Genomic DNA, 144,179 nt, shown 5'->3' with positions numbered 1-144,179 from the left:
CAAGGGACTTTGTAAGGACTTCAACACTTCACACAGGTCTTCCCAGAGACATAACTTGGGTTTTGCCCTCCATGGCTTCCCAACTTCAGCAGACTTTAAACTGAAGCCTCCTGGCCCGGTCAGGTTCGTACTGCAACCTGAACGCTGCTGACCTGGAGCTGGAGGTGCAGCAGGGATGCAAGGGCTTGAATTACAGCAATCCATCAGCTGCTAATCCACTCTGCCAGCCCCACCGCTCCGTGCTGCTAGCAGTCATGCACGGAGACCCAGGGTGGGTTTGCAGCACGTTTGCCCCTACTCTGGCAGGTTTGCAGGGTTCCAGCAGCAGAGGAGAGCCCCAAGCACTGGGAGGCTAAATACAGCCCCCCAAGCTGGAACAGCCCAGAACAACAGGAGAGGGAGGGAGACATCCGTAACGACTCTCCTTGGCCTTTGGGACGGATGTCAGGATTTGTTCTGTCTCTTTCTATCAAAGTAGCAGAAGTCGAGGGACCAGGACCTCAGGAACAGGCAAACCAGCTGAGGTCACATTTGAGATTCGTATTTAATCATGAAAGTGCCTAGGAAAAACCCATTTGCTGTGGTGAGCAACCTCTGCCTCCAGTACTTTTGACTGATATCCATGCCAGATCTTTAAAGAGCGGGGAGAGGGGAGTGGGATTGGATGCCAGGTGTGTGTGAAAATTTCATGGCCTCACATGGGCCCTCCAAAGCAGCCATGACCGCTTGCATCCCACAGCAGCTGATTGTGTAAGGGTGGAGGCTGTCCCATCTGCAGCAGCCTCCCTTTGCAGCAGCAGTGCCACGCTTAGCAGCTTCTGGGCTGCACACAGCCAGGCAATGCAGAGGGGACAACTGAGCCAGGTACCAGCTTCATACCCAGTGCTCTCCTCTGCTGCGTCTTCCAAGTTATGCTGCCAGCTTCATCCTTTCAAATGGCTTTCTTTTACCTCTAATGTCTTTGTTCAGGTCTGTTTGATCTTCTGGTTTTTTTCTTTCTTTTTGTTGCTCTTCCACGCAATCTGATCCCATCTCTCAGATGAGCACAGCCAAAATAATACCAATACATCAAAATAATAACATCTGATTCCAGGGGCTCTCACAGAGCCAAAGCACTGAGAGGAGGCTAACGGGTTTATTGATCACAGTAGAGTGACAGCTCTCTCTAGCTCAGGATTTAGCTCCTAGATGGACTTTAATGTGTAATTTGGTTTTTGTCACTGGCAACAGCAATGTGTAAATATTCTGCAGTTAATGATACGTGGCTGTTCCTAGTTGGATTAATGAGGAAAAAAAAAATTGCCTTCTTGCCTTCTAAAGCCTCATGACTGATCCTAATGCCCTGTCCTTTTTCTATCAATCAAGGCTGATTGGCAAAGCTTTTTAATTCAAGTCTCTAAGCAGGATGATCAGCATTTACTTAGCTAGTGTTGATTTCCACTTGACCAGGCTGCTCTGGAGTAAGGTATCGTCTTATAGTGCAAACCCTCTTACAAGGGATAAAGAAACTGAGACTGCCTCGATCCTCCTGGTTACCTGCTCAGAACTAATGATCATCCCGAGCAGTTCTTGGTGTGGGTCATGGGATGGGGCTGGCCCCAGCTGTGGGAACTGGCTTGTGGCTGCGCAGCCCTGTGCCCCCCGATCTCTGGCCCTTGCCCCCAGACACTGTGCATGGCCTGGGCACGAGTCCCAGCCTGCTGCAATATAAACCAGACCTGGCACTGGGAGAGCACAGCCTGTGGCACATCTCCCCTGGCTATTTTTAGCTGCTTTTCCAGAGAAATAGGGATTATGCAGCCTGCTCCCGAGTGTGAGGGGGTGCAGCTACTGCCCACCCCCCAGCACCTCCATGCTCGATGGAGCTGCTTCAGGAGGGGATGAACAGTGCTGTTGGAGAGAGCAAGCCCACAGAGCGGAGACATGAGCATGAGAGACAGACCCCAAGCTCTGCTACTTGCTGGTCACTTACCCAGGGCTGCATGGTAGTGAGAAAGAGGAGATTGAAGTATGCAATGCAACCAGTTTAATGTTAACCAAAGTGACTCATTTTTACATTCAAAGTTGTTTTGTTGTAAAATTTTGTTTCTGAAGATCGGAGAGGATCCTGGTGATCAGAGCTGAGTGTGGCGGTTTGGCTTTGCAGGGCTGGTGCTTGCAGGTCTGGTTTTACCTCACTGGCTTCATAAAGCACATCCAGAAGGTGCATATAGCAGTGCAGAATTAACACAGAGCATTTACTCTTGATGCGAAATGGAGACCATTTTATTTCCTGAGGTTCTATATTTAGATCTTTTATGTGGAATAAGAATTTTGGGGTTTCTTTTTCTTTTTTTTTTTTTCAAGAAGAAACCCTGTGCTGAGCCCCTGGAAGCAGATGGGTCTGGAAGGAGAGTCTGGAGCCAGGCAGGACCACTCTGCACTCTTTGAGGGATGTAGGACACACCTCCAGCCAAGACTCCCATGGCACAAGGATGCCCTCCATGCTTAGAAGAGCCCGACGAGGCTGTAGGGGCAGTAGTCCGGTCTCATGCAACATGCCTTACCAGTAGAGCCACCCTCCACCTTCTGCTCTATCTTCCATCCCACAAGCTGTTCAAAACAAAAGGAAGTGCTCACCTGTAGGAAAGCAATTGAATGCAGCTTGGGTCATTTCACAGCTCCTCTTGTTTGCCAGCAAAGCAGAACATGTTCTGCTTGTCACACCAGGCTGGGCTGTAGGGATGAGAGAGGGAAGTTAACAGGAGGCATCTGTGCAGGTTAGGAACTAACTATTTAACCAGTTTGGGGCCGGATGGGTCATTCTGGAGCACAGAGGTGTGTGCCTGCCCCTTCACACCACCTGGAGATGGTAGATCTCATGCAGCAGCATCTGATATGGAGCACCTCAATGGTATTCCAGGTCATTAAAGTGTTGCAGTGCTCAGCCCACCCACCAGCCATTTGCTTGCGGATCACAGATGCTCTAGATCAAATTAATTCTTCCAATATTTCTGTAGTTTTCAACATTTGTACATGTAACACCAACAAGTAAAAAAGTGTCAGTGAAGAACCAGGACTTCAGGAACTTTGTTGCAGCACAAAAGTCAGGATCCCTCTTTCCCCTCTTTGATCCATCTATTTACACTCTGCCTTGGGATCTGTGTTTGAGCACTGACTTTTTGAATGTGCTCACCTCCTCCTTACCAATTAAAATATTTAGCTGTTTCTCTTTGAAGTCCCAGTGTATTCACATCTTCACTAAAAACGTCATGTATTTCAGCTCATAATACTGTCTTAGCCTACAATACCTTGGCATTCATCTTTAAAGAAATTTAAATGCTGAACAATAAAAATATTAGACAATTCTTCTAAGCCTGTGTGTACACTGATATTCCTATTAGGCTAGAAAACAGATTATTAAGCACAGAAAGACTATTGCACTAATGCCCCTTATAAAACCAGCCTGAGTTTGAGTACTCAGAAAGCTGCTTATCTGTTCCTTTGGACTAAGAGGACTCAAATGCCTTTCAATTATTAAAAGGGATGAATTATGTCTCGATCTAAACTTGGAAGCCAGAGGAGCCACAGACCTCTCTGAGACCTCTGAAGCAAGTAAACGTCTTTAGATCCAAGCTCAGATTTTCAGAAAGAGCATGTGACTTCAGGACCTCTCATTTGTTTGTTTGTTTTCAATCAAACTTATTTCCAAGTGATTTGCATGAGCACTCTTTCAAGTGCTTCAAGAAAGCTCCAGCCTCAAGGACTGCGCCATCCTAGGTGATAACAAATAGATGTTCAGGGAGGGACTGGGTGCCCCGTCCTGGGCGTGCAGGTTGGTCTGATGCCACCTAACAGCCTTTTATAAGCCTAATGGGGCACTGTAATCCTGAGAAGTCTCTGCATCAAAGGCAATCATCTCACTGGTAAGCTGCTAAAGCTTTGTAAATGGAGTATTTCTTTGTCGAACAGCAGCCCTGGGTAAAAGCCAAGGTCCTGAAGGTTAAAGGACGATAGGGAAATACAGCAGACCTACAAGGCTACCGGATATATTTTCTATTTGCAGATTTACGTGTCTGTCCTGGTGTGTGTTTCTTCTCATGCGTACAGCGTGAGCGCTGTATTTGACACTTTAAATCAAGGAACAAAGGACTAAGACAGTAGAGGGGACTAAATTGAATTGAATTAATTTGTTTATCCTGCAGATCAACATCTGCTCAGACCTATTTCTTTCAACTCTGAAGTTGTCGTAACGGAATACTTTGCCTTCTGCTCAGTCTAATTATAGACACACAAGCCAAAAACTTTTAATTTTACTCGTAGCCATCAGTGGGATCTTTGCTCCTGCACTGAGAGCGGGCAGAGTTAAACCAAGCTGTGTTTTAATGGCGTTTTTTCAGGAAGGTGTTTTTCCCAGTAAGTTGTGGGCTAGTACCCATCTAAGGGGATGTCTACTGAGTTCATTGTCTAGCTGCTTTTCAGCACCGATGAAAATCATCAGAGAACACAGGATGCCAAAGGATCAGGTCCACTAAAGCAGGGATGGGAGGAAAGTGCTTGGGAGCACAGAGCTCTGTTATTGTCACCCTGCAGTGCCTGAGGTGACTCGTGCCACAGCACAAATGAAGCAACTCACACCCCCCAGGGCTGCAGAAAGGATCATAACTCCATACATATCCACCATGAAAGCCTTTCCTCCATGCTCATGTGGAAGTACAGCTCCTGCAGGATGGAGGTGCCAGGCTGGGGCAAACACGGAGCTGGTGGCTCCACTGAGCCCAGCACAGACGTGCTTTCAGGTTCAGTGGCATAAGGCCAGGGAGCCTGAGCCTCACTGTCCTCATACCTTCAGCTATGACAGGTATATGACCTTAGTAATCAAAGTCATATACAGATGACCTTGATTGAACAGAGATAGAGGTTTCTGTTCATCTCAAATTCTATCCTTCTCCTGCCATCCCCATGAGAGGTGCAGGTGTCCCACACTGTAATGATAAAGGACTATGGCTTAATCCTTTCAAATTTCAGTAATTTTCTTGGACATATGAGGTATCCCCAATTCAATAGGTCTTCAAAAGCACAGAGAAATCTTCAGCTGCTTACTGTCCTGATGGAAATGACATGGCTTTATTTGTAGCCTCGGGGCCAAACTAGGTTGGATACAAATAAATACAGCTCCATTGTTGTCAGAGAAGTGTCTATATTGACTTACACTGCACAGGAAGATAGCATGACTTTTCTTTGCCTTGATTGTTTTGGCACAGCTTGTGAAGCAACGTGTCTGGCTTACAAGGAACTAACTGTCAACACCAAACTTCAGATCTGCTATTGAAGAAAAGGAGCACTGGCAGGGTTTCCAAGACTTCTGACCACAAACCTGACAGGAAAAAAGACATGGGGATGGAAACGTGCAGAGGAATTGCTCTTCCCTTCCTCCAGAGACACACCTGCCTCTGCCCAGAACCTTTTTCTGATCAGGAAAGTGTCTGCAGCATCTGGTGGCAGCAGCATCTGACTGCAAGTCCCTGCCCTGTGGCTCGTTGAGATGTTGTCTGCCTGCCTTATTGCCCTACTGCTGCTTCTGCTGCTTATCAGCAGCCCTGGCTGGAGGCTACCCCAGTACAATGCTTGGCCATTATTTCCTCTGCAGAGTTGCACAGCTAGGTGAGACAAGAAGCTATTCCCAGCATTTGACATTTGCAGCTGTAGGTTGCAAACTAATTAACTCCCCTATCTAAAGTCATCTTCAGCACACCAACAAGGTCTTCTTTAAGCAAGGCTCGTTTAAAAAAGAGCATCTTGGTAGCAGTACTGGGCCTCATACATGTAGAGTTTTTCAGAGAAGCTCAGGGAGATTAAGAGGTTTTTGCCCCTACGTCAGAGTCTTCAGATTTGAGTGCTTTTATCTCCATTAGAAATATGCCCTGGAAAACACAGCTGTTGAAAGCAGTCCCTGTGCATGGGCTGTATTGGCATACACACAGGAGGGGTCAGGATGAACGATTGTTTAACTTCCTTCCATGGACCTACAGCACCTTCCTTACCTGATGTCTCTGGATCCTCCATCAGAGTGGTTGCCTCAAACATCCCATGGATCTCCCCCTGGATATGACATATTGGACCAGAACTTATGACAAAAATTTAGTATTGTCATATAAGTGTAAAGCCATTATAAAAATAAATAAATAAATCAATCCAAAAAACCCTCTACCAACAACCAAACAAACCCATCAAATCAAACAAACAAACAAACAAACAGCTCCTCTGAAAATCAGCCCACCCATTCCCACTAGATAGTTCAGTTGCAAGTTTATCCTCCAGAATCCCTGGAGAAGCAAAATTCCCTCAGTGATGGCAAATGAAGGAGTGGTCCAGATGTTCCCTGTAAAATGGGGAATAAACAGCTGGAGGGAAGTTAGCGCTGTGGTTAGCTATTGAGATGCTGCCTTGCAAATGGGCACAAGAGATCCAGGTCTAAGGGACATGGTAACCATCCTTGTTCCTCCAAACACTGGAAAACATCTACATTTCTCTGAGTGGTGCCTGGCTGGTCTTTTCAGTTGGATTTCGTTTTTTAACAAACCAGGAAAAAGGGTATGAACTAGAGCCGGAATGTGCCTGGTGAAACCCTGTCCTGCGCAAGTCAGTCCACTGGTTTTGATAGGGCCAGTATTTGACTCTGCCAGCTGCCCTGTGTCTGTAAGCCTGTATAAGGAGTATGGCAGTGGCTGGATGCAACTGCTGTGTCCCAGACATCTGCAGGACCTTCTCTGCAAGTAGCACAGGCTTCTTCCGGCTGAAAGGCTTGGAAAATGAAGGTAACACTTTAGCAATATCCTTTCCTAGAGACCAAGCAGGAATTTGGAGCACTCAAATAGTCCATCCTCAAAGAATCTTTTCCAGGTCTGACCTCAGTCCTTGTGCATGCTGAGACAGGACTATGTAAATTTGTAATCACTGCTGTGGACATGATTTAAGACCCTATAATATGTATCTCACTATCACATCACAGTGCTTTGAATTGAGGAGCTCAGAGTATTGTATTTTCATGCATATAGCTTGCATCTCAGATAACTCACTGTAAAAGAGCTGTCCTTTGCAAACCAGTATTTAGCTGATCTGCATCCTCAGATAACCCAAGGGTCATCTCAGAGTATCAGTTATGTATGTGAAAACATGGCTATAGAGTGGCAAGCAACCATCCGCTCTTTCCTCTAAGCCTTCACCATCCGTTCTGCTCCCACCTCCTTCCCACAAGAAGACAGGTTTCCTGCTGTCCCCATCGCCCTCCCCATGTGCAGCAGATGTGACAACAGACCCAAGGGCATCTCATTCTGTTCACACCTACCCTCTGGTTCAGTTTTGTTTCTACATGCAACTGCTGGTGCTGTCACCAAGCATGGCCTACTCCAAGGGACACTCAGTACAGTGGCAGCCTGCAGCTGTGGAAATACGGGGAAAGTCACAAGTTTGGCTCTAAAACTGTGCTGAAAAACAATATAACTAATTCTGTCTCTATTGCATGTGTTGCCCTGTCAGAGGTAGCTCTATCCAGATGATCTTTCTGCATCTTGTTTTCTTAATTCCCAACTCAGAGGGCAAACTCTAAAGCCTTCCTGATGCAAATTTCCACTCCAGCCTACAGAAGCTTGGCAGCAGAGCTGAGCCTTTACAGGGATGCTTGCTGCAGCCAAGAGCCTAAAATTAGACTTTTAATGCCACAGCCAGCACCCAAGAGGTGACCTGATTTTCAGAAGTGGGGAAATTTCAAAGCCTGATCCATGGATGGTGTGATACTCCACAGAAGCGGCTGAGTTTGCAGCTGAATCAGCTGCTTAAACCCTGTTTTGTACCATTTGGGCAGGTCTGCAACATGGAAGGACACCATGCACGTAAAACCCAACTGCCCTCTCATTAGGGGACTTACCTGCAGAGGTGTTTAATCTGTGGCAAATTTATTAGCCCACCTTGCCTCCCCCATGCTCTTCTCACTGGCAAAAATGTCTGATCATCCCTTTCAGGTTCTGCAGTTGAACAACGTTGCACATGTATTTATTCAGCTGATAATGGCATAATGTGCTTGCAAACCTCAGCTCACAGGCACAGAAATTTGCCAGGCTATGGGGTTTATTTAAAAGCATAAATATATTTCATGGTTTCCGAATGAGCCAAAGAAATATCTAGCCTCCCAGCCAGCAGCAGCAGTGCTGCTGGGTGTACACAAAGCCAGTCAGCTTCGGCAAGACAGTGACACATAAAACCATTTTTATAACAAAACCTGTGAGTGTATCAACCCCTTTGCACATGCTGCACCTTGGGGCCTGTGTTTGGTTTTGACCAAGGTCATCAAATGAATTATATCCTCATTGCAGGGTTTGTTAAAAAGGTCTTTGAAAGCAGATGGGATTGTGAAACACTCTTTTACTACACCTAATGCATTGCAAATAAGAGTGAAAAAACTGACAGCAGGCTGGAATGTCGAGAAAATTGCTTTGATAAACTAAAGTGTTTAAAATAAACTTTAATGTTATTGATTTTAACCCATGTCGGGAAGCTGAAGCAAGAAGCATTCTTTCTAGAGTAAATGAGTTCAGCGTCAAGTTTCTGTAAAATTGAGAAAAACAACAACACGGGGAGCAATAATTAATCTGTGAAAAGCTAGAGATGTGCAAGCCATCTCAGATGAAAATAAACACACCCCGTGATCACAACAAATTGTCTACTAAAGCTGTGAAACAAGAAATCAGCACTCACTGGAGCAATGCCCACAGGGAGCTGCTAAGTCACTGAGCCCCATCTCTTCCCAAGCTTGGGGACATGAGGGCTGTCTTTGCACCACTACAGACTGGGACAAACAACAGTGACAATCTCCTATAGGAAGATGTCCCCAGAGTTATCAAAATACATAGAATCATAGGGCATCTCAAGTTGGAAAGGATTCATAAGGATCATGGGGGAGGGAGCAGGACCCATAAGCATCATAAAGACCCATAAGCATCATAAAGACCCATGAGCATCATAAGTTGGACTCCTTGCTCCTCACAGGACTACCTAACAATAAACCATACAACTAAAAGCATTGTCCAGGTGCTCCTTGAACTCTGATAGGCTTGGTGCTGTGACCACTGTCCTGGGAAACCGGTCCCAGTGACTGAGCGCCTTCTCAGTGAAGAACCTTTTCCTGATGTCTAACCTGAACTTCCCCTGATGCAGCTTCATCCCATTCCCTTGTGTTTATCACTTCCATTTCTCCTGTCCATAGAGCCAGCGGAGTGTTTGGAGCCCAAGGAACCAGGCAGTGCCCTCCCATACCTCTTCCAGGAGAGGTTTCTGCTACAGGGAAGTGGCAATACACAGAGCAGCTGCTCCACCAATATGCATCTGATGGATGTGCCACACTGGCATGGACTAGTATGCTTGGAGGGTCAGGCCCATCACACACCAGTCCTGCCAAAGAGCCTGGAGGGGTAGCCAGCTCCATTACTGGGCGTTGGGATATCCCCCGTGCCAGCTGCCTGTGTCCTTGGGATCATCTCTCCTGCCCCAGAGGAGGCAGGAAATGGAAGCTGCCAGGGCTTCTCCAGATTGCTGTTTGTTATCGAAGCAGCTGGTCACTTGCCTTCAGCGATGAGAGCAGAACATATTATTCTCTCCAAGCTTTTCTGCTCCTCCTCCTTCCTCTGATCCCAGCCCCCCTTTCTGGCTCTGCAGGTCCCATTTCTGCTCAGGGATTGTGTGGGGTCTGTCCATCTCTGTTCAGTGGTAGTCCAAACAAGAAGACACAACCTTTAAACATCCAAAGTAACTCTATCAACAGCCCCAAAGAGCTGGGAAATGCTGTCTCCTGCCCAGGCCATGTCACAGAGCTGGGCTGGGACTTGGGGTCTTTGAACTGACCCCAGATTTGAGGCTTTAATGCCCCATCCTGCTCCATGTCCAAATCTGCTTGCACTGAGCTGAGCAGAGGGTCAGATTTGTCCAGGCTGCTTGCTTGCTTCTTTTTCCTGGAAATCTCCCAGCCAGCTGCTGCCGTGGCCTTGTCTTGTTAGGCTCACAAGGTCTGATAGGATCACAGCCTGAGATAGTACAACCGCAGGCCAAAATGACTGGTGTCATCTGCTCCTCACTTGTAGGAATAATAACCCAAAGACCCAATGGTGACAGGCCTGTAGGGTCCCCCTTTGGGATCCTTTTGTCCACAGCACCTTAGCACCTTTCTCTGCAGAGAGGATGTAGCTGATACATCTTCTGGGTCCTCCCCTTTCAAAAAAGCACAAAATAACACTGGATTTGTCTGTAGGCTGGTAGATACTATTATGTAAAACAGCTGCTTAACCCCTGAGGGCTCTCCTTTTGGCTCAGAGTCTCAGGATGTGGAAGCCAGATAAAAACAAAATCTCCTCATGAAATATCTCTGCTGGACTGGGGACCCATGATAGGAGTGTAGGGCCCCCAGCCCCAGCCCCAGCTTGCCACGGGCAGCACAGTGGTGTCATCCCATTTCGTGACTTGATCTGTCTCCGCCGTAACCCACTCCACTTTCCAATGGCAGCTGAGGCTTTGGTGCTTTGCTTTTTGCACATACCAACACAACCCCTCTGGGTATTAAGTCCTACCTCAGGTACAAGTCTTTAAATATGTATATCAATATGCACTATTTCTGAAAGCCTACTGGAATGTGCAAAACTCCTGTTGTTGAATTAGAGATATTTGAGGGGCAAATAATAATAATGATGATACTATGTCTCAAATGGACTGTTTAGGATAATGACTGTTCCTTGGGTGGTCACTGCAGGCAGGGCCCCACTTGACAATGTCCCCCAACCTGCCCTATCCCAGCGTTTGCTGGAAGCCATGGGACTGCCTACATTAGGAACCAAGGAGCCAACTGTGGGCCACAAACAGCAGAGCATGGCATAAATAAAGAGGGTGTGATTTAGCCCTGCAGATGTATTTTTAGACTTTCTATTTTGGACTACTCATCTCTAGCATAACATCTGTTGGATCATTTTATAGCTATGATATTGTTTACTGGTGACCGGCTGACACTGACACTGCAGGGATTGGGTAATAGTATTTTTTTCTGCGTAGCTGTAGATACATGTTTTCTGGAAGCAGTGGGGACAGGTAAAAGACCTGTATTTAAACATGACAGCAAAGGGAATAAATTCTTAAAACAGTAATTTTCTTGCTACTTGTAGTATCATCTAGTCTGTAAAAGACAAAAGAAGCAAGCTGTAGGCTAATGCTTGCTATTCAGAGATTACCTTGAATTTGACCCTTCTGCTCAATTTACTCTGTAGAAGCTGCTGAAATGGTCATGTCCGAATGCCACAGAGTCAATTAATCTGGGCTTTGCGGTTGCAACTCTGTCCAGGGACTCCATGGTTTCTGCACTGTCAGTTCGTGTGAGAGCCTTATCTGCAGGGCACATCAGACAAAGGAGTGAGGGGGCTTTAAATGATAAAATTGTGGTTTATTCCAACAAAAAAGGAGGTAGAGGGAGAGGCATAGAGGACAGGTAGTTTCCATAAGAGGAGAATCAATCCAGGCAGAATTTCCAGCAAGGCACATTTAGATGCAGTGCGTAATGGAGATTACATTGATTTTCCTCCATTTACTGTAAGGTAACTGTGAGTGAAACTGTAATAGGAAACTTAGAAATGCTCTTCACAGAAGCTATATTTAGGCAGACACACTGACATGATACCACTGAATAAAATAAACATGCAGGAGACAACGAGTCCTGAGAGACTTTCAGCTCCATCCGCATTACATGCAGCAAGGCGAGTGGATTCTCAAGCCGTCTATGTGACCTTTACAGTAGAAACATATAGAAAGCCAGCAGACTGCTGGGCCACAATCTGTGTAAGCTGGGGGCATCTCACTTGAACATGAGGGTTTTGCCCTTCCCAGCTAAAACAAAATGCCTGCTAGATGGCCAGAGCATGGCTCCTTGGGCTGCTGTTCCCTTTTATATAACAGGATGATTTATGGCTTGTTGTCAACAAGAAAAGAGCAACAACTTGTTTGCTGTGCAGGCTGGAGGAGATGAGTTTTCTCAGAAGTCTGGGTGTTCTCTGGAATTAGGGGGCAGCTGCTTCTTTAAAGCCTCTGGCATTGTCTCCTTCATGAAATTAAGCCATACACAAGGTCCAGCTGCCTGGTCTCAGTGATGCCGCACAGTGTACACAAGGGCCTGATTTTCCATGGGGCATCCAAAGCTTTACCCAGTTGCCTGTGCTGAATTCCCTATTGCTCCTTTCTCACTGGCAAAGGGCACCTTTCCCCAAAAGGGCAGCTCCTAAAGTCCCAGGGAAAGCGAGCAGCCCTGTGCTCTGAGGCTTTGCTGGATTTTAGGTCCTGCTAGGGTCTTTCCAGAGCAGCCATAGAGAAGTCACTTAGCTCCCCTGTAAGTGGGAGCAATGATGCTTTCCCTCCTCAGTCTGCACGTGATGCACACTATGTAAATATTTAGTATTTGAGCCAACTAATGCTTGCCGGAGTGGCACAAGTGAATATCAGATCTGCAAACATTACGTCCAGGAATGCAGCAGAGAACACTGTTTATTTTTATGAGCTAAGTAAGTGCACACCTTCTCCCTTTTGCTGCAAAGGCTGCTCTGTAATGGGAGGGAAAAGTATGAATGTCTGAATCCTGCCTCAAATCTCACCTTATTCCTTCTTGCACAGCATCCACATTGAAGTTAGCCTCACAGGCATTAAGGATGAGATGTGAAATGACCTTCCCACTACGCTGGAAGACCTCAGGGTGCCACCACCACCACCACCACCACTACACAATAGCACGGGAAAACAGGAAGTTTCGGCAGGTAGCAGTGAAATTCACTGCTGAGGCTCTGAAGAAATGGGTGTCAAGGCCAAATACACTCAGATAAGAAAGCAAAGTCTGAGGATGCTGTGGGGCACGCAAGGTCTGCAAAGGAGGCGCAGGGAGCTACGCCAGCTGGTATTTGCCATGATCCATGCTTGAGGATACCTCCTCAGCAGCTGGGGAATAAAGATAATCCATACAGGCAGAGGGTATATTTCAGCCCAAGAAGGTGACCCATGTAATCTACTCTTTGTTATCAAGCAAGCCCATTGTTTCCCATCTTCTGGTTTATAACAAGTGCCAAAATGATGGATTCATTTGTGGGAATAAGCCACGTGAAATCAAGCCTTTGTTTTCACATAGCTGGGTTAAGTCACTTCTCTGTGCATTAAAGCAGGTTTTATCTATCTGCCCACCAGAAAATAAATTCACAACTCTTAACCCAGATTGATTGCTAGGTTGGGGGGTGGGTTGCATGAGTAATGCCTTGTTCCATTTCATGCACACATTTAATGTTTGGTTACATTAATCACACAAAACTGATTGCTAGGCCATTTCTTCTGCCAGGCAGAGGCAGAACTCCCTTGCTCCGTGGTTACAGACTGCAGAACACAGTGCTGAAGCCACAAGCTAAGATAAATATGTTGCATAGATATTTCAAACATTTGCAATGGCTCGAAATCCAACTCTTTCCAGGATGAGTTTCTGTATGAGTTTCACTTGTTACAGACAAGTGTCTGTAAGGCATCTCTAAGGCTTTTACCGTGTGCACGCTCCATCTTTCGGATGACTCCTGTGGTAAACCAGCACATCTACTGTAAAAATCTGCTGCACGACAATTAGATGTGTTTGCTGGTGCCACTCATCCTCGTTATATTTAGCAACATGAGCACCAGGTGGGCCAGCGAGGGCTGACCCGCTGCAAGTGAGACCATGGGTGATCTCACTCCCCTGCAGCTCGATGGTGTGAGAGGGGAGGAGGAGGTGTCAGCAGAGGCCAAGGCGAACAAAGGATATATGTCACTTTTCAGTTATTCTGCTGTCTTCTTTATTGTTTGGTGTAGGTCACAGGGAGGCCACTGGCCAAGGCAGAGACATCTCTGACACCTCATTGGAGAATGCTTCTCTGCAGCATCAGTAGCTTGATCCAAGTGGTATCTGCTCAATAGGAGCCCATATGCACCAGTGCAGTTGGAACCGGCGGCATCTTTAAGCAGGAGAAAGAGCACAGTCCAACGGTTGCACCTCCAAGAAACGGTGTGATGGGGCACAATGCTGGGGGAGGGAATGGAAGCCTGGAGAAGGGTGAAACATGCGTAAGGAGTTGTGGACACAACACAAGCCGTCGAGTGCCATCTGCTGCTATCTGGAGATCATGTTAGCTCTGCGAAGGGCACGACACTTAGGGGTCTGCCTAATATGGAAGAAAAAGCAGGAATGAGCTCAGTGGTGCTGCATCTGATCTCCCAGGCTATGGGCAAGCAAGGAAGGGGTCTGGAAATTGTATAGATCCACCAGCTGGCTCAGCACAGCCCTGATGCAGAGTGCAGCCCTGCCCCTGCGCTGGGGAGAAAAGACTTTCCTGGTGATGTTTTTCTTGCCACCAAATGTTAATAACGTGGTGTGAGGTCCTTGCAGTCAAGCAACTGCTGCCCTTTGTCTTCCCACCGCAGAGCTCTCTAGGGTGATGTTTTTTGCTGCTGTGGCTGGTTTTCATGGCCCTCACTGACACCATGCCGGGCCTACAGTAGCAGAGAGGCCAGAGCAAGGCTGGCAAATGACTCACAGGATCAACGGAGCAGCTGTGGCTCCCAAAATAGTTGGGTTGTGCCATTTCAGTCCCAGTAGACCAAATCCAGCATCTATGTGGAGGAAGATTTTTGAGCAACGTTTGCTGCTTGCACAGCACTTCCTTGTCTTCTCCAGATGGTTGGAGCTGCTGCACCAGGATGTGACCTGTGGGCCACCAAGGGAGCTTCACTGCAAAGAGGGTGTGTGACACATGGTTGCCTGTTCTCCCCTCCCATAGCTCACAGCACCCCAATTCATGCCTTAGTCATGACAGAAACCCTCCCCTTGCCCACGCCTGACTCAAGGAAACTCAACCCTTTCCCTTGACTTCCTCCTTGACCTCTCCCTAAATGCAAAGTGAGGTCCAGCTCTGGTGTCTGTGCCTTGTCTCAGTGCAAGGTGAGCTGTACACACAGAGCTGAGGCTCCTGAGTTACTTTACTCTCAGACAACGCAAGATCTGCAACTTTCAAACAAGTGCTTCAATGACTATTTCATTACAGCATCATGTGAGTTCGGCCCCTCCTGTCATTCCTTCAGGAAAGACTGACTCGGTTAGGAGGGCAGGTTCATTTGTCAGTGGTGTAACAGCTGCAGTTAAACACGGTTCTCCTCCCTACCGTGCAGCTGACCAACTTGTTCACAGGCCTACCCTGATTGTCTGGCAGCAATACCATTACCCAGTCCATGCAGCACTCAGCACTGAAAACAGTGATTTCTTTAGAAATATGGATGCATCACAGAAATGAAGAGACAGTTTCTGGGTGGAAAATGCTTTGTTTTCTGTTGCCAGACTCCCCATGAGAACTGCAAACCAAACCCCTTTCTTTTACGAGAGGTAAAAGAAACAATACAAATTGCTGTTTTTCCACCTAGGAGGGGTTTTGGCTGTTGTGAGCACAGTGCCATTTCTGGGACCCCCCTGGCAGCAGGAAAGCTTTGGGCAGAACCAGTGCTGTGGATGGGGGATGCCAGGGTGCTCGGTACGGAGGCAGGGGTGGAGAAGGCGGCACGTGCCGTGTCTGCCAGCAACACCTGCTTGCGTGTGAGTCAGCCGCGGGGCAGGAGGCTCTTGAGAGAGCATAAGAAGGAAAGCAGATATTTAAGAAATTAGTCACAAACATTATGGCTCAATCAAGAGCTGCTGGAGGCTGCTCCGGCCACCTGGGCTCAGACGAGGGGTGAGGGGTCTCGCTCAAGAGCATGGCTGGCTCTCAACGTTCTTGTGCCTCTCCACACCTAGTCCCTTGCCAGTGCCAGGGAAATCCTCCTGCCACGTACCTGCCTCTGTGGCATCTCTGTAAGCCAGCCCAGGACACTGATCCACCTGGAAAATAGCAGGGAAGGAGAAAAAAAAATAAATCACAGAACCACAGAATCATTGGGGTTGGAAGGGACCACTGGAGATACACTAGTCCAACACCCACCCTGCCAAGGCAGGGCCACCTACAGCAGGTTACACATGAACATATCCAGGTGGGGTTTGAATGTCTCCAGAGACTGGCAGCCTGTTACAGTGCTCTGCCACTCTCAATGTAAAGAAGTTCTTCCTCATGTTGAGATGAAATTTCTTGTGTTTTCGTTTACGGACATTGCTCCTCGTCCTGTCTATGGGCACCACTGGAAAGAGTCTGGCACCATTCTCCTGGCATCTAACAAACAAGAAGATTTTCCCCACAGCCAGATCTCTGCTGCTGTCTTCACCAGACCCTGGTACCCTCCTGCAAGCATGGTTAAGAGGATGAAGCAGGGCAAAAGCAAGTTGCTGGAAGGGAGGAGTGGGAAGGGTTGGTTTGTCTGCAATTCAATGTGTCTGGGCTAATGATCCAGAGATGGGTCACTGGCCTGGGCCGGTGCATCCGTACCATGTGTCACACCACCCTGTACCACAGCAGTACTTGGGCCACCGCTCTGAGCCGTGCAGGCATTGCTTTCAGGCCTTCAAAGTCTCCAAAGGAGACAATGCAGCAGTGGCTTCCCCTTTCTCACACTGCCTGATGCTCCTCTAGTTGTTGTTTGTCGTAACAGCAGGTCATATATCTATTTATTACAACAACCTGGGTATCGCTACAGTGCAAACCAAGGGAACAGAGGGATGAGATGCTGAAAATATTTGCATCTTAATGCAGTTCACACTTAGAAACTGATTAGGTCTTCACTGCAAAATGGACATTGAAGGTAAACCAAGTGTATCTCCCAAACAGGAGAATAAGGATTACTGCATGAACAAAGAAAATACAGACTGTATCATATAAGCATAAGAATTCAGAGATTGAAACTTCTTTGCATTAATAGCTGTCAATTTAATTTCAAGTACTGACGGAAATATATCCTACTAAGAGATAGGAAGAGAGGACACACTGCTATTAGTAAATTTAGTTGAAACATTTCTGCTGAGACATTTTTGCTAGCAGAAACAGTAATTTTTACATTAAGAAGCATTTCTCTTTCCATAAAAGAAACCCAAGTTTTCCTGAAGAAAGCCAAATGCTTCAATGCAGCTAAAACTTCATTGTGTCAGAAAATACGTTAGTTGGAAAAGGGAAGGAAGAGATAAGGAGAGGATTTTCCTAGTCCACTGTAGCCATTAGCAACTTTGCTGCTTTGATATCTTGATTTCATGACCTCTAATAAAAAACTTAAGCTACAGACAGGGAAAAGTCCCAGCACAATGAAGTTATTTTTTTTTCCATCTCTACAAAATGCTTCAATAAATGTTTAGCACAAGACAAGAAGTTCTGATAAGAGATATTGCCAATAAATTCCCAGCTGTATTAGGGTGTAAACATAAAAGACAAGAAAAAAAAAGGTAATGATTTATGTTAAGAGCATTCAGGATGGAAAAAGCAGTTGCTATAAACAAAACCAGAGGTTTGAATTAGATCTTTAGTTTGGTTAGCCCACCTACTTCAGTCCGGCTCAGGAACTGAAGGCAGAGTCTGGTTTTTTCAGTGTATTTCTACCATTTGCATATCAGGTCTATGAAAATGTGTTATCAAACTCAAATTGTTACTTTTCATCTGTTGCCTGAATGTGAACCCTTTGCACAAAGAAGTAAGACTACATGGCCACATTTCCCTTTCAGTAAAACGAATGAGAGCAAGGAGGGAATAAAAGCCACCAGCAAACCCCACTCCTTCTGTTTAAAATTATAGATGTAAGCAAAGAGCCCAGGGAGCAGCCCATATTAGGCAAAGTGCAAGCTTTTCTTGTAAAAAGTTTGAAGAATTGGAAGTCTGCTGTCCCCACTTCCAGTCATCAGTGCACTTGTGTACTGCAAATGAAAACGAGAGAAGATGCAAGGATACTACAGTGAAAGGAAGGGCTTTAAACTCCTCAGTGTAGGGACTGAGGGGTGGATGGTGTGATGAGATGTGCACAGAGGGAAATCATGGGGTCACCCTGTCTTTGGCTTGATACTCACAGCCAAGCTGGGGTGAGCATCACTGCTGCAGTCTCTCCACAACCAAGAGGGGACCTTTTGGCCACTCTCCTTGGGAGAAAGGACAGCTGCAGGGAGATCCGCATCCTGGGGTTTTATCCACATTGCCCACTTCTGGGATTGAGGTAGTGGTGATGAGCCATGCTCAGTCCCACAGCTGATGGTGCTTTGCTTGAGAACACAGCAAAGAGCATACCACGCTCCCAAAGCACCATCAGACAGATTATGTGCACCTACAATGCAATACTCTGCCTGTGATGACAAAACCAGTGCTTGTTTTACCTCTGAGATCCTCACTGTATGTGACAGTGCTGGGTAATCTAGCTAGGACATCACAAGTAATCAAACCTGTTCGAAGCATGATGTAACACTATACCTGGGTCAGGATCCCAGGTATGATTTTTGCCAGCTCTGTAGCTGAAACTGTGCTTTCTGGTATCTGGTCTCTATCAAGCTTCAGGGATCAGATTGGTTTATGAACCTGCTTATATTAAGAACAAACAATTTATCACTGCAGATTTTCCGTGGAGTTGCCCTGCTGTTGTTCTGGTTTCACAGCCACCTGCCCCCAAGAGCTTGAACCATGACCCATGGCTTCTGGGAGCTGTGCAGCCTGTGGTGACCCTGTGGATACCTCTCCCTCCTTCTAACCCTAAAGCACACCTCAAATCTGGCATTTTCAACCTTTCTTTTTATTATTCCTGTAATTCTTTCTGCAAAGAGTCTTCAATCACAAACATTGCCTGAAGGGTGCTGGTGGATAACTTGAGCGAGAATGGTACATTACCCTTTACACACAGTTTTTTTCAGTGTGTGCTGTGGATTTTGGGTTGGTTACACCACGATCAGTAAGGTGTGTTTTTCTCCAGATAGACTCCGCATACCATACAGTATGTTTAAAATTGCTGCATCGACAAATCAAAGTAAACAGCCTTCTCTCCTCTGTGAGATGATGAAAAACATAAATTATGTAGTCTTTAAACAAATGGTAAAGAGTTTCCTTATTAGGCTTCAGGGTCCTGTGTGTGTATATGCCCATTGTAAAATCCTTGTCATTCCTGGGTCTGTAGGTCTGTATAATGTTCTTCACAGGTTCAGTTGAGTGGTCAGCATACCGTGCTTGGGCTGGGGGATTTGACATAGACACACACACATCATGCATATATATATATTTATAAACTACAGGGAAAAAGTTAAAATCTCTGCTGCTTCTTTGCAGAAATTCTCTTGGTGGTGAAAGCTTGCCTTGCTTTCAGGGTATTTCCTCTTCCATTTCCCTTCCATAGCACTTTCTCCATTTCTTGGTTTGTATAGAAATGTCCTCTACATTTAACCTCTTGCTTCACCAAGTAAGATGCAGGCTGGGGACATAACCTTGTTCTTCCCAGCCAGGTAAGCTCTAGTCAACCTCCATATCCCCCAGATGATGGTCCCAGTCACATCCTCACCCACCGCCCTTCCCTGCCCACCACCTTCTCCTGGCCACAGCCATCAAAGCACCTGAAAACCAGGTAAGACCTTGGTTCAAAACTGAAAGAAGACACTGAAAACACTGAATAAAAATGTATCGGCAGCTTTGCTCAGTCTCTCCATGGCAAGCTGGGCTGTGGCAGACATCTGATCTGGGTGAGCTTCCTGGGGGCAGTGCTTGGATAGGGCCACGAGCTGCTGTGCTCACTGCCCCATGGGCAGGGGACCAACCTGCAGGAAATGGCTCCTTTGAAACAGGACATTGCTGTGACCATCAGCTACCCCAGAGTGCCTGTGAGTATGAGAATCACGGCACCGGCCTTCCCTGCATAAATAATTTTGCTTAAACAAATAGCATCTAGTTCATTGTACCTGTTATGGGACATATCTTGAATAAGGCAAATACTGAGGTTATCAGAGAGATATGTCTTATCTAAGGCAAATGGCAATCTTTAGGGGGGTCATCACTGTTGACTGAATAAACATGATCCTGATGGGCTGCCTGGCATGTACTTATCCATAGATATGCCTCACTTCTTCTGAGTAGCCTTCGAGAGCAAGAGTCCTGGTCTCGTGCCCAACTTCTATGTCCCATGCAATTACCTGTTATCTCAAAGCAAATACACAACCAACGAGGAGAACCAACAAGAACTTTGCAAAATGGGGTGCTGAACCACAGCTAGGCCTCCAAGGATTGGAGCAACACAAATAAGGAGTGTGTGTAGCCAAACGTACTCACTATCTCACCATTTCGGCAATTCTCTATCTCCTTTCTACAGCAGCTTTTCACCCCACCAGCTTGCTGTGTCTCATTAGAGATGTAACTCACATTAAAAGTAGAAAACCTTTCAAGTTACTCTGAGTCAATGAACAACCATCCCAGGACCAAGCCATGAAACTGCAATCGCTGACTGATCTTTTTCTTCCTTCTTATTTCTCATGGACTGATAAGGAACTGTTAATATCTTTGAAACTACAAATGGAACTGGAAAACCAAGTACTGCACTGGTAAACCAGCTGGATTAAGGATGTCTTTAACTACATCATAGAACCATAGAATAGTTAGGGTTGGAAAGGACCTTAAGATCATCCAGTTCCAACCCCCCTGCCATGGGCAGGGACACCCCACACTAAACCACGCCACCCAAGGCCTCATCCAACCTGGCCTTGAACACCACCAAGGATGGAGCATTCACAACCTCCCTGGGCAACCCATTCCAGTGCCTCACCACCCTCACAGTAAAGAATTTCTTCCTTAGATCCAATCTAAACTTCCCCTGTTTAAGTTTGAACCTGTTACCCCTTGTCCTATCACTACGGTCCCTGATGAATAGTCCATCCCCAGCATCCTTGTAGGCCCCCTTCAGATACTGGAAGACTGCTATGAGGTCTCCATGCAGCCTTCTCTTCTCCAGGCTGAACAGCCCCAACTTTCTCAGCCTGTCTCCATACGGGAGGTGCTCCAGTGCCCTGATCATCCTCGTGGCCCTCCTCTGGACTTGTTCCAACAGTTCCATGTCCTTTTTATGTTGAGGACACCAGAACTGCACACAATACTCCAAGTGAGGTCTCACGAGAGCAGAGTAGAGGGGCAGGATCACCTCCTTCATCACCTCAATCTTCTTGCCCCATTGCTAACAATTGCTCTTTGCAGTAGCTGAGCAGTTTGCTAGCACTGAGGAGTCCACCAGCATGATTCCTTGAGAGAGCTGGTGGCATTGTCTCTTTCTGAAAGCTGGAAAAATGAGAAACCAGGATATTAAGGTCAAAATTGTCAATTTTCTTATTACTAGGAGTGCTCAGCTTGAGATTTTTCTGAATGTTCTGTGTTTTATAGCATCAAGCAGACTTTGTGGTTTGAACATAGTGTTTGTACTAGCTGTGAGCACTCGGACATCTGGAAATCTGAAGTAAAGTACTAATCCAGTGCTTGTGCCCTTACATGCCTACTGAAGCACAGCCAAGTCAATGGATATCTCCTACATCTCCCCTCTCTTCCCTTCTCCACTGCATACATACATGCGTGCTCAGCAGACCCATGAAGGGATAGGAGAGACAAAAGAGCAAATAATTGTTGATGTCCAGGGACTTCACCCTGGCTCTCCACGGGGAAGGCTCTTGGGTGTTATAAAGCATGGTGGCAATATATCGCAGTAAAGTAGGTGGATGTCTCATACAGCACACATAGAAAATGAGGAATACACTAAAAAATTGCATGTGAGCAATTTGTGAAACTTGCAGGACGGGAGGTGCAGGCGAAGACAGTTTCTCCAGCCTGGTGTTCAAACACCCTCCTTAGACCATCTCTTCTCTCTCTTCTAACTCACCACCTGCTTTCTTCAGCAGACAAGAAAAAAGCTCCTCTAGAGCCCTGTGTGCTCCCACTGGAGCCCCCAGCCCTTCCTGGAACACCAAGATTGAGGGGATGGAGGGAAGTGGCATGCCGCACCAAGGGAAAGTGTCTCACACCTTGTCTTACAATCAACCAAGTCTCCAGCTGGCTAGATTTGCCTGAAGTCCAGGAGCAAAAGAGAAGGAAATCACCTCTGTCACTGCCATTGAGTGGATTTGCCTTGCACCCTGCTTGGCTGCCCATCCCCAACCTGTGGGAGAAACCCTGGAGCACAAGGGATGTGGGCACCAGGCAGTTCACCATGCCATAGGAATATTGGCCGTGTGGGAGATGTCCCAGCTGTGTGCACTGAATAAAGCCTTGACCAGATGGTACAGGGTCTTGACTGAAACCAGTCTCTGAGTTGAATTAGGGGAACCATTTTCATTTAAATAGGCATTTTCTAAGGTGATGAGCAATTTGAAGGTGATTTTTGGCTTTGATGTCTTAGCACCCACTGCAGTTAGCTTCTTTAAATCACTGCTTTTTAAACCCCCTGGGGTAAGACTATCCACAATTTTTTACCTGCTTTCATCACTATCAGTTTTTCATAGTGCCACATAATTTTTATCTGATTACTCTTGTCCTGCCTGATGAGAATCCCCTGGAGTTTCAGCCCTTGCATCCTCACCCTTGACTTTGAAGCAGCAAGGGTCATAATCTAAAAAAGAGGGAGGAAAAAAGGCATCATGCAAGGAAAGCTAGAGATAAGCATTTAAAAATATGCCATTTTACCTGGGTTGAGATTTTCTGACATCAGTAATTCAGTGCAGTTTAACATAACATTAGGGACCTACCTCATGTTTCATTTACCTCACTGAAAAGCCAGAACAAACCCATTCTATTTAAAAGCTATTGGAGGCCACCAGTAGGCGTATGAAATCTAGGCAAATTTACATGATGTAGGAGTCCCCAGCTTTTCAGCCACAGTGTAGCTATTAAGTGAACGATCAGCGGTTCATTATATTAATGTTGGCATGCAGTACAAGGTAGCAGATGACTGGGTAACACATTTCAAATGATTGCTGTGAAGCAGATTTAGCTCCTGCTTTTGTTGAAGGCTGCTCACCATTATCTCCTGTGGAGATCGTTTCAGGCATCAGCTGCGGAGGGTCATGTACTGAAATGCTCCACCCCTATAGATCGATAGGTGTAGATAGAGCTGGAGCAGGAGGTCTATGATCCGCACACCTATGCCCAGTAGGACCAGCCTGGGAGCTGCAAAAAGCAGCCACTACATGCATCAGTACAGCACTGCTTCAAAGCCCCATTGCGGCATCTCCTAACCAGGGTGGAAAGCACTGCTCATCCCCACACTCCCAGGACAGTTCATGATGGGGCAGGACAAATAAATAGATGCTGTTTATATCTCCACTTCCTCCCTCTAAATGTCAAAAGGATTACGTGGTATAGTTTGCTTTCGTATGCAGTGTTTGTGAAGTGCATCCCACGTTTCCTGCTCAGTTTTGCCCATGTATACACTGATTGTGTGGATACTGCCTTATCTTTATTCCAGCTAAGCTTTTTTATCTGGACTCTGCTGTTTATTGCTTAATACATCCCCATATAGTCATTTGGCAGCTGAACACATGCCTTGTGAAAGGAAGGAAAGAAGTAGAAGGGCACTTACAGTAGATTTAGAGACTTATTACAGTAACCAGCACTTTGTGCCAGACACTATACAGATAAAGCATTGAATAGAATTTCAAAATCTACCAAAATCCAGAGATTTTAGGCTGATTTTTCTGTTATTTCTCTACCACACATTACTGGCTCAGAATACCATTTTTCAATGTACAGACCCATACCAATACTACCTTTCCACATGGGTAAAAGAAAGACTCTGAGCACAAGCACACAAGTCTCCAGCAGAGATTTGCAGCTCTGCGCCTCCAAACAGCTCCCCAGCAGTGGTAGTGGCTGGACAAAGGACTCCCCTGAGCACTCAGGGAGGAGGAGAGGTGTCCATGACCCAGCAGTCTGCCATGGAGGAGAACTGCTAATGGCGTTTCTTATCTCTTGGCAAAAGCTGCTGGTGATCACAATTTCCATTTCTACCCATTCCCACCTCCCATTAGACCAATTTGTCTCCTGCAGCAAAGTAGAAGAATAAAATACTTGTGACACTGGTACACGCAGTCACCTCAGTGGCCAGCATAGCCAGACATGCAATGCAACTCATTTAAAAAGTCAGTGTCATGATTTAGAGGCATTATGGCTTTTTCTTTGTTTTTTCCTCATCCCTCTCTCTTCATCCCACTGGGTTTCTGCCACCGGAACTTCTGGCTTCATTTCTGGCTTCCCCCACAGGCAGAAACACCCACAGTGACCAGCTCTGCCTACTGTGCTGCTCAGCCTGAGCCGATACCTGCACAGCTCCTGGAGCAAGAACATGCCTGTCAGGAACTGATGGTCAGGTCACAAAGCTGCCTCCACATCCACGGAAGGACTTCAAAATAGCTTAAGTGTTGCTGCGCCGAGTATCCAGGTCCAGAAACATGGCTTACAATCCCAAAGCAGACACATGGTCTCTCCAAACTGTTTTCTGACTAGGAGTTTCTTGCAGGCGGCAGGGCTGCATTGCTTACACTGCAGATCCATGTCCAGGTTGCTTGATTCTGAAGTCAGTTGCACCAGGTTGCATCAGATCAGGAAGCCTCTAGGGTCACTCTTTACAGTGACACTGTTGTCACTTCTACTGCACTGGGTGAACACCAGCTATGGATCTGGCCATGTACTGTGTTTTATCTCCCGAAAGCTGGATGCAAAAGACAGCTCTCCTGGTGCACCAGCACTGCTCCTTGCTTTCTTTTCCCCAGAAGGAGAGCAGGCAGCCAGGGATTGGGCCCCTGGGATGATCGATGCTGCAGAGCTGGGATTGGAGCCCCTCAAACAGCAGCAGTGCTTGGACGAAGCAGCTTCATTCTGTCTGCAGTGAAGACAGCTTATTTGTAAATCCGGATTTCAGCAGGTCTAAAAAATCCCAAAGTAAAGATATCCTGTGATTTAAATGGGACATATCTTACTTAAACATTCATTTGGGAAAAAGTTAAGCTCTTAATCCTCCCTTCTTGAGCCAGAAGGGAAGGCTCAGTCCCCACTGTTTTCCTCCAATTGTATAGCACACTCTGAAAAATCATTAGACCCTTAGTGAAGTTTAGATACAATGGTAATGGGAACATCACAAACTCCTTAGAAAAATAAATTTGCTTTGACTGTTGTAAGTTAATTGGGAATTTATTTTCCTTAAAGCTCTTAGCCCCACCTTTTCAGTGTCTGGGTTGGTTTGAATGGGATTCAGAGAGAGGTCCAACATTCAACCTGGGCTTTGAATAGGATCCCACAAAGCATTTGCTTCGTTCAGACCCCGAATGTGATGGCGAGTGCCCAACAAGTGAGTCAGTGAGGTTCTGTAAATCTGTTTATCAGACAGCAACAATCATTCGTGGAAATGTCTTTTGTAGCAACAGAAGAGTCTATTTAATGGTAGCACTGACTAATGTAAATGAGGATTAATTAATATTTTCCTGCAGTGATGTTGGCACTGATAGCGCCTTATTCATGTAATTTAATTTCTATTGACAGGCTGCTAATGGAAATGGAGAGCGATGGGTGTCTCTTCCATCAGGCACGCTCTGCCACAAAAATAATTCTCCGAACTGGCAGTTGGACTCATTCATTGCTGGAAACGTGAGGCAGTAAAAAAGGACAAGTCAGAAATGGGAAACAAAGGGACTTATTGTCTGATTTGTGGCAATCGGATAAATCTGGGGGTTCAGGTCTGGTTTGGGCTCAGCTATCCCTAAAGCCCAGTTTCAAGTCAGCCCCAAATCATGGTTGTGAAGCTTCACAGTGGGAAAGGGCGTATTTAAAGTGAGCATGGGCATGTGCAGGCCATCCCATAGCTCAGGGTCTGGGGAAAGAAAGGCTCAGATCTTGACCTCCCCCTCACTCGCTGCTCAGCACTGCAGCCAGGATAGGAAAGGTACAGCAAGGTCAGTGTGCACCAACTTGGGTCCTCCCCTCCCCACAAAGGAATGCTACATGTACAGATGCAGAGCAGTCCCTACCTCGAACAGGTCCCCCGGAAAGCCGCTGGTGTTATTCCAAAGCAGTAACCAGAACTGACTGCTGATGTTCAGGGTTAGTTTGAGTCCAGCAAAAGACTCAGGTTGGTACCCCTATCTGAACCGAGATGTTTTCTTCTGTGTTCCACTCCACACTGCTTCCAGCTGCTTTCCCTAATGTTTTGAAGTGGAATTAGGGAACTGCAGTTCATCAGAAATCATGGAATTAAGAAAGCAGAAATAATCTAGTGGGAAAAAAAACCAAACCCCACAAGATGTTCCCTCTTACCTAGCTAGTTCATGTTCAAAATCCACATACAAATATTTTTTCTCTGCTTAAAGTAATTAATTTTGCACATTGCTTACTTCCTGAGCAAAGATACACTTTCTAAGTGTCCTTTTCTCCATGGGAATTCATGGTAAACTTCCAAGGAACAATGATTTTATCCTGTGCCGAGGAAGCCTCACACAAGGCTGACTGAAAAGTCCTCCAGGTGAGTGGGGAATTACCACCCCATCACAGCCTGACACATGCCATCACCTCTCTCCTTGCAGAACTGAACGGCAGGAAACCATCTTTCAACATCTCTGTAACTTCAAGCCCCACCAAATGTCTGAATTAAGAAATTTTACCTGTTAAAGGTCTTTCATAGGATCACCCTGAAATACTCAAGGCTGTGTTTTGGGTCATACTCCCACTCGTATGACAGTCAGTAGGAAAATACTTTGCAATGTGAAATGTGTCTGGTCATAAAAAGTGGGAAGGCTGTAACAAGAGCAACATACCAATCTGCCAGGACCACCTAACTAAAGCACAGCAGCACCTCTCTGAGAGGCAGGAGCAGCCAAAGCAAGAGCCCCCTGGCCTATAGCTGCCCCACAGTCCTGCTTGTCCCCACATGTAAAGGCCTGCAGCTCTCCTTCTAATCTGATCGCCCATGCACATGCTTATCATTAGCATTTGCTTAATCCCCATACCTTCACTGAACTCCATCCTTGTCCTTTCAAAGGCAGAGCAATAACCTCTGCCCTGCAGGTATGCTGCTGCTATCTACATTCTCTAACTGAACAAGAGGCTCTAAATTGATGCTTCTGCCGTGCTCTGCCCTGCTCTGCAGCAAGAACTGCAGCACCTTGGAAAATGAAATCTTTGTCATCTAAAGTCAAGCACCAAGAACAGAGGATTCTGAAGTCATGAAGGGCTGTGATGTCCAAATGAACTCCAATGTACACAAGGTGTGGGTCTGGGTGAGATCAGCTCTGCTCAGGGCTGCACCCTCGGTGGTGGCAGCAAAGCTCTTGTGGCCCAGCTTACACAAAACTTCCCAAGATCCTGGTAGCTGAAATCATTGCTGCAGTTCCATACATTCACATGAGGAGCCAAACTCATTAGAAGTCCCCCAGAAAAGCACTCGCTCCTGGCTGGGGTACGGCAGCGTTCTCCATCCCTCTTCCCACTGGTGCTGAAACAAAAATAACTGAGGCTCTTGTTAGCCAGGAGGTGAGGAGTGGAAACAACTCATCAGCTTCATGCTCAGGGCACCCCTAAGGAATGCATTCTGCATTTAAAATTAAACGGGCTGAAAGAGTTGGGGTAGCAGGGGCAAGATTGCAGGGCTTTCCTCTTCCTGCCATTAAGCAAGGCCAGGCTTGTATGGAGATACAATGTCCCCCATCAGACAAGCTCACATGGTCAGAAAAAAACAGGCAGGTTTTCTCATCTAAAAGCCCATCTTTGAGTTTGAAAGAGAAGCAGCAGTCCCAGACTAGGGATACATGAGCACAATTTATCAAGTTTAATTTTGCTAATTACTTAAGTGAAAAGGAGGGTTAGAACCTGCACAGGGGAGAGGGCTATTAGCAAAGATCTGGAAAAAATTAATTGCTGCCTAAGGAAGGCAGAGAGGTTAGTTCAAGGTAAGGCCAGAGGGAAAGTGTTAATAAAAGCCTGTAGAGCCCTTGCTTTTTGCAGTCAGCAGAGCTATGGAGGCTGGTTTCCAGGCTCACCTTTGTCACAGAGGTATTCCTCCCCTTGCCCTGCCTTCCTGCAAGCACCTGCCTGCACAAAGTCCTGATCATCCCACCTGTGACTGGGTAGCTATTGTGCTCCCCTAAAAGGTGAAGGAGACGGGGCTTGGACCTGTCCCTCTCACAGAAATGCTCTAATTAGGAAAGCGACTCTAGCTCACCTCTATTCCCCCACCTGCCTTCAGCCCCTTTTTATGGGGATGCAGATGGGGGTTACACAGGTTGGCTTCTCTTTCTTTTTTCAGCATCTGACAGCAGCACACTGTGCCTGCTCCCTGGATCAGGCCCCTGATTGCCAACAACATGCCAGTGGTGTTCAGGCAGCAGGTAGACAGGGGCAAGTAGGAATTCCTACCCAGACCACAGGCTTGTAGAGAACATGTGGGACAGTGGGCAACATATCTGGGTGGTAGACAGAAACTGCAGCTGTGTGTTACAGTATGTTTGATGCTCAATGCTCCCAGTTTGTGCCCTGGCCATGCCTGCACCTGTCCCTTCTCTGGGGGTTTGGCTGTGCTGGGGACTCGCTAGCCGATTTTACAGGGCTGCCCCAAGGCTTTGCTGCCAGCGTGTATGCACGGGCAGTTTGCACTCAGAGCGCAGCACCCATGGGACACCACAGCAAGGAGAGCTTGTGCAGAGACTGAGAATTGACTTGTTCCTGCCCGAGCAGTGGTGGGTGCCTGGCAGCACCCTTGTGTAGATCTGGAAAGTCCATCACACTGACAGGCACTGCCAAGGAGGTTGGGCAGCTCTGGGGTGGGCAGGAGAAGTTTGACCATGGCTGCTTCCTCCTATTTTTATCATCTATATCCTTTGCTGAATGTAGCTTACAACAGCCCTGCACCAAGTTGTGGCCCACTGGAAGCATGGGGTTGCACAGAGGCTGGCAAATGCTGCACTGCTGGAGCTGAAACAGTTGCACAGGTGATGGGAGGTGTTTTGTGGAAATCACTTTTGCACTGATACGGGATTCTGTATTTCGGACATCGACATACATCTTAAATACCGCCTGCACACCTTTGATCCCCGATTGGCTGAGTGCTGAGCTTCTATCTGCAAGATTCCTTCTTTTCTGCTGGGGTACCAATAATTTTGGTTTCCTTTTTCCCCATGCATTTGCTGCTTGCTAAGTGTGTGACCTCTGTGAACACGGTCACTTAGACCCTCTGTCCAGTACATGTGACAAGCAGGATTCACTTTCTACTGGATCCATCAAGACTACCTAGCAGTGTGTGACAAGCATGCTTGATGATCTTCCAATAATAATACCATATCACCCTACATCTTCAACACTCCTACCCTACCCAGGCTTTCTCTGTTTCATTTGCAGAATTACCTGTTTTACACATGAAGATCCCAGTGGCAGCCCAGCATTGTTCAGCTCACAGTGTTTCACCATTACTCTCACAGCCTGAGAAGTAAACAAACAGCCTATTTAATGAGTACCAAATTCTGTCAATGCAGGTAGTTGCTATGGTGAGAATTCCCAGTGCGGTGCTGCAGCCCTTGGTCACTCCAAGAAGACAAATGTGTGCGTTTCGGATCACAACACTCTGTTTACTGAGGTAGGTCTGAAACACACCGGAGGGCAGGGGTGGAGGTTGCTGGAGCAGGGAGCCTGCTAAGGAAACTGCCAGAAACAAACACTTGCAGATGGGAAGATTTAGGAATAATCAGAAAACCAGCTCAGATCAGCAGCGCCAGATTCAGCACTGGCTGAGAGCTGTTTAGTTTCTGTTGCATTGATATTTTCAGGGCAACTCTGAGCGTGCAAGGATCCAGAGTACAAAATCCCTCAGCACAGCAGCCAGCAAAGGCACCACCAAGCAGCTGCAGATGGAGAAGTATCTGCTCCTTCAGCCCTCGGGGAATCCTGTAGGGAAGAGATGAGCAGGCTGATAGCACCTTGCTTGATCTGCCTGCTGCATCCTCGTGAGGAAGATTGCAGGCTCCAGGGCTGTCAAACCCTCAGCTTTCACTTGGTTTGACAACAAACTCACTTCACTTATATGGTTACATTTAAAGAAATTAAGAGGAGGAAAAAAACAAAGCTGTTGGAGCAAGTAATGTCCACAGATGCTTCCTAGAAGTAGAATGTTATTCTGTGATCTGGCACCAACATTTTAGCAGCCTATAAAAGGTAAAGTTGGTACTACAGCCAGCCATTTGTACTGTACAAATAAGAACTGTGAATATATTCTGGAAGTAATGTCAAACAGGACCAGATGGGAAATGAGCAGCATTCATTCTAATTTAACAAAGACAGCTAACCCAGAATATGCATTAACATGCAGTATTTTTCATCTGCCTCCATTCAGAACAGATTCTCAGTATCATTTCCAAGCAAAGGAAATTGAAGGAATACTTACTCCTTGGTGAATTACTGTTCTCTCATAATTGGAGAAGTTTGGCATCCAAAGCTAGGTGTAATATGTTTTGCCTGGAAATGTATGCAAGGACACAATACACCCACAAACCCCTGCGTGTGGGCACGCAGCCAGCTCTGTGTGTTTTGGTCCATGCTGGATGGATCCAGGGTTTCGGAGGCCCTGGGCACGCTGCTGGCCTGCGGAGACCGATTTCATAGGGCACAGCAGCAAGGGGAGGCTGCGCCAGCCCTACAGTGGGTCTGACACAGGAGCTGAGGGGGCTCTCACTCCACGTGGGACTCAGTTTGCACATTAAAGTAAGAACAGGTCTGATTCCCTGTTTCCTTGCATACATACATCATGTCTTGCGTGTGACATGCTTTGGACACACAGTTTGAGGCCGCTACCAAATTCTAGATGTACATTTTAAAATGCAAACTCATTTTTGGCTTTCCAGGACCGCATTGAGTAAGGTGAGCCTGTTTGAATGGAGGGATCACAGGGTACAATGAACTGAAATTTCTACATCTCTTTAGTAGAACCTTTGATCCTATTTTTAATCAAAGCACCATTTCCATTACCCATCTTCCATTTTCTTAAATATTTAGAAATAATTAGCTACAGAAAACAAGCCACATTTAGAACATTTTTTTCATCATGAATTCAGTATTTTTACTCAAAACTGTTCATCACTGGAACCACTCTCAACTTCCAAGCTCCTTCTTGTAATATGTCCTTTTTTGAAGTCCATAACTTCCGCAGTTCCCACAAACCTCCCATACCTCCACATTACAAAACCAAAGTTTTCTAACATTCTGCTCAGTGGACTTCTGCATTTAAAGCATACCATTTATGTAGGACAGCGGTGCAACTTCAGCACACAGTTAAGGAACCGACATCAGCTCCATTCCAGAGCACTTTTCCTTTGTCTGGAAAGAGAGACAGACACAGCCTGTGCTGGGTCCTGCAGCTTTTTCTCTGCCCATCAGCCGTGTTTTCTCAGGCAGGCCCTGGGCCAAATCCTGTGTGGTTAGTGGCCCTTCCTGAACTGAGCATGGGGAGCCCTGCTGCAGAGCCTCTCATTTAGTAACAGCAAATGGAGTGAAAGCCTGAAAACCATTTGAGGTCAGACCGGATCACCATCAACTTTCCATCTGACCTTGAAAACCTGATCAAAATGCACAGCTCTGACTGTGAGTTGACACTGTACACAAAATGCTTTTTGGTTTAATGGATTGAACTGAAGCATTTGGTTTAATGGATCTCTTCATTCCCTTAGCTTTTCTTCACAGAATCACATTTGGAGCAGCTACATGTAAATTCTGACCAGTGATCTGCACCTGCAGGGCACAAATCCTTTCTCTCTCAATACCTATAATACATCCAGTTGGTGTGTGAAGAAGCCGCTTTCAGAAGCAGAACGGGATGTCCAGGTAAAGGCTATGCTCTAGATCCCAGGGACAGATGTGCTGGCCTGGCTCAGTGGAGACGCGGTACATCGGAGACAGACAAACTCTGGAAGCAGATGCAAGTTAAGGTCTGCAGCCAGCACCAGATCTTTCCCAGCAGACTCACCCAAATCCTGGCTCCCTCCAGCTCTGGGATTCTGCCCGATGGATGCCTGCACCACTTCCTAAGGGATCACTGCACTAACACATATGTGCTGTGTAATTCGCCATGAATAAGATACAGCAGAGCCTGCTGAAAGCAGTGTCAGCCTGTTTCACTACCTGCTTTGTCACTGCTTCATGTGCTAAGCAAGTGCAAAACTGGCTATCAGTGAGAAGCGAGGTACACACTTTGAGGCTTGCTTGTTCATGGCTTTGACAGTTTATAGAGCAATACTGAACATTGTGAAACTGCTGCTGTGTGAGCATGCTAAGATCATCATGGCCAGAAACAAAAATGCAGGCTGAAAAAAATCTTAACCTGCAGTTATGTGCTGTACAATGCACCAAATCCTCTATGCCCCACAAGTTTTTTCCCCCCATGCTTTCAGCCTCTGCAAAGCTAAGGTGCAGGTTGTATCCTATTCATTAGGGCTGGAGTAATGAATCACAATGGCTCCTGAAATCACTATCCTTGCTGGCTCGGGCAAAGAAAGCAGCATGTATCTTTATAGGCAAGAAAGGGAGAAGAGAAATTATTAGTCTTTCTCTAAAATCCTCCCTCACTCCTCCTCTACTGGAACACACACACTTTTTAAAAGGCTTTTAAATAATCTCATGTCCCTTAACAAAATTACAGCAGCAGTTTCCTCCTTCAATAGCACTCTTCTTCTTAGTAATCTTGTTTTAGCTACAGGTTTTGATGGAGAGTGCTGGTAGATGAATCATCTGTTGCCCCTCTTGGTTATTTTGCCTGCCTCCAGGAAGAAGGGATTCTGTTTCAGAACAAGGTCTCTTGTTCAGAAGAGGAAGCTCTCATTTATGTCTGCTTTTAACTAGGAGTGATAAAAAAATTATTTGAATGTTTAATCAGGGCATAAACAGATGAATTGTGAATGTGACTGATCCAGCACAATGGATGGCATGGTCCTAGCTCTGAGCCACTTGTCTCAAATTAATTGAGCTGTCTTCTGCAAGCTAGAGGCCTGGTCCTGCACATCACCTTCTTAGAGAAAATGCTGGAAGGCATGGGCTGAAATAAAAGTCAAAGCCCGACTGAGATCTGAGTGTTAATGAAGACAAGGGCACAAGTATTTTAGTTCAAGAGCTATGATGTGAATGATCACTCCTCTGACAATCTCAGCTATACGGAATCTCAGAGACAATGTTTTTGAAAGAGATCTGATTTTATTTATCAAAATATAAGGTGCTGGAGGTGCCAGTGAGGGAAGAGAGATTGCAGGAACATGCACATTAGATCAAATTATGCATCAAGCAGCAATTCAAATCAATGTAAATATGTAGGAAAAAAAATCAAATCTCTAGCAATGTTGTAGCTATTGGTCTTTTTTTTTTCTTCCCCCCCCCCCCTTTTTTTTTTTTCTTTTTTAAGATCTGTGTCACTGTGTAAGTGCATCACCAGACCTTTTTGCTGGAAGAGCTTCTCTTGCACATCTTCATTACTTAGGCTGGACTAGCATGAGGCTCACACTAGGACATCACCAGCGTGGTGTTCAGCAGTGACATGTACTGCATTTCCTTAGGTCTGACTGCTTTACTTCTAAGCATGTTGTGTTAGAGTAGTCCTTATGTGACAGAGAACCCTAATAAAAAGCACTTCCTTCCCCTCCAGCATTGGGTTGTTTTTCTAGGTGACCATAAATGTGGATAGTATCAGCTGAGGATGCTGCTGTGTAAGAGCCTAGTATGTAACATGAGTAATGTGTGAACCCTACTCCACTGATGACAAGTAGTATGCTTTCAAATAAAGAAGATTGAATTATAGCTTGAAACACCATATTTTCTGTCATCTTCCATACTCTCCACCTTACTCATGCTTAAGTTTAACAAGCTGTGAGCTGGTCAAGGCCAACCACATGGCTAATGTGGTGAAAAAAATGTCTTTGTATGAAGATAATGTACCGTTATACCTGTGTACATATGTTTGATACCTCAATACATTACCTCTTAACAATTAATTGCATAGACAGATGTCTGCTTTCCTCCTGCTCATCAAATATGTCACAAATGTCACAGATGTGGATACTTTACTTCATTTTCCTGAATTCTGCTGCCTCCTCTTAGCAGGACCACAGTACCTCCTGGTCAACAACAGCTCCTGCTCCGTTAAGTGGTCCAGATACATGAGGGGGATGTCAGGCCTCCTTCCTCTGACAGCAGATTATCCAAGATGTCAATGTCTTGGTCTGAATCTAGATTAGGTTTCGATTAGAATAACTTCTAATTGCATCTTGGATAATTTCCCTGTGACTTTCCCATGGGAATTAGAGATCTGGCATGTTGGCAGTTGGCTAGAAACAACATATCCAGAGTGAGCTTTCTTAGCATTGGTCAGACCAGTTCATGTATAAAAGGAGGAAAGGAAAATTCCTTCCATGAATAAAGCACTAGCTATTTTGGTGATGAGTGGCATCAGCTACTTATAACTCTTTTCCTGGAAGCGAATGCATGGCTGTGCAGGTGGTATCACCAGGAAAGATTTGACTTGCTTGAACCTGGATATTCCAAGTAAAAGAACTGGTGGTCAGAGCTGGCATTCAACTCACAAGACAGGAAGAACATCTCTGAGCCCTGACCTGCTGAATTAATGCAACCAGCATCCTCAAGGACTGTTTTCAAAATTGAACAGGTAAATACAAGCAGCAAGTACTTGGGCAGAGCCATTATAAACTAGAGGAAACACCTTACTCATAAGAAAATCATTGGAGTGATGCTGAAGAACCTGATGAAGTAATGCGAACAGCATAAGAAATAAATAAGAAGAGATTAAAACATTGATACAGAATCAAAATGAGATCTAATTTGACTCTAAGCAAAAAGAAAGAACTGCTTATAACATTCAAGAGGAATGCAGCTTGGGTGAGAATGACCATGAAACAACAGGGTTCACAAGTCACAGGAAAGGAAAGAAGGAGAACAGCAAAATAAATACAATAGACTTCCAGAAACCATATTTCAAAAACCTCATAGAACTGTTAATCATGAGAAACAAGGCTCAGAGAAAATAGAACTCAGCAAAGATTGCAGCACCTAAAAGAAACAATGGTAAGGACATCAATTCAAACAATCCCAGCACAGAAGGGAAAGCAATGGTTGTAAGGGAAAATTTGCTTAAATCATGACCACTTCATTGACCTCTAACACAAGAAATAGCATGTTAAGAAAATGTAAAACAAATTCACTTGCATGTGAATGTAAATGCACAGGCTGAAGACATAGGGACCAAACAAGAAAAGTCAAGATGCAAAAAGAAATAGAACCAACAGGTGGTATTTCAAGAAAAAATATGTTATCATTGACATGAAGGCTGTGGAAGAACTACCCAACAGGGAAGGAAAACTGGTAATTCATGATGTGAAGACAGTGAAAGTATTTGCCTTTTTAACTTGAGCTTGCAGTCAAAAGACCACTCGCACCCAAATGGTTAACACAATTTGTGCCAAGGATGGCAGAGAAAGATCTGTCTAGAAAGAAGAATAACTGAAGAATGTTTCCTGTGTTATATATTATGCGCTTAGACCGCTTGTTAAAGCAATCTCACTGCTGTTAGCTGCAATCTGGGACCCCACTGAGAACCAGCAAGGTGTCAGAAGACTGGAGAAGGGACACATAATGGCAGCAATGCAGTAACATACATTATCTGATGGCTAACCACTAGAACAGGTTATCACAGCAAAGAAATTCCTATCTGGGGATGTTTTTAAGAAAAGGACAGATACCCATCTGTTACACAAGAAACAGGCACTGTTTGTCTTTCCTTGTGTAATGGGATAATCTAGATAATCTTTGGATAGCCCCCAACCTTATTTTCTGTGATTCAAACACCAGGTACAGGGTTTTTTTGAGGCTGACTGTGAAAAACCTGAAGAGCAAAGGTTGGTTTTGAATAGTGGATACAGCATGATTCAGTCAGTTTTGAGAAGGCTTCTCAGATGAGTTGTCTTCTGAACATCCACAAAGAAGGTAAACTGCTATGAAAGCAAGAACTTCACCTTAAGGGAGTGGATTTAGTCTCTGAAGTCAGATCAGCTGAGCTGCTTTTATAATTAACCACCACCAAGTGACCAGTTAACACATCCACCCTCACCCCAAGTGTTAACGTTTTAGGCAGGGCTTTGAAACATTGGAGGTGATCAGCTGGGAGGAACTCTCAAAGAATGCATTCAGTACACCTCCTTCATTTTATTAATACTGCTGGCCTGTATAAACTGGCTTTTTGGGCCAGACTCAGCATATGTTTCTGCTGGCAGACCACCAGGCCCCAGAAGCAGAAAACATGCCAGGCAGCAAAGCTGAAATTATAAGAAACCACTTTATTTCTGCTCTGGAGCCCACAGAGACCAGTGCCAGCTCAGAAATGGGCAACCGGTGAAATAGAAAAGGGTGGTGCCAATATCTCATCTCCTTTCCTGGCACCACTTCCACCAAGCATAACTTTACTTTCCTAGTAGTAGTGGGGAAAGAAAACAAATATCAGCATTACCTTATGCCTTTTTCACTTGATGTTCTATTTGGGCTGTACTAGCAGCTCAATCTTAAAAGAAATGACTCACAGACCTTATATTGGAAGATATTTTAAAACACCACATTTGCAGTTCAAGCCTGCTTTGCCTCCATGAAGAGCATACACATGTATGTACACACTGAAAACATTACATGAGCTATACAAATTCAACAGGACTCTTCAGTCAAGGGAGAAGACAGGTCTCTAACCCTGCCAAGTCTACAGCAAAGCTCAAAATACCTTGCTCCAGCCAAACTCCACAAAGAAGAGAGAAAGAAAAATCTTTCTCCTCTGGTTGCCCTCTTGCTCTCTTCCTGAGCAGTCTTCTCCATTCATATTCTTAGTCCCAGCCCACAAGGCTTCTCATGGAGGAGGAAAGAGAGAAATTAATTCTTCACAGCTGGTTCTGTCCTGCAATGCCTTGCTTTAAGGACAGACAGCTGTAGCCTTTCTGGCCAGAAAGGGAGGGTTAACTCCTACCCTGCCAATTTTCAGATGGACAACATCCAAAAGGATCTTCTTGCCTTTCACCTTCCCAAGCAGACACATTCTGGCCTGGGTAAATTATATATATGCCCATATCCATACACATACTGACAAATGACATCCCCATACCTCTGCCGCCTCTAAGGCATATGGTTAAACCTTGCTCTTTCCTAGCTGCTGTGATCCTCTGGGAATATTTTATGCAAATGATTTAATGCAAAGGATTTGCATACAGGCATAAACTCTAGCATAAGCACACAGCCAGAGCACAAAAGCAAAAATCCTGGCCCAGAGGGCTGGGAATGAGGAGGTGCAGCATGCCGGCACTCCACCCTGCCTGAGACTAGCGGTGAACACATCCCTTCCCTGCCAGAGAGACTGATGTTCTTCGGTCACATCCCTTGTGCAGGATGAGTAACTGCTGACTGCAAGCTCAAACCCTGGTTAAGTCAAACATGAATTTTCTCGGCCCTATTTCCACCACTCTTTCATGCACAGCCCTGATTTCCACTTAGTACCATCAGCAGGGATTGCTGGAGAAAGTAGAAGCAGCTGGAGGATGGGAGAGAGTAGCAATGGGAGGATATTTGTGGAGTTTTAATCTAGATCTTCACAACCCTTATTTTGGTGGGGAATGAAAGAATAGCACCTGAAAGCTTGTGTTTGGCATAATGAATTTAATATCAACTTCCCCTGAGCAGCAGGCAGGTACCCGCCTGCACAGGATTGTATGGATGGCCCTGTGACTGAATGCGAATAAACATGGACCCTTCTTTGAGGAAGGTGAGGGGAGGATGAACCTACAGAATGGCAGGAAGAGTCCTGGGCTCACCCAATGGTGAAAGGATGGCTGCCAGTATGGGGAGCAGGCAGATGCAGGACCGGCAGGAAAGGCAGCAGGTTGTATGACAGCAAGCTGGGCTGCAGGTGTGGGTGAAAGAGGAGACACATTACACTTGGCAGCCAGGACTTCAAGCAGACCTTGGAGAGCACAGCTGATTGGGAACAAGTTACAGGCCAGCCACCTCCTGCGTGCTTGCTCAAAGCGGGGAAGCCCTGTCCTGCGGCAGGGGTCCAGAGCCTGGGAAATGCTGAAGGGCAAGGGGAAAAATCCTGCCACTGCTCTCCTGGACACACAGGATGGCCTGTTGGAAGTGACCAAGGCACCATGCCAAGGGCTGTGCAGGACCTTTTGCTTTTCATTCTACCTAAGTTCATTTCCCTTAAAGGGTTGGTGGTAGGCAGCCCTAAATGGGAAGGCAGGGACCATGCTGGAGGCTGAACTGTTCCTCCTTGGGAGTGGTCCTGCAGAGGCAGTTTGATCAAGGCTGTCCAAGATGCGAGGGATGGCTCCTTTTAGCCTCGCTCAGCATTTAGCTCCAGATCTGGCCACCAGGCTTTTCTAGAAAGCTCAGAGTTCATAAGTTAAGAAATACTTTTCCTGCGTTTCCTGAAAACCATCTCTGTCTGTGCATAACTCAAATGAAACAACTTTCCATACCTAAAGGAGAATAGAATGAAAGTCCATGACGCTTGAGAAATAATAACCACAGTGAGAGAACTAAGGAGTTCAGGCTGAAAATGGGGCTGCAGCACCGAGAGGAATAAAATGAGTACTTTCCTGAGCAGAGAAAATGCCTGGTTCACCTCCCCTTTCTGCTCCTGTGAAGTCAGGTTACAGCAAGAAAAGGTATCTTAAAATGGCACCAGAGTTTCTGAATACTGTAGAATGTTTACCAAGGTGAAACCAAAGCACAAAACCAAGATGGAGTGTGCTCAAGGTAACAAAGAAATTCTGTGATACAGCAGGTAACCGAGCTTGGCTTTGTAGAGACTGAGCATATGCTGTAACTACTGGATCATCTTTCTTTGGTATTACATTTGCTTAGCTTTGTGATAAAAATATATCTTCCACAGGGATATTGACCGCATAATGCTGAAGGTAGATTATGAGGTTTTGTTTGTTTATGATGCTACATGCAAACAAAATACCTGTCTTGCAAAATATTTTGGCTGCCATCCACTGCAAAATAATCACACAGAAAGCTTGTCTAAGAAACTCCTTCTCTTCACCACCAGAAAAAGTAATTTAAAACTAAAGAGCATTTGTCTGTCCATTTGGAAGCCAGCAAGCCATGCAGCTGGGCAAGAAGATGGGCCCAGCAGAGTTTCTGATTAGCAAAACATAGCAACTTTAAAGTAACACCTCAAACCAAGGTAACAGCCCTTCCTCAGCTCCCCCTCCTTTCCCTTTGCTGCCTTCAAAAAGGTGGTTATACCAGAGGTTATCTTAACCAAAAAAATGCTTGAATGCAGCTATGTTGGGAGGCACAGTTTCAAAGACAGGACACATAAAATAATTAAAAGCAATATTCACTGCTCCACTTCAGAGAGCTCCTGTTTGAGCTCAGGAGGGATGAGAGGGAAAATAAGAGATGCTTCCCAGAGAGCAAGTAAGGTGAATCGGAACAGCAGAGGGGTAGGATCAGGACAGTGGGGAGATAGGAAACTGGAGCAGAATGTGGTAAGTGGGAAACAAGGGTGGGGACGGAGAAGCAGGTCTGTAGGTGGGAAGAAGGAAAGCAAAAGGAGCGGGGCGGACAAGAGGATTTTGGAGAGCGGCTAGCCAGCTGGCACACATATAGCAGCTGCTGCTGTGTCAGCCTAGGAGAGTAGCTGCAGCTGCACGCTGGCCATGAATAGCGGAGGAGCAGCGTGCCGGCTGGCTGCTGGAGAGATGGGAGGCAGCCGGGGCGCTGAAAAGGCAGGGGGAGACTCTGTGAAAGGTTTTCTGCACGGGGGAACATGACAGCCCTTTGATTTCTGAGCTGTTTGTTCTCCAATTGTCCACTTTGGTGAGTGATCAGCACTAAAGAGTTAAATGGGGAGGGGGATGGGGAAAGAAACATAAGGAAAACTTAGGTCCTAAATGCGGATCTGGGCTTTGATAGTGTATCCGTAGCATGTCTGTATGTATAGCTTTCATAGTTGTCATCAGGGATCAAAATCACATGGTGCTTAAACTAAAGGAGAAATCTCTGTTCTGTTACTCTCATACTTGCTTGAGCCACCACTGGAGAAGGACATCATCCCACTACTTGGCCATCTGCTCTCTGTGCTGCATATGTCACTGAGAGCACTCTATAAGCAATCCTGGGTGAACTACATGGTTGTGGGTTCACGCACCCTTTGTGCTTCTATATGAGCGTGGGTACATGCACCCCATATACTCTTCCACAGCCATGTGTGCATGCACCATGTATGCTCCTCCACAGCTGTTTGTGCATGCACCCCACACTCCTCGGTGGTGCTGTGGGTGCTTGGGCTCCTTGCGTTCCTCCACAGCTACGGGTGCACCCACCCCATACACTCCTCCACAGCTGTGGGGGCATGCACCATGCATGCTCTTCCACTGCAGTGAATGATCCCATGCCACATTCTCTTCCACAGCTACATTTGCATGTACCATGCTCCTGCATGGCTGCCGGCACTCCCAACCATCACAATCCTGCATGACTGGGAGAGCATCCTACTCTGCCACAGCTGTGGGTGATCCCACCCTGTGCACTGCTACACAGCTGTGGGTGCATGAACGATGCTGGGGCACTCCTACCCCAAGCACTTCTTGGCTGATGTGTTTGCACCACATGTGCTCTTCTATGCTTGTGCGTGCAATACACCCTGCACAGCTCCATCAGTGTGGGTGCACATACCGTGTGCTCCACCTCGGCCAGGGCGCTCCTCCGCAGTCACGGGTGCTTCTCTAACACTGTGGGTGTGAGCATTTTGCGCGCTCCTCCGCGGCGGTGGCGCGTTCACACCACCCCGCACACCACCTACATGGGGGTGCGCGCACCCCACTTGTGCTCATCCACGCCCAGCGGGCGTTCCCCCATTCCCCCCTCCCGCCTGGGGCTGACGGACTCCCCACTACCAGCGGAGTGGGGCAAGATAGGGGGGCGCCGTTGTTACTCGCCGCCTTTAAGAGCCGCGGCGGGAGCGGCGCTGGCCCCACCCGCCGGTCGCGGGGCCGGGCCGTCCCCCTCATTAATATGAAGGCAGCGGCAGCGGCGGCGAATGGGTAATGAAGCTGTCACTCTGGCACCTACTTGTTGGGTGTCTGCGGAGCTGAGGCGCACAGAGAGCGAGCAGAGCCCGCGGGAGGGGAGCGGTGGCGGAGCGCTCCGGGCGGCCCCGCCGGCAGCCCATGCCCTGCGCCCCCCGGCGCGCTGCGGGCGGCTCCCTCGCCGCCCATGCCGCGAGCGGCCGCTGGTCCGTGGCCGGTGGGCTCGGCGGGCTCCTCTGAGGCGGCGGCGCGGAGCAGCAGGCATGCGGGGCGCCGGCCAGCAGAACCGGGCCCCCTGCGCCGCTGCGCTCGGCCTGGCGCTGCTCCTCGGCTCCTGCGTGCAGGTAGGGGGGCGCGGGGGGCTCCGCTCCCGGCTGCGGGTGGCGTGTCTACCTCCGCTCCGCTCCCTTTCCACCTTGCGCATGTCCTATGTATGCGTGATATTTTTGTTTTATAAAGATGTGCCGCCGTCGCGGGGTTAAACCCCCAGCCGGCGAAAGTTGCGGGGGCCGCAGACTCGCCGCAGCCTCGCGCTCCTGGCGCTGCCCGCCCCGGCCGCGGTAGTAACGAGGCTCTCTCCCCTTTGATTTTTATTTTTAGGTGTCCCGGTCTACGGGCTATTTCGAGCTGCAGCTTAACTCGGTGCGGAATGTAAACGGCGAGTTGTTCAATGGGGAATGCTGCGATGGCATGAGAAGCCCCCAGAACCTGGACTGCGCCCGGGACGAGTGCGACACTTACGTGAAAGTCTGTCTCAAGGAATATCAGGCCAAGATCACACCGGTCGGACCCTGCAACTACGGATTCGGATCTACCCCCGTTCTCGGTGGAAATATTTTCTATTTGAACAACAACAAGTACTCCTATCAAGGCAGAACCCCCGAGACGGGCAGGATTGTTATTCCCTTTCAGTTTGCGTGGCCGGTAGGTTGTTGATGATCGCACTCTTGTTACCGACCCTGTTTAGTGTCCCATACATCCCCCACCACCCCCACCTGGCGTGGGTTCCTCGGCGCTGCCCGCTCTCCCGTTAGGAAACCGGGTGAGCCGCCGGTGCGCTGCCTTGAGCGGGTCCGGCCGCTTCCCGGGGCTGCGGGGCACGGCCGGCGGTATGGGGGGATCTGCAGCCCTCGCCCCGCGGAGGGGCGCTGGGGCCGCGGCGGCGGGGCTTTGCTGGAGACGGCCCAGGGGTGCTGGGGAGCTGCTGCGGGCTGGCCGCATGGCGGGCTCCCTCGCGGGCGGCAGGTGCGTCTCGCGGGGGCTTGTGCGCCAGAAATTACGGAAAATTAACGTTTTCTAGGGAAAACACCGCGGGGAACCGTCCCGGGAGCAGAGGCGCGGCTGCGGCGCTCTGCGCGGCCCCCGGCAGGGGGCGCTGCCGGGCGGCGCAGGTGGGGGCGCGGGGCGCGTGCCGCGGCTCGCGAAGGGCGCGAGCTGCCGCTCCTCCCGGGGCGCGGGCGGGGCCGGGCTGCTGGCGCTGGGGGCGGAGGGGGCGGGGGCCCGGCGCGTGCCCTGCGCAGCGACCCCCCTTCCCCCGCAGCCTGCGCACGCTGCCCTCTCCGAGCGGCCGGGCCCCGCTCCGCTCCTGTCACAGTCCGTGCCTCTGCGGCCGTGCTGCTGTCCCGTCCCCCGGGGTACCGGGGGTGTCTGTGGCTCAGCCCCGTGCGCCGCCTGCCCGAGGGCGCGCACCCGCAGGGGCTGCGGGCCTAGGCTTGTCCCGGCCCTTGGAGGACGGAGCGCTTCCTCCTGCCTTTCGGGGACGCGGGGTGCGGAGAGGGGCTGGGCAGGAGGAAGGGCCGGGCTTCCTGCCCGGCTGCAGGCAGGTAGGGTCCTGCAGCGAGGTTCACAGCTGCTGGGTGCTGCCCTTCCAAGTGGGCCACGGGGTGGAAGCTGGCAAGCTGGGAGGTGCCGAGGCATGGGGATGGTGCAGCGCTGTCGCTCCGGGGGGAGATGAGTATCGGAAGCCCCGGTACCCTGCGGGTCGCGTTTGGTACTTGGTGACCGATGTGGAATGGCCCTTGCCCTCCTCTCGAGACATGTAACTTTTCGGATCTTTGTTACTTTGAAAATTGCTGCTGCTCACTTGTATTTCGTGCTAAAGGAAACTAGTCTGCATATATTGCTTAACTTTCTGTGCTACCAAGGGCCCTCCAACCTGATGCTCGTGCACCTCAAGAACTGATTGCTATTTGCAATAAAAGGTTTTGCTGGAGTTAGATAGTTAAATAATACAACCAATAAATTTCTCTGCACAGAGATGCTTACATTCTGGTTGCCAGGTTGGGGTGTTCTGATTGCCTTTGTTTTGTCTTGTGGCCTCATGAACTTAGGTTTCTGTTAATGGGTATAGTCAATACCGTAAACCCAGGGTATTTAGAACTCCACTCACAAGTTGTAAGATCAAAGGGAATATTACGATTCTTTCTCATCTTTATTGACCATTTAATGCAGACTTGATGAAATCATAAACTCTTCAGTAGGAGGTTTTGGTAACATTAGCACCTCAAAATTTATATGTTATCTACATGAGGAAGTAAAGGTAACTTAACTCCCGCTTTTATTTTGCCAGTTCTAGTACTGCTACTTGAAACTAGAGGAGAGTTTGATAACCTGTGCAATGCAGGTCCTGAAGCTCAACCTCCTTCGGCTTTTCTCTGTTGAACTAAACACATTCTTACCTTGCAGCTGCCGGATATTGTTGTTCTATGCTCATCCAGTCCTAAGAAAGGTCTGTTTGACCTACCTCTTGCAGGTAAATTGCCACAGTGTCTCTAGCATACAGTGCCCCATCTACTGCTGTTTCTTGTATTGTTGCCTGCAGTGTTTTAAAGGACTTGGTATTTAGTCAGTCTTTTCACTGTTTGGTTTTAGGGTTTGTGTTTTTGTTTTGGTTTTTTTTTTTTTTTTTTTTTTTTTTTTTTTTTGTGTAGCTATTACAAAGCAGCCTGTAAGTTATTTAAACAGTGCCACTGCAGTTCAGTGGGTGGCTAGCTGATTTTTGGAAGGTTTACTGAATACGCTCCCTGCCCACCCTTGATTCTAAAAATAAGCTGTGGAGTAGTTGTACTTTTAAAAACAGTCCCTGTACTGCAGGCTACAGATGCGCTTATGGAAAGATATTCTCCTTTATGTTGTGGTTACACCTTGAACTCTGCATCCTGGGGGATGTGGCATCTTTGTCACAACTGTAGATAAGCCATACAGACTCTGCAAGGAGAGACTCAATTGTAATGCTAGTCTAACACAAGTGGTTTTTTTTTTAAAGTAGATTTTGTTCCTGGGTTGAGTTTCAACTCCCTGGGGTGATCTCAAAATTGTTCTCAAATAATATTCTCTCTCTACTCATGTTTGCAAAGAAACAACAATAATATGGGCATAATCTTTCCTTATAATGCTTTTTTTTGCTATGCAACTGTAATGAAATTAATGTTCCATTATTGAATATGCTGGGAAGGAACAAAACTAAACAGAATCAGAAATTATGCTCTTCACTTGTGAAACACATTTGCCTTGGTACCAGCAGTGAGCAAAGGGACTTATTTCAGTAGTTGTATATTGGATTTTTAAGACTGAGAAATCCAACCCTAATGAAAGCCAGCACTGGTGTATGCAGACTTCTTATTGAATAGCATCTGAATGATAAATCCCTCATGTATGGAGGCAAATGTATAAATTGCTTGGGGGAGGCTTTCTTTATCTGTTTGATAATAGTGCAGTGTCCTGAGCTAGCAGTAGCTGTAAGGAAAGTAGTATCTTGAAAGGTGGAGTCTTTGCCTTGGTTTTGTTATACTGATTTCTTTTTGTGGTTTTTTGTTTTGTTTTGTTTTATTTCATATGGTAAATTTTTTCTCTAAAGTTTGGACAAGTTGCTTCTGTAAAGCTGTAGTACCAGAGCTTAGTGACTTCTACTTCTTGATACAGTGTCAGTTATCTAGTTTATTCCTATTTCCTGTCTCTTTTTAATATCATTAGTCTGATCTCTGATTTGCAAGAGGAGCTTGGGATATTGCCAAAAAGTTCTTAAAATTGCTACCTTGGGATACATCATCCACAGAAATCTGGCAGTGGGAGAGGCTGAGGAACAGCTAGAACAATACAGCTGTCTTCTTCACACATCTACCTCACATTTTTTTCTCTGCCTCCTGCTGTAAAACTTGAAGCTTAATGCTCGTTTGAGACTGTTAACAAATAAATGATGCAATTAAAATTTATGTGGAACTTTAAAACAAAGGAAGACAAAAGAATTCAAGTAGCTCTGAAGGATTGATTCTGGTCACCCACACAGTTTAGGTTTGTTAGTCTTCAGCATTTGTTTTTGGTTTGTTTTTTTTTTTTTTTTTCTTTTTGATGTAGCTGTTTGCTTAGAGACTGAAGCTTCAGAAGTACCTTGCACAGCAATATTAATTACAATTAGGTTATTGCAGAGTTTTAGATTTGGATTTAATTGAAAGTTGCTTCTGAAGATGATGTTTTAAAGTTATAGGCATTCTGCAGGATGGGTTATGAGGAACCATTTTTCATACTCCTTTGCTAGATGCCATGAAATGGAGTTGTGTGTGTGGTTTTTACCTCCACCCTGTTCCTTCCCTCGGGGAATTCACAGCTTTTCCAGCACTATAAATATTGGTATGGCATCCATTACTTCAGTTAATTAGTCATATAGAGGAATTGTTCTGACTAGTTGTGGATGTTGAAATCATGTATTACGGTATGCATCACTGTATCCCTTCAGCCCCTCTTTTTCTGGGATTCTAGTGTGACAGGCAGGGCAGTGTCCATATGGGGGGCAGTATGCACTGAACTCTACAGGTGAAGTTCCGAATTCAGGGCCTTGGTGATAAGTAGCAGAAAGAAGCAGTTTCACTTCTTTTTCCTTGATACTTAGCTAGGACCTGTCTGAAGAAGGGGTAGTGGAGGTTCAGGCAGTCCTTGTAATTTGCTTGAGTAAAGGGTGCTTTCCCCACTAGAATGTGAGCACTAATTTATTATTTCTGTAATCACTGATCTTACATTTTTCCTACTCCAGATGTGATTGTAGCACTTCTCTTCAAGCTTCTGAAGTACTATTAACTTTTGGGTAGATAAAAATGTGTGAAAGTATATAAATGTAACACCCAGGTTCTGTGTGAGTTTCATCCACATGCAGTCCACATGTCTCATCCAAATGCCTGGAAGGGTTCAGTCTTGATCTGAAACACACACAGGAGTGTGAACCGTCAAATATGTGTAAAGCTGTTGAGAGGATAACTTGGCTGCAGCAGTAAATGTTGAATTTCTTAGAAAGCAGCCCCTCCTATGCCAGAACCTGAGCAGGAATACTTGACCTTATAGCTTTTATTACTTAATGAATACAGTGTTTTGCTTGTCACTTTCAGATGTCTGCTTCAGTATAAGATTCTGTATCAAGCTCAGTTCTTCTAATTTGAAAAGCAAAGGTGGTCAGGCCCTGGAAGGCATCTAGCCTTGAAGTGTGTTATCTGGGATCCATAGTGCTGGTAGGGAACTAGATAACCTGAGTGTAGGAAATACTCTTCTCTATTTTTGTCTGGCTGGTAGATCCACAGTTGGTCTACCTTCTGTCTTAACACAGCCGGCGCTACTCTGATCAGGATCTTGTAATGAAAATATCCTGGATTAGGTTACTGTGTGCTCCCTGACAGAGTAAACATGCATCCTGTCAGCTTGAATGACAACCCTTCGTAGCAGATATGCTTAAATTAGGCAGGTTAAAGTTTGGCCATTTAGCACTGAAAAAAGCACTTGTACACAGCTGTACCTGAGGAGCAGTAGAGGTATACTTTTCTCATGAAGAAGATCAGGATTTCAGAAATGAAGCAATCTCGAGTGAAACACAGCAAGCTTTACCTCTAAATAGTTATTTGCCCCATTGAAACTTCCTTTTGAAAAATAAAGTATGTGCAAATGCACAGTCCCAAGCAGCACCTGAGGGCAGGGAATAAGAAGTGAGAGCAAGACCTTGAGCAAAAATTCACCTGGTATAGTGATGGGTTAGTGTGCATGCATCACACCTGTTAGAAGAGGAAGTCAGCATGGAGAAAAATGTAGTTCATCAATATATGGCTAGCAACTACAAAGTTTAATGTCTGACTTGTCAGCAGCCTAACTTTTTTCCCCCAGGTGGAAGCCTCTGCTGATAGCACAAAGCTTCCTTTTTAATACTTCAACAGTTTTTTGTTGTTTGTTCTTCCCTGAACTTGCTGCTTGCTTGCTTGCTGACTGCCTGATGGGCTTGTCCATAGACTCGGGCTCTGTGGAACTGCCATGCTTAAACACCTATGGTTCTTGAGCTTGTAAAACATTCCCCTGCCTGTTGCTTTCATGGACAGGTACATTGTGGGTTAGAAAACATGGATTCATGCTTCCTCAGTCCTGGGGCAGTAGGTAAGGCAATTGAATGCTTTTACCTGCTCAGTACTGTGTTTGCCCTAAAAACTTTTTTGGTCATAAATGAAAGGTGGAGGTTGGGGGACTGGTTTATTATAAAAATGGTATCTCTTTAGTTTCAAGTGACACAGATGCAAAGAGTAGCTTTCAGGTTTTGTTGTGCTCTGTCTTAAAGTAAGGTAATTGGGTGATGTTTTAGGGGCTGACTTCAGTGATGCTGGGTAGTGGCAACTCTAGTTGATTTCAATAGCAGCTGCAGGTGTCACCTCTAAAAAAGAATCAAGGCCTTAATGGTGGGCACTTCAGAACCACACTTTGAAAAAGGGATTTATTATTGGCATGCTGTGTGTGCCAGCAACTATTTGCAGCTTGCTCAAAATAGGAAGCCTAAAGGCTTATGTTTCATGTAACTATAGAAAATCTATCTTCTAATTTTAAGCAGAAATGTTATTTGCACTCCTAATCTTTTGTTTGTGGATGTCACTAAATCTGGAATTTCTTATGTCTTTGAAATTAATATGCCTCAGAGGACAGTATTCTGCTAACTATTTAAGCTTTTATACCTTTTAAGGTTTTTTTGAATGTCACAGAGATGTTCAGATAGTAAAGAACAGTTCTATTTATACTCCTTGAAAGCTTCCTTAAGTAAACACTTGCTTATTTATTGGAAACACTGAGGCTGAACTCAGAACTTGCAGACAAGCTATCTTACCTCCCAGACACTGACAGTGGTATGCTTATACACCTCTTGTCAACTTTCTAATCTTTATTCCAGAAAGTACTCCAGCCAGCCTATCTGTGAAATGCTACACTCTTAGCCATGCAGCTGGTGTGGGCATTAAATCTTTGACTGAAAATGGAATAGGTATTAGTCAGGATTACTCTTACACTAGAGGATGTGAGCTGCAGAAGAGGGTGAGGTAGAAATAGAGCATGTTCAATTCACTGCAGTGGGATGGAGGCTTTGTAACACTGTCTTTGGGTTGTTTGAAGATGTTTCAAACACTATTTTATATTTAAAAAAAAAAAAAAAAGGTCTGCATATGCGAGGTCTGCTAAAGACATGACTACTTACAGCTTTAATCTTAAACAATCAGGTTTATCTTTAACATAGGCAGTTGGAGTAAAACCATAATTGGTTGTGTTTATATCAGGCTTGTGATGTTTGTCCTAATTGGGCTCTCTTCCCACTGTATTGTAGGCTTTCTGAGTGATCTTCTGAAGTTCAGGGGAATCTGTTGCTGCAGATGTTGAGAAGCTTTGTGTTGTAAAAGGTGCCTTCTGTGTTTGATGCTAATGCCTGTATACCTTGCATGAGTACAGCTCACTTTGAGTTACTACTAGAGTTCGCTGTCTGTCAGCACAAAACCTGCAAAAAATTAAGCTTCTGTCAAACAATAAATGATGTGAAATAAGTTTTCTGTATGTAAAAAATGCAAAAAATGGTGTAGTGCATTTTTTAACCTGCTTGTTAGTCAGTTTTTATAAAGTCTGTCTTGTGTAGGGAGGATTGTATTTGAGACAGGTGTGCATGGTAAATGATAATTTAATTATTTTTTTTTTTAAACTTTTAAAATTACTTTTGTTTGTGTTGTCCCTGTAGGCCCATGGCTGTCTGGCCCCTGTTTTGAGAAATGCCATCAAGTCATTACCTGTATGTGAGATGACTGGAATTCATCCTTTTTGTGCAGTCTATCTTCTCTTGTTTTTCCTGTAGGTGTTACTTTGTGCAAGTGTTGGCTCTGAAAAACATGCTATGAACATCCTTTAGAAACTACTGTTAAGTTTTTAAAGCAGCTATGATTGCACTGTATACTTAGTCATCTGCAGAAGCTTTAAATTACTGTGTGCCTGAAAGCTTCTTTCCCTCCTGTTCTGAAAACAAGACCAGTGTTTTGTCAACTCTGTGTGGGTCCTGTTTGCATTGCTTGCTCTAGTTCAGAGCTGCTCAGCCTACTGAAAAGACTAAAAAGGGGGCTAACTTTCTTGCTAATGAGCCAATTTACTTTCTTTGGTCCTCTCCAATTCTAGCTGCTAGTAAACCTCTGATCTGGAACAAGCTTGGGAATACACTTTGGAGAAAGAGAGGCTGCTTAAAGGAGTGAGGGATAAGGGTATACTGGCATTGCTTCTGACTCCTTAAAGCTTAGCCAGATGCTTACCCAAAGGATAGTCACTACTGGTTTTTGACAGTAACTCCACCATTCTCTTCTTCTTCAGCTCTCTGATCTACTTTTGATGGGCCTTTTGCTAGAAACCTGCTCTGGCTTCTGGCTGCTGGGTGTCTAAAACTAGTCAGTCTTCGGCCAGAGGTAACTGCTGGCAGTACTGTACCATAACCAGTTGGTGAGTTTTGAACTGCATGTTCAGCTGGCATGTGAGCAAGAGGCAGGCATGTAGCCTGACCACTGCCCCCAGGGTTGGAGAGTGAGCCAGTAGGGATGTCTAAGACCATCTGTGCTACGTCATGATGGGCACCTGCTGAACTTCTGCCTCCCATGGGGTGGTGGGACCCTATCAGAGCTGTGGTCTTCACCTGCTGTATATACCCAGGGAGACTGGGAGGGTGGGAGGTGCAGAGAGCTGTATGATGGCTCTTGTGTAGGTGATCTTGAGTCAGGGAGAAGTGGCCATCCCTGATTTAACCAGAGACTTGTGGTCCCTTTGCTTTTTCTGTATTAGGAAAATTATAAAATCTAATCTTTAAGACTGCTGTCTTAAGTGGAGACTGTCCACTGGTACTCCATTGATGTTACAAATGAGCAGTGATGCTGGACTAGGGCTGAACCAATGAGTTTATTTTTCAATTACTCAATGCTTTTGGCTTTTTTTTCTGGTCTGATGGCCAAAGCTTTGTTCAGATACTTTATTTTAGAAAACCAATGTGAGCAACGTTGTAGACAGATTTCAGCATGACCTAAGATTTAAATACCACCTAGCTCCAAGATAAATGCTTGCTATTTACCTGAATGTGTCTACTGCTGCTTTGATATTAAGCATTTTTCTTGTAATGATATTTGGAGATCTTTTTTAAGAGTTGAGCTATAGCTTATGCTCATTTATTAAACTTTATTCCCAAGGCTATTTATTTTATAGTTGTAGTTAGCCTTTATTTTGTATAAAAAGCATGAAAATTAAAGGTTTATTTTATTAATTGCTGCTTCAGATAATAAAGTGTAAAAAGAATATTTGACATGGAGATCTGATAGCAAGTGCTAAGAGGAGCTCTCAGCTGAAATGCATAGTAAGCATGGATTTTTATTTTGGTTGAAATGACAGTCTATATAACAGAATGCTATAGTAGATGGAAGGTGCAAGGCATTTCAAGGCTAAATGACAATCTTAGTCTTACTTGGTTAGACCTTGCAGAGGTTGCTAAGAAACAGCCTAATAGTCCTTGAGTAACCAATTATATGCCCCTTGGACAGACGCACAGGTGCTCATTCTCTGAAGTTGTTTTTTTCCTTTTTTTAAATCTGTGATAAGACTGGAATATTAGTATATAAACTGCACTCTGTTTACATCCTGCTTCAGGCTTGAAAGTCCTGAATATATATTTCTTGTTCTCAGCAGGGTGGGTTCTCATGGGTTTTGTTCAGTATGTTACGATTTGATTATTTTAATAATAACTTAATATATTTATATATATTAATAAATATATAATAATAAAAATAATTTATATTTATATTTATAATTTATATTTAATAATAACTTAAATTTTTCTTGCAATGCCTCTTCTATTTCCAGACAGCCCATTAGGTATGTAGTCTCTCCACTGCTTCCTAATACTCTGAATGTACCAGGTTAAGTAACTTTATCTAACATTTGAATTGGATAAATGTTACCTTTCTGGACATTCAGTAAGTGATGTTAATATTGATGCAGTATACAACAGGTGGTAGAAAAATGCTAGTTTGAGGTAGAGCTAACTTTCCTTACTCCTTCTGAAGCAGTTCTGTACATGCAGCTTGTAGTGAAATATTGTATGTGCTGGCAGTGAACCTAAAACATCAAATTCTTTAAGTCTTCCTTACCCCTCCCTCCTTCCCTCCCCCCCCCAAATAAATATATTTCTATTTATAGCACTGTAAAGTTGAAATGTCTACCTTAAAACACAGTCTACATTTTTAATGTTAAAGGTCCAGGATTCCAGCTGGAGAACTTAAATTTTAATTAGGGAGCTTATTCATACTTGGAAGGCTTGACCGAAATGTGCTTTAAGCAGTAAGTTGAGAAATAATGTAAATAGCTTAATTATTGATCTACTCCAATTGAAACTGAAGTAGAAGGTTTTTTAGGGTGTGCAATTTTTGGTACCATTCGCTGTTCTTCCTATTGATTGAGGACAATTTTAATAGCACTGGTCTGATAACCTATGCTACTGCTTAATAGATTTTAGTGGTAGTTCCATTCTCTTACACCAGGTACAGTTTTTTGAGTGCTTTTGATAGTTCCAAGTCTCTTATGTTACAATAACATGATTTTTGTTACCTCACGTGGAGGTTTTACTGTAACTGGCTGCATGTAATTAGCAAAGTCTAGAAGTCAGACCATGTTTACTTGGACTACTAAGAACAGGTATAGCCATCTGCTGCCCTGCACCAATGACTAGATTTTGTACACAATAGTGAACTGATAGCACCTCCTGTGTTGGTTAAAAACTGTTTAAACCATATGTTTATAAATAGGCACAAAATGTTTTAGTGTTGTGTTTGGCTGTTGGAAAACTTTGTAGAACAAAGTATTGTTTCCATGATTCATACACACAGACCAGTACTTTTCTTCTATCAGAAAGTGACAAAGGGAAGGAAGTAGAGAAACTGAAACATTTAGACTTGCAAGCATACTTACGATGTTGTCTGTCAAATATTTAGTGCTCCTGCAGTGCCTTCTGATGTTTGCTGTTAAGCTGTGTTAGCTTTGGGATTGTATGGTTTACAGTTTGTAGTTGCTACATATCTCTTCTTGCTGTTCAAGAGGCAGAGGGAAAGTGGTTTCTCAAACCCAACTGATAGCAATTCTTGAGAGGTTAATTTCCAGAATTCAAATCCCTTTTGGATAACTCTGCATGACCTGGACTTAAACTGTGGACTGTCAGAATGTAATTGTCACAGGGCTTGGACAGAAGAACAAACTGGTGTGTATCAACAGCTCTTCTCAATCTGTTCATATCTACTCCCAGACCACCACAAATGTAAGGTAAATGAAATAAGCTTTAGCTGGCAGGAAAAGAGAGTCTTGACTTGTGGCAGCTTGCTATTAGTGATAATTTGTTTGTTCCTAAGCTTTTAGGATGGATTTTCAAGATCTGGTAGTCTGTGAAACTTCAGCTTGCCAAGGAATCTGGAGAAGACAGAGCAGTGAGAGTTGGTGGCAAATCAAGTACTGATGAAACTGAAGTATTCACTAGAACATATTCTTGAGTTATGAGCCTGGTTTTGGACTAGCAAAATTAGTCTCCAGGTTATTTTAATGTTGGCATATTTTATATGGCTTTATTCTTTTTTCCATTAATGCTCATCCTTATGAGGAAAGCTGTAGCATTGGTTCCCACCAAAGGAGTAACGAGGGGTCAAGGATGAAATTAACTTGAAGATTTGCTGAGATAATATCCCTTTCATAGCTTTCAGATCCATGTCAATGGGAGGAGAAGAGAAAAAATAGAGAAATGCTCTTACTCGCTTGGAGTAAAATTTACAGGGCAAGCACCTGCCTTCAGAGGGTGTTACATGTACTCTGCTATACTTGTTACAAAGGTTTCCTTCCAAAGGCATGCCAGTCTCTGAATTTTGTCTGATTTGTAGCAATACAAAGCTATGTCAGATCCCCTCCAGTTTGTTAATCTGAAAGACATGATTTGATATTAAAATTCTGATGCCATTTTGTTATGGTGATTGATTTCAAGCCTTGGTTGTCACATATTCAAATGGGTACCATGTAATTGTAGTGTACATATGCTGTTGTATGCCGTGTTTATTTGCTGCTGTAAGTAGTTCACTTTTAAGTAGTTAATAGTTGGTGCTGCAAACATGGGATAGAGAATTACTGTAGCCATGAGGTATTTTCAGGAGATTCAGTCCTGCTGTTGGAATATGATACAAGCATTTGTTTTTGAGAACATACATATGAATTTAGATTTTTCACAACTAAACTCTGGTACTACAGCATATATTTAAGTGTTCATATTTGTGTGCAGAATCCCTGTTTAATCCTTTATTTAAGGATTAAGTTCCTTGTGTGTGTTGATCTACATTAAAGAACTACACTGTGTTTTACAGTGGTGACTTTTTTTTTTTCTTCTCAACTTATTCCTGTAAATTCATGAAGAACAGCAAGACACACATATAGCTTTGGTTGTGTCTGCAGTGTCCTGGTCCAGATTGCTGAGCAGGGTGTCAGGGAAGATGAGCAGGTGTCTGTGAAAATGAAATAAGGTGTTTTCTTTGTTTATTACTCTGCCAGTCTCTTTAGCATGTGCAGAAATTCAGAACTGAGCTGGTGTTCAGTTTGGAGCCAAAGTGAAGGACAGCTTGAGTGCATTATACCCTTTCTCTGGACTAATGCTACTTGTTACTAGCTGTGAGGAAATCTGCAAGATGTTTGAAAAGCCTCTTTTGAAAATGTGAAATTCAGATTGACTGAAACTGCTGTGCAACTCATGTAGCAGTAAAACCTAGACATTTGTGTTCTTTTACAGTGAAAACACCTATGATGATATCTGTGCTCAGAGCTAATGCCCTTGGAGAAAAAGACTGCATCTTGTTTGGAGCTATAGGAGTGTTTAATCAGTCAGCTGTTGCTATCACTGTGGGCCAGCAAAGTCTTTGCTTCACCTGTTTTCTGTCAAGTGGGACTGATGCTGCCAGCTAGCTCTAGAGTTGACTCAGTTAGGTAGGACTGATGGGAGAGTTGAAGAGGATTTAGAAAAACAGTGCCCTAATCTCTGTGTTCCCTTAGGAATAGAGACTGAGTATGGGCCTCTCCTCTTCCCAGGGCAAGACTTCTAAGCTCATTAGCTTGAATTGATTTTGAGGGCATTTGCTTTTTCAAAAGCAAAAGGGAAGATTGCAGTGCTATCACATCTAACGTTATTTAGAAGGGTTAAGATTACAACAGTAGTCTGTTCCCAGGAACTTTGCATACATAGAACTTGGGGGCTTTTTTTTTTTTTTTTTTTTATTTCCTGTATTTGCCTACCTTTTTGATATGCATATTCCCAATACAAAGGAGAGTGCATGCAGGTGTTCTGGGTTTAGAACAGTAATTAAAGTATGTTATTACATAGTTAGTTAAATTCCCTCTTGACTTCAAGTTGAAATTATAATGATGCCTAGCTTGAAGTGCTCAGAGGACACTAATATCCGTGACACATGGAGTGTGGAGGGGAGGGGAAGAGCAGTATTAATTACCAGTTCATCTTTGAATTCTAAATATTAGCATAAAACAAGTCTTGCACTAACTCTTAATGGGTCTTCATGGTTGTTACATATACTTCAAAAGAGACAATCTAGCTACACTTTCATTAATGCAGCAAGAAAGTATATGTATAACGGACTTAATTTATCTTGGATTTCTTCCAAGTCTTAGGAAAATAGTAGGATGTGGATGCTTGGTTAATATCAGGTTTGTCTGAAACAGTTCAAAGGTGGTAGCCAGGCTGAAAGCTTCTGCTTAAATCTAATAAAATGATGTTAAGATAGTACCCAACTGTCTATCTGGTGGTGTACACATATTGTTCTAAAAAGCTTTTTTCTCTGTTCTCTAACTTCATCAATACTTTCTTCTGTTCTTTGGATTAACTAAGTGGATTTCTGGAGAACTCCAGCTGTGGAGCGGACTATCTTAACAGTTATGAAAACATGAAAGTATCTTAAGAGGTAAATAGCTTGTTTTATTTTCTTCTGTGTAATGATCAGGCAAAATTACTATTGCAGCTTATCCTGTGACCCTCCATCCAAACCAGTGGGTTTTTTGGGTTTTGGGGGTTTTTTGTCCACTTTTTTGGTTATGTGTTTTTTTTTTTTTTTTGTCCACTAAAATTGGATATTAGCAGAGGAACATCTGCTGGAATTGGTACTCTTTTGTGTATAGCTTCCAATTTCGTCTCAATTTCTAATTTAAATTAAAAATCAACACCTTGTGTTCTTCCTGAGTAGGATGGGAGGGTAGGCTGCTATTAAGATTCTATAAGGTTTGCAGAGTTGATACTGATGCAGTTGTGATTAATTTAATTGTCCTTCCTACTGCTTCTGCTTTAGAACTGTCAAAAGAGAAACAAAACCTGGGAAGGTTACTCTAGGCTCTCATGTTTGAGAGACAGGTACAACACAAACTGTGGCATTTACTCAGGTAAATGAGTAAGACATCTTCTTCGTATGCTATGGTTGTAGTATACCATACCAAATTCTATTGTTTTAGTAGCTGTTATATTTAAAATAGTTTTGGTAATTGGCTGGCTTTTCTACTATGTAATTTCTTCTAAGGTATAGAAGGAAAGCTTGCTGATGCTATTTTATGTCCTAGTTTGCTTTTGAGAAAAACTCATTGAAACAAACACAATAACACCTATATTAAAGGATATTTAAAGATCAGTTAGCTTCTAATCAGATTGTTTGAAAGTTTCAAGTGTATGGATGTGTTAGGTAAATTAACTAGCAGAGAGGAGCTGTGGCAGTAGGAAGGATAACTAGTGCTGCTTCTGAGCACTGGTATTTGCTGGTTGTATTAGTCTTTCATGTTCTGTGCTCATCATTATCTCTGATCAACTGTTTGAAACAAAGCTAAGTGATGAGCAGAGTGGTTTAAGTCTCTTTCCAGGCAGCTTTTACTTTGGGTACATATCATCCTTCTCAGTAGTGTTAGTTATTCCACAGTGGTCATTATGAACAAAGCATTGCAGCGCTCAGGCAGATGTGGAAGAGCTGGGAGTTGGGAGAAGCTGTCCTTTTTGAGGCCTGTTTTCCACATGCCTAAAGCTTTTGGGGAGGACACTAGGCCTTTGTCCAACAAATGTAAGAATCTCCTCCAAGAGACAAGTAAAATCTGCTGTGCTGTTTGCAGATTAAAATGTGTGTGGAGGGATGGATTTCCTTAACATAGCAGAAAAACAGCTTTACTGAGTTATTGAGTTGGTACTGAGTTTCTGCAAGTCTTTTCTAATGATTTTAGAGACCTGAAGGAGAAGGTCTTCTGTAGGTACTAAGCTAAAGGCATTTTTTTCTCCTACTGGACAGTGTCCAAAAGTTCAAATCAGAGAAGTTTACCTAAAATAGGTTTACTTCAGTAGCTATGACTCTAGAAGGCCTGTGATGTCTTTATTCCTGCTTCCCAATCTTTATTCATTTTGATTCAATGTTTGGTTTCCTGAGGTCACTGAGGATTCAGATCTCAACTCAAATCCTGAATCTGTGTTGTCTGAAGCCCAGGCTGAGCCTATAGCACTGGCAGGTACATAGCTATTGCAGCAGATGCAAAGGGGCCAAGCGGGTATACCTTTCTGAGAGTACTTTAGGTATCTGTGCAGTGTATTTAGGAGCATTTTTTAGAAATCTAGGCTATTAATCTGGTTTGCTCTGAAGAGACTGGATCTTCTTATAATTTGTTTGGTATCTTGAGTAAAGACAAGGATTCTTTACAACATTTGAAGGCAGGTTTGACAGATAGCAGTGTTGCATTTGAGGTATTTCAGTCAAGTTGGGGTTAATTCTGCAGTAAATCTGTGACTTTTGTCACTTTATATTCCTTTCCAGCTTCAAAGTTCTAACATTTCTTTCTTATTAGCTGGTATTTACAGACTGTCACAGATGCTTTTGACTTCACAGCTTTTTCGCCAGTCATACTAACCTGATCTTCACCCTTTCTATTCTATTCTTTCCCTAATTCCCTCTGGAGAACATAAGTGGTGTTTTGAAAGCTGTTGGTTTGTTGTTTGATTTTAGGGTTTTTTCCTTTTTAGACAGGTGGGCTCTTGAGTGACTAAGAGGTCCAGCTTTTAATGAGAGAGCTATTTCTTGCTTGCTCTACAGCTAGTGTCTGTCTGGAACTGTGACATTTGGCTCAGCAACGTAGTGCAGAATCACTTTCTTGGTGAAGAAAGAGTAACTAGGACTAGCACCAGCCATGTTAAACAGAAAACACAGTAGGATTTGACTGCCGTAAATAAGATAGCTGAAATTTGGAGATGATTTGCCTAGTTATTTCAGTTGCCTTTCTTTGTAAACCTCAGTTGTGTTTCCCCCAAGACAAATACTGGTTTTCTTACAGTAAAACCAGCGTTTTTATCACAAATGTACTGACAGATTTTAGTGTTGAAAAAATGCTATAAAATCAGTAAGCTTAGTATTTCACTTGGCACTTATCAATCTTCAGCTAGTTAATAAATGATAAATGCTTGCTGTATTTGTGCATTTCTCTTGTCTTTGCTTGGATGACAGTATGTTCTGCTTTGTGTCACCTGACTTAATCACTCTTAAAAGACAGTCTGGATTGCCTTTTCCTCAGGGGAGCTTTCAGAAGCTTATAGTCCTCTGTCCCTTTATTCCAAATACTAAGATCTCCCTGTTAATATCGCTAGCTCAGCTTGCCTTTTTTTGAATAGCATTTGTTGCATCTACTGACTGCAACAGGTACTTGGCTTGCTATGAGTCTATCGCATACATGGTTTGGTTTTTTTATTTTTTTTTTTTTGCAATTATTTTATTATGACATCAGTATTGCAGAAAGGAGAACCTTGATTGGATTTTTCAGTTATGACTTCTGTCACAGCTTTCAAAGAGGAGTTCTGAGTCCATAATTATAAATCTAATTTAGAACTGTGTTTTGTTTCTCCTGGCTTCCCTTTTTCCTGTAAAGTTCCTTGGTCATAATTTTGATTACCTTGGGATAGATACTAATGTCTCAGGTAGGCATGCAGGATTCCACAGTGTAACTTGCTGGTTTGGGTTTTTTACTACTCTTGTTTTAATGTCAGAAAAAGTGGAATAATTGCTTCAGAACAGCACCCATGCTGAAAGCAGACTTCAGGGAACATAATGTTCATGGAAGGCTAAGGGCAAGAATATGGAAAATTTCTTTTCTTCCAAGCTTTGTTTCAACCTGGGAATTTCATGAACTAGTTTTGATTTGTTTCTCTGAAGTATTTTTGTCCCAGTCTGCCCTTGGATCCAAAAAGCTACTAAAACCACTTCAGCCTTAGGCAACCTGTGTAACACTGCCAAGCTTTGTATGAACTGCTGTCTTCTCTTATTTCTGTTCTTTTGACATGGCTCCTGTTGGCTTAGTTTGATGCCCTTCAGTTCTTGTCAAGAACAAGAAAACAGGTGATCTATTTCTAACCATTGCTATAGCCTTTTGTAGCACTGTAGGCTTCTATCACATACATCTGCTGCCTGGCTTTCAGGCTGAGGAGTTTTGACCAACTTTTTCATTCCTTCCATGGAGATGATTTGATTCTTTGTTCCTTCTTGTTGCTTTTCTCTTGACCTTTGATTTCTAACATCTCCTCCTCTTGAGCAGTGTTATTCATACCATCTCTTGAGAGAGGGAGGGGAACCACTCTGCTTCGCTCCATCTTCAGTTACAGAATCATACAGTGGCATAACACTGAATGTAGTCTTCTTTGATTCTCTAGTCTCCTGTTCTAGCCAGGGTGCACTTTCCAAATGACTTCTGAATATTAAGCAGTCAAGGCATGGATGAGGGTGGAAGCAGATCTCATACTGGATCTGATCAAAGAATTTGTGTTGAGCTTTTGGCTTTTGTGGGTTGAAGGAGTATCTGTTTATAGAATTGACAGGTCACAAGATGTATTTTTTTGAAGTTTTGCTAATCAGTACAAATTTGCACAGAAGAACAAAGTCACAGGTTTTAACACAGGGTTCTGTGGGGCTCTCTGAAAACCATTTTACATTCAGCAAGGTCAGAAGTTCAAATCACAAGATTTGAAATATTGTACTGCTGTTCTGGCAACTGGTACATAGGATTCTTTAAAAGATACCAATTATTTCTCTCTTTCCATGGTAAGATGAAACTGTATATGTTATTCTAAGAACTAGTTTAAAGGCCTCCTAGAATGCCACTTTTCTAGTCACTAGAATAAAATTGTAGTTACTGATCATTCAGCTAAGATTATATTGTTTACTTGTTTAATAAGCATTATGCTTGCTCATTCAGTGGGGAAAAAAAAAATCATATGTTGTTGTTGATATATTGATTATTTTTAGAAACCGATACTTTTGTTGAAACCTGTGGCACAGGAGGTCCCTAGAGATGGCAGAAACAGAAGACATTTGCAGTAAAATAGAAGTGTTTCAACAAAACTGGTAAATGTGGTAGCTGACAGCATGGATTGGTATTAAACATAATATTTTTCTTGTTTATTGCTGGAAAATCATAGCAAAGGCAAGTTATGACTGGAGTGCTTGTACCTGAGTAGCTAAGATTTCATTGATGGTGGTTGTTGTTTAGTTCTGAAAGTATAAGGAAAATGATTTGGAAGTCAATCCTGTGCTGTTTGCTCAAATTGAAGTGACCACAGTTGACAGTTTGGACTTCAGAGTTGGAGCTTAATCTTCTTGAGTGCAGCAGAAATGTGTATATGCTGGGGTCGGGGAAGGAGGGATGAAGTAGGGTGGAGATGAATAGCAGATAGTTATAAAAAGCAGAGGCAGGAATTGCTTCTATTTCATAGGACTAGCACTGCTGCTATGTGTGTAATGGTAAAAGGCCCTGCTTTAGAATAGGGATGGGCTCTTCAAGAACCTGGAGTGTCCTGTGAGCTGAGAGTAGCTAGCAGAACAGCTTTTCTTCAGATGAACTCCAGACATGACTACTGCCTGGTCATATTTCCTGCAGCTCTTCTAAGAAAGAAGCTACTGACTTGCTTCTGGCACTGTGAAAACTCGGTGAGATGTGTGCTTCCTCTTTACTCAGGGACACTGCTGCTCTGTCTGTGGCAGCTGTCTGACAGAGGGTACTGCAAAAGGTCAGGGCCAGTACTTAGGTACTGGGAACAAATACCCTAAGACTTGTCACAAGGTTGAATTGGCTGAGATTTCCTTTGGGTTTGTGCTAGGATATGAGAAGCTTGTGGAGTCTTTCTTCCCGTGGTTTAGCTTCTCCCATAGATGGATTTCCAGAGGGCTTTCTCTTTGCTTTGTGTGTGGTCTGAGGTGACTGTTTTAATATGCTCCCTTGAGGAGCTCTAGTCAGTCATGGCATTTTGGCCTTCTGTGAGCTACCTGAAAATGGGTCATTGTTTCTTACAGGCATTAGCTAAAGCTAATATGTGACTTCAGATGATTTTTTAGAATGCTACAGGTAAAATGTTTATTGTCCTGTGGTATGTCAAGACCCCCTCATATGGGAAACTCTCGTTGCAGTGTGCCATTGTAGCAGGATCGGAGTATCTTCAAGCCTTCACTTGAAGATCTTTTTACAGATAGATATATACATATATATATATATATATAGTCTGTTAAGGTAGAGGTATGTCATGGTCTAGTAGCTTGATCACCTTGGAGAGAAGCATGTTATGGTCCTGTTTCACAAAGCAGTAAGCACTGCCAATTTGATGTTGACAAACCCCTTTGAGTTCCTCCTTGAAGTTGTTTTATCTTTTAGATGCATGCAGCTGGTTGATGGTAGGATTCTTCTACCTAGTTGCTGGGTAATTTTCTTTAACTGAAGGTGAGTATCTGCCTGGGTGTTAATTTTGACTTATTCACCTGTTGTTTTTATTTGTACTCCTTTTGCAATGAAATGAGTCTTAATAGTCTAGACATCTAGGTTTCCCCCTGCCACCCCCATATGTGTGCACACATACACACCCTTCCAGTTTTGACTTAACTTGGTTTGGGGGAGGAGTGGAATGAAGTGTTCAAATTCATGTAGGTGGAGATACCAGCTTGTTGGCTGTTAACCATGGCAAAAAGTAGCCCCCTCTCCTCCTGGTTTTGCAGACTTCCTAAAGATTATCAGGTGGGGCTAATTTATGAGGAGTCAGCCTCACACAACAGTAGGGCTCCAAAGTTTGTAAACATCATCCTGCTTTTGTGACAGGCCCAAGAGGAGTATAACTGCAGTAATTACTCTCAAATAGAAAGCTTCAACTTGCTCAACTGCTTTCTGCTATCTGCTGCTGCTGTTTGCAGTACTCTGCCCTGGCCTTCCACAGCACTCCTAGCAAAATGGGGCTGTTTAGCCATGCTTTCCAAAGTGAAGGCTTTTGTTTAGGACTTGCTATGCCAGTGGTGCTTAGTTCTCAAATGAAAAATGAGGGTTTAGATGATAGGCATCTTTATGATTTGGTGTGGTGGAGTGGCCTCTGAGTTCAGCAGATGGGTTCTTGCATGTGAATGTGGCCCTCAGGTTTCAAAAAACAGCCCTCCTTCCTCCACTCCCCTTAAATGGGGAACATTTATTCCTTCAGTAAAAGTCTCCATTATGGTTTTATAACATCTGCTTCTAAAAGACTGACCTGCAGGCTTGTTCCATCTGTCTGCTATGAAAGCATCTGTGTTGATGATGAGTTCTGGACCTTCTTAGAATCTTTCTTCATGTCTTCTGTACTCCGTTTGCACCTCTGAGTTAGTTAGTCATGAGGAAGTTGTAAGAACTTGCTGCAGTGCTCCTGGGGAAGGAAGTGGAATATGCTTGCCTTGAAGTCAGCTTTTTCCATGGGAAGCAGGCTGCCTGGGGGAGGGGAGAAGTGCTGAAAAAAGGTGGGGGGAAGCCCCCAGACCTGTGCTTGCCTCACAAGGAAACCAAGTATGAGAGTTGACTGTGCTGATCAAGACTTAATGGACTTAGTTGCAAAGAATATTGTTGATTACTTATTCCAGAAGTTACAAAAAACCTAGGCTAGTAATAAGAATAGTGATACAGTGACCTGGTTTTTGACCTGGTTTTACAGTAGGAATGTTCAAAACCACATGTTGCCTATACTTGATTGAGGTTTGAAAGGAAATTATATTGACTGGTGATGAAACCCTGTGTTTACTGTGTGACTGTGGAACAGGAAGAGAAGGTGGGCTCTGGATTTGTTTAGGAGCCACACTTTATTTCATAGCTGATTCCTGATTTCTTTTGAGGTTTTTCTTTGTAGGAACTCTCATCAGTCTTTTTCTTCAGATGAAACTGATAATTCTTTGTCTGTTAGAGTGAAAGTATTTTAATACACAATAGCATGTTATTGATGCAGAAAATTCAAGCTTCGTTTTTTTGCATTTTTCAAACTTGGAGTTGGAGAATTTAAATTCTATACCAGACTGAAAGGGCTGTCTGCAGATTGATCATCTTTCTTGGGATGAAAAATCTGACATGTCCGGTTGGCAAAAAAAAAAAAATCCCACCTTTTGAATACTGGTTTGCAAATACTAAGGTAATAGTTCATGAAAAGACAATGCCAAACCAATACTGCAGGTCTTGTTTCCCCCCTCCCCAGAAAGAAGGTCGCTGGGATAGCATGGGGAGTGTTTTGTTTAGTGTAAACAGTGGAATAATGCTTTGAAGTTGCTTTTGTCAACACCAATCCTGAGGGGGGAAAAACAAAAAAAACCCAAAACAACAGAAGCAGCATAACCAGGATAAACAGGCTTAATTTGTATCTTTCCAAACTACTTGGCATATCTCTTTAGTTAACTCCTGCCGAATGGTTCTTTCATAAAGCTGTACTCTTCTGCAGAAGTGTGCTGATGCTCTTCTGACTGGTAGCCTTTGATGTCCTCTGGGTTTTTTTTTTATTTGATGAGCACAAATGTTATTGTGTTTAATTCTTTCTGGAAGATAAATCTACTGACTTTGGTGGCTAGGATCATAGAATCATAGAATAGTTAGGGTTGGAAAGGACCTTAAGATGATCTAGTTCCAACCCCCCTGCCATGGGCAGGGACACCCCACACTAAACCATGTCACCCAAGGCCTCATCCAACCTGGCTTTGAACACTGCCAAGGATGGAGCATTCACAACCTCCCTGGGCAACCCATTCCAGTGCCTCACCACCCTCTCAGTAAAGAATTTCTTCCTTATATCCAATCTAAACTTCCCCTGTTTAAGTTTGAACCCATTACCCCTTGTCCTGTCACTACAGTCCCTAATGAAGAGTCCATCCCCAGCATCCTTGTAGGCCCCCTTCAGATACTGGAAGGTTGCTATGAGGTCTCCACGCAGCCTTCTCTTCTCCAGGCTGAACAGCCCCAACTTTCCCAGCCTGTCTCCATACGGGATCAAGTGTGTTTTCAGTGCTGTATGTTCACCCTTATCCCCTCCCACTCCAGTCTGTGGCATGGTCACTTTTCAAATGTTTTCTAAATATTTTGTTAGTTACTAGATGCTTCTTCACAAAGCTTTTTTGATATATGAGAGTAGACTGGAATGTGCGTGTCTTGCTGTTGTGAGGTGCTAGTCATATCACCCTGTAGCAAGAGTTCTGTGCAAGTTAGAAAAGAAGTGAGTGTAGTTGTGTGTGTGCATTATTCATAAAAGGCTCATGAATTTGGAGCATTCTCAGGATACTTGGTAGAAAACTATAGAATTTTCTGTTAGCTTTATGCAGGAATTTAGACACACAGCTGTATCAGTAGTCTCCGTGGAGAACTTTGTACTTTAAATAGTTTTTAAGCTAGCCTGTTCTTATTAAAGACACATCAAAGAGCTAATACACCACTGGATGATGTGACGGGTTTAAAGATTTTGCAGTATGAGCAGACCTTATATTCTGGACAAGAGCTAAATTCATGTGAGTTCTGACATTGTTTATTGTAAGTACAATTGAAGAAAGATGTTGTCTGGTGTAAGTATCTGTGCTACAGGAGAGTTACTTGCAGCTGGTGCAGAGGGTGTGCTGGGTAGTCTGTGTTAGAATTCTATACAGATATGGCTAACGCAAGACAACGGTAGAGCTTTTATAAAATGAGTGTCCATTATGTAAGCTAAAAATATTCTTCAGAATTTATATTCATTAGTGTTATTCAGCCTATAGCTCTTAGGTTATTGGACAAGGTGATTGTATGGGTGAGTATATGCATATTATAGTTTCCACTAATAAATGTTTTTGGTAGTCAAACATGTTTCTGATAGTGGAGCAATAATTGGAAAGCTCTCAGTGCAGTGTACCATGAACATGTTCAGCAACATGGATGCTTCTTCATAAATTTTTAGCTGCTTTAAAGTGAAGTGCAAAAGGTTAGTGCAAGACTTGATACTTCTGAGGGGGGAGTGGTGATGGTGGTGGTGGTGTTTGAGTCAGTAGGTTAAGAATCAGTTTCTTGTTTTGAGGTGTAGTAGTTGTAACATGATGATCCAATGTGCTACCATAGAGAGGAATTCTTCTTTAAAGTTATTGACTAGCTGGAGGTGAGGAAGAGATGACCAAGTTGGGTTGGTAACCTTAACCATCTTCTCTGTAGGCAGAATAACCACAAAAATCAGTTTCTCTCTCAGTTGTTTTTACTGTTTCTTTTAAGGGGGTTTTGAAGGGTGACTGTGTAACTGTAGGAGAAAGCAGGAAGTTGCACAACTGAGAACTGTCCCAGCTGAAATGGATCTTCCAGTAAATATGCATCAATTGTCCATCAATACTGTTTACTACCATTTGAGTAAGATCTCTAATATCCTGCAAGTATGACTGGAAGCCTTCCTAAAATGCTTCTGCATTCTGTGTGATTACTCATGTGTAAATGGGCAAGTGCTAACCTGTTATCCATAAGTAGACATGGGGAAACTGAGGCTATGGGATAGCAGTAAGCAAAAAGATTTTGTCTTTGTTATGTCCATTTAAGCTTTTTATAGCTGGGCTTATAGTTTTCAGTGGTCACCAGCGGAAGGACAGCAAAAGCTTGAGACCAGGCCTGTGCAACCTGGGGCTTGCAGAGCTGTGTCCCTGCCCTGCCTGCCACCAGGAGGCAGTGTGGGCTTCGGGGGTCAGTCTTTTGGCCAGAAATTCAGCTGTTCCACATCCTGGAACTGCAGAGTAGTAGAGGAATGCTTTCAATTGCAGAGTGTATGGCAGCTTAGATGGTTGGATTTGCCACTGGAGCTATGGGACTCCTTATTTTAAGTGTCCTAAAACTGGCAGAATGCCTGTTCATACCTTCCACCATGAGCATGCTGGAGCAGTGCATTGTGTGGAACTCTCTTTACCCACAAAAATTCCCTAGCATCCTAGGCAAAGATACAAATCTGTTTTCAAGTGGAATGATGGGAAGGCATAGTTAACACATCCGTTTCCTAAGACAGCAGGTCAGCTTATATTTTTTTCTGCCTTAACCTATGTGGGCAGTCAGATGAAACAGCCAATTTGCAGTAGGAAACACCAGCGCTTACATAAGATGAGTAAGTGGACATCTGGAAGCACTTGAGCACTATTTTGTACTTAGAATATAAATCAATGGAACACAGGAAAACTAAGGAATATGTTAGAAGATCAGTTGTTAAAGGTAGCAGAGGTGTATAACAAAGCTTTATATCATGTGCTGATCTGCAGAGTTCTGCCTAGGCTAGCAATTTCCTCACCAAATAAGGAGACTTGCACTCGCCAGAAAATAAAATTAGAGCAATGCTACATGTTATTTTCTGATACTATTCACTCTACATCTATTTTTCAGGTAGCAGTTTAGGGAGAGGGGTGCGGGTAAGTGTTTTCAGAGTGCGGTAGGATCCTACCTGCCCTGCTTCCCTAAATGCGGAGTTTTGGGGGACAGGGTAGAGCAGGGAGTTGGAGGGTGAAGATACTGAAATGCTCCATTAACATTTGTTTTCCAGAAATGTGTGGAGCTGTGGGTTGTGCTGTGTTGTCATACCTCACAAGTAGAGGCCTCTACTTTCTCAGCTGATCTCTATCAATTGCCCTTTTCCAAAGGCAGTTCAAGTTCAAATATGCCTCTGTCCAGTGTAGCAACTGCTGAGCTTCCTTTTTCCCCTCCTTCCTTCAGTGTAATCTAAATATTTGCCACTAAACTTCTTATCTGTTTCAATGATGGAAGAACACCTTCCCTAATATTTGTCTGAAGCTGAAAGTACAGAAGAAAGTCTTTTTTTTTTTAAAGGCATAGTTTGTGATTTATATGTTTCTGTAACTAAGCTGTAGGAAAATACACACTTGGTTAAGTAACATTTCTGAATAGACTGATCCCTTGCTGTAGTCATGAAAGGCCTTGGGCAAAGAGCCTTTGTGCTTAGGGTGCTGCACTGATCTTTATTCTTGCTGCTGCTCTTCTAAAATGGGAACATTTCAGTGTTATGATCAACCCTCCTTGGTGGGGAGGTGAGGGGCATACAAAGCACTGACGAGCTATCTTAAAGTAAAAATATACATCTCCTGATGTAAGAGTTAAATAGTCCTAAGCACCCTAGGAAAGATAACTGAATTCTTACATAATCCTCCTCCTAACAAGGTGCTCTTTCCATGTGAATTCATAGATCATTGGCCTGTGGATTCTGTGCACCTTAAGGCTTGGCTCTGCAGTACTTAGTTTCAGTTTTTGGTGTGGCTTTCCTCTTTGTGCAGAGATGTGTATGTGAGGGTTTTGGGATGGTGGTGCAGTTACTTTTTCTGTTGTTAGAGGCTTTTTGCTTGGTTTTAAATGTATGTGAGAATCTCAATATTAACTTGGACAACTTAGAAACTCAAAGCAGGTAAACATTACATGTATGCATGTAGTAACTTAGGAAAAAATTTAGTATTTGGATGTCAGTATCTTATGTATTTGTTCATAAAACTAAGAAAGATGCCTGAAGCCTTGCTTTAGTGTGAAATGAAGACTTTATGTTTTTGGTTTGTTTTTTTTTTTTTTACAAATAATTTTTTAAGTTGTCTGAAATGGTGGTTTTCTTTCCTCAGGGGAAAGCATACTACTGGGTGTGCTTCCTTTAACAGTTAAATTTCTCTTGTCTTTTGGAGGTCAATTTTTCACACTAACCCTTTCATTAGAAAGAAGCCTGAATTCTTCATAGATGCAGGGTGGTCTTTTGTGCGTTTCTTCTTTATATTTTTCTAGAAAGCAGCAAATTGATCAGTTATACAGACTGGCTTTTGTGTGCTTTCCAAAGGATGCCTCTGGTTTTACTCCTCCTTTTGGATCTTCAGTTCCTAAGTTTTAAGTATCCTACTTGTTTCCCAATGTTAAGAACCCCTCACTTCATTCAAACCTTAGGGCTACTTCTGAAAATTATTTCTGTGGTTTAGCAAAGCTGAGGATGAGTTAGAGTGGGGGGAGAATAATAATAATTCAGTCCTTGGAGTGTGTGGGGATATTTTTGTTTTGCTGTTAGCGTGCTTTGCCCCACGGTTTTTAATGCTGTTACATTTCATGCTTTTGAGAAGATGCCTTCAAGGGCTTTCATATGGCAGTGGAGAAGTGAAATCTTTAACTGCTTTCAGTTGGCTTTCTTGTAGCAGCAGTATCTGCTTATTCCAAATCACTGTTTGTCTGGTGTGTAACAGTAGTTTTTTTATTACTGTCTAACTGGTGTCTTGTTTCTTTTCAGAGATCATTCACATTAATAATAGAAGCATGGGATTGGGACAATGATACAAAAGCTGGTGAGTATTTATGTAAAACTTGTGGTTTTCACTTTGTGCTGTATGTACACAGATTGGGGAGGGGAGAAGTGGTGTGCTACTGCAATTAGTCATCCCTCCAAATCAGTCTGAATGTACGCCTGCTATCTAAGTGAAGGGCATCTACAAGTTGAAGCAGTGAATATTGGGTTAGGAACAGTGAAAAATTACTGATGATAGGAAAAAGAATGGACAATAGTAAGTCAATGTTGTAACACTTTAATTATTAGCTTTAAAAGAAAAATGTTTAAAAATCATGGTAGGCTGTTTGTTTTTTGGTTTTTGTTGTTTTTTTTTTCTTAAAGGAAAATTGTCTGCTGCAGAGCTGCATTTTAAAATCCCTCTCAGTTTACCCATAACCATGTTGTGCAATACTTTTTATGATTAGGTAAACAAATAAGCATTCTTGCTCCTGATAAAGAAACCATACTTGATGTTTGTGATGAAAGTCATGGGATAATTCCTGTTTCTCCCCAAGTACTGAAAGTTACCTTGCATTTATAGTCTGAAAGTGTAATGCTCAGTATCACAGCAGGGCTACTGATCAGAAGGAAAAGCAAGATTATTGTATAAGTACTTCAAAATCATGTGAAGGTGCTGGTTGCTGTATTGTTACTAAAGTAGGACTCCGGCTTGTACCTGCTCCTTAGTACTGGTTTACAAACCTGCTTCAAATAATGATTTTGGCTACAAGTGTTAAGTGAACTTCAGATTTTCATTGTGTTTAATGATGAACTATTTGATCTTGGCTGGGATCAATATAGAGGAAGATAAGTGTTTGGACATTAAGATAGCAAAGATTTATGTCCCATATCATGATCAGTTTCTAATAGGTTCCATTCTCTGCTGCTTCATTCCTGACCATTCTTACCAAGATGTATCAAGCATAAAAAATTGGTGAAGCTCAACTGATATTAAGGCAATGTTAGAGTTTCAAGGTCCCTTTTCCTTGAAGATTGGGATCAGCCCTGCTTGCATTTTCCTGGCAAACTTTCCTAACTTGGAGGTTCTTCTAACATACTCTGTCTCCAATGATAGACAGCCTAATGATGAGTTTGTAGTTTCTTCCTGAGCCCTCCTTCTGTTAGAATTAAGCTTTTATCTTGTTTAACAGCTCCTTCAACCTTTTTTGATAGGTATGTTTTCTTTAGATCTCTGGTAGTTCATGTTGCTGCAACCCTTTAGTTGGTTTCCTGCCACCTTGAATAGCACTTCCCAAATCTGAACATGGTATTCAAAATGAGATCTTAAGTACTAAGCAGAGTAAGCCTGAATTTTAGTAAGTTTAGATATCCTATGTAGCAACAGATTGGAGGGAGTGCTCTTGAATGTTTTGTTCACAAAGTACTACATGAAACTAATTCCTTCAAATAGTTTTCATTTTGGGAGCAATCTACCCAGGGGTAGCTAGTACAGCAAATGTTGCAATATTCATGCCTTAGTTCTAGATGGCAGATCAACTCATGAAGTGGTGTAGAAAGGAGTGAACATGAAGAGCCTATCCTGCAAAACAGACCTGTATCCATTTAAGTGGTGAATTTTGTTTTTTAATAAGCTGCTTAATAAGTAATGGTCTTGTAAGTTGCTGTATTTATGTCTTGGAACCTGCAGAATCCTCTTGCAAACCTGTAGATACAGAACCCAGGTTTCTATTTAAATACGCTTGATAAGGGGACAGTTACTTTAGGCTTGTGTTAAGTTTTTCTGTAGTTTTTAGGTTTTTAACATGCTCTGACAAATCTGTTGACTTGCATTGGTGACCCTTTTTTTCCTGAACTTCAGGCCCACAGTATATACAGCATCTTCTGGAGGCCCAGTGGGCCATCTTCTTAATTTATCAGTTTCCATGAACTACAGGAGTCTATACAAGTGTCATGTTACACAGTTTAGCTCTCATGAGAAATTGCTAATGGAAGATGAACTTCCCTATAATACAGGCTGCCAGAGAGGAGCTGTTAAGTTGTATTGCATCTGAAACCTAGAAGGCTGGTAAGCCTATGATTTGACAAGAACGCTAGCTAAACACTTGTCTCTGTTAAATGCTTCTGTAGTCCGTCTACTGATTCCATGACAGAGACCTGTTGCTTTGCCATGCTGCAGTTTAGACTTGCATGTTGGATTTCTAGGAAGCAATCCATTCCCTAATACTGAAGGGTTTTGCGGTTTTTTTCCCCTCTTCCGTGGTCTTGGCAGGTCAAAACCAGTAGGTTTTGCCTTGTGAATCTGTCAAGATGCAAAGACGCTTCCTGTGTATTTCTGCAAGGATTACTGACCTGTCAGACAGGCACAGATCAGTAAAAATTCATGTGTAAAAGCACAGGAAAGGGAATATGACAACTTCTCCAGAGAAAAGACAACAATATCTGTATCCTGGAGGAGTGAAGAGAGTATCTGTGGAAAGCTGAACTCGCTATCATATCCTGAACACTGTGCTGATCTTTGGATCAGGTTACATGTGTCTTCTGTTGCTACTGTAAGATTAATCAAAGTAATTGCCAGAGTCTGTTTATAACCTGATTAATTAGTTCCAAAGTCAGGTTTTGCTTTACTTTAATGGGGATGAGTAAGGCTGAAACTTACATGCAGGTCCTGTGTTCCAGCTTGGACTTTCAAGTGGGTACTTAAGAAAACCCCAAACCAAAACAAAGCCCAACCAAAAATAAAACCTACCCCAAATACCCAAACAAAGTAACAAGCAAACACAAAAATCCCCACATCTGGAAAGAGGAGTTTCCAGTGAACAACTTGAAGCTTTTTGAACAGTTGTCATTCTTCCCTCCCTCTCTGTCCTAGCATCCTGTGTTCTTTCCTTGTGCTCATTAAAAGCAAGGCGGGATTGCTCAAAGATCTGTGAAGTACCATCTCAAGAACCAGTCTGTCAGTGCAAATGTTTCCCCAGTACTTACCTCAAACTACAAACCAGGAGACTTGCAGACCCCAGTTCTTGAACTCCTCCTGTGCTTTTCCTCCTCTGTGCTGCAGCACTGGCTTGGAAGTAAGCTTGTGGCAGCATAATGTTACCACTTGTTTGCCCTGGGAGAATGTAGGAGGGGAAGAGGAAACTGTCTTAAATACAAAGTCACTGTAAAGGGCCTGTTATGTCATCTGTCACAGCAGTTCATGCTACTTTCTAGGTAAATCATTTGACTTGGCAAACTTCTGGACCCTAGCAGAGGTCTTGGCAATGCATAACCCGGTACTGTCATTATGAAGCAAGCTGGCATCTTCATTTGTAAAGTAATTTTCCATTAGATTGTCTACCTCAGGGATGCCGTGGTTTTGTTCCTCCTTTGTCTTAGTCTGTATGAGACTTGTGCAAATATCTGTGCAAAAGCACAGTCTGCTTTTCTAGAAAGGATTGTAGAAAACTTCTTAGTGATTAAGGAAAATAGGCCTTATTGCTTCTGAGATGTGTGGAGGGGGAGCTTTGAGTAGTGTGTGCCAATAACCAGACAAATTCAGTTATGTGTAGCTCATTGTCTTTACTGAGACCTAAAAGTAATGTGAGTTCCTAAGATGAATTCTAATGGAAAACAATATGCAGGGAGAAAACTTGCTTCATCAAAACAGTTAAATGTGGGAGAGTGGGTATCTTCAGAAACACTTTGGCATGGTGGGGGAGGAACCTTGACAAACATGTTCTTCCCTGCAATTACTGATCTCTTTGGAAGATGCATCTTCTCTTTGGGATCAGTCTTAAATTGGAAGTAAACCAGAATTTTCATTTTAGTACTTCAGAATTTAGTATTAGAAATGAGATGGCTTGGAGCTGATTTCCTGATGCCTTTTGTAGTTCAGGGTAAATTATTTGGCTTGCTTATTTAGGTTGTTAAGCCCTATCTTTACTCGTGTAAGATAGAGGAAAAGCTCTTAAGACTCAAATTCTTTTTCAGAGGAGTTTGTGAAGATAAACTTTGAGTGCTTAAAAAAAAAAAAAAAAGGCACTGTTGGGTTATTTTCCCTGTTCTTGACCCCCAGGTATCAAGAGGACCGTTCTGCCTAGGTATATTTGCAGTAACTGTAATGCTTGTTCCAGTTGTTTAACTGGCTCTGATTGATTTAGTCTGAAGATGCTTGATAAGATTTTTTTATTACAAAGGAGTGATTTATAATCTCAGGATGTGTTCTTCAGTCCATCTGATGCACTTTGAGGAAGCACTTTTATAGCAGTGACTGTTGCAGCCGTTTTTAATTAGCCTGTGTTGCTTATAGCTGGAAAAGAGCTCTAATAATGTGTATTTTCTATTTGTTCAAATTCCTTGACCATTCATGATTCAGCATTTTTCCTTTATAGTTTTTCAGATCAATAGTCATTAGAGAAGAATAAGATTATAAAAGGATGCTGAATCTAATCACAAAGCTTTTAATGGTGACCGGTGGTATAACAGATATCTGGTTCAGTCAAAAATAAAATGCAGGCAGCCTTTCCTAGCTTGCACGTTTCTTGTCCGTGCTGCTACTGACCATGTACTGCTTGATGACAGAGGTCTTGTTGTATAAGAATTAAAGAACAAGGATAGACTTCAGTGTGTCATGTCTAGCCATAAAATGTTTTATGAAGACTAGTCCAGACAAGCACGTGTTGTAGACTGTACATGGCAATAGCACTCTAATATTAAAGCAGAGATATACTTTGACTCTGAATAATTGGAGAAACTGTCAATGCTTAATTAAAACAGCTTTTTTAAAGTTCAGTACTCATTAATTTTAAGAGAAGGTTGGTTTTTTGTTTTGTTTTGTTTTTTTCTTATGGTAGAAGAAAGCTTGAAAAAAAGACGTTAACAAAATACTTTCTAGAGCCTGCTACTTCTGTACCTTTACTTTTTCTTTAATGTTGGAGTGACTGAAAATTGTAGCTCATCCTTTTACAGTCTGAGGGGGAAATGCAGCTTTGGTAACAGATGCACAGGATACCCGTATGCTATCAATAACTTTGTAGGTGAGAAACAGTCACTCCTTTGACTTACTTTCTAAACAAATTAGGTTAATGAGTAGTAGAAAGTAAGAAGGTGAAATCTATTTACTGAAATTGATACTGCTTGCTAAAAGCTTGGCATTTTTTATATTATAATCTGAAGTTTATACTTCATCTCACTACCATTATAGTCTCTTGTGTTCAAGGTTTTGGTGGTTCTTTTCTTTTAGCATTCATTTTAAAGAATCTCTTAATTAAAGAAAGTGGATGCTGAAGCTGTAAGCGGGAAATATTACAGCTATTTCATAAATGGGTATGAAATTCATGTATACCAGTGGAACTTCCATATCTTTTTCTTGTCCTTAAATAGTGTTTGGAGTTCTAACTGCAGCTTGCAGTCACCTAGAAAAACTCTTGCAGTAGGATGTTACCAGATTTGAGTAGTGAAAACATTTGAGGACTTCTATCCCTGGGGTTACTCACTGTCTACCCTTATCCTTACTGTGCTTTGCTTATTCTTAACATTTGCTAAAGCAATTGTGTAATTTTGTTGTGTAATTTAATTCAACTGACTATAATTGCATCTCATCTCCTAGTACTGAAGCGTCTGTGCTTCAATACTAAGAGTAAAATGAATAAAAATACAAAGTAGATATCCATAAATATTAAAATACTTTGGCAGTTTCATAATCTTAGGTCCTAGAATCTTCTTGTCCTATGTGATAACACATTTGGTCTCAGTTAATGGAACCTGGCAGTAGCAGTGCTGCTGCTTTCTATGAGGGCAAGGCAGGCTGCTTATAAGAGTGTATTGCAACACTGATCACAATTATCAGTAGTTCCACTGGGGATAAGGATAAGCAGGTTGCAGAGTTGAGAACAGCCCCTTGGCAATCCTGGGTTCACTTGTATATTTCTTGTCAAAATGACAAATACTAGCTACACAGTGTTCCATGAAATGCTTATTGAAGATGTTTTGCCTTTAGAGAGAATAATTACATGGAAACAAGCTAATTTATGTACATAATCCCAGTCTACCAGAGCATTTACTATTGCATAGTAGTTTTGCAGTAGATATGTTTTGCTTTATTTTTAAAATTAAACTTGCACCAGAGAACTTTAATATCTCAGTTACAAAGTTATGCAGATTTTGCAATTTTATAAGAATAAAAAGGAGGCAAAAAGAGCCTCAAATCAAGATAAAGCTGCTAGTTGTCAGCATGTGGGTGTGGTATGTTTGGCTGCCTTGAAAAATAAGCTATTTCCTATGGATTATGTTCCAGGGTTTTTTAATATTTCCTTTGGGACACTTTTTTAAATTGGCCTTCCTGTAATGAACTTTGCAAGGCAAAGGAAAATTCAGTTATACAGTAGATCTTTATCATCTTCATATTTTCTTTACTAGATTTTCTCTTAATGGTTTGAATGCTTTTGATTTGAATATATATGCTCTTGTGTGCTATCAAACTTCTAACCTCTTGAATTTACCATTTTCAAAAAGGTGAAGACTTGCTAATAGAACGAGTGGCACATGCTGGCATGATCAACCCAGAAGATCGATGGAAGACACTACAGTTTAATGGTCCTGTTGCCCATTTTGAAGTACAAATAAGAGTGAAGTGTGATGAAAATTACTACAGTGCTCTGTGCAATAAATTCTGTGGCCCTCGAGATGACTTCGTTGGTCACTACACGTGTGATCAAAATGGAAACAAAGCCTGCATGGAAGGTTGGATGGGAGAAGAATGTAAACAAGGTAGTATATTGTTAGCTTAATTTCAGATTAGATTAACTCTATTGTGTATATATAATAGGTATAAAGTGTAGTAGATATTTCTGTGGTGTCGGTGCTGTGGCATACTAATTTTAATACATATAGACTTTGTCCTTTGAATACAAATCTTTGAAAAAACATCCCCTGCAAAGAGTGGATCCCAACACAGGATACAGGGTTACTTGTGGCCTGTGCTATGAGGGATACACAGTAAATTTAGAATTCCAAGAATGAAACATCTTTTTTACTGATTGACTTAATTCAGAGTCGGTGTTACTTTTAAGCAAAATGATGTATTACATCTGTTAATGTAAGATTTTATTTAACAGTTATATCAGTAGTACTATGGACTTTCATCCTATGAAAATTCCCTTGTAGCACTATTGTTGCAAATGAAAAGGTTTTAAGTGTAATGTATGCAAAGCTGAAAGCTTTTTGGTAGTTCTTAATGTGAACAGAAATTCAAGTGTAGTCACCCGTTTTATAGTGTACCACTCAATCAAATCTCTCTACGTTTTGCCTTCAGTCTCAGTGAGTAATTATGCTAACATTACTTGACATAGTCTTCTGAGAGATTTTTGGTTTTCTTTTCTGTTTCTTTTCAGTAAAAAGCCTGTTAATGACAGGGGAGACCATTTTTAAGGCTTATGCAAGGTCACGTATGCTTGGAAGCATGGAAGCTTGGGATTTCCAGAATAATACCGGGTTTAAAAAAATAACTGTATTTGAATGTTTCAGTGCTGACAATCTTGCTGCAAACCTATTCATTAGCAACTTTTTCAAAGAGTAATCCTAAGTTACTTCTTTTTTCATAAAAAGCTGCTGTGGGATTGTTTTGTGAAATAGCTAGCTGTAAACAAAAACTATTTGAATGTGGCAAAAGACAATCTGCTTTGCATGAACAACAAACAGGATAAATGACAGAAGCTCTAGCCACATTGCTGCTGTATAAATGGATACCTAACTGCTCAAACTGATGCCTAAATCTTTTTCTGTTTACAGCTGTATGTAAACAAGGGTGTAATTTGCTCCATGGGGGTTGCAGTACACCTGGGGAATGCAAGTAAGTCTATGTGCTTGAGTATCTTTTTGAGTACTGATCTTTCTAGTGTTTTCCATGTATGTTGCTACTTTTAAAAAGTCTGCTTAAAATGGAAAAAAAATCAATGCAAGAACATCGATGGAAATTGATCAGAAATAGATTTCATGTAAGAACTGCATATACTTCACACTGTTTTGCAATCCTATTTTTTTTTTGCACATATAAGACTTAACAGATTTGCTTCATGTAATCCAAAACTATGCCTTTATCAAATGACAATAATATTTTTCTTTCCCCCCTCTTTTCAAAATCCTGAGGAGCTCTGATCTCTATGTACTAATTGTTCCCCTCAAATAAAACAGGGAACTTCTTCTTTGGATTGTCATGACTAAGAAATGCTCACACTCCTAGAACACTCAATATATGTATTTTTTTTCACCAAAATATAGTAAACTTTTCCAAGAAAAAAAGGGTTGTTTTTTTTTAGTACTAATAGAGATACAGTAGTGACCCCAAACTAAGCTTTCTACCCCAGGTGAATGTATTTTGGTCCCTAAGTACAAGAGAACAGTATCTGATGTGTTCCCTTAACTTTCTGATGAAGCCTGAGTAGACTGCGGTAGCAAGAGGAGTTGATTGTTTCCTTGTGAAAGTTCAGGCATCCAGTGTGGTAGGACAAAGGGGAAATGAGTGTTATTTTTCCACTGGCTGTTGAAGGCAAGGGAGAGATCTGCTTGGAAGTTGGAGGATCCTGTGTAAGTTCTTGTTTTTGTTATGGTCAGAGTTGTATGCATCATTGTAAGAGTAGATTTGTGAAGTGGCTTCTCTTTAAGTTCTGTTGAATCTGTTTGCTTGGAATGATGTGAAACCAAACTGGCTGCAAGAACCCCTGAGAGCTGACAAATATTATTTGTGGCAAGCTGAGATAGTTTAAGGCGATTCTGCCTTATCCTCCTCCTAGGAACTACAACAGTCATCACAGAAGTGGTAGAAATAAGATGCAGATCACTTAGCTTTGCTGGGCTTAGAGCTATGCTGGGATTGAACTGCCAGTTTTGAGTTGTGGTAGGTGACATACAAACAAGTCTCATCCTGCTGGAAAGGCTGAAGTTTCTGGCAGTGAGGTATAGCAGATAACAAAGTCTTAAATCATTGCACTTCAGAGTGGTTTCTTACTGCCCTGAAACTTTCATCAGATGCTGCTGACTTGTAGATGATGTGTTGTGTTGCAGCTCTCAAATCTGACTGAAAACTGTAAATTCCAGTATGTGAAGTGCAGCACTTCAGTGCCTGTGCAGCTTCACTTCTGCAGAGCTATAAAATCTCCCTTAAAAGATTATTTTCCAAGGCAGATATTTAAACCACATCTTCCTTTCTGTGAGAGAATATTTCTTTTTCCTGTTATTTGTGATCTTTTCATATCATTAAATATTTTGCTTGTGATTTAAAGTAGTGTGTTCCTACTGCTGTTGGTGATTATTTTCTTTCAGGTTACAAGTAGAAATTGTGGTTGAGAGTTGGGCCAATATCACTTCTGCTTGAGTAACAAGTACTCTCTCCCTTCAGCCTTCCAGGAACACATTTTTCTCCTTGAGAGCCTATTCTTGATACATTTTGATTCATGTAAAGATTTCTAGAGTTCTGTAGGTATCAAACCAGTATCCTAGAAGCCTAGGAATATTTTTTGAATGCAAGGAGCCTTTGAATAAAGGTGGAAAAGCAACATTTAAGCAAATGCACAAGAATACCCTTTGGGGGGGGCAACACAAGGGAGGTGAGAGGGGGTGGTGCAGTTTCCTTCTTGGCTTTCATTTCTCCGATAACAGCTGTATCTTGGGAAAACAGAAGCTGGAGAGGAAGAGGAAGGTTTAAAGAAGGAAATACAAAACGTTTAAAGATGGGGGCTGGATGACTGTGGTACTTTAAGGTATCTGTCAGTAGGTAGTCTCATGGGCAAAGCCTATCCCTGTGGCATGCCACTGGATACTGGAAGTGTCTAGTGTTGTAAGTCCAGGTGCCCCCTTCTAAGCTGCCCAGTTAAGTTAAGCTCACAAAAAAAACCCTCCATTGAGTCTATTGAAGGAGTCTGAGCAGAAATCTCGCTGTTTCATTGAATGGATTCTCTCATCTGAAAGAAGGTGCTGTGGAAGGAAGAGGGGACAATATTTCAGATGGCTTGTATGCTATCTGCCTTGTTTCTTACTGCTCATCTGCTTCAGTGATAGACCTGTGGTCAACAGATTGAAGGAAAACAATGGCTTTTCTATTGCTACTCTATTTGCAGTATTGCAGAAGGTTCTTAGCTTTGCCTTTAAATGTGATTTGGTAGTTTGAGCTTGTTCACACAGATATCTTTAACTGGTATTCTGCAATAGTTATGAGGGTAAATTAGTAATGTGCTTTTAACGCAAATGGGTAATACTTTCTATGGAGAAGTGATGCTGAACTAAAAATAAGCAAGGCTTACAGACGTGACCTTTATCTTCAGCAGTACAAAGGAAGCTGTTATTTAAAACAAACTGCTATGTTTGGTGCTATTGAATTATAATCTAGATTCCTTCATCCTGGTTTTTGGACGGTTGCCACTGTCATTTAACAGGTGAAAACAATGTCCTTTTTTTAATTCAGAAAGAAAATGAAAATGTGAGAAAAACATGGGTGTGAGATGTATGTCTACTGGTGCCAATAGCTACTTGGTTGCCAAAATCTGCAGTGGCATTTATAAATAGAAAAGTTAGAAAATGGTTTCAATCTTCGACTTGCATGAACATGCAGGTAACTTGAGCAATGGCTCTGAGGCTTCAGCCTAACTCTAATAGAAAAGATCTACCCTCCATGCTTTGATGTTCCAATGTAATTTAGAGCTCTTGGATTAAATGTTGTACCAAAAACATCTTAAAAGTAGCTAAATGACTGCAGACTGTTAATAAAGAATATGCCATTAGCTATAACTGTACATCATCTGTTAGGCAAGTTCATGTAACTATTGTTTTGAGGAAGTTATGGTATTGTAAAGTTTGCCCTTCTTTTTGTTGAGCTTTCATCAAAGAAATAGAAAATAAGTTGGGGATGACCTGACATAGGTAATGATTTTGTGGTGTGGCTCTGTCTGAGTGATAGGTTTGTGTAATTATGGACGCAGTTCAGCAAAAGTAAAAACTTGCTGATTAATGAGCAGAAGTATATCCTTGAGGAAAGCAAAAGCAAGGTACCTGAATCTTGCAAAGACTGGAAGTTTCTATACTCTTAAAATAGTGGTTTGTTTTTGGTTTTGTTTTTGTTTTTTTTTGGGGGGGAGGGTGTTTTGGTTTTTTGCTTGTTTGTTTTTTAATATTAAACCCAACCAACCTTAATCTACATCTAGACAAGTGTAATCTTTTTTTAACCTACAGTGGCAGACCAAATGGTCTTGTTTGAATTCACCAGCCCAAAGTAGTGGAAGGATTGTCAAAGAAACAACATTGCCAAGCCAGGATAAGTGGTGCCTATTGTATGTTATTGGTGCTTATTGTATGTTATTGCATCATAGAATCATAGAATAGTTAGGGTTGGAAAGGACCTTAAGATCATCTAGTTCCAACCCCCCTGCCATGGGCAGGGACACCTCACACTAAACCATGTCACCCAAGGCCTCATCCAACCTGGCCTTGAACACTGCCAAGGATGGAGCATTCACAACCTCCCTGGGCAACCCATTCCAGTGCCTCACTACCCTCTCAGTAAAGAATTTCTTCCTTATATCCAATCTAAACTTCCCCTGTTTAAGTTTGAACCCGTTACCCCTTGTCCTGTCACTGCAGTCCCTGATGAATAGTCCCTCCCCAGCATCCTTGTAGGCCCCCTTCATCTGAAGTACTTTGTTAAATTGCATTAAACTGCCAAGAGAAAAGTGAAGTTTGATCTAATGGCTTATATCTGGCTTAGGCTCAATCATCTTATGAAATTATCAGAGTTGAATATATGGAAACCACAAGTGGCAGTCTCCTTCCTCAATTAAAACTGCTGACTTGAGTATGTTTGGTACCACTCATGAACGTCAGTAGGCTTAAAGACTTAATCTTTCTCTTCCTTGTGATCCAGAATGGTATGGGTTTGGCAGAAGTCCACATATGCCTCATATCTGGCCTACATTGTCATATTCGTGCCAGGATGATGGTATTTTCAGAAGCCTTTCTACTTTTCTTGTTGCCTTTGAATGTTTAAATTCCTCTTCCAAAGCCAAAATAAAAAAAAGGGGGTCAAATCCCTAATACTCTCAGCTTGCATTCAGCTTCTGAAGCTGTGGTAGGACCCGTGTTATGTCCTGGAAAATGCAAGTCTTCACACAACAGTAGTAAAAAAATTTCTTTAGAATGTGTAGAGTAGCTGAAATGAACTAGAAATGCAATCATTAATGGTACTCTAATGTGAAATTGTGCAAGCATACATTTTTAAAAACATTTGAAGTAAATGAATTTGTACTTTTAACTCTTACACTAGAACTGCTTTTGAGCTACATGACAAAATTTTGATTTTTACAATATTGGTGATTTTCTTTTTTTTTTTTTTTATTTTTATTTTATCACATCTTGAGTTTGTCCTGTTGAAACAGGTTTTTCAAGCTTCCTGTCTAGTGCCATGCCTTTTGTAGTCTTGTATTCCACTTCAGCCCTGCTTGTGAAGCTAATTATGTCCAACAGTGCTTGCAGATGATGTGGGCCTCTCCTAAGGAGATTTGCTCCTTTAATCTGTCACTATAAGGGCCAGAACCTGCTCAGCTATAAATCAGTACTTACTTTATGAAGATGCAGGAACAAAAGCTTGAGTTGCAAAAATGTGGCAGGACAAAGGGGAACAGTTTTAAACTGAAAAAGGGTAGATCTAGATCAGACATTAGGAAGAAGTTCTTTATCGTGGAGATGGTGAGGCACTGGCACAGGTTGCCCAGAGAAGTTGTGGCTGCCTCATCCCTGGAAGTGTTCAAGGCCAGGCTGGATGGGGCTTTGAGCAACCTCATCTAGTGGAAGGTGTCCCTGTCCATGGCAGGGTGGTTGGAACTGGATGGATCTTTAAGGTCCCTTCCAACCTTAATCTGGGATTCTGTGAGCTGCAGCTACTGGACTGTTGGGGTTGTTCTAGAGATCCTTTGTTAAACATTATAGGCTTGCATATTCTTCCTATCCTTTTCAGTAGGAGGCCTACCAATATCACTGTTTTACTTCTGTCTTCATGACAGTTGGGGGGATAACATGGTTAACATGGGAAACTTTGCCTAAACTAACAACAACAAAAAAAAGGCAACTGAATTCTTGTAAACTTATTCTTGGATACAAGGAGATCTGATGCTTTTGAAAGATTGTACAAGACTAACAGAAGTGTTTAGAGATTGATGAAGGAAATACAATGCCTGCTTCTAAAACTGGGAGAAAGCAAGAGATCAGATAGATCAGCCAGTTCTAAACAATATGGCTTCCTTCCCCAACTGTTGCAGAATGGGATTATGAGAAATCTCATAAACTACTCTGAACAATAAACTAGGAAGTCTTTAGTAGTGTGCCAGTTGCTGTGGCATCTGACCATTTAAATTTCTGCAATCTTGGACTAGCTTTGATCCCTAAGGCGCATAGGGCTGTTGTCTGGCCCTACAGGAATGCACTTCGTACCAGTACCTGGACATCTTCTCTTGTCTTCTCTTTGCAAGATGCTGTATCACAGCTTCAAGTTTCAAAGAACTTGTAAAATTATTTCAGTTGCTATGTGTCGCATCACGTAAGTTTTCCTTCTTATCATAACCAGTGTCCTTGTATTATCGTTTTCTATATCCTCATCTTAAGCTTTCTGGGATTGTTGGCAAGAATTTTGCAAGTAGACATACTAAGTTAGATGAAGAATCCTATGTTTTGTTTCTTTATTGGTCAGGGAACTGAGGCACACTATGCACTCGCTTCCTTGGATGATTAGTGGGTAAGAAGGCACGGAATATACCCTAAAGGTGTATGCCTCTTCCAGAAGAATGTGTGAGAGTGTACAGGAAGTAAAAACATGTAATGCTTTAACTTGTGTCAACAATAGCAAGTAGTGCAGACAAATTAGAACAGTAGATCAAAGCAGTGGTGGTAACCAAATGGCCATACTAAAAACACTTCAGTTCTTTTAATTTTAGAGTAGCTGTAGTCTGTTTTTGTGGACTGAATGCCTGTTTGCAGCTGGAACACATTAGGTGTGCTCCTGGCATACATTGTCTTACATTACCTTAGTTTAACCTAAAAGGCATCCAATTCTTTTGTTCCAGAACAGCTCTGTGATGTGAACCAACACAACATCAACAGGAATTATAAGGCAGTTCACTTAAAAAGTATGCTCCTAGTGTGAACCCATGCAAATGTAGGCACACCCTTAGAGCCACTTACTGCAAGTTAACTGAACAATGTTTTCTCCTATGTTCTGGCTGAACAATTTTGAACCATCTCTCTATCAACTCCTTCACAAAACTCTAAATTACTGGAGGGAGAATGTTACCTTTCAATAGCTTCCTTTATTAGAGGAGAAAAAAGTTTGTAGGGAAAGGTTTGTATATTTTGATCTAACAAGAATGCTGGTCGTGAGAAGAAAAAATGGCAGGCTTTCAGTTAACAAAATTATTGCAGTTCATTAATGAGCATCTTTTCCTTCCCTAGTCAAAAAACTGTCATGCCTATTTCAAAGGTAGGAAAGTAGGGAAAGCGCCTCTGTGATGTGTCTTAGTTAATGAGTACCATACTAGCTATAACACTGTGTCCAAATGCTCAGAATTTTAGGATCTAACAGCTAGGCCATATTGCTGCCTGCTATGCAACAACTAATCTCTTAAAAGATTAAACAGACTTTCTTATAGTTATTTTAGGTAAATAACGAATATAAAGCTATTGTTCTGCCCTATGCAACACCATCCTGTTCACGTCATTAGAAAATTTAGTGGTTTTCCATGTAAGTGGGTTATTTCTCCCCCACCCCTTAATGATGCATTTTGCTTCTGCTCTTAATGTCACTGTTTTGCTTCATTTTTCCTGTGTTGAGTGTTTTGGCCACAGTTTCCACTTGAAATATGAGTGGGAGAAGGTCCCTCCAAAAAGCCTGCCTAAAAAATTATGTATAAATATGTCACGAGGATCTTCGCTTTGGCATTTGTACGATGTGCAATATACCAGTATGTAGAACCTTTGGTAATTAAAGGCTTATACTGCACTGCTACATCCTCTCTAGGATTTTTTTTTTTATTTTTATTTTTTATTTTTAGGTCCCTTATTCTGACCTAGACTTCAGAAATAGTTGTTGGTTTGTTTTTGCTGTTGGTTTTTTATTTCCTTCCTTTCCTTAGGTGTATTTATACATTAAGTGCTTACAAAGCTCTGCAGCAAGGTGTACGGCAGTTTGTTTAGGTTTCTTCTCATTCTACTGTATTATGAGCCTTTTTGTAAGGTTAACCAGAGTAGATTAGTGATTGGATGAGACCTGGAGTATAAAGTTCCTTAGCTAAGCTCTCTGCACAGAAAGTTCAGGACTCTTAAATAACCAGAAGAGATTGAATGGAGAGAATAAACCATGTGTGAAGACAGTATGAAACATGCAGGTTGGTTGACCATTGAGAACACTCTAACTTTTTGCTATGTAACACACATCTTCCTTCTGGATAAGGAGGAGTTGACCATGTGAAATGCTTGAGGGATCATGGTTTACAAACCATCAGGATTTGGGTATGTTTCTTCTCCTTTCCATATCACTTCTGTAAGTACAATTGTAGGATTTTCCATTAAGTCATGGAGTTTGGAAAGAACTTCCAGGATCATCTTGTCCCACCTCTGGTCTAGTTAAACCGGATTACTCAGGATCTTATTCTTGCAAATAGTGAGTCTGTTTACATACAGTATTTTTCCGGCACAGTTGCAGTTTCTCTGATCTCAAGACTGAAATGTTATCTGGAAGCTTTTCTAAGGTTAACTCCTACCACCTCCCCTTTTTCCAGCCTTGTATGTAAATTCTGATTTTCTGTTGCCATCAGTGTCTCATCTAAGGAAAATGGAAGCTGTGAAGTGTTCCTGTTAGGATTACCAGGATCTTCTCGGCAAGTTCTTGGTTTCAAGATAACTTGCAATTGTTCTTCTATTCCTATTGCACACTCTCTCTGTTAATCCTAACCTGAAGGGATGCTTTGGTCTGGGAGCAGATGCCTGTACTTCAGCCTTCCATCAGGAAGTAACTGAACTGTAACAATCTATTTATGGTAGCTTCTTTTGTACTGCTAATAACCCAGCAAGAGCTAAGATTAAGCCATCTCTGATTTTGTTTTGTGTGTGTTTGGTTGTAAAGACAAGTTAATGCTGATGAAGTCAGTAGAGGGGAAGGACAAAGGAAGTAGAATCTTGATTCCAATAAGTTTTTTTTGTCCGTTGAACAATGGGAATCCTTATGAGTTCTCTACATTTGGCTTTCTTACTTAGTCAGATGTGAAAAATTTAGGATTGCAGAAACTTCCAACAGATTATTCTCAACTGAGGGCAGGGAGGCAGGGAAGAAGTAACATTAGCCCACTGTTAACTGCACTAGCTGTTCCCTTTTGGCTTTTACACAAGTGGTTGTTACTTGAAAAGAAATTCTAGTTTGGTTTGCTTGTTGATGTTGCTTTTATCTCTGTGCCTTTTGGGTTTCTCATAGTGGATCATTAACCTTTTTTCATCCTTGTGTCTTAGCTTGATAGTTCCCTCTTAAATGACTGTGCCCATCTCTGAATTTATTTAACTTTATTGATCACATCTTGCTGTAGGGGTGAGTTGAGATCTGTGTAAACATTATCTTTTTAGAAGGAAGTGGAATTAAAGCTGCTCTAGCACCTGCTAATGTAGGATGCAACCAGACTTCCTGTTCAAGAGGAAATCCTAATTTACTCTTCCTTGTAAACTGGAGGCTGATCAGCTTACCACATAGTAACCTTTTGACTTGTAAACACTGTGTTCCTTTGGACTGCTTTTAGCCTCTAGAAATTCTTTCCCTCAAGCATATTGGTAACTTTAACAGTAAACTTTGGGTTGAATGTCATGAAAAAGCAGCAATGCTTTTCTGCCAAACTAATTTCAATGCAGTCAAGCATACCTACAAACTCAAGTAGGTGCTTAAGATGCCTTCAAGTTCTAAGAAGGTGGCTGTATTTTTCTTTGCCCTCTTAATCACCACTGCAGTGATTAACAGTTAAACAAAGAAACTTGTTATCCATTGGGTATGGCAAACAAACCTAGTTATTGTGATTATTTGCTTTGTGATGCAGTCTTTCAGCCCTTGAAAATGCTTGTTATATGTGGGTGGGAAGTTGGCCCTGGCTAGGATATTGTGGTGAATCACTGGCAGTACTGCCAGGTTTGGCATGGATGGAGATTTGGGTTGGGGCCAGTAAAATGAGTTACAGTGCTTTTTTTTTTATTGTTTGTTACCAGCCCCGAAAAGATTTTTCTGTCCTTGAGGAGGAAGGAAGAGATCAAATTTAGCAGGAGCAGTATTTGTTTCCTCTTACTGCTAATACAGCAAAAGAAAGCTGCTTCTGAAATACAAATATTCTCCAGGCTTCTGACAGCTTTGCTTAGATGAGTTGTCAGAGGCCTCTGGACTAGGTATGCAGCTGAGGCTTGTCTTAGCAATCCCACAACTGTGAGGTTTTGAATTGAGGAGCAGATACTGGGACTAAGAACTCAAAGGAGTTCTAGAACTTTATGTATATAAAAATAAGTAAAGATTGTCTTGCAAAGATCTGCATGTGGACTCCTTCTGCCTAGGCAAATAGTAGAAATTTAAATAATATTCTGCTACCATAACCTGCTCTATTGCTTCAGGGATTGATGCAACTCACTTACTGAAAGGGTGGAAGTGGATTGGTTCTCAGGGAACCAAGACTCCTTGTTTATACTTTTCCTTGTCTTCTTTTACTATACACCAAAGAGTTAAGAATTTATTTTCTGTCCTTTTATGGTTTTTAAAGCATGTTGATAATAGAATAATGGTGTTAAATCCTAAAGAACTACAGTTTACTTTCTAATGCTTTTTTTCCCCTTGGCATTAAGGCTCTACTGGCATGCATGTGCCTGATTCCCATTCAGTGTGGTTTTTTTCTGTCAATTTCTGTCAATTTCTTGTCAATCTCTGTCAAAAATTCTGTCAAATTCTGTCAAAATCTTTGTTGCTACTATGGCTTTTACATTGTTTTTAAGAAATACCTTTTAAACAACAGGCATAAGGGTCTTTTGTTGGCCCAGTACAGCAAGCTTCCTATATTTTTTTTTTTGATTAAAATGTGTAGGAAATGTACATTAAGGAAAAAAAAAAGCAGCATCTGTCTGTCCTTTTTTTTTTTTCTTTTTCCCCTCGTGTTCAGACTTTATCGCCTTTCCTGTAGCATAAATAGGTATTAGCAGAATTATCTTACAGATAACACAAAGATACTGATCTCTGAAGAAATCTTGTATCAAAATTCCAACTGTTTAAAACAAATTACTTATTAATGGATTTTGTTTCTATTCTCCTCCTTTCTCCCAAGAGCACTTTTTTTTTATCATGTCACTAGAGAATGCTGAGGGTATAAGAGAATAAATCTGTAAAAAGGATTCTCTTGAGAAACTAAGTCTTGAGTAAATTGGCAAGATGGCTGTGTTTCTGTCTGCTCTGGTCTTTCAAAACTAGCACTCTAGAGGAAGCTACCTAATACCTTGAAATCTTCACAGATGTTAAAAAGCTGTAGTGCTTAATGCAGTGAGCCAGCAGTCTTCTTTTGAAAAGTAATTTCAACTTTTTTATATCAATCACAATTCTTGTCCTAGTGTGAGATGATTATATGAAGATGGGACTTGTTGTAAAAGAATATGTACAGTTCTCATAATGCATAGTACTTGCTGTTGCTTGTTGCCGTGATATGTAATACGGTTGAGCAAAATGAGTTCCAGTAAGGATGTTCAACAGGACTAGTATGTTCCTTCTAAACAGGAGAAATAAAGTTTTGTTATCTGTTGCACATTGAACGGTTGACCTTGTTCTTGAGAACGGTAAGTGTAGTGTTCCAAATACCTGTAATGCTGATAATTAAGCATCATGTTGCTAACTTTTAACATGTGAACTTACATCTTAGGTGCCATTATGGTTGGCAAGGACAGTTCTGTGATGAGTGTGTCCGCTACCCAGGCTGTGCTCATGGGAGCTGTAATGAACCATGGCAGTGTAACTGTGAAACCAACTGGGGTGGCCTGCTCTGTAACAAAGGTACTTAACATTAATGTACAGGAAAAATAAGTAAAGTTGCATGATTAACTGATAACTCATTAACCATTTTTTTTTCCTGCTAGTGCGCAGCTGAGTATTTCTGTGCCTAATTCTTTTATGGCAGATGGTGCTTAAACATTGGAAGTGTAAGAAGTTTAAGACAAAAGGCTTGTAATTGTCCTGACTCTTCTAACTCATGTAGTTGGCTCTTGCTTATCCTTCCCTGTTCTATGGATAGTCAGCAGGTGACAGGCTAGCTAATGGAATATGGGGATGATGTGGGTGAATGATGTTCAAGCCAGAAAGGCATCTGTTTGACGAGGCATTAAAATGGTGAGATTTGTGTTCCCTGTTGATTGATTGACACTTTTCTTTGTCCAGATCTAAATTACTGTGGAAATCATCATCCCTGCCTGAATGGTGGAACCTGTATGAATACTGAACCAGATGAATATCGCTGTGCTTGCCCAGATGGCTACTCTGGAAAGAACTGTGAAATTGGTAAGTTTTGGGTGTTGCATGTATCTTCAGAAATCTGAAACTGTTTCAGGCATGGCTACATTGTAGTTGGTCAGATGGCATTATATGATCATTGCTGCCTATGTGTTTGGTTGTGGTTCCTTTGTTTTGTTTTTTTTGGGTGGTTTTTTTTTTTGGAGTATTTTTGGGTTTGGTTGTTTGGTTTTTTGTTGTGTCTTGTTTTTGTTTTTGGTTTTTTTTTTTTGTTTGTTTTTTTTTTTTTTTTAGAGTAGAGGAGCTGTTTTCTTCTCAAAAGCCAGCTTGGTTTCTGAGAAGGGAAGTGTGCAAAGTGATAGCAACAATTAGAAAGTGTTACCTAGTAAGTAATCTCCTAGTAAGGGATTGTTTTCTTGTTTCCAAAAGCTTCCTTACCTTCTGAGTGAGAAAATATCAAAAGTGATGGCATGCAACTTACCCCTGCTCAACCTGGTTGCTTAGTGCAGTTTCTGAAAGTGTTACAGCCCTATATGGGGTGACGACAAGCAGTGCTGCCTGTAATTGCAAGCTCTGTTCTTTGTTGTTTCCAAGGAACAGTATTAGAATGAAGCTAAACAGACCTTTGATACTTTGAACTACTACTACTGCTGTTCAGACCTCTGCACTTGGCATATCTGTTTTGTCTTATAGAGCTGGGGGCGGGGGAGAGAGCAAAGTGCTAGTGGACTCTGCAGCTGGAAGCAGTAGGTTAATGGGGAACTTCTCTAGTTCCTGGTATATTGAGGTAGTGACCTGTCTATCTTTAGGCTTTCTAGTCAGTAGATAGGAAGGATGATATGCATCTTTAGTGAAATCCTGCTTTGGTCTCCTACTGGGAATCTTGCTCTCTGTAGGTAGGAGAGGGAGGCTCCAAACTTCTGTACAGGCACCTCTCTACTGCTCATGCTCTTGGTCATTTTTAATCAGAACACAGTTTATAACTATAAGTTCTCCTTAACTGTTACTGGAAGAGCATTTAGGAAGAATTTATTTTCCTCTCTTTCCAGCGGAGCATGCTTGTGTATCTAATCCCTGCGCTAATGGTGGAATTTGTCACGAAATTTCATCAGGCTTCAAGTGTCACTGCCCATCGGGGTGGAGCGGACCAACATGCGCTATTGGTGGGTATGCATCTTCTGATGACTGACCCGTTAGATTCGAAGGGCTGATACAGCTTTATTGATAATATCATGCTCTGTTGGTAATGGATTTGATGGTAGTCTTTTACCTTAGCTGTCTAATGGCTATGGTTTGGGATACTCTGAAAAGATTAAAAGGACTGTGCAGTCAGCAGTATCCATTTGATGGAGCTGAGGTCTACAGGTTATCAAAAGCACAGCTGGACCATAGCCAAATAAATGCCCTGTTGCCAAAGTGTGTAGCACAATTTCTGACACTTTAGCTAAAACAAAATCCATAATGGATTTATTTTAAGAAATACAGAATCATAGGATGGTTTGGGTTGGAAGGGACCTTAGAGATCATCTTGTGTGGATGTGAAAGTTCTCCCCTTCTGAAAGTAATAGAAGAGTAGATTACTCACTTAAATATAAAAGTGTCTGGTTCGGAAGATGGGGTAATAGTAGAAACATATTGTCGTATTGGTTTGCATTTTGCCTGTGATTTGGAGCACAGGGGTTTTATCCATTTTTCAACAGCAACTATGCTAACCCCCCCCCCTAAATACTGGCTACTGTGTCATGATCTAGTAACTTGACTGTCAATGAATGTGTTCATCACTGGCAGATTAACTGAATCTTCTTGCTGTTTGCAGATAGGGGAAAAAGGAACTTTGAATTTTTCAAACTCAAAGATATGAAAAAAGCCTAAGTAAAAATTGGGTTAGAAATGTTAGTCTGTTCCTAAGTTTGTGCATTCTTCCCCTTAATCTCAAAATAACTTAAAACCCAAACGAAAAGCCCTACAATAAGAAACAAGCAGGTTAAGTGGAGTTTTAAATCATGTAATGGAAGGCACGCTTTGAATTTCCAGATATTGATGAATGCGCATCTAACCCTTGTGCTCAAGGAGGGACCTGTATAGATGGTGTTAATGCATTTGAGTGTATATGTCCACAACAGTGGATTGGAGCAACATGTCAGCTTGGTAAGTAATTACCTTCTAAAGTTTTGAAGACAACTGCAGATAATTCCTAAATCATTATTACTAAATAATTAATAACTCTGGAAGCATTTCTGACATTATTTTCACTGAAGAAAACGTTGAAGATGTGTGTTGTTACTGGTATTGTAGCTCTGCATTAGTAGATTGAAAAGCCAGAAGTTTCAAGTGAGAACCTGTAACTGTTTAAGCCCCAACTTGAGCTTACTTACAATAATTTTTCTAGAATGCCTGATAACTTTCCTGTTTCAAAATACAACCTTGGTGATGGTAGCTCCTGCTTCATGGTGGCAAACCAGTGACTATAAGCTTATGGAGGCAAGGAAGGGATTTGCCCTGACTAACATAGTACCTTTTTGAGTTTTGGCCAGAGGAAAAGTAAAATAACATGCATGTGCTACTATAGACAAGTATGTATTAAAATCCTCTGGTATGTAAATGGTTTTATTGCCCTACCTATTGTATAATATGAGCTTCTGATGCTTGGATTGCATGGGAACTTTGCTTGGTGCTGTGGTAATCTATTTCTGGGTTTGTTCTTTATTCTCTTCTTTATCTTCTTTCACAGATGCTAATGAGTGTGAAGGGAAACCCTGTGTTAATGCTTATTCTTGCAAAAATCTCATTGGTGGATATTACTGTGACTGCATTCCAGGATGGACAGGAGTAAATTGTCATATCAGTTAGTATTTTTTTAGTATATATGTTGACCATAGGATGCCTAATTATTTAAAAAAGGGTATTATGATGAACATAGCACGCATACTTATACAAGAGAAAAATACCTGTTGTCAGGGGGCTTTTAAACTTCCAGCAATGTAAATTGAAAATATTGTTTGAAAATTTATTTGGAAATGCACTTGGTATGAGCTTAAATACACACACACATAACTATTAATATTAATATCTCCCTACTCACTTAGCCTTGATTCTGAATGATGTCATATACTGATTCAATTTAAAATACTTTTTAGTTAAAATGAAATTAGCTGATAGCACTTAATTTGATTTCTATTAGAGTGTAATAGAAATGTCATATGGAAGATGTACCTTTCTATTGCATTTTTTTATTTTTTTAAATAAGAAATCTTTTAAGACATCAAGTATCCTTGCTTTCCTTTGAAACATCTAGAAAAAATCCTCCCTGAAAATCGTTTGTTCCCCATTTTTATGCTAGAGAGGTACTTTACAGCTTAGTGTTCCAGTATAAATTCTAATGCCTTGCATATTTTATCCATAGATATTAATGACTGTCATGGACAATGTCAACATGGAGGGACTTGTAAGGTAACTTTTGTTTATTCCATGCCATGTTGAAAATTAATCTTGTTCTAGTTATGAATTCTATAGTTTGGAATTGCATGTTGGTTAAATAAGGCTTACTATAAAAGTATAGTGTTCTAGCAGCCTTCAAGTATCTGAGGGGGCCTATAAGGATGCTGGGGAGGGACTCTTCTTTATGGACTGTAGTGATAGGACAAGGGGTAACAGGTTAAAACTGAAACAGGGGAAGTTTAGATTGGAACTGTTGGAACAAGTCCAGAGGAGGGCCACGAGGATGATCAGGGGACTGGAGCACCTCCCGTATGAAGACAGGCTGAGAAAGTTGGGGCTGTTCAGCCTGGAGAAGAGAAGGCTGCGTGGAGACCTCATAGCAGTCTTCCAGTGTCTGAAGGGGGCCTACAAGGATGCTGGGGAGGGACTCTTCATTAGGGACTGTAGTGACAGGACAAGGGGTAACGGGTTCAAACTGAAACAGGGGAAGTTTAGATTGGATATAAGGAAGAAGTTCTTTACTATAAGGGTGGTGAGGCACTGGAATGGGTTGCTCAGGGAGGTTGTGAATGCTCCATCCCTGGTGGTGTTCAAGGGCAGGTTGGACAGAGCCTTGGGTGACATGGTTTAGTGTGAGATGTCCCTGCCTATGGCAGGGGGGTTGGAACTAGATGATCTTAAGGTCCTTTCCAACCCTAACTATTCTATAATTTGCAGACTCTTACACCATTTCACAAAAAAATTTTGTGGTGCTACTGCTGCTCAGAATATAGAAATAACTTGACTTCTTGTGTGCAAGTTTTATCAATAAACAAATTTTTCTACTTTTTCTCCCACTCTGTGAAGGACGAAGTGAATGGTTACCATTGCTTATGCCCTCGTGGTTTCACAGGAAAAAACTGTGAGATGGAAACCAATGAGTGTGAAAGCAATCCATGCCAAAATGGAGGTCGTTGCAAAGACCTGGTGAATGGATTCAGGTGCCTGTGTTCACAGGGCTTTTCAGGAGTCTTCTGTGAGGTGAGGGCAGTGCTGACATTACTGCAATACTTCTCATGGATTGAATTCTTTAGAGAAACATATCTGCAGGTTTAAATGGGAGTAACCCAAGGCTAAGGCATTACTAACTAATGTAGCTGTTACTTGATACTCTGAATAAGTAAATTTGTTGTGCAGTGCTGTCATAGTAGCTGTAACACTTGATTTTGCAGCCTGACAAAGCACAAGCTGTTGCGCATACATGTTGGCTCTGCTAAATGTTTAAGACTGCAAGTATTCCTTAAGCTTGAAACTTTTACCTTTGCAATTTTCAAGACCTGTGTTTTTTTGCTCCACTAGAATGCTTTAGGTCTTCATCCTAATAACTCTGAAGTATATAACTGAATTACTTTCCAAGTAAGCTTACTGCTGTTGGTAAAAGCATCCACATAATTAAAAGCATGCAGATATGCAAGTAGCAGCTCTCAGAACTTTCTTTTTGAGATCATTTTGAGAAACATGTCATTCTAGTGCTTAAATAACGTATGAAATACTAAAGTGCTAGAGATAATTCTAGTTCTTCCTAGGGAGAACATTAGACTTTTCAATGCAAAGTTATATTGCCCAAAATATCTACTTTCTGGCTTTCACTGATAGCCAAATTCATCTAAGTATTATAGCTTGCAAGACAGACATCAACTGGAGACATTGGGTTTGAATTTTGTTGGATTTCTTCCAGAGTTTTTCATGGAGGACATTGGAATGACCTCTCTTAAATGATGAAGTAATTTTATTCTATATTTGTATTGTTAAAGGAACAATGCCCTCCTTTTATTCAAAATTGAAAAGGGTTGCAGTTACTGACCAGTGTAATAAAACTGGTGCAGTATGTAATAACTCATGTACCATTACATAAAGATCATAGCTTGAGTACTCTGCTCTTGGCTGATTCATACCATACCATGTAATTAAAGTTTTAGCAAGTCCGTTTGAATAATAGGGGGGAGTTGGCTGCTTGCCTTGTCTGTTGCAGGAAATATCTACCATTGATTCCAGATGCTAAAGTACCAGCTACTGAACTTGCATTGCAAAGGGGAAATTGACACTAATGGAAGGAAACAAATGGAGACATCTGATAGAGGAGATCTGAGAATCTTTCTCAGACCTTAGCTATTTTGTGTAGCTTGCTTTGAATGTCCCACATGAAAACATAAAATAGCCATGTAAAAATCTCTCTATTGCAGCTGGAATTGTACATGCTGCTCTCAGTTAAAAACTTAACACTATTTGTGTTCCTGCTGCTTTAATTAGCTTGGATGTTTAACCTATTTAGCTAAGATCTACTAAAAGAAGTAAGCAAATCTACCACTGGACTTAGCTTTCTCAACCTTACAGACATAAAATTATCTTTATCACGAGAGATGTGAAGTAGGAAAAAATTACTTGAGGGGAAGAAGGCAATCCTTAAGAATAACAACTTGGAGGAAAGATACTGTGATGTAACTATATCCCTTTCGAGGCTGATTTGTGGATTTTGAGGCCAGTTTAGGGCATCACCAGTCAGTGATCTTGTATGTCAGTCGAAGATGTAGAGAAGCAGGATTGCTTTGCTTTAGCAATTTCTGTTTTAAGGGTGATATTATGAAAGCTAGGTTTAAATTTTACTTTTTGAATCAGATGGTAAGAAGTATTCAAAATATACCTAGTATTTCTGTGTGTAAATTGGTATGATGATAGTATTTGTAAAAGTAAGGCCCCTGAGCAGCTTGGTCTAAGTAGAGCTGCTTTGAGCAGGAGATAGGAAGTAGCTGACCTCTAGAGGTCCCTTCCAAGCTATGTGGTTCTACAATAAATTCTATGTATTACTTGACGTGGAAAGAGAAGCTGCTGTGGAGAACAGGATTTATTCTTTGGTAGGTTTTTTGAGTTCTGTGTATTTTAAGTGTGTTGTAGACACAAAGTTGACAAGTGCATTTCTATTTAACTTGCATTATAGCACTTAGTATGTAGGTGTGAAGGACAGAGAAGTGACTTGTAATGATCCAGAGTCATCACAGTAAGATGTCTTTTCATGGCTTGTTTTTTTCTTAAGTTATTGCAAATGTGCTTATTCAGCCTCCTGCAAAGGAATGTTGTCTTAGAAGTGTCAGAAATGCTCTATATTAGGGTTGACTAAAGTAACCTGACATTTCTCTGTTGCAGGATGGAATGTAATATATATGATTCATAAACCTTAAAACTTGAGGTTCCTTGTACATTAACTTCATCTGTGTCTTTGGCACACAGATAATGCTGCTTGCTCTTGGGAAATGAAGCAGCTGGTGCTAACTATGGCCTCTCTTACAGATGGATATTGATTTCTGTGAACCTAACCCTTGCCAGAATGGGGCTAAATGCTATGATCTGGGAGGAGATTATTACTGTGCCTGCCCTGATGACTATGATGGAAAGAATTGTTCTCATCTCAAGGACCACTGCAAGAACAATTCTTGTAAAGGTACCTGCTGTTTTCCAGAAACTTGTCTTAATGTGTTAGTGATACATCAAAAAGGTAGTATTTCTGGGAACAGCTTAATGCAGAAACATTTTTATTGTACTCACTTGGACTTTGTGGAAGTGAGGCAGCCAGAAGAAATGCTTGTAGCCATCCTAAGTTTTAAAGAGGTAGAGGGTAACTTAAACTTGAACATAGCTTCTAAATTGTGATTAGTCCTAATTTTTGGTTGACATTTTAAAAAGTAAAGACTGAATGGTGATGCAGATTAATCATCTGATGATGTTCTTCTCATTCTTAGTAATAGACAGCTGTACAATAGAAGTCTTCACTAATGCTACCCAAGAAGGAATCCGTTTCATTTCATCTAATGTTTGTGGGCCTCATGGGCGGTGCATTAGTCAGCCAGGAGGGAATTTTACTTGTGCCTGTGAAAGAGGTTTTACTGGAATATACTGTCATGAAAGTAAGTAAGAATTTCTTTTAGATTTTGTTGCTCTAAAACGCTATTTTTTGTTATTAAGCTTTACAATACAAAATGAAACATCAAGGCTTTAAAAAATTTGTGTAGAGCATTGTTTAAGGTGTACTGCTTGAAATCCATTTTTTTTTTTTTCTGGTAACAGTTGTCTTATCTCTGTAGTGGTATATACTTCCTCTGTGAAGGAAAACTGGTTTTAGTCCAACTTGAATGCAAATGTATCTGTACCCATTACCTTTATGTACAGTCTTAAAAGAAGCCATGGATTTTTCCAATATGGGAATGATGCAGAAAGGACAGACACATTAACAGCACAGCTTAGGAGCATGTGTATTGCTGTTCCAGGTATTTTTTTGAACACCTGGATACTTTTGCCAGGTAAACTTAATGCTTTGGTTCAACTTGATATGTGAAAGAAAACGAATCTAGAAACCTTACCAGGCTTGAAAACAGATGTTTGAGTTGTTCTTATGGATGTACAAATGGAGTATAACTCTGCTCCTTTTCCTAGAGACCAAGTATGGATAACTCCTCTAGGTAGGTGAAGACAGGCTATGAGCAATAATTGTTGACTTTGTCATAGATATCAACGATTGTCTTGGAAAACCTTGCAAGAATGGTGGCACATGCATCGATGAAGTCGATTCATTTAGGTGTTTCTGCTCAAGTGGCTGGGAAGGAGAGTTGTGTGACACGAGTGAGTACTACTCAGGGTCAAATATTAACAGTTTTGGTGCACGTTAGTGATGATTGGCACATTAATAATAATGAGGTAGTTTTTCTGTTCTGTAATTACAGACTACTTAGTGTTGTTTTCAGAAGATTTTTGGGTAGCAGCTCTTACATTCCTGTTAAAGGACTTTTAACCTGATTCTTGGTTATAGTACAAGACATCTCAGGAGGAAGAGAATTGCTTTTTTTTCCTGAGAAGCAAAAGTGAATATTCCCTGTTAGAGGTCTACTCACATATTGCTTTTACTGCTTTAAGGATATATACTTTTTAGTACTTCCTGTACATAAAAGTTTGTCCCTTACCCAATCTACTCATACATAGCAGTTTCCAAACTTGAAAAGTTTGCTTTAAGCCAGTTCAAGCTCTAATGTGCTCTCACCTTACTGAAGGAATTTATAATCTTCATATCTATTCCTTTAGTAAGAAAATAATAACTGAAGCCTAAATTTTAACTCTATATCATGAGTCAGTGTTTTGTAGTCTGGGTTCTGTGGAAGCAGGCCTTTACTCTTGCTGCCCTGCCTTGAGACATATTGGGCCTCAGCTGACAGAGAAGTGTACTAGGCCAGTTCATGGTTAAGTTACCTCTGAGGAAACTGCAGTTGGTTCTTTTTGTACTCTGAAAGAAGCTGCTTCTAAAACATGACAAGGACTTGCTGCGATATATTACAGGACAAGTACCAATAAGATATTAAATAAAGACTGATAAGCTTCTGTCAGGTGTCACTGTCAAAAGAGCTTTTTGAATGATCTAGATGAAGTTTGGCCTGGAAAAAATGTTCTACCTATTAAAATGTTTGTCTCAAGTAAGGAGAACTTCCTCTAAAATCCATGTATGTGTTTAATGCATGCAGATGTTTAATATGTATACACATATGTATGTGTGTATGTATGGTTAAGCTATCTAATAGCATTTTCTCTGTGTGTGTTAGACATAAAGCGGGACAGGGAGACTTAACTGCCTCATGTGGATGTCCTGGGTTGGGGCTCCTTTTCCAGGACGTTGTGGTCCCTACTAGAAAGCTTTCTCTGAAGTGCAGAATATGGCTCTTTGGAAAAATAAATCTACTGTGGTGCTCTACTAAGAAGCTGCAGTGAATAATACTTTTTCTCCTAAGCTGTCAAAGAATCTTTCATAATTCATGTTGTTCTGTATTAAATCAGAGGTTTTTTCCTTGCTTACATAAAGATAACCCCATAAAAATTAGGAATTCTCTTCCTAAATAGTACACAGTTTCTTGTCTTTATAAATGAGTATTTTATATTTTCTCATGGCATTGGCTAGGCTGTATCATCTAATTTGAATAACTCTTTTTCTAGATTTCAATGACTGTTCTCCTAACCCGTGTCACAATGGTGGCCGATGCATTGATTTAGTAAATGATTTCTATTGTGAGTGTAAGAATGACTGGAAAGGCAAAACTTGCCATTCACGTAAGTGTTCTTTACTTTGATCTTTAGTTTAGCCAAAGATTTGTTTTCTTTCTTCTCATGAGACAAGAGTTCCTGAAATTTAAAATGAAACAATTGCTCTGAAATAATAGGCATATTTTCATTACCTCTTCCAGTTTCCCAGCAACAAAATGGAACATTTAAAAAATCTGTTCCTTCATATAGTGAAATAGTGTTGTAAGAGGTGCCTTAGATTCAGCTCTTTTGGTTGTTTACTGTGATACAGCAAGTGGAACTATGCATTTCTAGTTCTGTTGCATTTAAATATGAAAAGTAATTTTGTGATTAACATGTACCTGGTCTTAAAATTCAGCAACACTAATGGAAATTAAAACTGCTTTGTTGTGATGTATAGGTGACTACCAGTGTGATGCGAATACTTGTAGCAATGGTGGAACATGCTATGATGATGGAGATACATTCCGCTGTTCATGTCCTCCAGAATGGATAGGAAGCACCTGCAACACTGGTAAGCTTTTTAAATTGTTTACAGATAAAGGCAGAAGATGTAGAGAAGTGTTTAAATAATGCCTGTTTAGTAAATAGGCACACTGTTGTTCTAAGCTGTTCCAGTTGGCTGGTGACTGAGGTTTAGAGTAATTTCTTCCACACATCTGATGTGATACTGATTTTCAGGAAACTGTTCTCTTCAGGCTGTTTACAGGGTCTTTTACATATCTTCTAAGCAGATTTGGATCGCTTGTGTCTTGTCTTCTGTTAGTCTTTGGAGATGTAAAAGTTTTCTTACGAGCTTAGTCTCCTGCTTTGCTTGAAGGTTCATAATTTGAGTAAGTTTGTGACTGAGAAGCTTATGAGTAGGCACACTTGCGAGAAACGAAATGAAGTGGTTCTTGGGGACTTCCAGGGTTACTGCTTGCTGTAGGGAGCTCCTCTTGATCTTTTTGGGGTTTGAATGTAGTCTCCATGACACATTTTTCTGAATATGAAACTTCCATCAGGACCAACAAGTTGAATGAAGGTAACTTAGTAGGGATACTAAAGAGATTTTTAGATACAATTGCAACATTCAATCAAAATCTGAACTTTAACTCACTGTTAAAGTAAGAATGTTGCAGTATTTGAAGGCTACTTAGATAGATGGGGGAAAAACTAGATAATCTCTTTTTATGAAACTTCATGGTTCAATTAAACAATTGAATTGAAATGATGGTGAATGTGAGAGGTGTGATGTGAGAATTTATGGAGTCTTTCAATTGTCCTGTAAGTCTTGCACTGTTGACTTAAATGCTGTTCAGGATTGTGATATTAACATATCCAGATGATAAATACCATTTATTTTCTGTGCTAAATAGAGGTTTTTTTGCTCTTTTCAAAGCTAAAAACAGCAGCTGTATTCCAAACCCTTGTATGAATGGTGGAACATGTGTTGGCAGTGGAGATTCCTTTTCTTGTATCTGTAAAGAAGGATGGGAAGGACGTACATGCACACAGAGTAAGGCTTTTCTCCTTTCTTCCCCTGAATTCCCCTGTGCTATTAGGAGTGTCTGGCACAGAGCTGTTAACTGAAACAAAGCAAGTTTATAGTGTTCACGTGCCAAAATATCTGAATCATTCAGGGTGGGAGGTAGGTAAAGATGATGATGATCAAGGAATGAATGAAGAACTTGTCATGATTTTTTTTGTACCTAGTCTCTGCCAAAATAAAACTTCCAGCCTTTCTACAGAAATACAAATTTTTGGAAATGTGCAGAGAAAAAAAAAAATAAGTCCTTATAGAAATACTAATTTTAATAATGAAAACTATGTAGGAAGGGAGGCAATAGTGTATATTCCATCATTTTCTGTTTAGAAATTAATTACTTTGACATACTAATCCAATTAATTGGTTAGGTGGAGTAAAGCCTGCAACTTCTATTACTGTTGGGGAATTTTTTTTTTTTTTTTTTGGGGGGGGTGTGGTTTTGTTTGTTTGTTTTTTCTTGTGGTGTAACATAAAGCAGGAGTGGGGGAAGTCTAAATTTTAGCTCTGTTTTTGCTCTAAATCTATTATGAAATTACTGTTGTATTGATGTATGCCCCAGTTACCTGTTTTAAAGCTGACCAGTGCTAAATATAAATGCTAACAATGAATTTGGAGCAGTTTTTAATGGGAGAGATTTGTTTAAGAAAGCTGGCGAGTTCCACGTACATTACGTATGAAGTGCCAAAGCAGCAGTAATTCTTTAGAAAGCTTTTAGAGCCTGGTTGAATTACCCCCTGCCAATGCAACTAATACCTTTTTTATTTCTGTTATGTTGCCATCATGCTGCCTATCAAGATTGTGCTGTTGATATATCAAAATACACTGAAGTTGTGAAGTCTGGCATTTGTCAGTCTATCATAAATGTTAAGGTCTGTTAGGTCTAACTGAACTTCCTTGGCAAGTGTGGAAGAAAACGTTTATTTCTATATTGGTCTTCTTTGCTTTCCTGAGCTATAATATAATATATTAGACAATAAATATGCCACTAGTTATGTTAGCTTGTATTTTTCTTTTTTCATAGATACCAATGACTGCAACCCTCATCCATGGTAAGTATGCAAACTTCAGTTCTGTACCTACTGTGAAAATAAAAGTGAGTACTGTAATATGGATGCCCTTTCCAGATTAGAACGCTGTCCAAAAATAATTGAAGCCAACCTGTGTAAAAATCTTAAAACATTTTTTTGCCATGCCTTATTTATTCCTTGGCAGGAAAAAAAAAAGACCACAAAACAATCCTACTTGATTCATGTGAACAGGAAAAAGTATTTAGTGGTGTCTTTGTGCCAGAGTAAATTACTGTGTTGTGAAATGAATGAGACTTTGAACATCTCAAGCATCTGCATTTCAGTTTTAGAATAAAAATTAAGAAATTAAAACCTTAGTTTAAATAATTTTAGATAATATAAAAATGTCCTGCTAGATCAAATATTATGTATTAATGTTTTAAAACAAAAATTTTCTGGAATATGCAATGGGAGTATTTTAAAAAGAAGTTGATATTACAGTTGTAGGGGGAAAATGTGGATGAAGAGAACCAGCTACCTTATCTTTCTCTATCATCCATTCTGATGCAATAACCTGTACTTCATATATTAAAGAAAACCGACCTTGCATAAGCTTAGGCTTTCTCTGTATTCACTTTACAGTGAGGTTTTTATCTCCTTGAGTTCTGTTAATACACTTCCCCTCCTCATACATGCACTTTTATAGGATGTTGCTGTTCTAACAGGTGACTAAGACGTATTGTTTATCTAACATGATGCTTTCTTTATTGATGGGAATAGACCATCCCCCTAAACAGCACCAGAAGGTTTAATTAACAAAGCTTTAATTAGAGACCAATGAAACAATGTAGAAGGCTTATTAAGTAGACTTATATTCTGAATTAGCAAGGACTTTTTAATTGTGTTGTTGAATATTGAGGAAGTACATGAAGAGGGACAATAGAAATTTGCATTTAAACACACCACATGAGAACTGTCATTTTTGTTCATCTTTAGACCAGTGAATCTACCCTGTGAACACTTTTTGTAATAATAGGTTTGTTAACTTTTACAGTTACAATGGAGGCATCTGTGTTGATGGTGTGAATTGGTTTCGATGCGAATGTGCACCTGGGTTTGCTGGCCCTGACTGCAGAATTAGTAAGTACCTGTGTAGGTAAAGACCTCAAAGACTGTACTATTCTGGTGCACAAATCGGAAAGAAAGCCCTGTGACCCTTTTTGCATTAAGTGGGCTAAATATTGAAGCAGAACCCACCTGTCAGTCAGCCAGGTACTGATACTTGTAAATAATGGCAGGTTATTTACCTTTCTTCGTGTCACTAAATGGAACTGAAATGAGTTGGCTTAAAAAGCTTGGATTTTGCTGGATTTTGTTTGACAATTCTGAAGGTTCTGGGGTACTGACTTCATAGAAGCTTAATTAAGTTTTAAGTATTCTTCTTGATAAGTAACTTATTAAAGAAGTTAAAGAAGAATATGGCCAGGTGTCCCATATAACATTAGAAACTGAAATACACTGAGACACCTCAAGTGAAAACAAAAACATCAGGAATGTTGTGCTGGCATGTGAATAACAGAGAAGTGTTATGGTGAAGGTCCTTCAAAGCTATAAAATCTGTTACACTTCTGAAGGAAGCTAGAATAGAACCAAAAGCGCTTTCACAACCACTTGGTATTTTCTGTTGCTGACATGGGTTACAGTTGCACTACAACATTTATCATGTTCGCTTTCTAAGTCCAGTCCTTTAAACACAGATACCATGCATCAGTCAAGAACTGGTGTTTAAACAGTTTTTGAGGGACTAGAGTGGGCATTCATTTACAATGAAAGGAAGCCTTTCAAAAGATGCATTGCAAGGGAATGGTTGTGGTTGAAAATGAAGTAGTTAGTGCCAGTGGCACACAGCTTGACAGGTTGGTTTCTGTTGTCTTTGTTGGTAAACTGTTGCATAAATTACTATTGGTCACTTCCTCAGGATACCAACACATTGCTGTGCATTTGAATGAACTACGCTTCCTTGCCTCTTTCAATAGATTTCTATGCCCAAATCTCTGAATCTTTGAATATTATTTTTTGTTTGCTTGTTTTAGGCTTTTGTGCCAAATGTATGTATTAATCTACTTGCTATTTCATGGTTATTAAGAAAAAGTAACATCAAATGTGTGTTACAAACTAAACTATTACTTCTTCCTTATGGTGAACAGTATGAGAGTCACTTCTTTTGGGCTTTTTTGAGCCAATTCATTGTTCAGTTCTTGCATTGTGATAACTTCCTGAGAGCATGTGCTTTTCTAAGAGGCCTAAATGTCTTGAGATTGGTGCCAGAACAAGATGTGGGACTTAATTTCTGTAGCTGAATGTGGAGAAGACATTAGCACCTTCAACTGTCCAATATCTCTGCTCTGACATGAGTCAGCATATGACTGCTGCTTTGATCACCAGAACCTCAATTAGGGTGCAGTTATGAGAAATCTGTTAGGTTACTGCTGAAATGGTAAAACTGTCTAATTAGTGGATTAATTCTGAAGCTTAACTGCCTTTTGTTTATTAAGAAAGCAGGTATTACCAGATTACATCTCGGTAAAAGTTTAATTACAATGTTCTATGCCCTTGCCATTGAGTTTTACCTACTTTCTATCTAGATATCGATGAATGCCAGTCTTCGCCTTGTGGATATGGTGCCACTTGTATAGATGAAATAAATGGATACCGATGCACTTGTCCTCCTGGAAGAATTGGTCCTAGGTGCCAAGAAGGTATTCCTATATCTACTATCAATCTTTACCCCAAACCCAGTAAGGTACAGTATAGCCCGTACAGAGTTTATGTACAGTAGTCTGATGTGGAAGAAACAGTAGCTAGTATTTTTTTTATTTTATTTAAATTTGTATAGCTTCAGTAACTCGCAGCGGTGAAGTGTCTGAATGAGTGTCTGAATGTTCCCTTCTGGGTTTTTTTCCTAGTGATTGGAATTGGAAAGCCATGCTGGCTTAAGGGAATGACATTTCCCCACGGCAGTAGGTGGGATCAAGAATGCAACAACTGCCACTGTTTGGATGGCCATATTGACTGCACCAAGGTAGGTGTTTTGACCAATTTTCTTAAATCCTTCTGGCTGAAACAAGCTTAGCGTTCTTCATGCACAAGTTAATCTATGTATCCCAAACTGCCTTTAAAAAAACCAAAAAATCTAATGACTTCCTGTAAAAAAATACTTGTGGGATTGTCTCTAATCATAAACTACTGTCCTACTCTCTACCTGCTAGAACAGGCTGTCTAAAAGCAGAAAGGCACTTTTGCAGAAAAGGAAGTATGAACTGAAATGGAATAATGATCTTTGAAAGGATAATGAATGACTCTGCTAAATCTTTGCAAACACAGTTTTAGAGCTCCTAATTTTGTGAAACATTAGTTCCAAGGTAAAGAACATGTAGGCAGGAAAGTTGTTTCAGCAGGTAATAGTTGTCTTTTTGTATTATGCTTCAGAAGGTTTATGAATCGAAAAATGGCAACTTTTGTGTATTTATTATGAACTGTATCCTGGTGGTTGTGACTTAAGAAAAATCAGACTAGCCTAAATGCAGATTGAACATGTTAATGTGTGCTCCAAGCCTTTCAGCTCTCCTGAGATAGGCTTTCTCAGTGGATTTGTGGTACCTGTGCAGCTTTACATCACAGATGTAGAGAGACAAGGTCAGTGCTGCGGACAAGTTGTAAGGCTAAGTGGGTGGCTCCAGATGAGCAGAAATAGCACTTGGAACACTGCCTCACATGATGGTCTCCCACATTTCACTGGAAGCACCAGTTTAAAAGCCTCTAGGTCTTACTATTACTCTATTCAGCCTTAATCTTACTTTGTTTAGCTAGGTGTGCACTGTAGGTTAAAGTTATAACTAAATCTCGCAGTTAGTCATTTAGAAACACTATTTTAGACCCTTTGTGGTGTTGTGATTTCAAGTTTGAGATATCTTCAGAAGATAACAGTATATGAAGGTATCTGGAATCTCAGAAATGTTTGTGTGGTAAATATGGGAAACTTGCCCATATGTGGTGTTTGGTTCTTTCATGGAACAAACATGATTTCTTGCTGACAATTGTGCTTTAAGAAATCCATAAGTACCCAAACTAATAGCTGTATAGAATTACTGTATAGAATCTTCAAGGTTACATCATGAAATGGAGCTGTGTTTGGAGGCTTGCTTACACCTCAGTAACTTGGTACCAGCATACTGTTTTCTTTTGGGAGGGTGGTTAAAACGATGGTGCTTATCGCTGATGTGCATCAGCTCTCAATATCTTCAGTGTTCTGTGGCAAAGATTGCAGTATAAATATTGAAGAGAAATTAATTCTTTTGGAGAGATGTTTCTAGATTATAAAAGCTTAGATGACTAGTTTAAAATAAGTGCTTGAACTTCTGTATAACTCTGTAACGGGGGACAAATCTGTAGCCTCCAAGGAGATATGGCCAGTGAGTGATGTTTTGGGTAATTTTTGCAATTTTTACTCTTTTGTCCATACAATGTATCTTTGTGCAAGAGCAACTCCATCTCCCACTAGGACTGCAGCGGTATTGAAATAGAATTTTTTTTTTCTTTTGCAGTCAATAGTAGATCGTGACCATTTTATGAGAATGGCTTATTTTGATTTGATGCATACACATAATTAACTGCAACAGTACTTTGTTCTTTTTAATTTCTAGGTGTGGTGTGGGAAAAAGCCTTGTCTGTTACACAAACACTGGGATAATTCAAATAACCAGTGTCCCATGGGTCAAGAATGCCGGGAGAAGTATATGAAATGTTTTCAGCCACCATGCACGGACTGGGGAGAATGCAGTGCCTCTGAACCTCTGCCTGCCAATATCAAGTGTCTGCCTAATTCTGGATACTTGGACAATGACTGTGCTAGAATTACTTTAATTTTTAATGGAGACAAAGTCCCCCAGGTGAGGTCAAAGTTGTGACAAGATGTGTAGGAATATGTTTCATGTCAAAGCTTGGAAGATGTTTCTAATGTGATTTTTATGTTGTTTGTTGTTTTAATATTATTTTTTGCCATCATAAACTTGCTAAATTTATTGTTAGACTCTTCCATTGCTATTAATTGTGCTTTGTCCAAAAGGCAAGGCAAAATAAGGGTTTGTACTGAATATTTTATTTTCTTCTTTAAATCTCAAAGAACTACTTTCTCACATTTCAAGATGGGCTCACACTATACTATAGTAGTCATGTAAGAGAAGTTTCTCACCCTTCATTCCAAAACCCTTTTCTTCATTTTATTGCCCTTTCTTGCTGCCCTCTTTGCTGCCTTCATCAGGTCTCAGTAACTGCAAAAACTCTGATGATGCTTATTTTTCTGTACTATTTATTAGCTAAAATAGTCATACAATCTCCTTTGCTTCTAACAGGGTACTACAACTGAAAACATCTGTTTTGAAATCCGGTATTTGCCAGCTACTAGGAGTGTTTCTAGGGACAGAACTCTGATAATATTATGTGATCTGTCTTACTCCACAGAGAATGCAGTGGAAGTTGCTATTGTAAGTATGAGACTTGTATTAACATACATAAGATTTTTTTTTTATTATTATTAGTTTGAGCTGGGGAAGAGGTGATTTAAGCTTGTTTCACTTCAGTGCAGTTACTGCAATCTGTGGCTTAGTCAGACTGCAATGCAATTTTGTGATCTTGTGATTTCCTGTAATAGTTGAAACTGTAGGTTTCATTAATGACAGAAGGCTACTACAACCTCCTGATAAATTACCCTGAAGTCTAATTCAGCTGAAATTAGTGAACAGGTGCCTATCTTGAAGTCTTGGGCTATTGAGCTTCTCAGTAAGGAGCTACAGTTGCAGGTGACTGGATTGAATCTTATGAAGAAGTTTCTGCTGTGCATATGGAGTATGGCTGCTGGAGCTGTTCATGGCAGGGGGGTTGGAACTAGATGATCTTAACTAGATGGAAGTCCTTTGACTGGTCCTTTCCAACCCAAACCATTCTGTGATTCTGTGAAATACATAAGTAGGAAGTGGAAGGAGGTGTAATTTGAGTAGATGAAAGTAACTGTTGCCCTATTGAGGTAAAGACTTCCTTTAGAAGCAAGTGAACCCAATCTCTCAGTGCTTGTGAATTGCTTAATTTCCAAGAGTGAGTTTTTATAAAATGCTTTATCCAGGCAAAAGCTGAATTGTCTGTCTCCGAGTACTGTAAAGAACATGCTGAGCCATGATGCAAAAAGCAGAGTGTATGGTATAAATAGAGCATACTGTTACTAGTCCAAGCTTCTATCTAGATAACCCACATGTCTTGAAGTACTGCATACTATGACTAAGTTTAGCTCAGCAGTATAAGTAACATGAAAGTCAGCTGCTGTTTATTTGAGGTATGCTAGATTATCAAGGCATGTTACGCAGCAGGTCTTGATGCTGCTTCTGCAGTTTGGATAGATCCAGCCATGCTGTTGCTACAGTAAACTTTTTGGGGGTACTATTTGAAAATACTGTAAATTCATCCTAGTGAACTCAATTAAGATGTAGCTGGATTTAAAAAGTAGCTTTCCACAGTTAGACGATTGCAATAACTTCTTGTTTTACCTCTTCTCTCCCTTTAGTCTTTTGTCCCGCATCGAGATGAAGAAGATAATAGTCTCATACAGAATGCTGCTAATATAATAGTAAATGCAATCACTAAGCGGCAAAACAGCACTGTTATGTTGGCAGTAACTGAAGTTAAAGTAGAGACCATCGTTGTTGGGAATTCATCATCAGGTAAGATTCCCAATGCATGCATCCTCTGTGTGTGTTAGCATCCTCTGTCTGTGTGAGCATTTTGTCTTCCCTTACTGTCAGTCTTATCTTTACATGTTGGGGAAAATGATAGGTTGGGTTGCTTATTTAATTAATTGTTATTACTAACTGAAGAGAAAGTGGCTTTAAAATCAAGGTTCTGTGCCTATGCGCAAGTTTAAACTTAACCTCATTTCTTACATAGTATTCCCACCTACCCTTGCCACTATTTTGGCTCCGATTTCCAACCCTATTCTCCAGTCTAAGCATATCTTTCACAAGATCAGAAGCTCTTTTCATGGACTATTCAAATCTTTTCCAATTCTCCTGCGTTAACCTTAACCCAGCCTCACCACTTGACGCTGCTGTGCTGTAGGAGCTGAGACTCTGAAGTAGTAAAAATATGGTGAGGGCAAAGACACATAGTGTGCTACCAACTCTTCTGAAGCACTTATGTATTATTTGCCTTAAAAAGAGTTAAAGATGTGCAATATCTTCCAATAGTTGGTCATATAATGTAAAACTGTTCTGTTTCAACATGTGCTTCTCACTAGTACACAGCTGGTTTAAAAAGTAATGTTCATTTCTCTTAATGAGGATATGATGTGATTGGAGAGACTTTTATCTCTGAATACTGGCTCTCCAAAAGCAATGCCAAAATAAGCAGTTAAAGATTTTGTATGCTTGTGTTCCTCTGCCTGGGTGAGGTGGGAGATGCTCTTGTGGAAGACCTCTGGTAGGCTCAAGTTCAACTAAGCCCAGAGTGGAAATCTTACAATGGTAGGAGGCCCTCCCAACTCCTTGCTAGACCTCCCAAACATAATTTGCTGGAAGGTCTTCCACCCATAGTCCAAACAATTAGTAAATTGCCAGGTTCTACTTCCCTTCTGTTTCCCTTCTAGGGAATGCCTTTCATCTGTTAAAGCCTTTGCAATAGTGATAGTTCTTCAGCTCTCCTAAACGAGTGTACCAGCTTTGTTCTTTACTTGAACTGAAATTGTGTAGACATAAAGATTTAATCTGAGTCTCTGACATACCTCGTCCGCTTTCTTTTGATTCTGTGTTAAAAGCTAGGCCAAAAGGGATGGGGATTACTTTGCCTCCCACCTCAATAAGATTCAAAGATTCTCCTAAGAAAGTGGATAGACTTCAACTTCTTGCAGCTAGGGGTAGAGAATGGTTTCCAGACTCATTATTTTAATGTAGATGCTCAGTACTGACCACTGGCCCCTAGTCCTTTAATTGGAGTTGTTATGAAATAAACTGTAACCTGAACTCTCATGTTCCTTGACTTGGTTTGTTTTCTTGTTAGCCCTTAATTGGGTGAGGTAGGTGGAAACCTATTATAAAATGTGGCATAAAGCCCTATGTCTGTGTTGAGAATCTCATTTCTGTGGGATGCGCAAATGTCTAGATGGGGATAATCATTTAGACACAATTGATTTCCTCTAGCTTTAAGGAAAAAAATATTCTGAATCTGGAATCTTTATACATACAGGAATGGTTTCCTTTTCCTAAAGAAATAACCTGGGTCTGTGTGGCTGGGAGAGCACTAGTGGGGTTTTGTGATTGGAATGTGGAGAAAAGCAATTGCCTCAACTTATTTTGTTTATGCATTGAGCAGTGAAGACTCTTATCTCTAGTGAAAATATTGTGGTGTCTTACTCTGAAGTAAAACCAGAATACCCTAAAGAGTGCATGACTGATTCGGTTACATAGCTCTAACCTGAATTTTTTTTGAGATAGCTGGTACATAAATGTCTGCGGACTCAATGGCAAAGGACTTTTCTTTCTGATATGCAGGACATATTTCTGATGCGAGAGCTAGCTCTTCTAGAGCAATTTAGAGGCATAGTGTACTCTCTTTAGCCTGTCTCCTACAAGGATAGACTCATTTTTTACTTAAGAGTGTTACTGAGTTTTTCTGGGCTGATTAGCATAGGTGCTTGACAAAGAGATGCTGCTCATACAACCAGTTTGTCTGTTGGAGGGGAAAAATCTCCAATGTAACATCATTAAGCAAGGGAAAACTCTGCCTTGGTTTAAGTTGGTAAAGAGCATCTCTAGATGGAATAGTGCATTCAAACAGTTATCGTTGTGCTGTAATGGCATCTTCCTTCCTCCTAAAAATCTTTCTGGTGCTAACCTGTAGTTATGTATGGATACTTCTTTTGCAGAAGTCTAGTGCTATGTATCTAGTTTTATTGACTCAAGTCTTTGATGTTTTATGTGTGTGTTTTTCTTTGCCTTCTAGATTATTTGGTTCCAATTCTTTGTGCAGTATTTAGCATTGTATGGCTGACTTGTATAATCATCTGCGTGTGGTGGACTCGGAAGAGAAGAAAAGAGAGAGAGAGAAGTCGTCCTCCCAGAGAAGAGGGTGCCAATAATCAGTGGGCGCCTTTAAATCCCATACGAAATCCTATAGACAGATCTTACAGTAACAAAGACATTCGTTATGAATGCAAAAACTTCATATCTCCTCAAAAAAGAACTTGTGATGCAGTAGAGGAGTATGTAGAGTATGAGGAAGAGGAGGATGAAGAGGAGGAAAGAGATGAGGAAATGGACAAATTCCTCTCTCACAAACTTGCAAAGCCTTTGCCCACAAAGGCATCTGACACATCAGAGAGCAGTCCAGTAAAGAAACCCCATCAAATAGGCAAAATGGACAACAGATCTGTAAAAAATGTGAATGCATCAAACTTTGAAGGCGGTAGAGACTAACCTGTATTTGGAATGTAGGCAGACTGCCTACACTTTCTGGGGAGGGGAAAAATTGACATCTCCACTTTGCATCAAGGACTAAAAATATCTGGAGTCAAATGTTCATAGTTTCTTTATTTTGCGTAAAAAAAATAAATAAAAATAATAAATAAAATTTATTTTGTTTCTTTAGCCTTGTATAAATTATTCAATGACTGTCAGATGAAAAAAAAAATGAGTAATCTTTGATAGTTGCTATTTTTGTAAAGTTTACTTATAATACACTCGCTGTGTGGCAGAGGAGAGGTTGTATTTTCAATATGTGTAAAGTTTATTACAAAAGACTGTACACTGTTTACAGAATGTATTTCTTTTTATTACTTGCTCTAATTTAATGGTGGCTTTAAAACCTCCTGGTTGAGGAAATTGTGTGAACTTTAAACTGCTTTCTTGACTTTAAATCTCTATTAATGGCAGCTCACTGCACTTGTTACGTTAGTAGCTTCTGTAAGATTTTTCCAAATTTGCCTTACACACTTTGTAATAGGAATAAAAAAAAAATTATAGAGATCTTTCAACTGTGGATTAAAAGTGGCCTTTTTATTTCTGTTGAATTACTTTAGAATTGCAGTATTGAAGCATGTGACAAGTGCCTTGAGATTAAACTTTTTCTATAGCAACTGTCAAAGACTGCCATATCAATATAGTAAAATTGTGAGAACTCTAGGTTCCCCAGCTGACACAGTTTATTTTCTAATAGTTAAAGTGCTTTTTTGTAAATATGTACATATTAAATGAATCACTCTGTATATTTGATTTAATAACTTAAATATTTTGGTCTTTTTTTTTTTACATGTCATTCCTTTTAATTTATGTTGCAGAAAAAGGAGGCTTTATGGCAGTTTATAAGACGTTTTTTGGTATTATGTCCAGATTAGAAAATGATGTTAATACAATCAATGTTAGGACTCTGTTGGTCATTTGTATTTAGGAGCATAACCACTTGCGTGTAAATAGATCCAGAAATGTTTGTTTATCCCCACGTTCAGTCCATCTCAAGAACACTAACAGGTGCATCTACTGTACAGTACCAACATAGTGAGGCATTGTTGTTTTTCTTTTGTGAATATGTTAATTACATGTGGTATTACTTTTTTGCGTTTAAATACAGGCCTAATGAAGGGAACAATATTTTCCTCAATCTTGTTTCTGTTGTGCTTTATTCATCTTTTGCTCTAAAGAAAAGAGGCTGGCAAGCTCAGAGGATGGGAGTACCACATTAGAAATGGGTATTTGTCACGGAAGGCTTATGCGTTTGTGTTGTTGGGGCTTTGGGTTTTTTTTTAAGGCTTTTATTATTGCTATTAACTTGGCAAACTATAAGTTTATTTTACTTACTGAAGAAGCATAACACTACATACACCTAGTTACCCTACCAGTGACAGAAGCGGATGTTTGAGAGTATAAACTCTGGCCCATGAACAATGTAAACATGAATGTTTTGAAATCAGTCATTTTATACAGGAATGCAGGATTTGCTTTGCAGGATCTTCTGTTTTAGTACTTTTTTTTTTTTTTGACATGTTCTTAAAAAAAAAAAACCTTTCAGAAAAGAAACTATTTATTAAAGCATTTTATAATGGTGTTTGTTGTAACTTTTTTACTTGTGCTAAATATTCAGAACTTATTTTGATAACCTGGTTAGGAGTTAGTTTAGAAAAGGGTACTATCCTTCTCATGTTCCCCAGTATAATCCTGAGTATTTAAACCAAAACCACTTCTTTTTTTTTCTGCTACTCTTGTAACTTTTTGTACTGTAATGCTGCTGTCTTCCATAATCTAATAAAATGATTCCCTCATTGTGTGTAAGATTCTTCAGACCGTGTTTGCTTTCTAAGTGCTTGGAGTTCTGATGTGATGAGGCTAAATGAAGGAGGAGTGACAGTCCTGATTTAATACAGGGTACTTCCTATAACCTAAGCTTACAGCCTGCACACAAGTGCCAATACTTCCCCAGCCTGCTTAGCAGTGTTGTCCTCTGCCCACTGCTGCAGCACTGACTGCACAGGAGGTGATATCATCCCACGTGGGTCTAGAGACATGGACATCTCCAGTACCTAACCCAGGACTCTCCCTGTGCTATCTCTTTAAAAAGCACAAAGGCTGGTTTTAACTGACAGATACTGGCTGTGTGTATGATGTGCCTTTTTTGAAAGCTGCTGAATAGAGGCTTGTTGGAGCCACTATCATCTTACTTCAATGGGTGATAAGAGAGCTGTTCAAGCATGCAGGGATTTGAGGTATTCTTGACAAATTCAGCTGGATTTTAAAGTAATACCTTTCTGTTCTATTCTGCAGCCATTCGGGCCTTTTATTTGTCATGTTCCAGTTTCGGTTTAGTAGGTCTATGCCTGTTTCTTATGCTGACTTCAACAGCTTTTGTATAGAATATTCTCTGTAGTAAAAGGTAAACTCTTACATAGGATAATGTGGCATGTGAAAGTGGACTTTTTTCTAATAGCTATTAATCTCCAAAGCGGAATTCTAGACCCTAACAGAGTTTTTATTCCAGTAGTCATACAGTTACCTTGTTATTTTTCTTGGAGTATTGGCATGTCTTTATCTTGAAAATCAAATTCTATTGTTGTCTTTGATTTTTCACTTTTCAAATATGTCTCCTGTCCTTGACAAATGGCTGATGGGGAGGGGGAATCTAAAGATGAGATAAAGAACCAACTTTTTTTTTATTTGTGACTTCCTAAAATCAACTCCATGGTGCCTTGGAAAGACTTAGTGACTGCTGTTAGCTCCTCAGAAATAGTGGGAGCAATGCTGTAACTGTTCAGGAGACTGCCATTGAAAAATGTCTTTTTGTTGTAAGGTTTGCTGTTCTCAGAGGCTGCAGTTATTTGTATGTCTCTGCTGCAGAGAGCAGCTTGTGGTACTCAAAATGTACTTAAAATAGCTGAGAGGATGCTCCTTGTTGGAAGTTTTACACAAATGCAAATCAACACAGTGGGTGTCCCTGCTGTAGGCAAAGGGAGAAATAATAGGGGGTTTTCTATACATTGAGAATGAGGCTGTTGCTGTTCTGTCATGCAGCAGTGAGCTGGCCCGCTGCTCCTGAAGGTGCTAGTTTGGCTTCTTTCCCATTACTGAAATGCTATGTAAAGTAATGGCATCACAACAGTGGTCATCACCTGATGCTCCAAACAAAGGGTCAGAGCATTCCCCTGTGGCTAATACTGTGTCCAGGATGCGATCCCCTGGGGATTCACAGAGCCAACATGAGCAAGTGTTCAATGTGGTAGTGCTGTTTGCCTGCCAAAACCAAGAATTATTTTATGCCACCTTTGTATGATGACCAAGGGCAAGTTATGTAGACTGAGATATATGAATTATGTGAAATAAGATGAATAAAAGAGGAGGGTGAACAAAAAGTAAACTTCAAATTCCACAATTTAACCTTGATCTGTTTTATGCAGATTTTATTTCTGTGCTGCTCTTAAATTAATTGCATGTCTTCTCCACTTGCTCCCTATCACCTTGTTCAGTAGGTTTATTTCTATTTTACTTATTCTTACATGGAATGTTGAACTTGTATGTCTCAACTTCTTGCTGGTGCACGTGTGCTAAGCATTATGTTACTTCCAGAATAATATCCTTGAAATCTACATGATGAGGAAAATTAGTGAATGGGCTCCTCTTTGAGATTTTTCTAAGTAAAGAGTAATTCCAGGTTAATTTATCTTCTGTGATGTTCTTTTCATGATCTGATGCTAACCTGAAAACCTTTGTGAGCTCAGTTCTTTTGGCCATTTGCTATTGTCTGGCTTGTTCTCCAGCAGACCATGTAATTGGTCCTTTTAAGGTCAAGCAGTGCTTGGATTTAAGTTATTTTGCTGCATGAACTAACTTGCTGCTGCCCCATACTTCTTCAAGAACAGCCTAAGAGTTGAAAGGCATTCTAGTCACTGACTTGAAAGCTGCAGAGGACACTAGTTGCAATGCCAGTTGTGAGGTAGCTTGGACAATAAAGGTTTCAGGTATTGTGGAATAAAATTGTACAGGAATTTAGGTTTAATTTGGTCACACACTGTATCTCTGTCTCACTGTTCACAAGTGCTGAAGGCTGTCACAGTCCTTTGGATGCAACAGAGGAACGGTGAACATGAAGAAAATTTTGAGTAGCTTGTGAACCATCCTAGGCAGTTCTCATAGCTTCTCTCAGACAGTCTAGCCATAACCTTTGGGGGCTGCCAGTGAGTAAGGAGGGTAGAGGCTGGCTTTGCTTTTTCTCCGTTCTCAGCAGTAAAGTAGGTGTTTGAGTTACTCTTGGTTGGAATCTTACTCCTGCTTTAGGAAAAATATGTGAATCTCAGACTTGCTCTGTTCAGTGCTGCAAAGCGTTTCCTAACTAACCTCTTGTCCTTATTTCATCACAGATGGTGACTTATAAAATAGTAAAGGAACAAAAGGTTGCCTTGGGAATAAAATATGACTAAAATCCTTCCCATGTTCATCCCTTTTAAGCACCCATTCTCATGCACACAATGTTTCAATGCGGATATGTGGAATTTTTTGCTTTTGCTCTGTATACAAGTGATTTCTTTCAGCATGATAGGCACTTAAACTAAGAGCAAAAACCTCTCTCTTCAGACACTTGACTGTAAACAGCTGCTTGTGATCAAATATTTATAAATTAATGTCATAAGTAATATTCTTAAATAGGATATATTTTTTTTTTTTTGTTTCCCCTGCATGCATCACTAAGTTTCATGGTTCATTGGGTCAAGTTTTCCCTTGCAAAAACTACTAATATCTGGGTGGTTTATATAAATCTCCTTTTTATACTGTATATACTACTTCTGAAGCACAGAAAAACAGAGATTGTACAGGGAAGTGTGTGTTCATAGCACTTACGAACACTGGTAAGTCAGTCTTACCAATTTGTTGGACAGATACCCAATGCTCCTGCCTCAAAGTTAACAATCCAGGTTATTTGCAGAGAATCGGCATGATTTGCACAAGGTATGCAATTTCTCAAAGACTTACACACTGCAATCTTGATTCTTGCTGCCAATAACAAGTCCCATAGTTCATACCTATAACCTGTTCCTACAGCTGTGCAGACAGAGCACATATGTCTCAGAGTACCTTGAAATAACTTTATGAAAGGTGTATATAAATCAACTAGCTTGGGTGAAAAATGACCAAGTCTTTAGAAACTCATAGGAGATAGTTAAATTTCTTCCCCTGGCAATAAAGCTGCTTCAACTTTTTCTAGATGGGAAAAAAAATCATGGAAACAGGCTGTGTTTGGGAGGTGTTATACTTCTGTGTTGGATGGACCACTTTGTGGATATGGAATTGGCTGGATGGTTGCATTCAGAGATGTGGTCAAGGGCTCAATGTCCAAGTGGAGACCAGTGCTAGTGGTGTGTTCCTCAGGGGTTGATATCGGGACCAGCACTGTTTAACATCTTTGCTGGTGACATGGACAAGTTTCCCCATGATACCAAGCTGTGTGGTGTGGTGTGGTCAACACTGGAGGGAAGGGATGCCATCCAGTGAAACCTCAACAGGCTCAAAAGCGGGAATCATGTGAACCTCATGAAGTTCAAAAAGGCCAGGGGCAAGGTTCTGCACCTGGATTGGGCAGGACCTGAGGAGAAGGACTTGAGGGTGTTGGTTGAGAAGAAGTTCAACATGACCTGGTAGTGCGTGCTTGCAGCCCAGAAAGTCAACTCTATGCTGGGCTGCATCAGAAGCATGGCCAGCAGGTCCAGGAAGGTGGTTCTCCCTCTCTGCTCTTGTGAGACTCCATTTATATTACTCTTCATAACAGCAGAGACATAAAGAATCTTCTTTTTCAGTGGTGGATAAGGCAGAAGAATCACTTTGCAGATGTAAGTGTGACAATCCTGTAAGGATGCAAGCCTGATTAGGGAGTCACACTGTCTTCTGGTCTACGTGTTCTCAAACTATAATATTGCTTTCAAGTGTTCTGTAAAAAAACCAACCAAATGCAAACTCTTCAGCCCTGTTTGGTAGGGAGGGACTTGTTAACTTGTAGATCTTTCTCAGCTGCTATCCTATCGTTTCTCCCACCCATCTGAAGGAGGCTTGGGTTAGAGAGGACTTCTCCCTGCGGCAGATTTGCTGTGTGATAGACTACATATGAAAGAAGGTTGAGCAGGGAGCTGCGGAGCAGGTTTGGAAACTGCTGTAGCAGCGGCATACATAAGGCCCTTTGAAGGCTTAGCCATCTGCCTGGAAGCATAACTCTGGGCATAACCTCACCTGTTAATTAACAAAGCCCTACCTGTGAGTGGGAGTTGATTCAGCCAACAACTGTACCAGTGAAGATCAAAGGTCCATCTATCTAGTATCCTGTGCCCTGCAGTGGCCAGTGGAAGACGCTTACAGAAACTACAAGAAAACAGCAAATTGTAGCATTAGCTGTCCTCGTAGCCATCCAGCTTCTATAAATTAGGGATTTAGGGGCTTCCTGATGCCTCTCCAAGGCATCATATAATCTTTTTATGCTTTAGGTCTTCACAACATCCTGTGGCAGAGTTCCACAACTGCACCATGAATTGGGTGGAAAAGTGCTTCCTTCTGTTTGTTGTGAACCTATTCCTTTGCAAGGTGTTTTAAATACAGCAAGCAGTTATTCCCTCTCTACCACCTCCACAACATTTAGGATTTGGAATGCAGACACCCCTCTTTCCCTAAGTCCTAGGGTTCAGAGTCCCAGTCTCTAATGTCTCCACTTGTAGAGATGCTGTTCCACATCTCTAGCTGGTCTTCCTGCTCTTTCAAAATATCCTCTGCCACTTTTGAGTCAGGATGACCAAACTGAACAGCATCTGATGCATGGGCACTCCACACAAACCAGCACTGTTCTCCATTTGGTTCAAATCCTTTCCTGACAGTCCCTGGTGAGTTGGTCACTTCTTTGCCCCTGCTGGTTTCAAGACTGGTGGTGAAATGAAGGCAGTTGTTTCATGCCTTGGCTTTGTACATGCCTGGTTCTCATTAGAGAGAGGTTGCAAAGCAGTTTGGGGTGTTGGGGTCCCTGGAGAAACTTACTGTGCCTATGAGTGTCTGTAAAGGAGCAGCACCAGGAGGTGGGATGAGGAGGTCCATGCTGGGCCTGAGCACTGCAATTATTTATTGCGGGGGTGGTGTATATGCAAGTATGCCAATGGCCAGAACTTGTGTAGAGAAGGCTACTGGAGGAACTAACACTACAGCCTCCTTAGCAGGGAGGAGGCTAAAAAGGACATGGGCATCAGTGAGTGTGGAAGAGGACTGTGTTTCGGGGAACATCAGCAGGATCCAGAGATGAGGGTAGGTAGTTACCACATCGGTTCATCCCTCCTCAATTTCTCTGCTGCTGAAGAACTGTGCAGCAGGTCACATCCGGCACAGTCTTTCTCACAGTGGTGTATTCACAGCCCTGTGCTCTCCAAAGTGAGGCCACAATGGCCATGTTCATGCTGCACCACCAGCATTCCTGGTTTGCTGTTGAAGAAGCAAAAGGGAGAAGGAAGAAGGGTTGAGTGGCTGGTGGGATGGCTGTTGTCCTGTGCCCAGCCCTGGGAAGACACAGGATTGCTCCAGCTAGGAGAGCAGCCTGGATAGATTCTCCACACTGTTATCTAGCAGAGAGCAGCAGCTCCTCATCATCACTGGGCTGCCTGTTATTAAAAGCTTGCCCACGTCTAAGAACTGCTGCAGACAGCTCATGGTTTTGGGAGCAGACACAATAGCCTGGCAAGGCTTTTCCAGGTCCTGGTACTTGCCAGTGCTGGAAAAAGCAGCAACATCACTCAGACATGGCTAAAAATTACCATTTTATATATTTAGGACCTGCAGTTTTATATAAAGTTCTAAGTGTTACATTGGTTTGAAATAGAACATGATAGCTGTTGTGAAGAAGGGGGTTGTCCCTCCTTTTATCATAGAATCATAGAATAGTTAGGGTTGGAAAGGACCTTAAGATCATCCAGTTCCAACCCCCCTGCCATGGGCAGGGACACCTCACACTAGACCATGTCACCCAAGGCCTCATCCAACCTGGCCTTGAACACCGCCAAGGATGGAGCATTCACAACATCCTTGGGCAACCCATTCCAGTGCCTCACCACCCTCACAGTAAAGAATTTCTTCCTTATATCCAATCTAAACTTCCCCTGTTTAAGTTTGAACCCATTACCCCTTGTTCTATCACTACAGTTCTTAATGAAGAGTCCCTCCCCAGCATCTTCATAGGCCCCCTTCAGATACTGGAAGGCTGCTATGAGGTCTCCACACAGCCTTCTCTTCTCCAGGCTGAACAGCCCCAACTTTCTCAGCCTGTCTTCATACGGGAGGTGCTCCAGTGCCTTGATCATCCTCGTGGCCCTCCTCTGGACTTGTTCCAACAGTTTCATGTCCTTTTTATGTTGAGGACACCAGAACTGCACACAATACTCCAAGTGAGGTCTCCTGTTAGATTCAGACCCAGGACCTGACCTCTCTATGGATTAGAAATACAGGGACAGTTTGCATGGTTCTCCTCTTGCCACGTGGCTTATCTAGTCCTTCCCTCTTTGGTGGTCACTTCACTGATGTATGTCTATATGACTGGGCTACACTTCAAAATCCTCCATGCGTTACTTAACAAGGAGGTTTAAAGAGGTGTGCTAAAGGGCTGAAACCCCAAGTCAGCCTGCACAGGAAATGTGCAAGCCAGCCCTTGATCCAGCCAAGGTGATAATCCTGACCTGGCCTGTCTTCCATGGGTCTGAAACTCCCCTGGCACTGAAGGTTCAACTGCTGCAGTATTTTCCAATCTCCACTTCTCCAAAGAAGATGGAAATGGGAAGTGCAGCAGCTTCTCAACAGGAGGTAAAGGAAGGCATTGTTGGAGTTGAACATTTGGGCAAGTTAAAAGGTAAATGGGGTTCAGCATGCTCTCCTCTCTATTTCTCTTATTCTTCCCTTTTATCTGTTTTAATAAAATGCCAAAATTGTAGCAAATTATAAATTATAGCAAACAATTTTTGACTCCTTGAAGAGAGATGCTGGGAAGTGTGAGGTACTGCCTTTGCTCCCTGGACCCAGTGGGCTGCTGGGGGGTGCCTGGATGCTAAGCACAACATGGTGAGGGTCCCCACTCGGTGGCACACAGACAGCCCTTGCGCACGGCCCCCAGGATGCGGCGGGTCAGCAGGGAGGTGTTCTGACAGCCCGCTGACATCGCTTTCAGTACTGATAAACCAGTGAGGTTATCTTAAGTGTAGCAATATCCTCTAAAAAAGTGAGGAGGAGAACCTACTTTGCACTGTGTCACCCTGGCCTGTTAATGAGCAGCAGCCGTGGGAGCTGAGACCCAGCACCTTCTACGGGCATCATGTGGCTGCAGCCTGGGTGCACAGGACCCACAGTGAAATGAAGCAGAGGGACTACATGGCCGGCATTTTCCAGCCTGGGTGTTTGAATTTTGCTCTATATTTAGTGCCCTAAATGAGTGCTTTGATTTGCAGTGTTTCCAAGCACCTGCTGCTTCCATTGACTCTGGTGGTCTATATGGGTCCCAGCAATCCTCAGGGTTAAGCTGCTCTATCTACATGCCTAAATTTGGGTACTTGGGCTGGGAGCTGTGGATGCTATATTCTGCTTGGGTTTGTGTTTCTCCTGTTGTGGGGTTTGGTGCTAAACTGGGTTTTGTGGGCAAAGTGTTTTCAAAACAAGCGTGGCTTTGATTTGCCAGTTTCTGGTTCAGCTCATGTGAGTGACTGATCATTTCTTGGAGCAGAGAGTCGTTAAAACTTCTGGGAAAAGAAATTAATTAGGGTGGACTATTTTTCCTAGCAGCAGATACCTGATGCGTGTGTAGCTCGGGCACTACAGTGCATCTGTCTTGCAAGGGAAGTGTTTTTCATGGCCTGTCCCCTATAGACCCAGTGGAAATGCTTAGCTGCAATACTGAATGGAACCATCCCACTGTCAAAACCTCCAGCTGACTGCAACAGCTCAGCAGGGCACTGCTGCCAGTGGAGCTGGCACCTGCCTTTAAAGGAGCCCTGGTCTAGAACCCGGTATAAACACTTTTCTCTTTCATGCTCATTTCCAGGGCAGGTAATTTATGTATCTTGGTAAGCACTGGCAACCATGTCCGTGTTTCTGTCCCTCTGTAATATCCTGTTGTTGCTTTCCAGAGAAAAATACCAGCAGACATTCAAGGTTACTTCCTTGGCATGCTTTATGTGTTTTCAGCCTGATTGTATCTACACTCCTTAGACATTTCCTGACATGCTGAATCTCCCCTGCTCTTGCATCACAGGCTGAGCATTAACTTTGCATGCTTTGTTGCAGCAGAACTTTCTTTCCTGACTATGGCCCCAGTTATCTTTCAGAGGCTTGCTTCCAGCCACATTCCCTCCTTTCAGCTACTCCCACTTTCCCAGATTGCTCCTCAGATACGTCTTCATGGTGCTCAATAGACATTGGATGTTCAGGCAGGTCTTTACCTAGCGCAGGAGATGCAGAGTGAACATGGCATGCATCAGATGCCCTCATGGGTGTTGGAAAAGGCTCTCTACTCTTTTCAAGAAAATGACATCTCTCAAAGGTGGTTTAAATAGTGACTCATCTGCTCCAAGGTTGCCTCCAGACCTTGCTCTGGTTCTCTGCACTACCTGGGTGAGACGGAGCAGCCGTGGGATCCTCATGTGTGCCTGTCGCTGACCTGACACTGCTCCTTTTGCTCATTCATACCCCGAGAAGTGTGATTCCAGGTTTGCCATTCCTTAGTGCTCCAGGATGCTTCTGCTTCTGCTTCTGCCTTGAAATTCATTACAGAGATTTAGAGCCCATTCCTGTCTCCATTTCCAGGACTGGGCTTAGGCAGTACAGTCCAGCCCCCAGTACAAAGCCTGTATTGCATGTGATGCTACAGATGAAAGCTGTTGTTTGTTTACAGGCTTTCCTCAATTAGAACTTATTTGCTGTTTACACTGTATTTAAAAGCTCATGTTTAAATCAGTGCTGGTGATTTAGGAGTGCCTGGTTTGGTTTTTTTCCTAGATAGATACGATAATTCCTCCACCTGTTAAAAACCTGTTGCTAATGTTTGCTGACAAGTTTCTTTTTCTTTTTATCTTTCTTTTGCTTTTCTTTATCTTTATTCAACAAGGTAAAGTGCTGGGTCCTGCATTTGGGTTACAACAACCCCATGCAGTGCTACAGGCTTGAGGAAGAGTGGCTGAAAGTTGCTTGGCAAAAAAGAACTTGGGGTTGCTGACTGACCCTGGGCTCAACATGAGCCAGCTTGTGCCCAGGCAGCCAAGGACAACAGCATCCTGGCCTGCATCAGAAATAGTGTAGCCATCAGGGCCAGGGCAGTGGTCATCCCCCTGTAGTCAGTGCGGGTGAGGCCATATCTCGAATGCTGTGTTCGGTTCTGGGCCCCTCACTACAAGAAAGACATTGAGGTGCTGGAGTGAGTCCAGAAAAGGGCAACAAAGCTGGTGAAGTGTCTGGAGCACAAGTCTGATGAGGAATGGCTGAGGGAACTGGGGCTGTTTAGTCTGGAGAAGAGAAGGCTCAGGGGAGACCTTATTGCTCTCTACCACTGCCTGAAAGGAGGTTGTAGTGAGGTGGGGGTCGATCTCTTGCCCCAAGTAACAAGAGATAGGACAAGAGGTAACAGCCTCAAGTTGTGCCAGGGGAGGTTTAGATTGGGTTTTAGGAAAAATTTCTTCACAGAGAGGATGATCAGGCATTGGAACAGGCTGCCCAGGACAGTGGTGGAATCACTGTCCCCGGAAGTGTTCACAAACCATGTAAACGAGGCCCTCAGTGACATGGTTTAGTGATGGTCTTGGCAGTCTGGGGGGAACGGTTGGACTTGATGGCCTTAAAGGTGTTTTCCAACCTAGTTGATTCTGTGATTCTATGATTCATGTTTTAGCCAAGGGCCAAGTGCTGACCCCTGTTTCCCACTCCCACACCGTGGGAGTTAACAGAATCATTCTGTATTTTCGGCAATGTGCATGAAAAAACTTTTTTGTTCCTTTCATAGTTTTTGGAACTCAAATGACTTTCGAGGGGATGCAGTCACAAAACATAATCTTGAGTAAGATAGAAAGAAGAAAGTCAAGTCCTTGTTGTATCTTCCATGCTATTTCCATCTCTAATGTGTTTCCTCTCTCAAATTGCTTCTCTCCAGAGTCACACTCTGCCAGAGATAACTAGGTGGCGCTGAGTGAAGAAAGGAACGGTATTGTCTACAGCTTTGAACCATGAATAGCCCTTGGAAAAACAGCAGCAGGGAGAGATAGTTCACGTTGATAAAGCAGGTTGCCAAGTGACAGAAGACTTGATCCTGTTTCACTGAAGTTGGCGGTGAACTCCCACGGATGTCATTTTTATCACTACTCCCAGCCCATCTTGGGTACCATCCACCACCAGCCTGTGCAGAGCATGGGCAGGGCATGACTGTAGGATTTCTGCAGGGATGGCACTGGCTTTGCTGGTTGAGCATCCTGCTGCTGCAGCTGCTGGGGCCAGGTTAACATGTACCCACGAGAAGCAAGGTGGGTAACCTGAGGTTCAGCAGCCTGAGGGGGCTAGATAAATAACTGAACTGCAGCAGCCTAATGGATTTTGGACGCAGGGGGAAGTGGGATGGGACATGGCAAAAATTTGCTGGGAGGCGTGTGGGGAAATGTTGTTGCAGCGATGAAGAGCGGGAGATGGAGTAACAATGGCTCCGGTTTACATTGTGCTGCGCTGGCGCTGTGATCTGCTGCCAAGATCAACCCGGGAGAGAGGAACTTGAAAATAGCATGAATAGTGTGGCAGGAGAGATACCCTACAGCATATCCTGCTCCCTTGGACTTTGCCTTTGAGTCAGGAGTGAAATATTGGAGCTATTGTAGTGAAGTAAGACTTAAAAATAGAAGAAAAAGTTGCTGCTTTTTTTTTCTTTGCCTTTTTTTTTTTTCTCCAAGGGGACACTAATTGTTTCAAGCTGTGCCACTTCTAGTTTGAGTCAAGAAGGAAAACACTTCAAGGCATTGAAAGGGCTAGAAAACATGTCACTCATCAGCTGCAGTGTGAGGGCTGCCCCTTATCTCCATTGCCATAGCGATTCTGCTGCTCTGGTTACTCTCCCTGATGGATTTCACACCGCTCCCCACATTACCACCCGTGCTTGAGATCCTTTCATAAAAGGCCTGGTTAATACCATGAATCTTACAAAAAATTAGTGCCCAAGCTCAGCTTTGGGATTGTGGTAGCCTTTCTGGTTACCCATGTGTGTGCCCTGTGGAGGATGGCTGGTGCCGGGGGTTTCTGCACAGGAAACTGTGCATAAGCTGGAAATCGTCCCCTGTCTTGCAAGAGCAACACTCTGCAACCAAACTGGATTTGAGGAGTTATGAAGCTTTTATTTACTGTAGTGTTATAACCCGTTTGGGTTTGCTGTTTTTTTGAGTTGGTTTGGGGATTTTTTGTTATCATGGAGATCAGAGGAGTAGGGCTTGTTCAGTTGACTAGTAAAGCTTAAGGGGCTCTGGGTGTTCAGAGAATTGCATTTACATGAATGTTGGATGAAGCAGACCATCATCAGATCTGCTCACAGCAATGTGGACGCTGTTTATTTGACATCTTCAGAAACAGCACACCCCTCTGTGTTAGGCTCCTGTCCAGGCGCTGCAGGATGCTGCTGATCTTGGACCTCTTAAAGGTGCCTTTCCGTGTGCGTAAAACCCTCCCTCCTTGCCTCTGAGCTTCCTTAGAAGCAGAGAAGCTGGTCTGGGATGCCAGAACCACCACTACACTAGGACAGCTGTGGATGGCCTCCAGCTGCCCTCCTGGGGAGTGCCCCCCATCCCAGACCTGCTGCCACCCATCGATAAGTGAGTGCTGCCATGCAGGGACAGGGCTGCTCACCTACAGGGAGAGTGCTGCACTGGTTTATATGAATACATCGCATGACATTTATGTCCAAGTTTATCAAATTCAGCCCTTTCCCACAAGTACACCGTGAGAACCAGCAGGGTCGTAGCTTTTATGGCCACAAGGAATTGCTAAATCTGTATTTACGCAGATCACTGAGCTGAGTCGCTTAAGCTCAGTAGCCTGTTTTACTAAAGCCACAATGCTCTGAAGACACTGGGAGATGAAGTGACTCATTTCTCTTTCACTGGTCACCATCATTGTTTAGTCATGTGCTTTCCTTCTGGTTCAAATATGCTTGTCCTTAACTCAAGCCACCTATGCCTTTGGTAATGTTGATCCCAGTAGCACTGAATATTTTCATCCCTTCAAAGCATATCTATCAATCCGTCTCCCAGTCCTCTTTGTTAAATTTAAAGAGACGCTCAGCTTCTTAAGAGGCTGCCTGTAAGGCCTGCCCACCTCCCCTGTCCTCCTGTCCTCATATTGCTGCTGTGCCTCTCATATCTATGATACATATGTTCCATATATCCATGGCATTCAGCATCGGAAGCCTGGTCTCTCACGAACAATTTCCAAAACTGAGGATGTTTCATTTTTTAACTCAGGCTCTAGAAAGGATCAGTGACCAAACGAGGTGCTTTGGCATGAATTTAACTGAAGACATCCCTATGGCTGAGATTCTCTCAGCAGCAGATCCAGAGAGAGCACATCCATGATACGTGGCCACAACTGATGGTTTCTGTGGGAGGGTGGAGGATATGGCTGCACCTTGCCCAAGTGCACAGCTCCTCCGGTATCTCAGAGGAGCCACCATGCAAAGGCTCATTTCTGCAGCATATTGAATCAGCAGAAGGAAGTCAATAAAGAACAAATGACGGATTTTAAAAGATGGAAAACAGCCCATTATTGATGTGAAGCCTGACAAAATACCCAAGTACTGTTCAGAGATGGCATGACTTGGTAAAGGTACACAACAAAGGGGTGGAGAAACAGCTCAGGGACTGGTATCGCACTGGACATGAGAGCTGGCATCCCAGATGGGATCCCTGACCAGCCAGGGCAGGTCCGATGATAGTGCTGTGGGGAACCCTCAGTGGTGTTTCGAGTGCATCACATGCTTGAGGAAGGTATTGGTTTAAACACTGAAAGAGGAGCAGACTCAAGTCATAGCGGCTTTCAAAACCCCTTAAAAAGAAGGAGCAAAACAAAACCAGTACCTAAACACTGGAAGAAAAATGAGTCATTGTCTAAAAATCTGAGATACTCATGCCAGGTTATGGCACTGCTTTTAGGCCCCAAAGCTCTGAGAGAAGGCTGAGGAAAGGAAGTTCAGGAGGTAGGACCTTAACTGCCAGAGATGCTCATTGGAGAAAGAGGTTTCCTTTCCACAGTGTGTTTTTTAGCTCAGCACCCAAAGGAAGCCTCCCACGCACCCTTCCTCTGTGTTTGACCTGTGGTGTGAAGAGCGAGTGGTTATCTTCTTCCTTCCCTCCATCCCAAGGCAAAGCCCAAGGGCTGCACTCACCTCACTGTGTCTTTGGCTTTGTCCCAGATGAAGAAGAGCCAGGAGCATCTGTGGTATGCACCAGGAACAGGGAAGAAACCCCACTTGCTCACTGGCCAGCTAGTACCTGGTTAAAACAGAAAAATTAGAGGTAGAAGGGCTCCTGGGACCTCTGTCTGGGTCCAGGCCTTGGCAATACATGGTGTCACCTCCAGTTTTGGAAGTGAGAAGCCAGGCAAAGATCACATTCTATCGGTACTATGTGCCACACTTCTGGAATTTTCTTTCAGCTGCTTTCTAGCTGCAGCTCCTCCCTGAGCTGGGGTTAGTTCATCACAGAACAGAAACACACCCCAGACTCTACACACTCCATTAAGATTCACTTCATACTATCCTGTTGGAATTTGCTCACTTCATGGAACAGTGACATGTTAACATCCTGGAGCAATGACATGATGTAGTCCTGGAGCTAATTGTAACCAAATCCTCCCTTGAGCCACGATAATACTTATTTTAGCAGTGGATCATCACAATTGTGGCTTGTCAGTTTTGGCACAGTGTGACTTCATATGAACATGTAGGACTGCCTAAGAAACTAAATTAATTGCATCATTGTTGTTGTTCTTGTTGGCTTGTTTTGGGTTTTGTTTGTTTGTTTGTTTGTTTGTTTTTATCTCTTTTAATTTTTCCACATGGGACCAAGTAACTAAGTTCATTCCTTCCCCTTTTCTATCCTCTAGGCACAATTACTGATCCCCACTGAGTTGTCCTTCTGCTACACAAATTCCTCTCCCAGTGCAGATCCTTTGAGGTTTTATTTGGTTCATCAAGGGACAGAAACATATGCCACAGCGTGCATTTCCCATCAGAATGCACCTAAAATTGCAACAATGAGCAACAAAAAAACCCTAGCAAATCTCCCCACCCATAACCTGCCACGAAAAACCCAAGTCTATTGTCAATAATTCTAATGAATTCACACTGAGCTCACTCATGTTCACCAAATTCCTTGCTGAGAATTATTAGCTTGGTTGGAAGTAGGTGTTTTCTTGCCCTCTGTGCAGTGTTGTGTCTCAGATGACAATTTCAGAATCATTTGCCCACAGGTGGCTGACTCGAGAGATGAGCAAATTACCGTTCCATCCACTGATCCACACAATAGTGTCAGTAAAAGGGGTCACAGCATGAGGCTTGTTCGGTTATCAAATAATTTCTCCTTTAAAATACAAGCTCTCCTCAGAGGAGTACTCACACCTTTCTACTACCCTGCTGTGAATCATTCAGTCTTCAGAGGAGGAACATTGATTATTTGTTGCTTCTAATCTGGACAGGAGACCCAGCAGCCTTCGCCTGCAAAGCTAATTGGATACTGCAGAGCAGCCCATGGCTTACAGAGATGAGAAATCTGCCTTCCTTATGACTAATCAATAATAAAAAAGACCCATCTCAGGCAGAGGTGTGCAGTGATTCAGCAAACGCTCCAGCAATGGCCTCGGTGGCATTAATCAGCTCTAGTGTCGGAAATGATGCGTGCGGTCGTCTCATAAGCCAAGCTCATGGCAGCAGCTCCTGCACACCTCTGAGTCAGCTGCAATTTTGAAACCTCGAGGTGCTAAATTTCTCAAGTGACCTCAAGGTGGTTTCCCAAATAGGGAGTTAAGTGCAGAGGGTTTGGAGCCTATACATCTGAAATGGGACTGGGACACCATCCAGCTGTGAATCTCCTGTCAAGTAAGCCAGCCAAAGGGCTATTTGCATAGATCTCAGCTGAGAGGGAGAATGTCGTAAGAGAGGAAAATGTGCAAAAACCTTAACTGTATGAGGTCAGTTTTTAGTGCAGCTTCTTTCTTCCGCCTTTCCCCCATGTATACAGAAGCTGAGTTACTTGATGGAGAGTCAACGAGACCTTCTGAGAATATGTGCTTGGTTTCTGGCCATACAGAGAGATGCTCCCAGGCTTGCTCCTTAGGTCCAGGCTTGTGTTTTGGTCTGGAGACAGCCATGAAGGAGGGATGCTCTGCCTGCCTCTGGCCACAGAGCATGTCCAGCAGCCCAGCTCAGTGCTGCTGGTGTGGGACCAGCCTCTGGCATGGGCTGTGGCTGTGCAGCATTACTTTCCACAGACATTGTGGTGTGCAGCTGCTGTGTCCACAGAAGCCTTCAAATTTTGGTGGTGCAGGTGAGAGAACCCGTTTGGCAAGTCCTCCACTGCCCAGGAATTTGGGTCCCTTCTAATCTGACCTCAGCTGTGTGCCTGCTTACAGCTGTTATTCCCTCTTGGAGTCTTACAGCTGTTATTCCCTCTGCAGAGAGTCTCCTTCCTTGCAGCTGTGTCACCATGCTGGGAAGTCTGCAGGTTGGCTTCCTGATGCCCTTTTGACACCTCTGGGAGTGGAGTCATGAGAATAGCAGCTGAAAAAAAGCACCTCTGAATATTCTGCTTTTCAGCATTTCTTTCTGCCCACCACCCCAGTGTGTCATGAAGCTGGATATTCCCTGGGGTCTGTCTCCAGCCATCTCCTCTTTCCGTTTCTGACTGCACCTCCCCACAGACTGCAGCTGAGTTATCTGCTTTCAAAGGTCATCAAGAAGCAGGGTTAACACAGTCACAAATCTGCAGCACAGCCCTCCTGGGTCAGAGCTCCCTCCAGAAAAAAGCATCGGACATTATTTGGACTAAAACCAGAAAAGGTTTTGGCTGTGCTACCTGTAGCACCACCTCATCAGGGGATGATAGCAAGGTCACTGCACCCCTCTGCCTTCCATGCATCTCACAGATGTTCCTCAATAAATTTTCTTTGCAGTCATTCTGAAGCTAAGTCAAGTGGACATTGACATATTTGGATTAGGGCAAGATCTCATGTCCTGATTTGATACCTCCAGCTTTTTGATTAAAGAACATCCACATTTGGAGGTAGTTGATGTTTGGCTTTTCTCACAGGCTTTCCTATTTCCCACAGCCCACAAGCGGCTTTCTGCCAGCTCTGCAGCTCCTCACCCCTACGCCTGGCAGTGGCGCTGGCAATGACACATTTTGCAGGTCTGTGTGGGAAATGAGTAAGACTGCACAGGATGAGAATCTCCTTTGGGGGTAGAATTTATGTGATTTTGAAACTCATCTGAGTTTGAATTATTGGTTCCAAACCAAAATTTAATAATAAAAAGAATTGCCTGAAATCTTCCAAAGGTACGAGTGGGACTTCAGATGTTAGAAGAACATTCCCTGTCAATGCAATCAATGCTCCTCATTCCAGGCTCAGTCTTTTCTGAGCTGCACTGATGTCTGTAATAGAACATGCATTAAAAATTAATGAAAAGTTATTAAAAAAAAATAAAAAAGAAAATAAGAAAAAAGGATCTTGGAATAAGATGAGGGAATATCTTGACCTTGGCAGGAAAGTGCAGGTGCAACTTCTTGCAAAGTCACTTTTGGTTGAAAGCTCTATGTTCCCACAGAAAGCTTCAGGTTTTTTAAGAAATGGCCCTTTCCTTTTTCCTTTTGTCCTTTCTCCTTTTTCCTTTCTGCTTTCTTTCTCTATTCCCATTTTCTGTTTCCTCTCCTGTTTCCCCTTTTCCCTTTCCTTTTCTTTTTCCCTCCCCTCCCTTTGCCCCCCCCACTTCCCTTCCTTACCCTTCCTTCTTCTTCCCTCTCCTTCCCTCCCCTTCCCTTTCTGCCTGAATATTTGCAGGCAGCTATCTAAATAAGCTATATCAGAAATGCCTTTTTGTGACAATAAAATAATGAGTAAATGTTTTTTGGTCACTGAAGTGGATGTACTTAATACCACACATTTTCCCTCTATATTTTTCCCAGTGTATTTCACAAAGCTGCTGGGCTTTTCTTTTTTTTTTTCCTTTTTTCTTTTTTCTTTTTTTGCTCTGCTCAGGAATTTCATCCTGGGTGTTTTGCTCCCAGGAGCAAAAAAACCTTGTGCTGCCATTTCATCCTGTTCCCTAGTAGGACCAAACATGAGCCAATTGCTTCTTCCCGCTTTTTCGGCAGCCTGATACCTCTTCAGGGATCGTGGCCATTTGTTCACAAAGTGTGTATCGGTGCCCACAGGCAAATTTAAGTCCCTAAATCCCCTCTTAGATGCCTCAGTGGTGCATTGAATCTGGTTCAACAGTCTCTTAAGCAACAGACCCTCCATAAAGAGCCAGGGACGGGCACAGCCCTTCCTTTCCCCTGCAGTTTGCCCTCCAGGATGAATAGGAGCATCCCAGCCTGCAGCTGATGATTTCTTTAACACTGGAGGCATCTGCCTGGGAAAGTGGCTGCCTCCCCAGAAGCCGCATGTGTTTGTGCGTCAGACACAAGTAGATGGAGGGCAATTTTCCAGAAAAGTTGCTGGGCGTGTGTGTGACAGCTAGGAATTGCAGGGAGGCCCTGATGGAGCAGGGAGAGAGGCTGCGTCCCATAAATGACCTTTCCTGAAGGAGGAGGAGTAGGAAGGCAGCAAGGAAGATGGGTGAGGGAATCCAGTGCAACCACCGTGCCCTTTCTCCTTCTGCAGAGATGAAAGGCAAACACCAGTCTCAGATGAAGCTGTGACCATGGGGAAATCTTGCATTTGCTTCCAAAGATATGGCAGATCCGGTGGCTGAGTGACCCAAGCCCTGCAATTTTCTCCCAGTCTCTGTACAGCTTGTCCCTTGCTTGCCACGTCCCACCCTGTGGCTTGGCCATGATTACAGAGCATTTTGGTGGCTTTCCGTGTCTATACCACTTGGCTTGCACACTACATCACAAAGGAACCTTGTAAAATAGGGAGCAAGAACAGTGTTTGTCCCTCCAACCCCTGACCCTCCAACTATTTAGTTAATGATTCTGGTTATCAGATATACACATTCAGCAGTGCATCCATCACCAACCTGACAGGGATTCAATCCTATAAGGGGAGGGAATGTGCAAACACATTCAATCCTGCCCCGGCCAGCTCACAGTGTGCCGCTCTCACTAAACCCAAGAACAGAGAGTTTCCATCAGGGGAATATCTGCTGTGATTTATTGTAAAATAATATATAGGAAGGAGCTGTAGATTCTGGCAATGCAGAACAAACTCAGGAGATGCTGCTTAGCTGCTATGCTCCTTGCAGTATATTGGGAGAAGCAAACAAGCAACAGTGCTTTTCTTTCCACAACAGGCTTTGCCCATTCCTTTGCAACATTTTAATTACCCTAGGTTCAGACCTGCAGCCCAAAACTGAACGCAGCAGCTATTTTTGCTGAACCTAAAGCTTACACCTTCTATCTGTACTGTTTCAATATCCCTGCTCACTATTAAAGCCTCTTGCCCCATTTGCTTTCAGCCTCTTCCCAGGACACTCTGACCCTCTCTGTCTTGTCCAGTTTCCCCCTGCTTTGGTAGATTATTCTGCAATAAATCACTGCAGTCTTCAATGATGGAAAAGCCCTGTTTGTTCTTGGATCTTGGGGAGGTTGGTAAAGATGCTGTCAGCCACAGCAGCCCCAAGGGCAAGTGAGGAAGAGAGAATTGATGATGCGACAGCAACAGCTCAGAGTCAATTTGCCAACACTTGTACCCAACACAAAGCTTCCTAAGGCTTGCAACTGCTGGCTCACTCCTGTATTTTTTGATATCACAATATTCCCAAGGTGAGAAAGGTCTTAAGCAAAACACAGAAATACAGCTGCTAAGCTCACCAGCTTTTTAATAGGCTTCAACACTCTTTGAACAGGCAGTGCAGAAACAAGACTGAACCCAGAGTCTCTGAAGACCAGTCCCTCCTTCTGCTCAAATGCCATTAGAAATCCCAACTCCTGTTTAATTTTCTTGCCTCATCATGTCACACGTGTGTGGAGTGGGCACAAAAGAGGCACAGGGCCTCTCTCAGGGTGCGATTTTTCACCCTCCCAGCTCCTCCATGTGGAAGAAACTCCTCCAGAGGAGAGGTTCAGAGAAACCATCATCGAACCCCAGCCATCCAGGAGCACCAGGAGACAGCCGACTGTAGAATGGGGCATGCATAAACCACCCCAGTGTGCGTCTGTTTTGCATAGCAATTCTTTCAAATAAAGCCAGGGTTAACTGGCTGCTCCTTGTTGCTGCTGCCTGAAACAGGCCTCCTTCTGTGTGAAGGGCAGCAGTGCAGAGCAAACCTGGTGCTTGACTTCACTTCTGATAAGAAATCTGACTGGAAACCCCAGCCAGGCTTTGAAGGGGTGACAAACATCATGCTGAATTTATATCTTGCTTTGGACCCCTCAAGCTACCCAAAACTTTGGCTTAGCCTTCTCAAAGCTCACTCATAAGCAGATAACATGAACACAAGAAAGCTGGCTGTAGCAGGAATAAGGCAGCACAATCACCTTCTGACGGATGTGTGCTCTCTAAAGAGTGCCAAGGCACTCTTCCTGGAGGTCCTTATGCTCCCTGTACAGGCTCATGAGGATTTGAAACCCCTTCACTGTCATTTACAACATAGCTAGGTGCAGCCTAGCAACTGTACACAGCATGCTTGCAAAGGAGAAGCTGCCCCAACCTCGGAGCAGCGCTCAGCCAGAGCGAAAGCTGTAACAAATGCAGAGTTTTCCCTCTGCATTCTTTCCCTTCCCTCCATGCTTATACGGGATCCCTGAGGAAGCTGAATGTGGCTGTCAGTGCAGGGAAAATGGCCTGAGCCATTTCTGGGTAGTGCTGCTGTGCTGGAGTCTCTGGTCCCACACTGACAGCCTTCACACTGACTGGTCTCAAGGGGACCACTGCACTAGGGAAGCTGCACTGTAGCTCTGCATGGTACGAGCAGATTAAAGAGTTCCTGCTGTGATTACAGCATGACCTAACAAGTTTCCTGAGTCCATACCTACGCCTGTCACTCCTTGAGACAATACTGTTATCCCTGGCGGCAATGTGCAGACAAGCAGGAGCAAACCAAGCTGCAAGCCCTGCCGCCCTGTGGCAAATAAACATCAGTATGTACCCTCATCCCATGCAGAGGGCTGGCTCAGGGACTTGGGGCACGGAGATTTCCCAAGGAAATGTCCTGGAAGGGCACAGCATCCTTACTGTATCACTTGGAAGGGACAGGGAAAGGGGAATGTACAGTGAAAAGAGAACAGGATGTGAACCAATGCTGAAAATATGACAAATAGCAACTAAGAGTGCAGAGAAGCTTCTCTATTTGCATAGCTGCAATTTGCAATAGGATACCAGAGAGAAGCTAAGGCTCAGAGAAATGGAAACATTCTTCCTTCCCAGCTTCACCGTGATGATATGGCTGCTCCAGTGTGGTGGTCCAGCACGCCCTGAGCTAGCCCCCCACCACCTTGGCCTGACCACCTTGTTCAGCAGAAGTGTGCCTGAAGAAGTTATCTGCAGCTTTGCACGTGTTGTCTGGGCTTTGCTGGCTTGGTTGCAAGAGAAGAGCCTGGCTGTCAAACTGGATCAAGCCTTGCTGGTGCAGTCCCAGGTGCCAGGGTGTGCATTCAGCATGTACAGTCAGTACAAAGGAGCAAATAATGGCCCATTAGACCACGGTGTTTAGCAAAGCCCACAAAAAAGAGCTTTCCAGCTATCCTAGAGGGCTCATTTGCATCAAGAGAGCCAGTTTGCTTCTCTGAGCTCTTCCTGGCCTGCCTGAACAGTGCCATCCCAGTGGCTCTCAAGAAACGTTTTAACAGGTATCACTGGATAAATCTTTGTAGATGAAAATCAGAAAGGTGACCATAAAAATTACTCTGAAGTTCTCTTTTTCTCCACTGAGGGTTAATTTGCATAAATACAGAGCTGTTCTTTGAGCTAGTTTCTGCAAAGGACCCATAAGGTAGAGATGATCTCTTCCTCTCACAAGCAGAGAAAATGTTCCAATGAATACCTCTGCAGTAGTTCCAAGGTGCAATGGTTGAACATAGGTTTTTTCATGTATCTCCATGGGGCACACAGTCCTGTGGAGACCTGCTGGGCGAGCTACCTCCTTTCATCATGAAAGTCATTGTGGTAGAACATCTCTTGTGTTTTTCCTCTTGGGAAATGCATATTGGCTGGGAGGTCAGAAGAAAAGAAAGTTGTGTGTGTCATTGGGCAGCTCAGACCCAGGAGATGAGCAGGTGTGTAGAAATAAAACACATTAGTAATATACTCATATGGTGGTAGTGATTTCTATTTTACTAATGCACCACCTGCCAAGTCTCCTGATCTCTACCACTACTCAGCAGATAGGCAACTCTAGTGTCAGAAGAATAGCAATGATACTTTATCATGATTAAAGGTGCAATAGGTCTCTCTAGATGTAATTAGGTGCTCTCTAAAAGGAAGACACTATAGCTAAGCCTTACAGGCATGTTTACTTGACCACATAGGGCCCTCATCAGAACATTCAGTACTAATATATTATCCCTAATGATGACAACCAGCAGTTCCTTCTCCCCATGAATTACAATTACACATTCTCATTTGGCTGGAGAGTCAAATTTTTCACAAGGAAAATTTTTCAGTCACATGGGCCAAGAAATATAATTTATTTTTTTTTTTTACTCTCCGTTTTCCATCACTAATTCCTTTCAAATTATTTCCAACATTACTAAATTGGTGTGAATGATCACCCACCACTTTTCTCTTTCACCAGCCCCCATGTCTCTTTAGATGCTCCACACTCTTACAGTTAGCCCAAAGGCTAAGTGTAAAATGTCTGATCTCTTAAACCAGCCGTCACAAGAGGGTTTGCCAATCTTTATTTCACCACCCAACACTTTTCCAGTCTGGCATTTGACATCTGAGCTATGTGTTCTTCTCACTTTAAGTTCATCTTTGCAAATGTTCCTGCTCTAACAAGCATATTTTTAAGGACCACTGCTCTTATGCCCTATGCTACATCCTATACTTAACAAATTACTCCCTAAAGATCATAGAAGGCTGAAGCAGCTTTGGAGGCAGGCTGCCTATTTCAATGCAATCCAGAGGTCTGGAGATGGCTATTACCCATGTGTATTAACAATACCATAACAGAGCCTCCAAAAGCTGTGCACCTTAGGAGGTCCTGTGAAGCAAAGGTAATACCACCAGCTCTTCTCGCAGCTGGAGGTGAAATGTGTTAAGAGGCAGTAATGTGAAGGGAGCCACAGAAGTATTTCAGCTAGACCTCAAAACAGGTGAAAAGAACCAAGGAAGCAGCACTAGGAAAGCCTGAAACTGACTGAAGGCAATCTCAGCAGGCTCTGACAGGCAACGCTGATGTTCTGAGCTGCTGTGGTGGATGGAATGGGTTGCCCAGTGAAGTTATGAATGCTCCATCCCTGGTGGTGTTAAAGGCCAGGTTGGACAGAGCCTTGGGTGGCATGGTTTAGTGTGAGGTGTCCCTGCCCATGGCAGGGGGGTTGGAACTAGATGATCTTAAGATCCTTTCCAACCCTAACTATTCTATGATTCTATGAGGAGGTATTGCATTATCTGGGCTGAAGCCACTTCCCCAGCTCTGGGGAAGCCCAGCATCTCTATGAATCCTATCCTGAAGTGCACAGACCAGAGCTCAGCAGTGTCTGCTGTCACATCCCTCTGGGTGGACTGCTGTTGCAGGTAGACAGAGGTCTGGAACCACCTAGGGGAAGCCCACTGGTACCCAGCATGGCAGCCAGCACGGCAGCCAGCACCTAGTCCAACCTCACTGTCCCTGCTAATAACATTCCTTCTGAAGAAGATTCACCTCCCTGTACCTTCAAGAGAGTCTCCAGGGACAGAAGGCTTGCTTTGGGGCGCTGCTTCATCACTCATCCATCCCCTGAGGGATGAAGACACTAGTCTGCCTGTGACAGAGTTGTCTTCTGCTGTGATGCAGAGCCTGCATTACAGGTTCACTATCAGAAGTAGACCTGCTTTCAGGTTGTGTGGATGTTAATTCTAGGCCTCTTCTAGTAAACCTCCTCTTTTATTTCTGTTTTTCCTACCATCAACCAACAAAAAAAAAAAAAAAAAAAAAGAAGAGATTAAAAAGAAAGAAAGAAAGAAATGTGCCAGCAGGATCAGTAAGTACTCTTCTTTCTTTAAGATGTCCTGGCTAATGACAGCTCTCCAGGCCCCAAGCTGCACACGAGAGATGAGGAGATGCTAGCAGCAGCCAAGGTAGTCAGCAGTGGAGTATGAGACCTTGTTCTGCCTCTTGTGTAATGTGCTTCCTCCTGCCGAGGATACCCAGAGAAAAGCTGCCCATTTTGGGCAGCCTCTTGTTTGTGGAGCAGGAGGGACTGTGCCTTGGGACTGCGCCTTGGGACTGCACCTTGGGACTGCACATGTATATTCACCACTCAATCAAAGAGCAAGTTGCTGCCTAGACTGAGGCCAGGGGCTTTGTCTTTCAGATTCAGGTGTCTGTCCTGCGGAAGAACTGGGGTGGAGCCAACACTGGACCTGTAGCTTTTACCCCACACCCTATTTTGATGTACCGCAGAGAGCTCAGACTCAGCTCTGAGAGCAGAATGAGGTTTATGAGCTCCCCAGCATCTTCAGTCATGGCTCCAGTCCTAGCTCCGACCGCAGAGCATTGTTACACCTCTCTGCTCCTATGATTTTGTAGCATCCTGCCAAGTACCTATCTTTCTAACACTTTCTCACTTAACAAACCTCTGCAGCTACTTCCTATTGTCATTTGCAGTCACTTCACTACACTGAACTACGCTAGCAGGCTGTCACCAATTTCAGCCAAGCAGCTGGATCTGACCCTGAGAATACAGGGCATTGCACTCAGTAGGTTTCATTGCCTGTAAAATGGAGATGAATGCTACCCATATTTTTCTTGAAGTCTTTGCTTTGGCTTGAAGGTCCTGCTCCAGTCTGACATGGAGCCTATCCTGCACAGTGGTCCCCTCCGTCCTGCCTGGATGGGACACAGCACGCTGGAATCTCATTCATGCATCTGCTGTTGCACCACTGCTGCCAATCCAGCCGAGACTTTAGGAGAGGAGAACATGATCGCTTCGCAGGGTGCTGGTGGAGTCACCGCACAAGCAGAGAAGACCATCTAATCCTCACATTCCTGCAGGAAAGAAAGCCCCCAGTGAGCTAAACATAAATGGCCAACGGTGTGTGTTATTTTTAAGTCCAAAAACCTGAAGGCAAGGTTTAAAGGCGAGTCTAACGGCATTTTTTTCATGAGCTGTCTTAAGTCCCCTTGTCTCTTGCCTGGATTGTGTCAGCCAGCAGTGAAATATTTTGGTACGGGAGTTGTCTCTGTCCCTGTTTTCAAGGCACTTTAAGTCTCCATATGTGGTTGGAAAGGGCAAAATGAGATGCAGAGCAAACGCTGGTTCCATCTACGTATCTTGTCATCCAGGATTGACAGAGACCACAGAGTGGCCTCATGAAGGGATAAAGTCAAATGATACTGCTGCCTGATGTTTCACATTATACCCTACCTCTCCTCCCCAGAGCCAAGGGGAGGCTTTCCATGCCTCACAGTGATTTCCCTGACCGCCAGCTGTCTATCAGTGGCTGCAGCAAAAGGCCCCTGCTGTGTCCTCCCTGCTGCCCTAGCAGGAACTGGGGATGTGGAACCCCAGCACATACCCTTCTTCTCCTCACTGCTTTGCCAGCCATAGAGAGCTGGGGCTGCACCAGCCCTCCAGAGCACCCAGGAGCATTGTGATTTCCACTCCCACATGCTCTGCTCCCACAGCAGTCAGTGTGTCCTGGACAAGACAAAAATCAATGGTCTTACACTATGGATATGACTAAGTCCCATACTTAGTCGCTTTGTTGCTGTGTGAGGCAGTGTTAGCAGATGAAATGATGGTTGCCAATTCAGAAGGAGGAGCGCAATGTGTGCCCTCTGAAGAGCACCAGCTGAGGCCATGCACCCAGCACACCCAGACATGGCAACTGGTTCTTACTGTGCTTACTTTGTCATAACTGAGCATACCGGATACATACCAGTACTGCATGGCATTAAATAATGGGTTCCTGTTTGACAATTCCTCCATCGGAAGCAACTGTAGAGGCAGTTGAATGGTCCCAAATCCTCCACAATATCTGCTGCACTAATACTTTCAGATTCCAGCAATCATTTCTGACAACAACACTTTTGTGATACAGCTCTGCCATAACTGCAAAATATAACCAGTGAGGTGGGTGCCCTAGAGACAGAGGATATAAAGAAGGCAGAAGTGCTGAATGCCTTCTTTGCCTCTGTCTTTACTCCTGCAGACTCTCCCCGGGGGCCTCAGATTCCTATAGCCCGAGAAGGAGTCAGGATAAAGGAGGAGTTTGCTTTGGTAGATGAGGATTGGGTTAGGGATCAGTTAAGCAATCTGGACATCTATAAATCGATGGGTCTGGATGGAATACACCCACGGGTGCTGAGGGAGCTGGCGGAGGTCATTGCTAGGCCACTCTCCATCATCTTTGGTAAGTCGTGGGAAACAGGATAGGTGCCTGAGGATTGGAGCATGGCAAATGTCACGCCAGTCTATAAGAAGGGCAAGAAGGAGGACCCGGGTAATTATAGACCGGTCAGCCTTACCTCCATCCCTGGAAAGGTGATGGAACAACTTATTCTTAACACCATCTCTAGACATATCAAGGATGAGGGGGTCATTAAGAGTAGCCAACATGGTTTTACCAAGGGGAAGTCATGTTTGACCAACCTTATAGCCTTCTATGAGAAAGTAACTAGGTGGATGGATGATGGTAGAGCGGTAGATGTGGTTTTTCTTGATTTCAGTAAGGCATTTGACTGTCTCCCACAGCATCCTCATAGATAAGCTAAGGAAGTGTGGGCTTGATGATCAGGTAGTGAGATGGATCAAGAACTGGGGTGAAAGGAAGAAGGCAGAGAGTTGTGGTCAATGGGGCAGAATCTAGCTGGAGGTCTGTGACTAGTGGAGTCCCTCAGGGGTCGGTGCTGGGACCAGTGCTGTTTAATATTTTCGTCAACGACCTGGATGAGGGAACTGAGCAAGTTCTCTGATGACACTAAACTGGGAGGAGTGGCTGACACACCAGAAGGCTGTGTTGCCATTCAGCGAGACCTGGACAGGCTGGAGAGTTGGGCGGGGAGAAACTTGATGAAATTCAGCAAGAGCAAGTGTAGAGTCTTGCATATGGGGAGGAACAACCCCATGTACCAATACATGTTGAGGGTTGACCTGCTGGAAAGTAGTGAAGGGGAAAGGGACCTGGGGGTCCTGGTGGATAGGAGGATGACCATGAGCCAGCAACGTGCCCTTGTGGTCAAGAAGGCCAATGGCATCCTGGGGTGTATTAGAAGGGGGGTGGTCAGTAGGTCAAGAGAAGTCCTCCTTCTCCTCTACTCTGCCCTGGTGAGACCGCATCTGGAATATTGTGTCCAGTTCTGGGCCCCTCAGTTCAAGAAGGACAGGGAATTGCTTGAAAGAGTCCAGCGCAGAGCCACAAAGATGATTAAGGGAGTGGAACATTTCCCTTATGAGGAGAAGCTGAGGGAGCTGGGTCTCTTTAGCTTGGAGAAGAGGAGACTGAGGGGTGAGCTCATCAATGTTTACAAATATGTAAAGGGTGAGTGTCAGGATGATGGAGCTAGGCTTTTCTCAGTGATGTCCAGTGATAGGACAGGGGGCAATGGGTGTAAACTGGAGCATAAGAGGTTCCATGTGAACATCAGGAAAAACTTCTTTACTGTGAGAGTGACAGAGCACTGGAACAGGTTGCCCAGGGGGGTTGTGGAGCCTCCTGCGTTGAAGATATTCAAGGCCCCCCGGACAAGTTCCTGTGTGATGTACTCTAGATTACCCTGCTCTTGCAGGGGGGTTGGACTAGATGATCTTTTGAGGTCCCTTCCAACCCTCGGGATTCTGTGATTAAGATGAATATTTTCATTACAGTACAGACGGCTCTTGCTGAAACAAGCAGACATTGAATCTGGGATGAAATCCGGAAGGTAGATGAGGTTATTTGTTGGAAGGAAAGATGACTCCTGCAGACAAAGCAGCCCAAGTTTTTCTCATATATAAAGGATTGGGGCCAAAGTCAAAACCAACCATACTACAACGCCAACAAATGTAAGAGGTAATGGGGGCAGCCTCAGGGCTGAAGGCTGAGTGTGGATTCCAGCCCATCTTTCAGGATGGCCTCACCTACCTACACACTAGCACGGGCTGATACTTAATCCTGAAATCCTGAAATCCTTGGCTTGTGTACCTTGCTGCTCTCATTCATGCTTCTCAGTATAATGGAGATACAGAGTCATATAACAGAAAACCACCACTGGTGCTTTGTTTTCTGAACACAAACTTGTTCAAATGATTTGTCTTTCTTTGTTGTTCCTTTTTAGCTTTGGCTACAACACCTTCTTGGTTGCCCAGCTTTTCAGTGATCTTATGTGCATTTTTGCTCTTCCTAATCCTGTTTTTACTGTCCTATCTTCTGTCACATGAACACCCTAGCTCTCAGACAACAGAGGTAATGGAAATAAAATATATATCTCTCTACCCACCAGATCAGCTTCCAAAATTCTCTTCCTGCCTCTGCTGGACCAGGCTGGAACCTATGGGGCATCTGGTACAAATGCGACTGATCTGAAAGCAAAGTCCCCTGCACAAACAGGAGAAGAGCCTGTTAACATAGGCCAGTCTCTGCATCTCCAGATGAGTCTAGAAACAGCAGTGGCTTAGGAGTGGCGGCATGATGTTCATGCAGAAGCACTTGAGCTTGTAAGCATGGCCTCGTCCCTGCTGTGTGAGAAAGTCTGGGCAGACACTAGTGTCTGGGCACCTTCTTCAGACTCCCTTGGAACAGAGAACTCAGTGCAGAGAAAAAAGAGGAGAGGCAACACTAGTATCAGTTTGGGGGTGGAAGCAAGGGACCTTGTTTATGAATTTTTTAATTAGTTGGGTCATGACAGTGAATACAAAATCAGTTTTAAGAAGCCAAACTGATTTTATTAGCCATGCAATTACAAATGCACTGCCTTCCCAGGCAGAGGGAAAGGCCTCATCTTCAGCAGTTTCACTGAAATAATGATTTCTATAACCCCTCCTTCCCCTCTCCCCTCACCATAGGCTCTCCCTCTCCCATGCTGGCGACAGTGCTGGGATATGCCCCGATAATCTTCTGCTATCCTGGGGGCCTGGGAGGCAGGAGGGCCATGGAAAGAATCCCAGTGTTTCCATCTGTCGAATTCCCGAGTGGCAGAAACCTGACCCCGCATGGAGCGGGTACTCGCTGCATTATTGCTGCTGTGGCAGAGCAAGCAGCCTGTGCTCCTTGCCATGCATTATTAAGGAGCTCAGAGAGAAGGAAAGACACCAATGAGAGGGTGAGTGAGCCTGGAAAGTGGAAAAGTCAAATCTATCCTCATAATAATAAAAGAAATAAACCCAACCCTGAGCAGACTCAGCAGCTGATGCGTCAGCTGCGTTTATGGGCAGAGCTGACCTGACATGAGTCAGAGACATGACAGCCATGCTGATGGTTTGCTGCAATAGTATAGGATTTTCCCATGATTTTACCAACTTCCTAGAAAGGGAAGAAGCCTGTGTGAAAAACGAGGCAGTAAATGTTGAAGTCTGCTATTCACTTGTTTCTGTCCTAATTAGCCCAGGGCTGAGGCACTGGAATGGGTTGCCCAGGGAGGTTGTGAATGCTCCATCCTTGGTGGTGTTCAAGGCCAGGCTGGATGAGGCCTTGGGTGACATAGCTTAGTGTGGGGTGTCCCTGCCCATGGCAGGGGGGTTGGAACTGGATGATCTTAAGGTCCTTTCCAACCCTAACTATTCTATGATTCTATGATTCTATGACTGGGATAACTTTGCCATTGCATCAACTGCCCCAGATCCAAACCCCACAGAAGTGATGCAATCCTATACAGTGACGTACGGGCTACAAGCCTGGCCCAGCTCTGGGTGGCATTGCTGGTACCTGAGGCTGAGAAATACCTCAGCCGGTGCAAAACAGCTCAGCTTTGGCTCCTCAGGCAGCACACCCCCTTGCTCCCAAAACACATTTGGGAGTGGTGGCAGGGCTCCTTGCCCCATGCAGGGCCCTGCCATGAGCACAGCACTCCTAAGCCATCAGATGAGACTACCCTGGGACCCACATTTAGCTGTGCATGTACATCCCAAACTGCTGCACCATGAAACTGCATTGCATAAAATACAGGGGAAGAGTGTGGGCACAGTGTTTGTCCTCTGGTACTCCATCGTCCCGAGAGGTGGATGGGATTTGACAGGGTGAGGGAAGGAGGATCCCAGACATCGCCTGCTTCTGCCCAGCTGATCACCGTCACACCAACAGCAGGAGGGTTTCAACCAGGAAACGCTGAGCTCACCTGTGGGGAAAGGCCACCCAGTGACCTGAGATGTAAACTTGACCAGGTATGTGATCCCTTCACAGTCTTTTCCCGAGCCTGCTTAGAGACGCCTTTGTGGATGCTTTTGCAAATTTTCCAGCCCAACTATTCTTTATATGGAAGAAGAAGAGTGTAGAGGAACTTAATGTGTTTCTAGGTGCATTTAATGAAATATAATAACTTTTATAAAGAAGCAGAATCAGCCCACCTAATTCTTCATGTACCCAGGGCCCATAACCTGAAAGCCTGTCTCAAGCAGAACAAAAATGGCCACTCTTGTTATTTGCAGAAGAGGCAAAATTGCAAATGGCCAGGTATTGCAAAACCCCAGGTTCTGCAGAAGGTGATTTATAGTTACCTGCAAAGACGTGACTAAGAAGCTCAGGAATCCCAAGCTGAACAACAGTCCATTGATAAGCCTCAAGACACTGCAGGCCAAACTCTTGGCTATCCCCCAGCTGACCCCTGGCAGTGTCCTGGGCTCGCCCAAAAGGCAAATGTATACAGGTGAGAGCACAGGAGAGCACTGCTGTGGGTCAGGGGCTCTGCACAGTGGGATGGTTAGCTTTTGTTAGCAGAGGATGGACCAAATCCATCGCTGGAGGCAAGCGGCTTCATTGCTCTCAAAGGGCCAAGGGTCAGACCTCTTCTTATAGAGTTTTTTTTTTTCAGGGATGTTTTCTTTCCACTTGTGCTCTTGGAAATGCAGAGACACACACACAAATAGAAAAGGACAAATCAATAAGCACTTATGAGCCTTGAAAAAACTTTTTTCTTGCCCAGGTAAAATCTTAGTTGTGCTCTTTATGTGGCTGGGGTGATTCATTATGCTTCCCTTTCCCCCACAGGCAAGCAGAAATGAACAAGAATACTTTCCAAATTCAGAAAGGACACCCTCTCTCTGTCTTTTCCCCAGTATTACTATAATTTTCTCCATACCGCTCAAATCATTCTCCCTAAATACACATAAACTCCAGATTGTGCTTAGTTTGCTGCAGCATAGCCTGGAATACAGGTCTTCCCAGCCATGGATATGCCTCAATTAACAGTTCATTTCCCTGTGTGCCAAAACCCTCCTTCAGTCCCCTGACCTCTGCTTGCTCTGCCACTGGAGTCAAAGGCAAAACTTCCCCTGGTTCCAGCGGGAGCAGGAGCATGTTCGTCCAGCAAACCCACACGTATCGCCATATGTTGCTTTTTCTCCCTGTTCTGTTTTCCTTTCAGCCCTATCTGCTTCATCAAAGAAAGGGAGCTGATCACGGCAGCCACGCGGGGTGTTTGCACAAAGGTGGTAATTCAAGCCCCGGCGCGAGCTGTTTTGGCAGCGTAGCCTAGGCACCGCTTGTTGTTTCAGCTGACCTCTCCCGTGGCGCCTGCCCGGCCTCCCGGCCGTGTGCAGGTGGCTCTCACAGCAGCCTTCCCCCGGTGTGCTCTTAAAAATCAGTTTTCTGTGACTCGCCTGTGGGTGAAGCGGCTCCTCTTCTGCTCAGCAGGGAGCCTGGAGGCCCTCCCCGTGCATGGTTTGCACCCTGCATTATTTTTAAGACCCTGAGGGGCCAAGAGGTGCTGGACAAAGGCAGCAAACTGATAACACTAAGAGTCGGTGCTGCCAGGGATCCGGCTGGCTGGGTCTTTGCTTGGGCAGGAGATCCACTGCTGATCTCCATCCTGCTGCACACGAGCATGCATTCACCACACTCACGAGCCCAGCTATCGATGCCTCCACCATCTCATGCTGAGGACAGGCATTTCAAAGGAAATAATGACCTTCTTTCACATAACCCTCCCTATGAAGGTGAATCCTCACATGGTGGGAGGCACCCAAGCCTTTCTGCTCATCCTTTGCAATGGCCTGGAACAGTGCTCTCTGGCCCTTCCATTGTAGAGACTTTATTCCAAACCCATTGCCATCATCCAAGGTCTTTGTGGTGAGTTTGCTGGCCCTGGATGGGTTTGGAGAAAGTGCAGGGTGAAATTCCCTTTAGCTGCATGCCTCAGTTCGGTTTCTCCCCACTGCAAGAAATTCCAGGATGGAGAACAGTCAGATCAAAGAGAGACAATCCCAGCTGAAACATGCACGATTTGCATATTCCATTAAAAAAAATCAAAGGGGAGGGTGTGTAAAATATTTGCGCCCTGGAGCATATACAATGTATGCCCCAACAAGATGCTCCGTGTATGGCTTATATTTATTTACTCTGATGCTTAATAACAAAAAAAAAAAAAAAACAAAGCCAAAACAAAACCCAAAAAACCAAAAAAAAAACCCCACCAAAAAAACAGAAGAAGAAGCTGTTGTAATTTAAATATCCCAAAACATTCTGCCTCATCTGATACGCAGACCAGCTCCTTGAAAGAAGCACAGATACCCCTAAAAAGCTTGGGCTGACTTTTGGCAAATTGCTTACTTTTGAAGGTCAAACTAAATACATTCCTTGTGCAGTGGGAGGTCCCCCATTGATAGAAATCTTTATTGCTCTGGTTCTGCCATTTCATTAAAGTTTTGATAGGCCACAAACACAGGGGAGGTGAGTGGAGGATACATGTGCCTTTCTCTGCCAAATTTTAGAATGGTGCTGTGAAAACTCAGAATGGCAAAGCTGAGTTTGTTTTAGTCTAAGAACAGCACGGTTTGTGAATGTAACTGTGCTGCTGGCTCTGCTGCCAGCCAGCTGGATGACAGTGACGAGGTCACTGCTCTGTGCCACTGTTTCTCCATCTATTAAAAAATGCTATTGATCCTTTTTTGGAGTATTTTGAGATGGACTGTTGGAAAAAGAGCTTCCTGGTTTGTACACCATTTTCGTTAGCATTAATAATCTTACTGCTTTTCATTACCTCTGAGGTGGCTATTAACACTGCTAGCCCATGTTGCACCATGCCAGCATCTGAGCACAAGCACACCCTTTTGCAAAAGCCAGGTGATGCTATTTGCATGAAGAGATGTGACCCGTGCTGCTTATCCTGATTCTAATGACTGTTCTCTCTACCTACAGTTTCCAGCTTCAAAGTCTGCACTGATCTGCACTGTCTTCCAGCAGGAGACAAAACATAGAAGACCACCTGGTCTGTGCTCCCCATGGAGCAGTGGATTGCAGGGCTGCTCTGGCAACCCCCATCTCTGAAGCCTTTCTTCCAGCTGCAGGTCCAGTTCATATGTCAACAGGCGCTGAGGGATGCAGTGAAGGCTGTGAGGCAGCACACAGAGAGGAGAGGCAAGGAAAAATGATGGGTGCACGCCCAGATGGGAAAACACCACTGGCAAGAGCCGAGCATCTCCTCCTGCCTGCAGCTGCCCCGGCCCTTCTCCAGGCAGGGCCACAGCCTTTGGGTGTCCTCTGCAGAGCTACAGGCTGGAGGAGGCACTCTGCTCCTTTTCCCCACAGGAGTTTTCTCATAGTTAAAGCCTTCCCATGCCAACACCC

At 42.8% G+C, this 144,179-nt stretch overlaps 1 protein-coding gene across 1 annotated transcript; it reads left to right on the top strand.

Moving 5' to 3' along the window:
• Window positions 1–41,070: 41,070 nt before the first annotated feature.
• JAG2 (jagged canonical Notch ligand 2) lies at window positions 41,071–109,040 on the top strand (the record flags this gene model as incomplete). Its single annotated transcript, XM_080619023.1, has 26 exons — window positions 41,071–41,403; window positions 41,660–41,983; window positions 67,950–68,004; window positions 74,439–74,693; window positions 75,714–75,774; window positions 86,876–87,006; window positions 87,388–87,507; window positions 88,509–88,622; window positions 89,494–89,607; window positions 90,191–90,304; window positions 90,863–90,909; window positions 91,744–91,917; window positions 94,222–94,372; window positions 94,671–94,835; window positions 95,434–95,547; window positions 96,904–97,017; window positions 97,391–97,504; window positions 98,372–98,488; window positions 99,540–99,567; window positions 100,580–100,665; window positions 102,171–102,284; window positions 102,492–102,607; window positions 104,229–104,474; window positions 104,937–105,068; window positions 106,139–106,295; window positions 108,568–109,040. 26 exons carry the CDS (start codon window positions 41,071–41,073, stop codon window positions 109,038–109,040), a joined length of 3,969 nt encoding a protein of 1,322 aa, XP_080475149.1.
• Window positions 109,041–144,179: the final 35,139 nt, after the last annotated feature.

This window comes from Psittacula echo, assembly GCF_963264785.1.
Source record: "Psittacula echo genome assembly, chromosome: 5".
Lineage (NCBI taxonomy): Eukaryota > Metazoa > Chordata > Aves > Psittaciformes > Psittacidae > Psittacula > Psittacula echo.
Note: the sequence above shows the minus strand (reverse complement) of the source record. Positions and strands in the feature narration are given on the sequence as shown.